The sequence below is a fragment of the Tiliqua scincoides genome, chromosome 5, assembly GCF_035046505.1.
Source record: "Tiliqua scincoides isolate rTilSci1 chromosome 5, rTilSci1.hap2, whole genome shotgun sequence".
NCBI classification, from domain to species: Eukaryota; Metazoa; Chordata; class Lepidosauria; order Squamata; family Scincidae; genus Tiliqua; species Tiliqua scincoides.
Window position 1 is genome coordinate 52,862,281 of NC_089825.1, and position 144,179 is coordinate 53,006,459.

The 144,179-nt window shown below is 43.6% G+C and overlaps 7 protein-coding genes across 9 annotated transcripts in view; 4 read left to right on the forward strand and 3 right to left on the reverse strand.

The window, feature by feature from the left end:
• The window catches only part of CASP14 (caspase 14), a 17,609-nt gene extending 14,283 nt beyond the window's left edge, over positions 1 to 3,326 (forward strand). The window contains exon 7 of the mRNA XM_066628801.1: positions 2,351 to 3,326. Coding sequence (XP_066484898.1) covers positions 2,351 to 2,455 — 105 coding nt within the window. The 3' untranslated portion in view covers positions 2,456 to 3,326. The remainder of the gene's footprint in view (positions 1 to 2,350) is intronic.
• A 5,784-nt stretch (positions 3,327 to 9,110) lies between these two features.
• On the forward strand, positions 9,111 to 28,048 carry CX3CR1 (C-X3-C motif chemokine receptor 1). 2 transcript variants are annotated; one of them, XM_066628730.1, is made up of 3 exons: positions 9,111 to 9,323; positions 21,201 to 21,344; positions 25,209 to 28,048. In XM_066628730.1, exons 2-3 carry the CDS (start codon positions 21,332 to 21,334, stop codon positions 26,279 to 26,281), a joined length of 1,086 nt encoding a protein of 361 aa, XP_066484827.1. In that variant the 5' UTR covers positions 9,111 to 9,323; positions 21,201 to 21,331; the 3' UTR covers positions 26,282 to 28,048. The 2 variants fall into 2 exon arrangements, with proteins under 2 accessions (XP_066484827.1, XP_066484828.1); XM_066628731.1 differs by lacking the exon at positions 21,201 to 21,344.
• Positions 28,049 to 42,443: 14,395 nt separating this feature from the next.
• Positions 42,444 to 43,490, forward strand: CCR4 (C-C motif chemokine receptor 4). The gene has a single exon (XM_066628574.1). It carries the CDS (start codon positions 42,444 to 42,446, stop codon positions 43,488 to 43,490), a length of 1,047 nt encoding a protein of 348 aa, XP_066484671.1.
• Positions 43,491 to 50,692: 7,202 nt separating this feature from the next.
• GLB1 (galactosidase beta 1) lies at positions 50,693 to 95,234 on the reverse strand. 2 transcript variants are annotated; one of them, XM_066628453.1, is made up of 16 exons: positions 95,098 to 95,234; positions 78,895 to 79,064; positions 75,454 to 75,604; positions 73,729 to 73,789; positions 73,167 to 73,261; positions 71,947 to 72,127; positions 70,016 to 70,074; positions 67,876 to 67,997; positions 67,076 to 67,116; positions 66,239 to 66,351; positions 64,957 to 65,031; positions 64,286 to 64,375; positions 62,112 to 62,219; positions 57,403 to 57,534; positions 54,544 to 54,768; positions 50,693 to 52,125 (listed from the first exon to the last, which is right to left on the reverse strand). In XM_066628453.1, exons 1-16 carry the CDS (start codon positions 95,146 to 95,148, stop codon positions 51,865 to 51,867), a joined length of 1,935 nt encoding a protein of 644 aa, XP_066484550.1. In that variant the 5' UTR covers positions 95,149 to 95,234; the 3' UTR covers positions 50,693 to 51,864. The 2 variants fall into 2 exon arrangements, with proteins under 2 accessions (XP_066484550.1, XP_066484549.1); XM_066628452.1 differs by lacking the exon at positions 95,098 to 95,234 and adding an exon at positions 94,718 to 94,789.
• Positions 89,519 to 90,954, reverse strand: TMPPE (transmembrane protein with metallophosphoesterase domain). The gene has a single exon (XM_066628381.1). It carries the CDS (start codon positions 90,878 to 90,880, stop codon positions 89,558 to 89,560), a length of 1,323 nt encoding a protein of 440 aa, XP_066484478.1. The 5' UTR covers positions 90,881 to 90,954; the 3' UTR covers positions 89,519 to 89,557.
• Positions 95,235 to 97,339: 2,105 nt separating the features above from the next.
• Positions 97,340 to 119,362, forward strand: CRTAP (cartilage associated protein). Its single transcript, XM_066628093.1, has 7 exons — positions 97,340 to 97,867; positions 102,612 to 102,761; positions 103,905 to 104,076; positions 105,175 to 105,303; positions 109,714 to 109,859; positions 110,714 to 110,797; positions 115,457 to 119,362. Exons 1-7 carry the CDS (start codon positions 97,400 to 97,402, stop codon positions 115,511 to 115,513), a joined length of 1,206 nt encoding a protein of 401 aa, XP_066484190.1. The 5' UTR covers positions 97,340 to 97,399; the 3' UTR covers positions 115,514 to 119,362.
• Positions 119,363 to 127,685: 8,323 nt separating this feature from the next.
• Positions 127,686 to 144,179, reverse strand: part of SUSD5 (sushi domain containing 5) — a 21,197-nt gene continuing 4,703 nt past the window's right edge. Inside the window, exons 2-5 of the mRNA XM_066631447.1 lie at positions 143,739 to 143,916; positions 137,079 to 137,197; positions 133,941 to 134,129; positions 127,686 to 128,743 (exon numbers count right to left, since the gene is read on the reverse strand). Coding sequence (XP_066487544.1) covers positions 127,686 to 128,743; positions 133,941 to 134,129; positions 137,079 to 137,197; positions 143,739 to 143,916 — 1,544 coding nt within the window. The remainder of the gene's footprint in view (positions 128,744 to 133,940; positions 134,130 to 137,078; positions 137,198 to 143,738; positions 143,917 to 144,179) is intronic.

Consider the following 144,179-nt stretch of genomic DNA (forward strand, 5'->3'; position numbering starts at 1 on the left):
ATTTCTAATTGAATGGGGTGGGTGAGTGGGTGGAGAAATAACACCAGACAGCTCCTACATAACCAATACAGCAAAAACCAAATCTACAACTGAAGCATAGCTACAATACGTTAATGCTGTTTTACAGCCAGGACAGTCCACCTGTAAAGCATACTGAAGTGATTGCCTCAAACTTTGGGTGCAGTGACCACCAATCCCACAAGAGTGACTGCTCAGCCACTTGCTCAGAGCCCAGCAAACTTGCACCACTATCACAAGAATGGTCACAGTGCCAGCAGGAGAGGCGCAAAGAGTGGCTCCTTCTCCCTTCCTCTCCTTTTCAGCAAGTTTGTAGGGTTTAAAGGGACATGTGGCAAGACAGGGAGCTGCCATAAGCCTCTCTCATTCTCCATGCATCCCCTCTGAAGCCTGCAGGAGTCCAACTGAGGAGACCCCCCCTCTGATTCTAACAGTTTTGCAAGGATCATGGGGGTAGCAAGTTAGCTGCTAGCAGCCTCCCTTGCTCACCCCACATTTCCTGGAAATGAAGTGAGGCAGTATTTGGCTCTTCGCCTCAGATGCCCAAAGACCTTGGGCTATCCCGGTTTACAGTTTCCAAAAAAATAAACTTGCCCCCCAAAGTTACACCTCCTGATGGCTATTTTCAAATTAGAATTGCTGAAGAGAGAAACACGACCTTTTCATGTATATACTACAAAAGTGTGTGTGCTTTGGCCTTGATGAAAAATATCGTGTTACAACATGATCCTACCATGTTGAACTGTGTTGGTGGATCAGGCCCAACAAAGGGGATAGGATATGGTGCACACCGGTACTGCCAATTCCACCCCCCTCCAAGGCCCAATCTGCCTATTCCCTGCTCATCCTTTCCCACCCTATAACACCCCCTGCCCACTCTCCCCCCTCCCGAATCTACCTCCTGTGCTGAACCTACCTGCTGTGGTGGGTGCAGCTCCATTGGCTGGCACTGGCGGGAAGGCTCTGGCCTTCCTGCAGCGCTGCCTGTAGGCACACCATCGCAAAATGCTTGTGGAACATGTGCTCTGCCATGTACCTGGGGAATAGCTTGGGCCATGAGGGTCTGGTGTTAAGGCAATACGGCAGTGGGGCTTCACTGCCTCTTGCCTATTTTTGTAGGGTAGAACGAGGCATGCATCTCATCACTGGGTGAAGGATTAGCTCTTTATAAAAAGTAAGAAAGGGAACCATGAAACAGGATGAACCAATGGCAGGGCTAGGATTTTTTTTTTTAGTATGTTGCTCCTACAATAGATATTATCCCAATCACGCATGCCCCCCAAATAAAACTCTTTATAGAAAGTTCCCTTCCATTGTGAACTTTCCTCCCCTCTGCATATAGTGCATGGGGGAACTGCTGTTGTGTTGAAAACCCTAGCAGGAGCAAAGTGCTAAAGCTCCCCTATCCCGGCCACACTTTTGTCACATTTCATGGCCCACCTGCCCCTCTTGCATTCATAGCTTCCCAGATTCACTTCTGAACATCTCAATTTAAAGCACTACCAGGGCACTTGGAAAGACCCTTGCCTCTGACTTTGGAAAACCACTATGAGGCCCCAAAACAGTATTGGATGAGCAGGTCCAGCAGTCTGACTCTGTGAGGGCCCAATCCAAACCAGCCCTTGGGCCAGTGCATGTCCCTTACCCTGGCCCAATGCTGTTGCACCACGACCTAAGTGCGCCGGCCTCCCCATGCCGATGTGGGTCCCGGGAGGCAGATAGGTTGCTTCGGCCAAGCTTGGCCAACACAGGGGTCGGGAGTGTGTGGGGAGGGCGGGGAAGAGGTGTTTTGGGGTAGGGGTAGGGTAGGCGGGGGGAGGGTGGGCAGTGGGTGCTCCTGGGGGCAGGCAGGCGGGGGTCGGGAGGTGGGGCCAGGATCTGGCTAACTCCATTCCTAGCCTCCTGAGGTGGCGCAGATCCAAGTAGCCCCATTGGGGCTGTTGTGGCTTTACCCGGGGTAAGGGGAAACAAATCCCCTTGCCCCTGGCTAAGACGTTTTCAGCCCCAATCCTGCCGGCCTGCCTGCTTCAGGGCAGGTTTGGATTGGATTGAAAACTATGCATATCCTCTCAACCCCCATTAAAGCACATAGGGGCTGCAAAAGAACACCCAGCCCTCAGTCATGTAAACTGGAGATTGCACTGGTGGATTAAGCTCCCAAAATGTAAATATGTTTATTTTTACTTTTAACATGTTCTATCCTAAAGGTTTGGGGTGGGTCACAGTATTTGAAAATAGTCTTCATTTTGTCAGAAATCAAATTCTACAAAAGCCTGACGAATAAATTACAATTTGGACTCATAATCAAAATGTTTTTGTTTGTTTTTTTCAGGTGAATAGCCTGATGGCGGAGAAAGAGATTTCTCTGCAAGATGAAAAAGTGAAGGCAACCATTGTAATGGAATCCACTCTTACCAAAGCCATATATCTTGCATGAAATTGACTTGAGAAATGAATCACATTCATGGGAGCCATCTTCTTTCACATGACTTAAGGAATATGTTGTTGTCTGAGATAAATATTTTACAGACCAATCCTATCCTGGGTTTACGGGGGCAGATCTTGCAAACTGGGCAAAGTCCAGGGCTGATAGGGCGAAAGCCTCACTGCTATCATTAGAGGCAGTCTAAAATGGTATATATGTTTTTGTGCCTGTGGCTGATAGCAGGCATAGCCACAGGAATAAAACAAGCATAAAGCACATCTCACACACACACACACACACACACACACACACACACACACACACACACACACACAGAGAGCACAACTACATAGTCAACTACTTAAAGGAGCCTTTTAAGAATTGCATGCTGCTTGTATGAACAATTACAGTGAACCAATGCTGCCAAACACAAGCAGGTTAAGACATTGCCAAACTAAAACATTGAGAAGATAGTAACTTGAACCAGCAGAATTGAACATAGCATTGAATTGCTATGGAAACAAACTGGTTTTAAAGTCCAGGGGGAAAAACACACACAAACCCCAACATGGCTTACTCATGAGTAAACACAAACATATAGCTCAGTTTCACTTTCTATAGGGTTCAAAACATTTATCAGCTTGGAGGGAGGGACTTCCTTCTCAAATGTTTTTGGGGCCTGAGTTCATCTGATTGGGACTGTTCCGATGGCACTGCATTCCTCTCGGCTTGCCCTTTCCACTGGACCAAGGGACGACCAAAACATTTTTTTGATTCAATTTTTTAAAATTCAATTGATTTTTTATATTCTTGTAATCAAAAATTGTGTTTATTCTCATTTGATATTATAACTTGAGTATTCAATACACATTTGTCAACTGTTGCACTGTCACTCATTCTCCAAGGGTACAGTTTTGCCCCATAGGGCAGGGGACGGAATTGATCCTTTCCATTGGGTATAGCCTGAGTGGGAAGAATTGAGGCCATGGGAGATGTTGAGACTGGTATTGAGGCAGATGAAGCTGGACTACTTACATGACCCAGTTCGTGGAGACCTATTGATGCTGTATCAATTTTGCTTGGTGGTCAAGCTTGCCCTAAGGGATGGGGGTCTGTACTCTACTGCCTATAGGATGAATGCATTCAGGATTGGAGCAGCAGTGTGAATGGGCCTGGAGTGCAAAGTGCATTGGGCAATGTTATGTGTGTTTTGGTAGATCGGAAGTGGTTGGTTGCATTTATTCTCATTTCCCCCAGCAGCTGGGCAGAGCCAGTAAAAGTGCTGATATTGCCCATCCAATTATTTTCTGGGCCCAAAAGAGAGCATGTAACAACAGTATCAGCACCAAGCCAGGTTTGGGGGGCAGTAGTTAGCCCCTCCCCCTTGCCTCTGAAGCCATTCCGCGTGGTGAAAGCAATGTGGTAGAGGTGCCTCCATGTTGCTTCTGCTGCCCAGAATGGCTCCAAAGGTGAGGGGAAGGGCCTGGTGACATGGCGCATTGAGGCATCTGCAAAACTTACTGCCCCTCCCACGAACACCTCTGGTTGGGAATTATCCCAGAAAGGTAGATACTTCTGAACCTAAGACAAAGGCTGTTCAGTTTGGAGATGCTGATTGGGACCCCATGAAGCAATGGGTGCAGAGTGAACCTGAAAAGCCAATTGGTTTGGGGTTTGCAATGCAGCTCAGGAATTCCTTGACTCTTGTTAGAAGGTCAGCATTGGTATCCTGCAGTGGTGTCCCTAGGATTCACGTCACTCCGTGTAGTGGGTGGGGCAATGCTCCAGGTGGGCGTGGTGATGTATCATTGCCCCGCCCCCACCAGTTTTTTGGCTGTACCTTTTGTTAGAACAGATATTTCAATGTGGCTTGTTTCACTGCATTCGGCAAGAAATTACGCATTGATTGATATATAACATGATGGTCTTATTCCTCCAAATTCTGATTTTAGTGATTTTGAAAACTTGTAGAGTCTGTCTCTCTCTCTCTCTCTCTCTCTCTCACACACACACACACACACACACCCGTGTCAACTTACTAACACCTTATTGCAGCAGTTCTCAAACTTTTAGGGAAGGAGCTCTACTCAGCTTATGCCACACACTGGCAAGAAATACCTGTCGGGGTCCCCACCCTACCTCACGAGAAGGCTCCAGGGCTGGGGAGCCAGGCAACAGGAGAGAGGAGAAGCCAGAAGGGCGAGGTGAAGGCAGCACAGGGAAAGAAGGGAGGCCTTTAAGCCCAGGGAAGGGTGGCTGCCAGGGAACCGTCCTTTTTACCTCCCCTGAGGTGAGGCCAGTGATGCTGGGGCTGGCTAGAAGCTAGGAGGTGGGTGGCTGTGCAGCCAACAGCCCCAGCCCAGGACCCAGACAGCAAAAGCCCAGCCAGAGAAGAGGACCAGGGTGCTGTAACCTCCTCTCCCTGAGCCAGTCTGAGGCCCTCTCAGGGCTCCCTTAAAGGGCCAGTCAGGCTGAGCAGAGGCCCTGTCCCAAGAGCCTCACAATTCCTTTTTGGGTGAAGCAGATCAAGGGAAGGAAGACACCTGCCCTCTTCCAAGGGAGCTATAGAAGAAACACACAAGTCTTTCCAGGGCAAGGGCTGAATTCACTGTGGGGGAATCCATCAGATAGACCAGACTCTTTTGCCAGGGAAGTGAATGAAAAAAAGTCACAAAGGAAACACCATCCACACTTGGGCAAGCCAGAGTGCTAGTACAGCCATCACAGGGCCCAGTCCTATCCAGCATTCCAGCACTGATGCAGCTGCAATGCGGCCCTGAGATAAGAGTACAAATATTCCCTTACTTGGAGGTGGCTTCCAAGACTGCCTCCCCACCACAGGATGCAGTATGCACCCCATTGGCATGGCTGCATTGGTGCTGGAAATTTGGAAAGGATTGGGCCCTAAACTAGAGTCATACAAACACATTTCAAACTCACCTTTAAATAACACCACTCTCATCTTCTGCATGACTGACCAGAAACAACAAGAGCAAGGATAAAAGAGGAGGAAGTTTGACTGGAACCCAAACTGGTCAATTTATAAGGATGCCCTCTAGCCGCAGCCACAGCAGGGGACACATAAGGAGGAGCAGGGCAGTCCAATGCTTCCTGGTGCCTGGGCAATGTGCCAAATGCATCCTTCTTTTTACCAGGTGTTGTACCACCTGTTTATCCCAATACAGGTTGCATTTAGAATTGTGCATAAGCCCAGAAGACATCAGGTTGAAATGTTCATGTGAGAGAATTGGGAAGCTTCAGTTTTGCAACAGTGACCTGCATAAGTGATTGGGTTGAATGACCTTCTCACTGGCTTGAACATGCTCAGGCCCTGTCACCTAGGCCCGACCCTGGCAACACAGGTCTACTTGAGATCAGAGGTCTCCTTGGGAGTAGGGAAGCAGAGCGAGTACTTCCCAGGTCCAGTTCCCAGACAGGAGCTCTCCCTGGGGGTAGGTCCCAGGCTGGTCACATGGCCAGAAGGGGTGGGTTCAGCTGGGCCAGCTGCTGGGCTCCTAAGACACACAGCGGCCATAGGGAGAGGTTGCTCCTCCCTAGGCTCCTTTGTGGGGCTGGGGAAAGGTTTGCCAGCACCACACTCTTGCTGAGGCCTGTCCCTGACTTGGGTGAGGCTCTCAGAGCCCCTTTGGAGGATGGAGGGTTCTAGCCATTTGGGATGACCCGCCCCAGGCAGGGTGTAAGGATCTCTTCCACCCCAGCCACTGGAGGCTCCTTGGTCCCTGGACTGGGGGGACCAGGAGCCAGCCCTTGAAAAACACTGGGAGTGACAGCAGCCCCCCAGCCAGACAGCAGGCAATAGCCATTGGCACTACCTCACTCCAGCACCAGCCACGGGCTTTGTCCAGACCACCCCTAGTATCCCCGCAGACAACCCCACCATCAGTAGAAACAGAAAGATAATGAACCCCAGCACCTGTGCGGTGGACCAGGCATGAGTCTTGGTGAATAGATATGGCACTGGCTCCAGTGATGTAGCAGAGGCCAGATGAGTGTAAAGAACTTAATGTGAATAAACTGTTGGTGCAGACCCCTTCCTAAGCCTCCTTCTAGAATGGGGTAAGTCCAGGCACCCCCAACTCTCCCCAGCAGTAACGCCTCTCCCTGAGCCCTCCAAGCAGGGGTCCGCCATGGGTGTAAAAGGCCCAGATGGACTAATAAGTCAAGTAGGTCCACAGCTGTGTTCTTCTGTCTACAATGACTCGGTTTTTCTATGCTGACTCTATGCTGAATGAGCTAGATTTTTCCAATAAGTTGTAAGCAGCTTATAGTTGTTAGAAGAAGTCTGTTCTTTGATGCTATTTTCACATATCCAGTCATCATTATCTTAACAAACTGGGTCAGAACAATGAGTTGTATCCTGAATTATTCTTCTACTCACATAAGAGGGCTTGTGCATGCAGAAGTTCTGGAGCACATAAATCCTAATGGAATCCTGATTTGGCTTTACTCTTGCTTAGCACATTGCACAAGAGGTCATACATAAAATTAGCAGTAACTTGTTGTGCAATGTCTTCCACATTTGCTTGCACAACCACTTGAGGAAAACTGCAGAACACCACCTTATTTCCCCATGTGCTCCTTAGGATAAAAGCCTCTCCGAAATGGGGGAATGCAAATATTTTGCACTTATTGGTTGATGATATTGCATTCCCAAGTGTAAGAGTATGACAGCCTAATTCTAAACCCTAGCGGTGCACAAAAGAGCAACAGCGCAAAAATGGCCACTGCTGTATCCTATGGGGCCAGGGCAGCTGCCAAAATCTCCTTGGGCTAAGGGAATGTTTGTTCCCTTATCCTGGGTAAAGTCCCTGTGGCCCCAATGGGACTCCTCAGAGCTGTGCCAGGTATGTTGCTGACACAGAACCAAGGAGGCCCATGTAGGGCTTTGTGGCTTGGGAGGGAGCATAGCATTGCGCAGCAACCTCTGATCCCATCTCCGCCCCCCTTCCTGGGCCTGATCCTTCCTGCAACCTACCCTCCCCATGCCCAGTTCTGGGAACGGAAACCTTGCAGCTGCCAAGACTCAACCTGTATCTGTTATTCAGTTCCAAACAACCACACTACTAAAAATGAAAATACTGAAGACAACTACCTATCTGGTGAACAGTTTTAATTACTGAAATCCAAGATATGCCTAGTGTAAGAGAAGGGAGGTCAATCCTGAGCTGCCTGACATGCAGGACTACCGTGGTGCCAAAAAATGACTGCCACAGTATCCTGCACGCAACCAGCTCTGAAGCTGCTGCAGAATCAGAGTCCCATGTCAGACCGCATGGTCCAACATGGGGCTCAGGATCCAGTGGCGCCGAGCTCCACAGGTCCTGCCCTCTTCCCACCCCACACCTCCTCCCTGCCCTCCATCTGCTTTCCCTTCAACCCAGCCCTGTGTCGGAGCTGGCCCAGCATGGGCTGGGCCACTATAAGGGTTCACAAACATGCCTTATGGCACATCTGCGACAGTGCGCACTAGCAGTGAGCTGGTACACATGGGTCTGGATCAGGCCCACAATGTGGTTCCTTCAGTGTCCCAGCAAAGAACTTAATTCTTCCCAACATCCCTAAATTGGACATAGTTTCACTTCCAAAGAGGAACAGCTAGGTGGATGACAGTAAGTACAAGAACCTTGGTAATTCTGGTAATATATGAAGTTCATCAGAATAGACATGCCTGTTCATGGTAAACATCCCTGACTTTCCTTTATAGAAACTTCTGCAATGCCTCAGCATCTCAATGGGGTTGCTGAGTCATCCAGACACAATAGTCTTAGTTCCTTTGTTTATAGTCTGAGCACCTTCCTCTGTCCCAGCCACAGATGCACAAAGGACCTGGCTCTAGGCCAGCTCGTTGGGCCATGACACCCACTAGTTTATAAGAGTGGGCAATTCAAGTGGCCCAGGTGACCTCAAGTATCCAATCCCAGAAGTAAAGGCTAGTTAATGCCCACAGTCTATATCAAGCAGTGTCAAGCACCCTCCTTGGGGCATTTACTCAGGTTGGACACTGGGAACATGTGATGCTTCACAGAGGCTCACTGTCCCAAGACCAAGTAGTTGCAACAGCACCTAGAGAATCATTTTTTTGTTGTATTCACTGCTTGCCTTTTACTACCCTTGGCCACCTTTGCCACTCACTCCCTTATTTCTGTTAGAATATGTGTCTTGTGTTTTTCTCCTTACATCTTCCCCCCTGTTCCTTATGATACTTTATAGTCTTTTAATAACATTCAACTACTAGTATCTTGTATCAGTTCATTTGGTGGGGAGTGGATTGTCATACCTCCCAGGCTGCCCATGTTCTGCTACTTCTTCATTTTAAGGGATTGGGGGCTCCTTGTTCCCTGGGAAGGAACAAGTTTGCCAAAGGCAGCATCCTTCTGTCTTGGCTCTCTCACTTTGGTGAAAATTACTCTTCCCATCTGGACAGGAAACAAGCTGCTAACTGCTGGGTGTTGTGTCCCTCTTGTTCTTCCTCTTCCCTTGCACAGAGTGAGACCATTGGTCTATGTGGCCCAGTCATGTTGTCACTGACTAGCAGTGACTCTCCAGAGTGCCAAACAGGCATGTTTCTCTGCCCTGCTTGGAGGTAGCAGGAACTGAACCTGGGACATTCCTCATGCAAAATAGTTGCTCTACCACGGAACTATGGTCCCTCCCCACAGCAGTGGTCAATTTGCACAGTGTTGTCTATGAGAGATCTCAGAGGAAACAGCAGATCACTCTCCTTGCTGAGCTGTCATCAGAATGGTTTCAGTGTCTATATGGTAAATGCCCTGGTTGCTGTCTGAAGCAGAAGAGGAAATAACCATCCAGACTTGATCTGAATATACAGTACTCTTACAGCCAGGCAGGAGTACTTAAGGTAAGGCTCAGAATTATTTTTAAAGGGAAACACTGCAAAACCAAGGCTACAATCCTATACATGCTTACCTATGAGAAGGAGTTTTGAGTTCCAATGAACTTCTGGGAAGACATGCCTAGGATTGCAGTATAAGAGAACAAACCCGTTTCTTTAGAAATGCCTGCCAAAGTATCTGCTTTGTGTAATCTTGCTCCTAACCAAGAGAGGTAAACAGCAATTACTAGAATATTAACAAATTAAATTATATTGAATTGTATCAATTTTAGTCAATTAATCAATCCACTGAAGTGCGAAAAATGTCACTTTTCAGACATTGCTGGCTATCTGCTATTTTTGCTGGCCAGCTGACTATTTTTAAAGGTCCTTATGTTAAAAAAAAAAATTATATATATTTTAAATCTGCTTCCCAGATCCTTACGGAAATCTTTTCATTGAAAGCTTTTTTCAAAACTAATTTATCTAACCAATTTGTCATCACATTTCAAGTAAAATATGGAAAAGAATGACAAGTACAGTGGAGGGGGTTAGCTCATTGGTGAAACAATTGGAATAGTTTGCATCAGAAATTGCTGTAGTACCAAAATAAAAATACTTAAAGGCAGAGTTGTAACATCAATTTAAGATTATAGAGTGAAATAGACAAATACTTACTGCTGGGAAAGGAATAGAATGTAGATACTTCTCAAGTTATAATATTAATAATTGTGGTTTCATATTTTAACTTTTATAAACTAAATTTTCATTTTAACAATTTGTATTAAATCCAAAAATACCAGTATGTTCTTCATATAACCCTCCAAAAAAAAAAAAACCCTTTTCAGAGCTTATGAAAATTTGATGATGAAGAAAGGGGAAACATAAATTAAGGAACATACGAAATATTTTATTGGTTTTGGAAGACCAAACCGCATTGCTTAGCTTCCTTACAAAACCATCCCAAGAGATCCTGTGCAAGCACAGATGTGCTTAGGATGGGGTTTCACCAGTGTTACCCCAAACACCACAAAAAGAAACAGTGGCTCACAAGCTTTGGATAGAGTGTTAGCAGTGTTCTGGATCTCATTGAGCAAGCTTCAGCTCATCATCTTGGGACTAACCCCACTGGACTCTCCTAAAACTATCCACTGTCATTTTGTAAATTACTGTATTTCAATAACCTTATCTCAATATATAGAAATTTAGAACAACATCACTATAAAAAGTCAGCATTAATCACAGCTTCAACAACCTTCAGCAATTCCAAGGATCTACTCTATAAATCTTCTTTATAGTCTGTAGTGTCATATACTACTTATAGAACATCACAAGCTAGACTTTCTTTCTGTTTAAGCCATTTCTACCCAACGTTGCATATACACAACAGGGATCAAATGTGTACACTTGTGGACTGGGCAGAAATGGGTTAAGCACAGTGGAAATGATCTGCCAAATTTGGTAATGTCCACCATATTCTTGGTGTTAAAGGATACCCTATGCAGTCTAAATGAAAATTGTCACAAAGAGCAGTGTTGTTTACTCAGCAGTCCCACTGTGTTCGATGGAGCATGCTCCTGTGTAAGCAGGCATTGGATTGGAGCCTAAATTGTTATGGCTCATAGACAATAAGAGACCATAAATTTGAATTTTGCTTGTTTGCTTTTCTTCAGTCAGGAACTTTTCTTTTTCTGAAAGTTCCCTTCACCCACGTTGTTGTCACTGTAGCCAACCTGTTACAAAACATGCAACTTCTTTGGAAGAAGGTAGGTCTGTAACACAGCCTTCTCTCAACTTCCTCAAATGTAACCACAGTTCCATCTTCACCAGATCTAGAAGCCTGTATATACTATACCACATTCATTTGTAAATATTTTCTAGAGCAGGATTCTGGGCAGGATATATTATCATTGAGAACTGCCAATACTAAATAATTTTATGCACTTATTCAACATTTTTATAAACTAATAAGCACTTATTCAACATTTTCATAAACTAATACAGTATTGTGTTAATTTGTCCTGCAATAGGTCACTTCTCTTCTTTCAGTTAAGCCAGTTTGAATAGTATCTGAGTCCCCTGTTTATGTTTCTGCCATCTTCTCTCTCTGAAGGTGCTTCCTTCCCAGGGCGGATATCAATTGCAGGGGCCTCTGATCTGGATTGGGACTGTGGCAGAGGAAAAGTTTTAAGCAGGAGTCAGCAGCCTTTTTGGACAAAGGAGCCAGAAGTTCGGCGAAGATGCCATCACGTTATCACTGAACTTCTAGGTTGCTAAGCTCCTAGCTAAGCTCCTAGCTTAGCAGCTGCATGGAGCTTGGTTTGGGAGGCGAAGCTTCCCACCCAATTTGCATGTCTTTGGTAGAGCCTCCTAAGCAGGCAGCTCTGCCATGCCCTGTCTGGCATACAGTAAATTGGGTGGGAGGCTTTGGGTAAAGCCAACCTCTGAGTTCAAGCCTCCTTTCACTCCATCATGGTCCCAGTCCTAATTCCACTTGGCTGCTAGTAAAATAAAAATCAGATTTGCCTGTTTGATGTCATGTCTAGTTAGGCTCCCAGTTTTTGAGGGGCAGTAAAAGAAGCAATGGAAACTTCTTCCATAGTTGGATGTGTTTTTCCCCCCACTATATCTACGTAGTACCTACAAAAGACATAGTGCTAGTCTTCCACTGTCCCAGCTATTTGCATTTCAGCAGGTGCAAGTATACGGTAGGATTGCAAATTGACCTTTAAAAAAAAACTTCTCATGCATTTTTAACAGCAAATTGATGTGCAAAAATTAGCAGCATGGAGATGATTACATCAACACCCACTGAGGTCTGTATATCAAGCTGCTATTAAAGACACAACTGCAGTGGCGGTTTGAAAAGTTGACATCCCTATTGTAGGGTTGTCTTGTACCACACTGTCTTGGTTTGAAGAGGCAATCTTCTCCCATTGTACCAGCTTAGTTGAAGAGACACAGCATGATAGAAACATGAGTAGCAGATGCATCCACATTCATAATGAAAACTGGCATTCTTGGTTGCAAAAGCTTTCAAAACCAGCAGCTTTCTGAAAATTTAAAGATTCAAGGGCCCTGTCCCTGATAAAACTGGAACTGTCCCTGAAGAACTGGAAATATGGTTTCACTACAATTCTTTTTACAAAGATCACAGTGCCCCTCAAGTTCTTGCTGGTAAACAGAGACAGCCTCCTACAGCTATTTGATGTTTTCTACGTCAGTTGGTTTATTTAAGCACAGTAGCACTACACATGAGCATAAATAAAAGAAAACCTGTACGTCACATTTGTACCATATTCAAGGGTTCATAGCTCTATCCTTGGATGCAGCCAGGGCCTAGGAGAGGGGGGTAAAGGGGGTAATTTGTACCCGGCCCCAGGGTCAAAAGGGGGACCCAGAAGCCAAAGTAGGGGACCCAGAAATGTCCTGGGATCTAACATTTTCATATCTACTCAGACTTGTTGTCCATACGGAATGCTGGGGACATTACCATGACTGGGGATGCTGGAACACTACTGATGTCACTTGGGTGGGTAGACCTGGGCTCCAAAGACTTTTCCAGTTGTCTCTACCCTCCCCTTACCCTGCTTCCCCCTCCCTGCCCCTATTCTGCTCGCCCATCACCACTCTCCCCTGCTCTGTTTCACACACACCCCCTTTGCAAAGGGGCGCAAAAGAAACTTTGTACCCCCTTATAAAATTAATCTCAGAGGCCCTGGATGCAGCAATGAAAAGCCAGCCACCTAGAGCTGCAACACAGGTTTTCAGATGCTGAGCTTTCTCACTGGGCTTTTCTGTTCCCTATGCTCCAATTTGGACCAAGTCCAAGCTGCAAATTTATAGAAAGATCATCCCTTTAAGTTCTATAGGATCTCATTCTTAGACTAACTATAGGGCTGTCCATAAGTAAATAGTCAAGGAACATGCTAGACATCGCAATCCTATATTCCGTGTACGCTAGTGCAATGACAGCTCCACCAACACAGAAATCTGCCAGATGCACCATGGATGCTGGCACAACAACAGGCAAGTACCACCCTGACATAGCTTAGACACCAGCACCACTCTGAGCCAAATCCTGAGCTCTGCATGCCAACTTACTGCCAGCCCAGCTGGGCTAATGCCAGTGGTAAGCAGGTGTTCTGCGGCTCAGCAGTCACTCTCACAGTGGAACAGCGGAGAGGTAGGTGGGGACATGGGGGGAGGCAGGAAAGAGGCATTCCAGGGCGGGGGAGGGTGGGGAGAGGCGGGAAGAGAGTGGAGAGGGAGGGACCTGTGGAGCTCAGCTCCACCAGATCCTGAGCTCCGTGTCAAACTGTGCAACCTGACATGGAATTTTTTTATCCTGCGGCAGCTCTAGATCTGCCGTAGAATTCAGTAGCCCTATTGTGGGGCTACTTCCTTTACTTGGGGGGTGGAGAACGAAAGTGGTGGGGGAGGAGAAAGGCAGTGGTGGCGGCTGCCTGGGGCATGCTGGATGCTGCGGTACCCATTTTTGACACTGCAACACCCCCATGCTTTGTACAGCTCAGGATTGGGCTGCCCATCAGTGGAGAGGCCAAAATTTGGAGGAGAATGAGGCATAAGGTGGAAGGAATGTGGATGGGATGAATAAGTATTGATGTATGCCATATCCTAAACATTCCTCAGATGATAGGCACACCTGACACTGGAAAATGCTATACTAATAACATAGCTGGCATAGGAAGGAGCAACCTGATAGGAAAGAATGAGGAAACCACTGGGAAGTCTTCTGATCCCCCTACCCTGCCCACTTTCCTATGATAGGACCTAGGGATATAGACTACATTTGGCAATCAATCCCAACACACCAACCTCAGTATATAAGTACCTGCCAGGAAGACAACTACTGAGATGAGAAAATGCACACACAGGGCTATACTTCCCTGGTGTCTCAAATGGGATCCCACAGGCATCCAAATAGGATTGGGCTGTGAATAATTGTTCCACTCTTATCTTCCTCCAATTAAGAAAAGTGGTGAAGGTCAAAACAAATCTTTACAGCCTTATCTTGGCTATGACTTCATGTTGTTCACATCACCACAATTTAGCCTAGGTGTTCATTTTGTTTGGGTCCCTAATTCCTAGGGTTTGTTACATACCATGGAAACCCCCTGAAATAAGCTTTTCACATTTGGGGCCATATTAATCATGAATTGATATTTCCTTAATGCTACATCATATCTACTTTCTCCCTTCACAGAGGTTTTCTTGTGCTTTCTTGAAACTTTTCCATCCCCCTGGCATGGTGATGTGGCCTTATTGCTCAGGTGTTGCTTTTTCAAGCAGGGGGGACTTACTCAGTCTTTTAATTGGAGGTCCGGGAATTTCAATACTATCAGAGGGTAGTGATAAAATACTGTTTGAAATGTACTGTTCTGCGGAGATAAGAAGAGGAAAATCTTTAAGTGCTCTTTTAAAATATCTAACTGCTATAGTTCTAGAACTAACCTTTTCTAGAAACTAATTCCTTCCAAACACTTGCCCAATAGAACTATAGTATAGGCAGCAAAGACATTAGGGCAATATGGGCTCAATCCTATCCAATTTTCCAATTCTGGTGCAACTGTGCCAAAGGGGCATGCACTGGATCTTGTGGTGGGGCAGCAGTCGCAGAGGCCTCCTTAAGGCATGGGAACATTTGTTCTCTCACCTTGGGACTGCATTGCAGCTCCACCGGTGCTAGAAAATTGGATAGGAATGGGCCTTAAGTCAAAAGGGGAAATTCAACATACATTAAAAAAATCCTTTTTGTTGTTGTCTGAAGTCTAGACCATAGGAAATGTATTCTAAAAGAAGAAAATCAAGCATGAACCAGATATTGATTATATTTCAGAGAAAATGTTATCATTAATGTGACATCAAACTTGCTTCATCCTGACTATTTGTCCATAAAATATTAAATAAGCAGTTGAGGTACACTAGATTACTTTCTAAAACCAATAAAACATTAGGCTAGCCATCAGTTCAGGAAAAGGAAGCTAAGATCAGAATTGATTCCAAACTTTATCTCAACCACCATCTGTAATTCCATGATCCAAGACTAGAGGTGCTTAAAACAGGCCCTTTTCATATTTGAAAATAACCCTTTTGATATTTGATTGATTGATTGTTATAGGTTGCCTTTCAGCCCCATCAAATGGACTACCCAAAGTGGTTTACAAAATATAAATAGGCTGCAATCCTATGCATACTTTTTCTGGGAGCAAGCCCCATTGGACACAATGGGATTTACTTCTGAGTAGACATGAATAGTATTGTGCTAACAAACACACTGAAACCAAAACAACAAAAAGACCAACAGCCCAATCCTAACTTGTGCTGGAACAGGCAGGCTGAATGTCCTGTACTGTATACAACACAGGTTAGGAGGTGGGTGGAGGGTAACTCAGGGAAGAGGCTGTTTTCTCCCCCTTGCCCCCTTACACCACACCTATGGGGCTACTTGGATCCGTACCAGCGAAATTTCTGGCACAAGTCCAAGCAGCTCTTGAAAGCCTCCCCAGGCCCAAGATGAGGGTTAGGATTTGGCAAGCGTTGCTGCTGCCAATCCCACCTCCTCTCTGACCCTTATGCCACCCTCTCCCACCCCCCTGCACCAGCCTGCCTAGGTTGGCACAAACCTACACTGTCCAGGGCTGGATCTGGCCTAACCTGCTCTCAAGTAGCTGCAAACGTCCTTTATGACATGTTAGTGAATATATGCCAATAAAGGTCTGCCTGTCTGACATGTTAGTGACACACCTGAGCTGGTGCAGGGGGCCTGCATCGGCCTATCTCACAGTCTGGATTGTGCTCCAAAGCACTCAATAGAGATGATACTCAAAAAATACCAAAGATCAGCCTTAAATAGAAATGTGGAAAAAGCTAACTGAAACAAAAAGGTCTTAGCAGCCAACCTAAAAGCAGGCATAGGGCTAGCCAGGCCAGGCTTCTCAGACAAGGGAATTTCAAAGTCAGAAGCTGGCCACCAAAAAGACTCTGCCCCACCATCCCACAAGCCACACATCCCCTGTAGATGAGATGCAGTGCAGAGCCTTTTATGCTTTAGAGGTCTTCTTTCAACTCACTCACCAAATGGTCACTCTTGGCACTCACCCACTATATGCATGTTTGCTTCATTCATCTTCATGGGACTTACTTCCAAGAAAATATGTTGCATATAGCCAAGAAAAGACTAACCAATCATCTGTGAGTGCACAGTCATAAAAATAAACAACCCCCAAAATATTTACAAAAAGTAAATATTTTAATAGAATCATTGGTGTGCCCCCACAATATAACCCTCTAGCACCCTACCTTGACCAATATACCCAATATACCAGCTACAACTGATCACTGATCTTACAAATGGGATGATCAGGAAACCACTCCCACATAAAACAGAAACAAGCCTTTACAAGGGGCAGCTCACCTGATTTTGAAACATGGAACCGCCATCTGCCAAATTCCTAAAGATCCTGTTCATCATTTAATAATTTTAAATTTACAGATGTCAGAAGCAAGATAGAAAGCTGATGTAATAATGTGACCTTAATTTCTGCTTGCAAACCATTTCCGCCATCCTGACCTTGTCTCCGGTCAGGATGTGTGATTCTCTTCATTTGTACTGAGACAGGGAATGTTGAAGGAGCTGGTGTAGCCTGAAGACAGATAACAGCTTTTTGAGAGTTGAAGCTCCTCTGGAAGACAGGCTTTCATATTATGGTTCATGGTTTGAACACTTTTCCCACTGTTGCCTTTGGTGAACAGGTTTTGTAGCGTTCCGTGTGTGTACACTATGGGAAGTGAAGCTTCCTTCAAACCACTTTCAGGTCTCTCAAAAACTCTCCCTGTCAGAATTAAAGCAATAACAAAATCTTTCCCTGAGTCCATGTATATTGAAAATCTGAGTGTGTGGCTCTTTTGAGTCTGTGCTGTTTTCCTGCTCATTCAACTTTCCCAATCCTTAATGTCCCTTTCCAATTTATACTGAGATAGAGGAGAGCAGAAAAAAAGACTCACACGGGCTACACCCTATGGTGGGATTGTACATCAACCAAAGAGGGTGAAGTGTCATTTGTTGCATGGGGAAAGATGATGGCAGAAACCATCAAGAATGAAGATGAGCTGACTGCCCATGCTCCTTCAAAGGTTCCCACAGTGCCAATACATGCAAGTCTCTTGCAGCATTAACTACTGTCACCTATACTTGCCACTTGTTGCCACATATATGACTGAAGTGGAAACCACATCCTGTTCACGGTATGCGGAAATTCCATTAATATTGGCCAAGCAGATAGAACATTTCCTCCCTAGGCGAAGGGCGTAGCTGAGGTGAGAACATAATATCTGTAGCAGTAGATGTCTCATAGTGACCTGTTGCGCAGTTGCCCCTGTGGGAAACATCAAGTTTCAGTATTCATAGGGGTAGGGCGTTGTTTTCAGTGAATCTCTGAGAATGGATCAGGGTTTCTCAAACTTCTAAGAACATAAGAGCCCTGTTGGATCAGGCCAAAGGCCCATCTAGTCCAGCTTTCTGTATCTCACAGTGGCCCACCAGATGCCTCAGAGGCACACAAGACAACAAGAGACATGCATCCTGGTACCCTCCCTCAAATCTGGAAAAGCTGGTTTGCATCTTCTCACAGCTGAGGCTGTAGTTACTTTAAGTGCATGCCAAAGACAGGCAGCCATCATGCTTTCAATACACCGGTCTGCAGCATTTATGACAATAACCACGTTCCTTATGGCATTGTGTGCTTCACCTACCAGTAAGGAGATGGACAAGGTCATGATATCAGGGTCAAATTATACATTACAAAACATGCTGTTCCTCTCGCTGTTTGTGACAATGTTCTGACACTGGCTTTGTTTTACACCATTGTAAAGGGCCTTGTGCTGTCAGAACACTAGTTCCTTAGCCACTGTGCTACACCATCTTCCCTAGACTTTATTCAGGGTAGGAGAGTCTCACTGAGCACCTGATGTGGTCTATTGTTGACCAGTCGGAGGTCACACGCTGCTTGCCTCCACACAGATAGCTTGAATAAATGTAAATAAACCAAACTTTACAAAGACATTTTAAGTCTCTGGAGGCCTCACCTTCAAATGAAACCCCAAAATTAGTTAGCACTACCTCTGGAACATCTTGACACCCTGGAGGTGGGCCGTTCATTACACTGTTATCAATAATTAACTGGCTTGTCAGTAGGCTTCTTAGTACTGAAAATATTCAAGTAATGATCTTGGAAAGAAGGTGAAAAAAGTACAAAGGTCCCCTCCCCCTCACTTCCCCTCCTTCACTAAAATAATGCCTCCACCCCTCAGCTGCCTTGGCTCTGTGAGGGAAAACTCCCCCCCTCCCCATAGCTGTTCTTTATAAATATTAAATAGGCGGATGATCCAATCATGGGTCTCTGTTGTCTCATCTAGCTTGGGACTCATCTAGCTTGGGACAAAAACTTCAAGGTAATCACAAACATCTTGTAAACCTGATATGGATTATAGGGAGAAATTTTAATTTCCTCAACCCTTAGGGCATATGCAGAGAATGCACTTTTACACGAATGTACGTGGCTGAAGTTTGGAGATTATCTGTAATTAGCAGAAAATATTAGAGGAAGTAGACTGGAAATAGCATGACAGAGACATGGGTGGAAGGAGAAAACCACAAAAGGATGGTGTGCTATAATGAGATGCAGAGACTGCTTTATCTCCTGTACACATGAAAGCAACAGAACTCATTTTAACCTAGTTAACTTCTTAACTTAGAAGTTAAGTACATGTAATCCTAACATTCTTATTTATAAGTAAGCTTTAGGATGCAATCCTAAGCATACCTACTATAGAGAGTACATTTAATTGAACACAGAGGAACTTACTTTGGAATAAAACAGTGTAGGCTTGTGCCTATAGTCTTGATGACTGTAGGCAACCTTTGGGTTTTAGAGGTGGCCTATCTCTTCATGCAAGATGCAAAGGAATGGCAAGAGGGTACCGTTTTCTTGTACTGTGTGCTCCCAAAGACATCTGATGGGCCATAGTGAGACACAGGAAATGACTTTGGCCTGATCCAGCAAGGCTCTTCTTATATGCACTTTCCTTGCACTAGTGCTAAGTTTTCAGACTACTAATCCCCCCATTTATATACACCCCTTCATCCCAAGAGCCCAGGATGGTATACATCACTCCTTCTATTCTTTTTTCCACTCCCAACAACCCTGTGAAATAGGCTTGAAGACAGTGACTAGCCCAAGATCACCCAATAAGCTGCATGGCTGACAGGAGGTTTGAACTCATGTCTTCCTGGCTAAGAACAGTACTCTAACCACTCTAACCAACTACTAAGTCAGTTGAAAGAACCGTATGGTGACAAATCTATTGGCCGAGTATATTTGACTGTGGTGGTTGTGGATTGCTCTTTTGTAACCACTGTAGTTAAAACAACTCTTCAGAGTTAGACTGTGTGGAATACATTTTTTTTTGGGGGGGGGGGTGGTGTTCTTTTGAATCAAAAGGGCTTAGTTCAACCTACAATTACTTCATGTTGCTCCCTGCACAAGAAGTGGGAAATTCTGGAAACTTGTGGTGTCTGTGGTAATACAAACTGGCAGTCATTATAGGGCGTGGGTGCAGACAGCAGCACCAGAGTCTCAAGAACATCAGTCCAGTCAATCCTTCCAATCAGATCCCAAGCCCAAACTACCCCTTCAGCTGCTGTTCGTGCCAGCATTCTGTCCGATGCAGTTTAGGGAAACCAGGCTCACAAACATCCTGCAAATGGGTGTGATGTGCATTTCAGAGGATGATGTCAGTGGAGCTGGCGTGGAAGCATTGGTGGCAATGGTAATAGCAACTTACCTTCTTCTGAAATATCACATCAGATCAGAAACCTTTATTGGCATCACAGACAACAAATAAAAACAAGCAGAAAAGAAACAGCAATAAAATAGCCTAAAAAAAAAAATCACACATCTTCCAATTCACATAGAGCTGCCCAAGACACACACAGTTCCCCCTACACAGCTTCTCAATGATCATAGCTTATATATTATATAAATCACGGAGATGTTTGCGCCTACCAAAAATCAAAGATTTGTATTGGCAACCTTCAGTCTCGAAAGACTATGGTATTGCGCTCTGAAAGGTGGTTCTGGCACAGCATCTAGTGTGGCTGAAAAGGCCAATCCGGGAGTGACAATCCCTTCCACACCGGGAGCAAGTGCAGCCTGTCCCTGGTCTGTCTCCCTGGCTATGGGCCTTCCTTCTTTGCCTCTTTGCCTCAGACTGTTGGCAAAGTGTCTCTTCAAACTGGGAAAGGCCATGCTGCACAGTCTGCCTCCAAGCGGGCCGCTCAGAGGCCAGGGTTTCCCACTTGTTGAGGTCCATTACTAAGGCCTTCAGATCCCTCTTGCAGATGTCCTTGTATCGCAGCTGTGGTCTACCTGTAGAGCACTTTCCTTGCATGAGTTCTCCATAGAGGAGATCCTTTGGGATCCGGCCATCATCCATTCTCACGACATGACCGAGCCAACGCAGGTGTCTCTGTTTCAGCAGTGCATACATGCTAGGGATTCCAGCATGTTCCAGGACTGTGTTGTTTGGAACTTTGTCCTGCCAGGTGATGCCGAGAATGCACCGGAGGCAGTGCATGTGGAAAGCATTCAGTTTCCTCTCCTGTTGTGAGCGGAGAGTCCATGACTCGCTGCAGTACAGAAGTGTACTCAGGACGCAAGCTCTGTAGACCTGGATCTTGGTATGTTCTGTCAGCTTCTTGTTGGACCAGACTCTCTTTGTGAGTCTGGAAAACGTGGTAGCTGCTTTATACTTGGCAGTATACTTGGCAGTCATACAAATGCGTTCTTAGGAGAACTGACTGGTCCCTCTTTCTCTCACCAGGTAGATATAAGCCTCTGGCTTTTGGCCTGGCTGGAGGAAAGGGGGCAGATTGGAGACACCTGGCACTGCACAGAGGGAGAACTGACTGAAATATCCATCCGCTCCAATATCCAGTGATAGCAGCTCTGGACATGAAAGCAGGAGGTAAACTCTCCTCACTCTCCTTGCATACAAGAAGATGGGGGAGTTACCAGGCAGGTAGTGGGTGGGTGGATGTGCACTTCTCTGGGGTGCACCATGCTTGGAGGGGAGTATACTTGGAGGGGTATGTGCACCCACTGGCAGGGACAGGAGGATGGGCCACAGAATGGAGATTGCAAAATTGGGAGTAGGTTCAAGCAGCAAATTGTCATGGGCTACTACCCCATTACAGTATGTAAAAGGGATAGTACATAATTTTTGCTTCCAGCTATATCTGTCTGTTGAAGCAAAGTCAACAAAGAATCTTGTAAAGATTAACCGATTTATTTCAACAATCATCAGATACCTGAAGTGAAATCCTCCATGCAGTGACATTACTACTGGGGTGCAGGCTGCACCAGGTGACATGCATGGGGGGATGACACCACTGCTGGCCAAAAATTTTTAAATCTTGGTATTATCAAATAATACAATTATGTTGTATATCGAGGTGCCCAAACCCCAGCCTGGGGGCCATTTGTGGCCCTCGGGGCCCCCAATCTGGTCCACGTGGAGCCTCCAGTCTTCAATGAGCTTCTGGCCCTCTGGAGACTTGCTGGAGCCCGCTGTGGCCCAAAGCAACTATTATCAGCACGAAGGATGACTGTTCGACCTCTCACGCGAGCTATGGGCCGAGGGCTCCCTCCACTGCTTGCTGTTTCAGGACTGTGAAGCAGCAGCGGCAGCAAAGAAAAGGCCGGCCTTGCTTTGTACAAGGTCTTTTATAGGTCTTGAGCTATCATGAGACCTTCATTCATCCATATACCATATATACTCGCCTATAGGTCGAAAAAAATTATGCCTAAAACTGGAGCCTGAGATCCTGGGTCGACTTATACCCAGGTCAATGCGGTCAGTGGAGCAGAGTCATCTGGGAGCTTCTGGGAAGCTTATGGAGGCTCAGCAGCTGTCTGGTGAAGTGGTGGGGCGTGGAAATGGGCTGAGAAGCAGGAAGCAGGTGGAGAAAAAGGAGAGGTTTTACCAGTAATTACGGTATCCATTTAGCAGCCTCTTCTCCAGACAGAAAAAGAAGTATGGGCTGCTGCTATGGAATGCAGCACAGACTCCCACAAAGCCTCCCCACAATTCCCAGAAGCCCCTTTGTCTCCCTTCCAGTTTGGAGGGGAAATGCCTCCTTCTTTTGCTGCTGCTCATTCCCGGCAAGTCATTTGCAAAGAATTTCACACACACACACACACACCCAAGTTTAGGGGTCTGGTTTTTAAAACCCTAGGATGTGATCCTCATTTCCATCTGAAACAAGGTCCCAGGTTGCAATGCACCAGTACTTAAGAGTAACACCCATGGAAAGCAGTGGGTCTGCTTCTGAGGAAAGAGGGTTGCAACTGTGTGCAGATCAGTCCTTGTTGCTCATCTCGTGCTGTGAACTGAATTGCACACTCCCAATTGCATGTTTTATGTTGCATGTTATATGCAGAGCCTCTGGCTTCACACACCAGGCACCTGAAAGAAGGATTTGGCTGATGGTTCTTCTGGTAGGCTGTTTACAGGCACTTACTCTGACAGTGTTTACACAAATGTTGTGAAGACCAGAATTTTAAAAGTTAATGATCAAAAATGCATCTTATGATCTTTTATTGTATATTTAATAAATTAGAAACTACAGTTTTTAGGTAACAATTACTGGAAGGTTATTTTTCAGGATCTGGCCTCGGGTAAAATCAGACAAAATTGTAGTCAGACCCCCTAAGTTTAGCCCCTGACTTATCCGAGGGTCATAGAAAATTCCATGATTTGGGGCTCAAAGCCTGCCCTCGACTTATCTGTGAGATTGACTCATAGGCAGGGGTGCTGCGGTAGGTTCCACCTCTAATATATTCATTTATGTAAATTTATACAGATTTTAAATGTAAATTAATTCTTTTTTCCCAGCCCCCAACATAGTGTCTGAGAGATGATGTGGCTCTCCTGCCAAAAAGTCTGGACACACCTATTATATATTAATCAATGTGTAATTTCATGCAAAATGGAATGAAACAAGCCATGTTGAAATATCTCAATTCTATCAAATGTTATAGCCAAAAAACAAGCAGGGGCAGGGCGATGATACATCATTACACCCACCACCTGGAGCATTGCCCTTCCCACTCCATGGGAGGAGGTCCATCATGGGGGATGATGCGCTTGCCTCTGCCCACTGCCTCAGTGGGTAAGTTTATGTGCATGCATGTGTGTACACAGAGAAAGAGAAAAAAGTTGTAAAAGGTGGAGCTTATGGAATGGAAAATGTAAACTCAGTGACCAGTATTTTTTGAGGCATAATGACAATTCACAGCAGTAGTAGTTACAGCAGTCACCCTGTCTATGCTGAATGCTAGGTAACCTTTGTCCCTTCTCAATACCTCAGATAAAACACTGATGAAGGAGGGTATCACCTGCCATGGAATGGGAGCAATGTTATTTCTTTACATTCCATGACCAGTTGGCTCCTTCCTTCACAGGATCTAATAGGTAAGCATATTCCTTCTCAATATTCTTAACCTAACCAAACTGATTGCTGTTACTATTACTTTTGTAGCGATTATCATTGCACTTTACGTAACAACGGTCACTGACTTTTCCTCTTCTACCTCATAACCTTTTGACCCATTCCTTCATGACTTTTTTCTGTTCCTCAACACCAGCAGTTCCCAACCCATGGTCCACGGACCACAGGTGGTCCACGGGAGCATGGGAGATGGTTCCTGAACTGGCTGGTTCTGGCAGGCAAGCAGAGCGCTGTCCAGTCCTTGCTTCGCTGGCTTTCCATTGGTGCTCCCGCCCTCTCTTGGCTTCAGTTGGCCCCAAACTGGGCCAATCCAGGAAACATCAGCAAAAGCACAATGACGTCATCACGCCATCACTATGTCCTCCTGCAGCTCCACAGTCTGTAGTCCGCAACAATCCCAAATGCAGGTGCAGTCTCCCAAAGGTTGGGAACTGCTGCTCTACAAACACACACACACACACTTCCCTTTACTGGATCAGAAACTGAATGGGTGAAAACTTTGGTAGTTTGCATTAGCAGCCACTGCAGCCACAACTTCCTGTGTTTTTTTTTCTTTTTAAAATGGTGCTGCAGAGGGCACTTGGTATTGGAACCACAATACAGGGGAAGGGGATGTTTAATCCATCCCCTCCACATGAATCTACCATTAGTCACAGAGGAGAGTACTTATATGCATGGTTTATGCCTATACATTTTCTCCTCCACAGCTAAAGCGGCTCTGTGGACAACTGAAGTTGGAGAATTGGCACAGGGAAAGGCTTAAACAACTCTTCTCCCTCACACCTGACCTGTGATATCTTACTCTGTCAAACAAACAAAAAATACTGTAAAGGTTTTTGAAGAACTCCAGAGAACTCCAAAACTTTTACTTTTAACATTAACTTTGGAAAACTTTTAATACAATTGTTGCAGAGAATGAGCAAGAAATAGTTAACATTTCTTAGAGTGTGGACAGGAATAGAGTCGTGCCCTATACTTCTCAACCAATAGTGCTGAAAGCAGGCAGAAATGTCTGAAGAAGCTAGTGATTGGCTGGCAATGTCTCCTTTCTTAACTAATGGCGATAACTGAGTTGATGAGGCAATGCTTTGGGATTTCATCTAGGAACTTCATGGGAAGATCAGCAGTGCAGATGGAAGCAGAACAATCCAGGATGGGACCACAAAATAAGCCAGGATTTGGGACTATCTGTAGTGCCAATCCTAACTTGATAAACAAAAAATGGTTAAGACAAACCACGGCTCTGCCTCACATCTGAACTGGCCCAGAGTATTCCATCTGTGACTAACCATGCTTTTCTTTTTTCTTTTTCAAACTAGTATTTGCCATGACTCAGGAAGCAATTGAAATGACCACAGAATTTGTTTATGAAGAAACAGCATATCCATGTGATAAAGTGGACATCCAGGAATTTGGGAGACACATTCTGCCTATACTTTATGCCATTGTGTTCCTCGTTGGGCTGGTTGGAAATTTCCTGGTGGTTACGGTGATTCTGAAAGGTGGGAACCAAAAGAACATCACAGACATATTTTTCTTGAATTTGGCCATCTCTGATCTTCTCTTTGTGATTTCTCTTCCTTTTTGGGCTTCATATCTCAAAAATGGATGGACACTTGGAAACCATTTTTGCCAAGTAGTTTCCTCATTCTATTCAGTGGGCTTCTTTGGGGGCATGCTTTTTATCACTGTCATAAGCATTGATAGGTACTTGGCTATTGTCCATGCAACATTTTTTATGAGAGCCAGAACCGTCCGCCATGGATTTTTCATTAGTCTTTTAGTATGGTTGGTGGCCATTTTGTTTGCAGCACCCCAGTTTGTGTTCGTGGGAATGTCAGAGTCAAAATGCACTCCTCAGTATCCAGAAGCTCTAAAGAAAATCTGGCCAGTTTTCAGTTTTATGGAAATAAACATCATAGGATTTATTCTCCCACAGTGCATCATGAGCTTCTGCTACTTTGGGATCATCAGAACCTTGCTTTCTTGCAAAAATCACAGGAAAAAAAGAGCCATAAAGCTGATTTTATTGGTGGTGATAGTGTTTTTCTTATTCTGGACCCCATACAACTTATCAATTTTTCTGCAGATCTTACGGCAGTTTGGCTTCTTTGAGAACTGTAGCAGCTTAAGGATCTTAGACTATACCACGCATGTGACTGAAGCACTAGCTTTCAGTCACTGCTGCCTTAATCCAATCATCTATGCTTTTGCAGGTGAAAAATTCAGGAAATATCTTTCCAAGCTAGTTCTCAAATGCCTCTCATTTATTTGTTTCTGTGGGCCGTGCAGCCAATATCATGGCAGAACTCCCACTGTCATTCCAGACACTGCCCTGACTAGCAATCCAACTCAGAATACCAGTGATCAAGATGGCTCTCTCCTTCTCTGATTGTTTACGAATGGATTGCACTTGAATATAACCAATATACTGAGTGGTCAATTGTACTGTGGCTTAACTGTGAGCAGGTCTATTGTGTTCATGGACAAAGCAGCAACGTCTGTGAACAGCAAGTGTGTGTCTGTATATTCTTCTTAGTTAGAACTGTGTTTGGCACACCATGAAGTTAATATGCTAAAATATGCTAATCACAGTTTTATACATTCCCGCATTACTTATTTGCGTGGGGCTCCACATGTATGATTCACAGCAAATAGCTACTAGAAGTCCTATTTTATTTTTATTTTTTTTAAAAGCTTTGTTCTTAATTTGTTTCTCTCACAATTTCTTTTTCTATCTTATTGAGGAGAGGGAAAGGATGCCTGGTCACTGCACTGAAATCTTGGAGGGCTTGCAATAAGCACAAAGGGAATGGAGAGAGAGAAGCAAGCATTCCTACAGTACAGTGCTATAATAACTCCCTGTCCATCAGTTTCTGACACTGCTGTAAATCCCTCAAACAGCTGAGGAATAGGGCCCTCTTCTTCCTCTCCCACTGCCTTCCTACTGAGCCCTTTTGCCAGTTATGTTATTGCAAAGGAAAGAATGCTGTGATCTTCAGGGCTGTTGTGGTGTAACACTCTCTTATACGTCATTTACAGCACAATCCTACGCATATCTAGTCAGAAATAAGTTGCATTGTGTTTAGTGGGGCTTATTCTGAGGAAGAGCGCATAGGATTGCAACTTTAATAGGCAGGTAGGTACATATGCTGACACATCTCAAATAATATTAAGCTATTAGACACTGCAGTTGATTTTGGACAAAATGTGAAGAATATAATGTTGCCAAAGGGGAAGAGAGAAAGGAGCTGGAACAGAGGTTAACCAACCCCACCGCTTCTCCCCTCCCCCCACAATCGTTATATGTTTAAATGGAATGAAAGAGGAAGGATTCTTTTGCCAAAGGCAGAAGTTACATCCATGAAGCAAGAACCAAAATGAAGCACATAAAATGAGAAGCAGAATTAACAGATGCCGGCACACGCCAAAGGCATATGCAGAGGGGTTCAGCAAGACCTCAACGAAGCTGACAGACAAGACAATTCGACCACTTCTGCATTTGGTCTCGCAGACCTGCTTAACGTACTTGTTTGGTTTGCAAAACATTGCTCCATGGAGCCCTTCTGAGAAAACTGGTAAAGCACAATGCACAAGAAGCCTCGCTTGGGTATTGCCTGACTGCGCATTTTGCATCTTTCCTCTCTCCTTGTCTCATTGACCAGTGGATGTTAGAACTGGAAAGAGAGAATAATACTGTACATCTGCATATTAGTTTCACTGCAAGTAGCTCAGTGCTCCAGGACCACTCTCTGCCACATGAATTTACCCATCTGTGGAGATCTTTTGTGGAGACTCTGCTTTTCATACCAGGATTGACTGAGGCTCTGTTGACATGCACAAGGAACAGAGCTTTCCCTATTATATTCACCCCTAGGCTTCCTACAGCAGAGCATGTGTGGTGCCCTGTCCCCTTCTCACGTTCAAGAAAATATTCAAGACACATTTGTTTCACCAGGCATTTGAGGGCTGGGGTGTGTGTGTGTGTGTGTGTGTCAGTCAACTTGACTTTTGGCTATATCTTATTGCTGGAGTGTGAATCTCTATTAGCTTTACACTGCTTTTTCAGCATCATTTTATGTTGTGACATTTTATGTTATTGAAAACATTTCATGTTTTAACATCTTTTTATAGTTAATCATCTTGAACTGTTTTAAGAAGCGTGGATTAGAAATAGAGAAATAAAGAATACATAAATTTGGAGGGGAGAACTGGTGCTCAAATGTCAAAAAGAGAATTGGGTCCTGGGCACATGTGTCAGCTTTCATTGTGGATGCTCAAGCTTAAAGAGAAACAGCATATTACAAACACAGACAAGTGAAATTAAAGGCCTTTTTTAGCTTGGCCAAATACCTTCATTTGAAAAAGGCAGCCCAGTTTGAATTTGATTGGAACAGTGACATATATGACACCACTAAAGGGCTTGTCGGAGCCGAGATCAGCCAACCCCCCCTCAGTCCCAGTCATCCAAAGGCAATCCTACTGCAGCCAGCCCCTCCTGAATCCACAGCTGGCCCATCTCCTGCTGTGCAGCCTCAGCCCAGTCCTTCCTTCCTTCCTTCTGAGGCCCTCGCTTCGATGGTGGTAGTGGCGGCAGCTCCAAAGGAGCTCAGCTGAGTCACTTCAGAGTTGCTGCTTTTTTTAAAAATTTCCTAAACAAAAGTTTGAACAGTCCATAGGAAATATACAAAGGGCCCCATCCTATGCCTGTCTACTCAGAAGTAAGTCCCATTATAGTAAATGTGGCTTACTTCCAGGTAAGTGTGGGTAGGATTGCAGCCAAAGTGAGATATTATGGCATTCTGTTCAAAGTCAAAGAGAGGTATACAAATCAAGATGCATATTTTGATGCTGCCATCACACCCTACCACCAGTTCACAGTTGTTTATAAACCCAATAGCAATTTTTAAGTTTTCAAACCAAGGTATCCACCCATGCTAAGCTTGCAGAGTGAGTTCTGGTAAGTCAATGAGCAAAATCATTGTCAGCTAATTTGTTTGTTTCCCTTGTTTCCTGGAATTAATCAGTGTTTCCAGAAGTGAGAGTTAAATATGACTAGTTCAGCAGAACATTTGTGGTGAAATGTTCTACTTCCCCAAGTGATAGAAAGTCCTAGGAATAGCTGCTACCCTGGAGTAAATCCCCAGGTCTGGAGGTGATCCATAGCAGCTGCTGGGGCTTCCCCTGGGACAAGGGGACAGCTGGCTGAAGGTTGAATGCTGCACTGGGCAGCCTAATTCCGCCATCCTTCATTTTTTGTACACAACCGTCACCAACCCTGCTGAACACTCCTCCTCCTACCACTGGGGCATTTTTAAAACTGATCAGGGGCTATCATGAGAAAGAAACCACAGGGACAGTTTTGAACCAACAGAAAAGGAGCAGTCCTTGAACAAGCAGCCCTTTTAGGAACACCATCAGGAACAGGATCACAGTGACGATTAACATCTCCTTCAGTTCCTCAGTCACAATTCTCAGCAGCAGCACAGAGGAGATGTTTAGTAACACTCCACATTGTCAGAAATCTGACTGTTCTGCAGGATCAGGAGAGGTAAAATAAGTCACTACATGCCCTTACCATCTTGAAAGTCATATTGTGTATAATATTTATCCCTTAAGCAAAGTTTATTCCCATTCCCCACAAAGATCACCTCATTCATGCTTGCACAAGCGCACATAATACTGGCTAGGCAACACAAGGTGGAACTTAGGAGACAATGGAATCAGGTTGTTCACACTGGTCCTATTTGTATCTCATCTTATGTCTCTGCATACATCATTGGCCAAGTTATTTATCTGCTCCATGCATACTTCAATCAAAACACTATCCCTCATTGTTCACAATCTGCTCAATATATTGGCAACATATATGCAAAGCAAGACATGGCATAAAAACCATGCCAGAGAACAAAAGTCCAAAGGCACAAGAGTTAACTTTGAAACAAGGTTCAAAATGGATATAAAATTCATTCAAAATGAATACTTATATCATCTTCTTCTTCCTCACTTTCCAAGGAATGCGATTGAAAGGAGACTGAGCCAGTGGTTGAATAACATGGCTGGGTAGCAGGGCCTAGGAGAGGGGGGTAAAGAGGGTAAATTGTACCCTGGCCCAGGGTCAATAAGGGGACCCAGGAGCCAAAAGGAAGGGGCTCAGAAATTTCCTGGGATCTTACATTTTCCTATCTACTCAAACTTGTTGTCCACCTGGGATGCTGGGGATACTACCACGAGTGTGTGGCTGCGGCTACTGTCAAGCCATATATGCTGGGCTGAGGAATGCATACATGACACTCCTGAACACAGTGTCAAATCTGGGAGCAAACTGGCCTGCTGCAGGAGCCCTTTGGCTTGTGGATCTGCTTACCATGAAGGAGTGTATAGGAGCTCATGGACACAGCTGCAGGACTACAGCTGCCGCAGAAGCAAGTTTTGGTCCACACAGGACACTTTCCATTCTAGTGTGAGCCTAAATATGATGATGCTAATTTTCTGCAATGATTTTCTATATTTAAAAGATTTTAGAGAGACTTTGAAATGTGTCTGGTTTTCCGTATTACTGTATCTAGCTGCCAATGCCACATGGGTGGGTACACCTGGGCTCCAAAGACTATTCCAGCTGTTGCCACACTCCCCTCCCTCTGTTTTGCCCCCTCCTTGCCCCCATTCTGCTCGCCCACTCCCCTGCTCTGTTTCACCCCTCCCCCTTTGGGAAGGGGCCCAAAAGAAACTGTGTACCCCCTGATAAACTTCCTCTCAGAGACTCTGCTGGGCAGGCTGCAGGCTGGGGGACATGGCAATGAGGCAGCACCTACAACTTTGCCCCCCCCATCTACCACCCAAATGGAGCACTTTGGTCAGCCTCAAAGTTGGGTTGCTCCTGTGAGTACCAATAGTAGTCCTTCACAGTAGGGCAACTGGTACTTGCTGAGTAGAGTATTCCACATCTGTGTGAAGTGCACTGCTGCCACAGAGACTGTGCAGCACTGGTCTGATCCCATTGAGAGTAGACATAGCTGGGCCAGCAGTGCACTGGCAGTAAAACATCTCAGCCAGCCAGCCTGGATTCTGCCCTTCGAAAGAGGGCAGGTTGAGCATGGAAGGCACACAAGAGAGTAGAGACCAGGAGGTGGCAGCTGCCACCACTCCCCCACTGCAGGAATGAATATGTAATGAGCTGCCTTGCCCCTACACAGTGGGTGTTCCTGGAGGAAGTGGAACATGTGAGCAATGGCATAGCTGTAATGGACAGTGACAAGTACAGTGAAGGCACTTGTCAGGCATCCACAAAAATTTATGATGAAATAAATTAGTTTGTAACATGCCATAAGTGTTCTGCCAAATAGCTCAACTCCCTTCTAATGCCCACTTTTTGGCTAATTAACAACCCCTTTCCCAAGAACAACAGCTGTAGTGTGCAAAGGAATAAACACAGAAATCTATAGCAATTAACAAGAATTTATTGCTACAAACACATACACTCCCTGCAAGTCCTCTTGTCCAGAGGCTTTCCCTCCCCAAAACTCCACTTAACTTAGTGGGTAGAGGTCTGAAGCCTCCAGTCGAAGTCCAATCCAGTCTCCAAAGCACAGTCCAGTCTTCCCAGTCCAGTATTCCCAGTCCAATCTTCTGCAGTAGAGTGCCTCCTCTCCAGCAGTGTCCTCTCCAGCAGAGTGTCTCCTCCAGCAGGGTCCTGGCAGTCCTCTCTTCTGTGTCTCCAGCAGAGTTCTGGCAGTCCCCTTCTCCCAGTGTGGGTCCATCCAAGTTTCCCTCTGGGTCAGCGTCCCGCTTCTGGCTCTGGGTCAGGGTCCTCCCTCTGGTCAGCATCCTGCTCCTCGCTCTGGGTCAGGGTCCAGCTTCTGGCTGGGTCAGCGTCCCACTCTTGGTCCTGGATCAGGGTCCAGCTTCCGGCTGGGTCAGCGTCCCACTCTTGGTCTTGGGTCAGGGTCCAGCTTCCGGCTGGGTCAGGTCCCGCTCTTGGTCCTGGGTCAGGGTCCAGCTTCCGGCTGGGTCAGCGTCCCGCTCTTGGTCCTGGGTCAAGGTAGCCCTGTCTCCTCCCAAAGCTGCCTTTTATCCTTGGATGTCTCATGATTCAAATGCAGCTCAGCTGTGAGCTACCTCATTAGCTCCAAATTAGGCTCAGGTGAGCCATCCCTTCAGTCCATTCAAAGTCCCATCAAGGTCAAATGAAGCTCAGGTGTCCATCCAGGTCTCCATTGGCCTTGATTGATTACAGCTGTGGAGCCAGCCCTGCCCTTCCCAGAGCTGTCAAACAGCTGTCAAAACAGGGAATCACTGTCAACACCACATCATCCACCTGATGATCTTCTGATCTTCCATTACAATAAGACTCTGTGTTCATCAAATCAAGGCATTCCTATTCATGAGTTCTGGATTTGTTATTAGATATTCCGCATATATAAGTTGTTGTCTGTCTCTGACTCTTCCAGTTGGGGGAAAGACACTCACCTCTTGAAGCTGCAGGAACAGACAATTCCTCTTTCAACTTGCTTCAGTGTTTTGGAGTGAAAGTGAGGAAGGGAACCCAGCTCTGTTCAGACTTCAGGCATGATGCAAGCAAGCCACCTAGTGACTGTAGGACAAAGGCCATGCTTGAATGGGGTTTAATTAAACAATGATCAAGCAACAGTAATAGGAAGGATGTCTTCCTGCTCTCTCAGTTCCTTTACAATACCTTATGGTTCTGCAAACCTAAGGACTGTTGCTTGCTTTGCATAGCTTTGAGGCAGATTGCAGTCCTATACCCACTTACATCAGAGTAAGTCCCATTCAACTCAGTGGCACTTAACTGCTGAGTAGATGTGCACAGGATTGTGCTTTAAGTCTCATGCAAAGGTTTGCCAGTTGAAGGCACAGAAGATTTTCTGGAGTCTGGACACTCATATTCAAACCCAATGAAAGCCTGTGAAATTGTGTTCCTCAAATTCTCTTGAAGCCAATAGAATTAAAGGAGATTGTCTGCAAAATGGAAGCCCCCGACATGATAATTTGCATCTTATACTTCTTATAAGTATATATATATATAAGTATAAATATACTGCATTATTTAGTCAGGCTAAATCTGTCTCTCATTTGTCCACCACATTTCTCTAGCATGTCTTTGAAGAGCTGCAAACTGCTGCGGTTGTAATGATTGGCAGGGTTGGGAACTCGACTCGGATGACTTGAACTCGAGTCATGAAAATGCGTGTTTTTCGCTGATTTGTGAACTCGTGAGTCATGTGCGTGGAAGACTCAGAAAAACACTCAAGTCAGGGGCCCCCTGATTCAGCACTCATCCCCACGCATGCTGACTCAAGTTCGCTTGTGTCTGGGTGTGCTTGCTTACTGTTTTTGCGACGTGAAAAACCTCATGGGCTATCATTAAGACCAGGCAAGCTGCAGGGAGGTTCCATTTGGGAGGCAAGGAAGGGTTAATGTTTGCTTTTGCAGAGGGCTGGAGGGGGGAGTGGGTTCTCTTTTCTTTAGATCAGGGGTGTCCAAAGTTTTTGGCAGAAGGGCCACATCATCTCTCTGACACTGTGTTGGGGGCCGGGGGGGAAAAAGAATTAATTTACATTTCAAATTTGAATAAATTTACATAAATGAATATGTTAAAGATGAACTTATACGAATGAATGAAGGTCTTGCAATAGCTCAAGGCCTATAAAAGACCTTGTGCAAAGCAAGGCTGGCCTTTCCTTTGCTGCCTCTGCTGCATCACAGACGTGAAACAGCAAGCAGTGGAGGGAGCTCTCATCCCACAGCTCACGCAAGAGGTCAAACAGTTGCCTTCACACTGAGAGCAGTTGCGTTGGGCCAGTTTGAGCTCCAACAAATCTCTGGAGGGCCAGAGGCTCATTGGAGACTGGGGGCTTCCTGAGGGCTGCATTGAGAGGCCTCAAGGGCCGCATGTGGCCCCAGGGCCAGGGGTTGGGCACCCCTGCTTTAGATGATCATTAGAGGAAGGATGGGCAGCCTGGTATTTTCTTTGGCTGAGGAAGGGCAGAAGGAGGAGCCAAGGTGTTCTTGCCTTACAGTTGGCTGCAGAACCCCAGGGAGGGGGAAGAGGCAAGGAAGCAGGGGGAGAGGCAGTTCATAGCAATCATGCTTTTCACCGCATGGCTGCTGTGAGATGGTCCCTTGTTACTTGGGTGGAGGAAGCCTCATTGAATGAAGCTGCAGTGGGACTACTTCTGAGTAGAGCTGCCAAGGATCAGGTCATCCTGGTAAGCCTTGCAACTGCTGCTTGTGACCCTCCTCCCTCTTGCCACTTCTGTCCCCCCCTCCACCATCTCTCACAGTCCCTCCCACCCCTCCTGCCCTGTTTACAGAAGGGCGGGGACAGCTGGGACATGTTTAAAGTGAACTCCGACATACACACACCAGCAGCAGCCCTGTTTCCCTTCACAGAGCTGCGGCGGGCTTTTTAAAGGGGGGGGCAACTCAACTCAAGTCTTATCAAGTTGCAAAAGGGCAACTAGTGACTCGGAAACTGCCCCTATTATGGCTTGTTTTTTAGTTGAGTTGGGGGGGGGAGAGACTCTAGACTTCTAGAAAACCCACGCTGGGTTTTCCCATCACTGATGTTTGGGGAAGCCTGGTGACCTTCCTTGGATCTTTCCTCCTGTGAGGTAGGCCACTTTGGCCTGGGTCTACCTTTTTTATTTCTAACACAGAATAAGTTATGCCAGACTTCTAACTATGTGCATAGATTAAGCTGTTACACCAACATTTTCAAGCTAAATGACAGTGTATTTTCTAAAACCCAGCCTCTCGGATCCAGTTATCACGGTCTGTTTTCCTCAGGGAAATGAAACACTAAACTACTAATCTAATAGGCTGAATGAACATTAAAATTAATCAATTTATATATAAATTGAGAGCAAGAGAGAGAGAGGTCAGTATAAAATCATGCAATTGTGTGTGTGTGTGTGTGTGTGTGTGTTTAAACTCAAAACACAATCACATATTCCCACTGATAATTATTTTCACCCACTCCATTTAGGTGCATGACTAGTTATAGAAAAAATATCAGGAGCTGACATAATGTACACTGGAGTTTCAGAGGATTTTTAACTACTTCTCTGAAAATACAGTATTAGTGTTTACAAATGAAAGTGTTTACTGTAAAGGGCAAAGTAGGCCCTCTGGTGGTTGAAGCCCAGAACTTCTAGCTGAGAAGAAAAAAAAAATATTTTCCTTGCTTAAGCTAGAAGGGTTCCGAAAGGGTTTTCCAAATTACTACAGTTTCGCTAAGTGACAGTGACTCCTGTTGTTGGAAGAATTAAATAATTTAACTCACTTGTCAGAACTGGAGAGCCAGGAATGGAACATCCAGTGTGTCATCCCAAGTGGCTTGTCTAAAGTAGAAAACAGCTCATAAGAACATAAGAACATAAGAACAGCCCCACTGGATCAGGCCATAGGCCCATCTAGTCCAGCTTCCTGTATCTCACAGCGGCCCGCCAAATGCCCCAGGGAGCACACCAGATAACAAGAGACCTCATCCTCATCCTGGTGCCCTCCCCTGCATCTGGCATTCTGACATAACCCATTTCTAAAATCAGGAGGTTGCGCATACACATCATGGCTTGTACCCCATTTATTTATTTAAATGCTCAAATTTATTTCTTTGATTTCTTCTGCAAATTATATCTCACCCTTCAGTCAAAACATTTTCAGGGGAGTTTATAAGTCAACACAATAAAATATAGTACAAACAACAATAAAAGAAAGAACAGTGGATGAAAACAGCATTAAAACAATTTAGGAAAGTCTTAAAGCCCGGTCTTATCCTGGATCGGCTGCATCCTCTGCACTGATCAGGAACCAGGCTGGTTGGGGGAGGTAAGAAAAATTTTACTTACTTTCCTGGCCACCACCCCATGGTTCCATATGGGACTCCTGGAGAAAGTAACAGAAAGACAGGCTGGGGCTCCTCTGTTCTCCTCCACTCCAACCTTGCCACACCACATGACTATTTCAGATGGCTTCATGCAAACAGGTGAACAGAAAGTAGTAATCATGAAGCAGTTTGAAGTATAGGGCAAGGAACCAAGCAGTGGAAGGCAGGAGATGGAAGCAGGAGAAATGGGCAGGAAAGCATGTTCTAATTTCTACAAACCTCTTCTCTCAACATCAAGTGTAAAGAAATACTGTATCTGTTAAATAGTGGGTCCATGTGAATAAAGGAAGGCATGAGGAAAATAGCTCAATACATTTATTTCATCTCCAGAACAGAACTTGGCAATAAAAACACAAGGCAAACACCCCTGGCTTTATACCCGTTAGCTCTGCCCAGATTCCCCATGATTGATGCTGTTGAAACACTAAACTAGAGGGCCAATCGGACAGAAGGATTTCAATCCACCACCCTATTGGCCAGCTATAAGACTAGGCCAATTGGTTATGCAGGATTTTGATCCTGCATACATAACAGTCTCCCCTCGTGATACATTTCACAAAAGCTTTAAAGGAGTTCTTATATCACTGCCTTCATTTCATGTAAAGTTTCTAAAACTTGCCCCTCACTTCCAAAATGAGGGGAAATCTTGTTTTACGTAACTTCAAATGAAAGATTTTTCCCTTTGCAACCTGTTAGGGTTGCAGGAAAAAAAACAGATAATCCTATATTGAAAAGCCAGTTTCTAACTGTGTTGGTAGCCCAGTTGTTTGGTGGTTCTTGAGGAGGACGGGGATGAAAGTGGAGTACTGTTCTGGGGAAGGTATACACACCTTCTTCTAACACCAGTTCAGTTGGGCTTCAAGCTGAACATCTGATACCAGGGTGGGCAATGGAGAAAGGGACAGAACCTGAAAGAAGACTCAACTGAGTGCCAGTCCACAGAACTTCAGACCATTCCCTGAACTTCCCCACCCCTTCACCCCATCCCCTGATGCCCATTCAAACACAGTGGGTTGGATCCTAAGAAGCACAAGTGGAAGGAAACTCACACAAGCGAGATGAGGAAAGGCAGCGTCCATGAGAGGTAGATAAAGGGGCTAATTTGTACCCAGGCCGAGTATCAAAAGGGGACCCAAAGGAGGGGGCCCAGACATTTCCTGGGATCTTACATTTTCTTATCTCACTTGAACTTGCTGCCCACGTGGGATGCTGGGGGCACTACTGTGGGCATGGTTGTGGCTGCTGCCAGAAGCCGTATGCACCGTCAAGAAATGCATGCATGACACTCCTTAACACAGCGTCAAATCTGGGAGGAAACTGACCTGCTACAGTAGCTCTTTGGCTTGGGGATCTGCTTACCACGAAGAAGTGTATAGGAGCTTAGGGGCGCAGCTGCAGAAGTAAGTTGTGATACACAAAGGACACTTTCAATTCTAGTGTGCGCCTAAATATGATGATGCTAATTTTCTGCAGTGTTTTTCTATATTTAAAAGATTTAAGAGAGACAGGAGTGAGTGTGGTTTTCCGCTGACCGGGGATCCAAATTAGGAAGTCCAGCAGACCTGGACTCCAGACATGGACTCTGTTTCAGCTGTCACCACCCTCCCCCCACCCTGTTTGGCCCCCTTCCTTTGGGAAGGGGCACAAAATAAACTTTACACCCCCTGATAAAAGGCCCTGAGAAGAGGGGAGCAGGGAATAACTCCTTAGAAAAAGAAAGGACACAGCAAACACCGGGGGCACGAGGGGGAAAGGGAACATAGGGCATTAGATAGACTTCCCAGGAAATAGAGGTTTTTAGGGGTGTTGGGAAGGGCAGAAAATGGGGAGAATATGAGGAAAGAAGGTTTCTGGTGTTTCAGGCTGCACAAAAGGCTAAAGTTAGAAGCAGTTCTCTGTAGAGGATCACTGACCTACAGGCAAGGGGTGAGCCCAGAATCAGGCTGTGATGCACTTCACCCACGTGTAGTGGGGAAGTTAGTCTCTCAGAACAAAACAGAACACCCAAGCTCCCATTTATTTTTAACAAAATATTTTAAATATCCTGACATATCTGACTTTCCCTATGTCCCCTCTCTCCTGAAGTCACTGTTACCTATGTCTACCTTGTATTGTTTTCATACTGTAACCCCTTTGAGACAAAGCAATGCTTCAGCAGCATAACGGTGCTAGAGTGAAAACAACCTTGCAGCTCAGGGGCTGGTGACATTTATAACTGTAACTCATTTCAGAACGTGCTATCATCTGGCATTCATAAAAGGAAGTAATTACTCATGGCATGTAACATCAAAGGAGTAACATATATCCTCAGTACCTCTATGCAGTCTGTCTCACACATGCCACCACTTTCTTAGAAGCAAAAGACCTGGCGCCTTTCGGCAAGGCACTTCTCCACATCGCTTTGAAGAGGTAAAAAGGTATATTTGAAGGAAACCTAATGAGTTGTATCCAAAGAAAGTTCTGTCAAAGCACCATTTAACCAATGAGAGTTGGGACTCATTAAATCCCATTCATTTCAATGGAAGGTTGTCATGACTGATTTTCTTCAGATACAATTAAACAAGCTCTATGTAAGTTGTGGGCCTCGGAGTGCCTGTGTGTAGATTGTGTGCCTGTGTGTACTGAAATGCATAATTTAATGAATGAATGACATTTGTGCTATTTTACTATTGTTTTTAACTGGAAAATTATGGATGTTACTGGACCTAAGCAGAGCTGGTGTTAGTTGTTTTTCAGAGCAAAGCAGCATCCTCACATACCTTTGCAATAATAAAGATGCTTAAGGGATTTCTACATTTGAGGAGTAATTCTATTGAATTCTACGACACTATGATATTTTTTTTCTGCCACTTCACCATGTGCAACCCAGTCTTATTCATGTTTAACTGAAAATGTTCTTCAAAATTTAATGGGACTCCTTTCCCATAAAGTTTGCCTCGGGTTTCTTTTTCATAAAAGGACAAAAGGTGAAAACAACTTACGTTGTAGGTATGCTGATCAGCGTGTATTTCTTTTTTGTGTATTTTATAACAAGTTTGTTATATGTATTCTAATGTTTTTGTAAGCCACATTGGGTGTCCTTCGGAGAGAAAGGCAGGATAGAAATAGAATGAATGAATGAATGAATGAACGAATGAATACAACTATAATTTCTTCCTAGATAAGCAGCTGGTGGTACCTTTTGTTGAACTAGAGACTAACATCTTTAAGGACCAAGCTAGACTGAGGACACAATCCTAACCAGGTCTATTCAGAAGTAAATCCTATTTTGTTCAGTGGGGCTTACTCTTTCCTAACCACACTTTCCTGAGAGTAAGCCCCATTGAACAAAATAGGACTTACTTCTGAGTAGACCTAGTTAGGATTGTGCCCTTAGACTATCTTTAATTTTCTTTGCATAAACACTTGTGCATTTTCCTGAATTGCACATAGGAATTTCAGGGAGAGGGTTATTTCACTGAGAAAATGGTGCGGGGGGGGGCACTTAATCCCCCTCCCTCAGTGCAGCAATCGTGACGCAAATCTTCCCATACCATCCTTTCCATGGCTGCTTTTTGAAGTTTAAGAGATGGGATATCAAGTCACAGATTTTGGTCATCTAGACACATTGGCCCTTAGTAAAAGGGAACGAACTCGTTTTCATGGCAAAGGCATTGGCTTCTGGCAGAGTTCCTGTGGTTTTGCCATTTGCTGCTTGTATGACAAAAAATTCAACAGGTAAAGCTAGATGTGGTGATGGAAAGCAACCATGGTCATCAGAGGCCTGCTGGCCAAGCAGTCCCAGATTCTACTGCTACCCATAGTAGCAGTAGCACCCAGTGCCCCATCACAGTGAAAGGGTATTGTGCAAGGCCCAGTGAAGAGCTTTGCTCCAAGGCCCCTGCAACCTGGTGCTAGCAGAGGTGAAGCTTTCCCTGTGACACATCTGCATGCTGCTGCCACAATTGAATTTTTGCCTGTCCTTTATCTTTTAAAGGCACAGTATCCTTCTGCAATTATGGAAGAGTGTTCCCATGAATAGCATTGCCTCCTTCCCCTTGACCTCCCTCACAGGGCTTCTGGGCTGTTAGCAGGATGGAATTTAACTTGGACAGCATGGAGATGCACTGATGATGGGAAAAGCTCTATCTGTTGGACATTGTTGCAGACTGTACTATTTGAAAACTACAAGGCTCTGCAAGAGGGTGACTCTATCCATGGGAATATTCTTTGATATTTATGGGACCACGTAACATTGGCTGAAGTAGCATCTGTATCACTGTTGTCAAATATGCCTGCAATACTGCGGAATGGCAAGAGGCAAAAGGAAAGTAGAAGGGAAAGTTTTAGGGTTTGGGGAAGGAGCAAAAGGAGGGAAGGAAGTGCTTAATCCACCAGGCAAAACACTGGAAACAACTCTGAGGGAGACAAGGAAGGAATCCAACATGAGTTATGCGAGAGCAAGGCTCCAAGGGTCAGGGATCACAAGGGATCACAAGGCTCCAAGGATCAGGGTTCACATGGAGGAGAACTAGAGATCCCACAGGGTTCTCTAGTGCCAACCTTTGGACTGGTCCGACTAGCTCTATTTATAGTTCATTGGCAGAAAATAATTGGTTATACGTTTTTCTCCCTGCTTCTGTGCCTTGCAGATTGATAATGCTACTACTGGCACAAAAGCATGGAAGGAAGGTTTTTGTCCTAGTCATTTGGCAACCCAAACATGAGACTGGGATGGTTAAGAAAATTGGGCATTTGAAGGAGGTACCTGAGTGCAGGAGAGAGATATAGGGGAGGATTTAAATATTTTAGGCCCAAATCCTAACCAACTTTCCAGCACCGGCATAGCGGTGCCAATGGGACATGTGCTGCATCCTGCAGTTGGGTGTCACTCATGGAGGCCTCCTCAAAGTAAGGGAATGTTTGTTCCCTTACCTCAGAGCTGCATTGCCCTTACTTCAGTACTGGGTAACACTGGGTTGCCCTAAGTGGGTTAGGATTGCGCCCTTAGTCTATGGTGTGAGCACCTATTTCGTTTTTAAAACATATTTTCTATATCATCTTTCCATCTGCAAAATGTCAAACATGGCTCACAATTTTTTTTTTAATCTGTTGGTGTGTAAGTATGGAAGCTATTAAGCTACACAGAACTCTTCATTAAGAAGGCTGAAAAGTTTACCAGTCTGTTGATTATATATATATACACACACACATACATACAGCAAGGTGAAGAAGAACAATGGAAATTTTTATTTAGTTAATGAAGCGATAAGTGGTTAAAGCTAATAGTGGCTGTTTCTATTTACTCACCATTAAAATGTGGTGTGGGTTGTCATGGGGAAGAGTTTCACTCCCCAGTCAAAACCTCAAAATCAATATCTTATGGTGGTTTCCTGAGACGCATGGCAAGCTATCAGTTTTGGGGATTATTTTGCAGCAATCTGCATAGATTGGCCACTTCCTAGGCTCTGGCTCTCTGAAAAGCTCAGTACTAGAATTATTTTCTCAGGGACCACCAAGAAAAGAAATCAGATCATGTATTGAACACCATCTTCAGACCTATAAAACAGTGCTTTTCTCCTTCACATTAAGGCAAGTAGTATTTGGTCTTGTAGATCCTTCTGCAGTATGTGGGGTGCCATCATTTCCACTGAGATTGTGGCGCACTGCCCTGCATGGCTTGACCCCCACTGGAAGTGGAGATAGCTGGGGTAGCAGTGCACTGGCTGTAGATGTGGTTCTGTGGTAGCCCAGACACTGTCCTTTGAAAAAGGTAGGTTGGCCAAGGAGGACATGGGGTAGAGGAGGCAGCAGCAACTGGAGAAGCGTCTCCTACACTGCAGAAATTATTGTGTGGTGAGCCTGTCCACTCCTGCACATACCAGGTGTCTCTAGAGGAAGTGGAACTTGCCAAAGCAACTTGGAAGGGGGTTGCAAAGCTCTGAAGAACTAAAAATAAAATACTGATACTCCTCTGCCATGTGGACCGTTCCAAGAACAGCGGCATGTGGTAATGACATTTAAAATGTAAAAAAATATTTTGTGACATATATTGTATTTAAATAGCAATACCGAAACAGCTTTCAATTTGATAAATGTTATAATAGGGATATTTCTGACAAATATGCAGTTAATTTGTTTTAATATGCAAAGGTTCACAGTTGTGCAGTGGCATTTCTGAAGGGGGGCACAGCACTGAGTTTTGCAGGGCGCCTCAACGCGCTGTGTAAGTTGTCCCTCCTCTCCCCTTTGGAGCCACTACTGGCGCCACTACTGGCAGACGCCTTGCCTTTGCTCTTGCCGCCTGGAGAGGCTCTGACAACAAGGGGGAGGGGCAACTTACACGGCATGTTGAGGTGCAAAACATAGCGCTGGGCCCACCCTGAATTGCCATTGCTGCTATGCAACACCAGCTCTCTACAAGCTGTCCATTTCTCAACTCTGAGGTCTCATTTTCTTGTGCTTTCTAAAAACTTTAAAAAAAAGATATTCTTGATTAGCAGTGCTGTCCTATGCATGTCACCTCAGAAGTAAGTTCCACTGTGAGAAATGGGGCTTACTGCCATGAACATGTGTAGAGAATGCAGGCCTAAGTTACCTTGGGTAGAGAAAGATTGACTTCCTGTTTTGACACACTTTATCCTTATGTTTAGGTTTCAAAAAGAATATGAGCCCTACAGCTGAAGTCTACACCACCGAGGAATACCCTCTATATTCCTCCTATGGCACTCTATATGATGATGACCCAGAACCATGCAACAAAGAAGAAGTGGTGAAGTTTGGGTCATGGTATATTCCCACATTTTACTCCCTGGTGTTCTTGCTTGGCTTGGCAGGAAACACCCTCGTTGTCCTCGTCCTGTTCAAATACAAAAGACTGAAGAGCATGACTGACATCTATCTGCTCAACCTTGCCTTCTCTGACTTGCTTTTCGTATTTGCTCTTCCTTTCTGGTCTTATTATGCGGCTAATGAGTGGGTCTTTGGCAATGGCCTTTGTAAGTTCATCTCTTGGGCCTATGAAGTTGGATTTTACAGTGGGATAAATTTTATCATGCTTATGAGCATTGATAGATATCTTGCAGTTGTTCATGTTGTCTTTGCTTTAAAAGCCAGAACTGTCAATTATGGCACTCTTGCTAGTCTTGTTGTATGGCTGGTGGCTATCTTGGCATCTGTCCCACGGCTGATATTTAGTACTGCTTTGGATGAGTATAATCATACCACATGCAAATCGGATTACCCTAAGAATGGCATGAGATGGAACCTGTTCACTGCTCTGGAAATCAACATTTTTGGCCTTTTGATTCCATTTCTGGTCATGCTTTTTTGCTACACAAGGATAGTTATGACCTTGCTGCACTGCAGAAATGAAAAGAAGAAAAAGGCCGTGAAGATGATATTTGCTGTTATGGTTATATTTGTCCTGTTTTGGACACCGTATAACATTGTACTTTTCCTAGAATGCTTGGTTGATGAAGGTATTATTACAGGATGTCTCACCAGCAAATTCCTAGACTATGCATCTCAAGTGACTCAAACCCTGGCCTTATTTCACTGCTGCCTCAACCCAATTATCTACTTCTTTATGGGACAAAAGTTCAAGAAATACATTAAGTTGCTCCTTAAAAACTGTGGTCTTCCTGACACGTTCCATGCCGAGTCTTCTAGCTCATTCTATACTCAATCTACAAGTGATGAAAAGCCTCTCTGAAGATCCCAAAATGGTCTCCCGGGGAATCAGGACAAAACACAGCATTGTCTCACACATCAGAACAAGGATCCATTTGCTTTGCTGAACCCAGCAGATGTATGTTGACAAATAAGCACTGCCTTCATGTGAAAACTTTGAAGGGAAAAGGAGAAAGGGAAAGTAAGAACCAACTTGGAAATGACATGAAAGGATATTTTACATTGTGTCCCATCCACGATTGCAACCATGCCAAGTTCTAAGCATATGAATTTACTCCCCAAATAATCTTCTATGGTTATCTTAAGTATCAGATAAGAGAAGAGAAACCCAGTCACTGTCTCTCAAGTTTCCTTCCAAGTCATAAGCAAGTTTTCTTGTGAAGTCTTTTCTTATCTTGGGATTTTTCTTCTCCTGTCAGAGACCAGAGTTTTTCATCAGTTCAGTAAAACCACAGTCCCACCCATTCTTATCCTGTGGCCTAGGACAATCTTGATAGTTACAAAGAAAGTGTTCATTTGTTGTTGTTGCATTGCCTCACTTTGTGTCCTGAACAGTTCCGCGTCTTTAGTTTTTTCAGCTTCCCTGTCAGCCTCTGTAAATTATCAGCTTCATTTATATCTCTCAGCTTCACAGAATGTGGGCTGGTAAGATAATTTATGCATGCAAATCCCATGAAATGAAAATATCAATGTGAGTGTAACTGCATGCAGGAATCCAAACCTGGATTTTATATACTGTATACAGGGGCTGTGACTTTTCCACACAAGACAGGACTACCACATTTCCAAGTGGGACTTCAACAAGGGCAAGTGATTTCCTCATAGCCAACAGACGAGTCTGTATCCCTCTCACCAAACCTGCTATGTGTACTGTCTTTGTGTCAGTGATGATGAATTGCTCGCCTCAGAAATGTACATTTTTTTCAGAGTGCCTTCTTAATAAGGAACATTGTTAAATAAACACAAATTTACTGCAAAAAAGGAGAGATTTATGGATGTTTATCCAAGCTATGTGAAAGTCAAGTGCAGTCTTTCGCAAGGGCTACGTTCTGAGGTTGGCATGTAAAGCCAAAATAGCATATAGTAGAAACTTCCTTACATCCCACAAATACATACTGCATAAAATCATAAGATAAGCCCAGCTGGATCATGCCTAAAACCCAGCCAGTCCAGATCATGCCACTAGTCCAGCCTCCTGTATCTCAGTGGCCCACCAGATGCCTCAAGGAGCACATGGCAGGAGTCCTGCATCCTGGTCCCCCCCCCCAGCATCTGGCATTCTGAGGTAGCCTAAAATCAGGAGCTTGCACATACCCATCACAGCTTGTAACTTGTGATGGACGTTTCCTGCAGAAATCCAGGCCAGATGCCAACACCACACCCTGTGGCAAGGAGTTCTACACACTAATTATACACTGGGTAAAGAAATGTTTTATTTTGTCCTAACTCTCCCAACACTCAATTTTAGTGGATGTCCCCTGGTTCTGGTGTTGTGTGAGAGAGAAAAGAACACTCCCCTACCCACTTTATCCATCCCTTGCATAATTTTGTATTTCTAAATCATGTCGCCCCCCTCAGGCACCTTTTTCTAGACCAGTGGTTCCCAACCTCTAGGACAGGGGTGTCCAAAGTTTTTGGCAGGAGGGCCACATCATATCTCTGACACCGTGTTGGGGGCCGAATTAATTTACATTTCAAATTTGAATAAATTTACATAAATGAATATATTAAAGATGAACTTTATAGGAATGAATGAAGGTCTTGCAGTAGATCAAGGCCTATAAAAGGCCTTGCACAAAGCAAGGCTGGCCTTTCCTTTCCTGCTGCTACTGCATCACAGATGTGAAACAACAAGCAGTGGAGGAAGCCCTCATCCCACAGCTCACTCGAGAGGTCAGTTGCCCTCACGCTGAGAGCAGTTGCATCGGACCAGTGTGGGCTTCAACAAATCTCTGGAGGGCCAGAGGCTCATTGGAGGCTAGAGGCTCCCTGAGGGCCACACAGAGAGGCCTTGAGGGCCACAAGTGGCCCCCGGGCCGGGGTTTGGGCACCCCGCTCTAGGAGACTGAAGACCACTGAGGCAAAAGTTGGAATTGTCGGGGACCACATGCAACTCTAAAAATACATTCAAATTTGTAAAACAGGTGGTCCTCATTATCCACAGGGGGTTCTGTTCTCGGAACTCTTCAGATAATGAAAACTGCGGGTATTCCAAACCCGCGGTTTTTGGTTCCCCCTCCCCTGAACCCAACCAGAGTTGAGCTCTGTTTGGTCCCAAGGCTCTTCTGAAGCCTTCAGAAGCCATGTGCATCTGCCCATGGGCTCTGTGGGCTTCAGAATGAAGCCCAAATTCATTTAAAGGTGATTTCCGGTTTTCACCAAAAACCAGAAGTCACCTTTAACCGATTCTGGGCTTCATTCTGAAGCCTGCAGAGGCCATGGGCAGATGCATATGGCCCCTGTGCACTTCAGAAGAGCCTCCAGAGGCAAGAGGAGCACAGCTCCCTTCACCTCCTGGGTTTCCAGGTTCACCCACGCCAGATTCACCCACATGGGTTTGGGGATTAGAAAAGATTTGCAATTAGAAAAGATTTATTATTTATAGAGAAGATTTGTGGTTTGCTGCTTTTGCTGCCAGCTGCAGATGGTCTAATCTCCACCCTCTCTGGTGGTCCATGGGGAACTGCTCACTCAGCGAGACACCGAAACTGATGAAAAGCAATTCTTTTTTCCTGAGACCTCGTGGACACTTTTGAGGGCCTCCTGGACCACCTGCGGTCTCTAGACCACTGGTTGGGAACCAGTGTTCTCAACTGAAGAGCCCATACTGTCTGTTTAAGAACTAAAAGCACTATACAAGGGACAGTAGCTTCATTCTCCTGTTTCAGGCTTGCTCCAGGGCATAAACAGAGTAAGTGGAATGGTGGATGGAGTTGCCTGCACTGAACATGTTTTTCTGTCTTTTTTTTTGGAGGGGGGGCATATACTTGAATTCATGCATGTCTATCTTGCACAACATGCAGAGAAACTGAATAACCAAAACTTAATTCCTGATGCCTTGAATGAAATGACTGGTGTAGATTTTGTTTTATAATGAAGGGTATTAGGTATAGTATAGACTGGGACCATCTGATACTGAAGTTAAGTACCCTGGAACCAGGCTGGGAGTCCCATGTAGGGGCAAGATATAAGTTTCACAAAGAAAAATGAAGAATGTTAATTGCACAAAATAAACAAAGGGCACCAAATGGTGTAAAACAAAGCTTATGCCAGATTTTGGTGTTGAAAAAAATAGCAGCAACTTTTTTTTTTCAGCCGTTTGCTTTTAATCTAATGTCACTCACCAATATAAAAAGAAACAAAGCACAATCCAGCCAGTTATGTATTTTCAGGTCTCGTTATTCTCAATGGAAGAATGGGAGAGTGATGCTGAACACATCACAGTTAAGTGATGCTTAACTCCCCATTGAACTCAATGTGCACTTTTTTAAAAAAATTGATCACTAGACAGATTTTGTTGTCCGACTAGCAACCTGGAAAAGTATTCATGCAGGTACACACATATGGGAGAGAATCAATAAGGTCAGAAGGGTGTACATCCAGGGCCCATGGAGGCAGAGGCTGCTGAGCCAGGGAACAACAACTTGATTTGCCTGCAATCTCCCTGTTTGGAGGTTCTTTCTTCTCTTCTCTTTTCTTAGGGCAGGGGTGCCCAAACCCCAGCTCAGGAGCCATTTGCAGCCCTCGGAAACTCCCGATCCAGCTCTCAGGAAGCCTCCAATCTCCAATGAGCCTCTGAACCTTCAGAAACTTGCTGAAGCCTGTGCTAGCCCAATGCAACTGCTCTCAGTGTGAGGGCGACTGTTTGACCTCTTGCATGAGCTGCGGGCCAAGGCTCCATCCACTGCTTGCTATTTCACATCTGTGAAGCAGCAGTGCTAGCGAAGGAAAGGTTGACCTTGCTTTGTGCAAGGCCTTTTATAGGTCTTGAACTATTGCAAGACCTTCATTCATTCATATAAGTTCTGTCTCTAATATATTCATCTATGTAAATTTATTCAAATTTGAAATGCAAATTAGTTCTTTTTTTTCCCCTGGCCCCCTGACACAGTGTCAGAGAGACGATGTCAAAAAGTTTGGACACCCCTGTCTTGGGGGATGGAAAGGGAGGGCACACAATTTTCTAGCCTTGGAAAGGGAGGTGCTTTTTCTGCCTGCTCTCTCTGACTCAGTGGGAATGCTCCATTCTGAGGACCACTTTCACCTCCAACCCAATCCTGCCTGTTCATCAAAGGCTGAGGTGCATGCCCATGCACATAGAATAAAAAACTCTGCTGCTGACACTGCTCTGAAAGGGCATCCATGACTAATGATGAAACACACGTCTCGTACCAGTCTTACTATTAGCATCAGTTCTTTGGATTCTTAGAGATCATGCACATATTTGGTGTTGGTAGAAGTTCGGTTTTGACTCAAAAGGAGAAGAAACAAGTCAGGCACTCAGTGTAGAAGCTGATGGACAGCTTGGGGGGGGGGAAGAGTACTACTATTCTTCCTACCAAAGGCATCAGCATGCAGGAAGTCACTGTTGGTGGTGGATCTGTTTTGACTCAAGGAGAAGCAGTCCTTATTAATATCCATTCTCATTATTAGAAAATAAGAGCTACTGCTAACTGGGCAAAATTTGATGGCTTTTCTCTTACATTAGCAGTGGGAGAGCAATCCCAGGCACCCCAGTGTAGTGTCTTTTTCCAGTGACTGTTGCTAGGGTCTTCCTTCTGTGTTAAGATTGTGAGACACTTTAGGATAGGTTAATTGCTATATAACTGCTTTGTGATTTTTTTTTTTTAAAGCAGTACACTTTTATTAACTGAAGTATTTGTAATGTTATTTGATAAGACCAACTGAAGCAGTCACCTCAGATAGCATATGCAGTGGTACCCTCACCAGTGGTGTAGCTAGGTCATTTGATTCCCCGGGGCCCATAAATTTTTGTCACCCTCTCATATGACAAAATTAGTCAGTGGGTAAGGGTACCTGCCAGGATGGGAGTGAACTCTGGTGCCAGTTGGAAGCCCAGGTCTACCCACCTAGCAAACCTTGGACACAGAGGCCAAAGATCAACCAGGAGCCCAGGTGTACCCACCTGCTCATGCCCAGCCAAACACAAACACTGGATCCAACCCTGGTGACACCCTGGGAGGGTGACACCTTGCTAAAACCTTAATAGGTTACAGCATGGAACCAATAACACCTCATTGGCTCTTTGAACGATCAGTTTCATTGATCTGTTTTGAGTTAAGAAAATTGAACTTTTTGTTATATAAGAGTTGCATTTTGTTTTCTGGCCATAACATCTGATAGAATGGAGATACTTCACTCTGGTTTGTTTCACTGCATTCTGCTGTAAATTACGCATCAAATGGTATATAACATGATGGTATTAGTCCTCACAACCACAACTTTGGTCACTTGTGGTGTTACCCCCCAAGGGTGGCACCTGAAGTGGACTGTTGCCCGCCAGCTATGCCACTGCTACCCACTTCCATTCACACACTTGCCTCCGCTGCTGCTGCTGCTGCTCCTCCCAGTCCCTGGATTGGATAACAGGGGGTGAATAGATCTACAAGTTTGCATATGAATAATACAATGACCATCTTCCTAAAGGTATTGATCTGCCTACAGCAAAGCGATTTATATTTATGGAGTTTCATAGAACAGGTAGATGATGCAACAGTGCGACTCTACAAGATATCTTTTTGCTGATCAGGTGGGTGCCTCTGAATGGCATACAGAATTTGTACTCTTGAAGTGTATGTAATACTAAACAAGGAAACAATTGAAAGTAAAGACAGAGGTTCATCATGACCTAACCATCTGCTTTGCAAGATCACATGAAGTCAAAGAAGCTTTCTGGGTATTCATATATGAGGGTGGGGATGCATGCCTGAGTTGGCAACAGTAGTTCACAGCTACAAAAATCAGCAGGTGCTACAATGTTCCTGTGATTAAAGTTATAGTAAAAAAGCCATGGGAGTAGGATCTTGTGGAGCTCACAGGGGCTCAAGGATGTTCCCAGCCCTTTCTCTGAATGTTCAGCTTTTGCACTGTCACCAGGGCCGGGCCCAGGAGATACAGGTCTACTTGAGATCAAGGGGCTCCTCAAGGGTAAAGGGCTCCTTGGGAGTAAGGGACTCCTCAGGCGGAGGGAGTACTCCTTGAGGGGACTCCTCAAGCTGTGGGAGTACTACCAGGATACAGCCTCCAGGCAGGGGACCTCCTCTGGAGTAGGCACCAACATCACATGGCTGGAAGGGGTGGACCCAGACAGGCAGGCTGCCGGGTTCATAAGGAGCCCAGCAGCTAGAGGGAGAGGTTCTTCGTGGGGCTTAGGCTCCACCGGGGTGGCCTAGGAATGCACAGGTGAACCCATTGCCTTACCAGTACTGGACCCTAGTCTTGGAAGGGCAGGAATCGCCCCTCTGTTTAGAAGGTCGACCCAGACCCTCACTAACAATCAGAGGAGGATCCCCAAGGAAGGAGCTGCTTGGAGGGCTTAAGCTGTGTGGAACCACCTGGGAGCTCGGGGAGGCCTCACTACGCCTATGCAGTGGGAACAGCCAGAGGAACCAGAGTAGCAGACAGGAAAGCCGGGCTGGGACACCATTGCTACTGTTCAGCAGCCAGCTGAGGGGCTGAACGCCATGCAGCCTCAGGGTCTCCCTGTAGGCTTACTTACGGTCTTACTAAAGCCCCTACATCTTACCTGGCCCTGCTTATGCCGGAGGTAAGGCCTCTGGGGCTAGCCTTAATTCTGTGGACTTACCTATAGTTAATTGACTTTTGTATTCCCTGCCTGTGGGGTTTGTACCTTGCCTGTGAGCAAGACACAGGTCTCTGTGAGGGAACAGAGACCTAATGAATGTGAAGCTCCTGACCCTAATAAACAGGCTTGATCAAGATGGACATTGGTCTCTGTGGTTACTTCCGAAGTGGGGTAAGTGGAAAGTGTCACGAGTTGACCCTGGACCACCTGTAGACCCCCTGGGGGGGGAGATGGGATCCCGCAATGGCGCAACATGTATGTTTGTAATTTTGAAAGTGGAGGCCAAACTTGACACTGCCATTGGGGTGATAATAAATTCTGGACAACTGCTCAAGTATCACCCAGCACACATACAAAATATGATGGAATGCCAACTTTTTGATTTTTATATGAGAAATTTTTATTTCAAATGTTGAAAAACAGGTTAAGCTTACAAGAAAATTCTGGAAAGATGGCTGGTTTAAGAGTCTTTAAAACATTTATTTCACATTTGTGTAGTAAAGGTTACCAATACTCAAACATCTTCCACGAAGTCTTGAATCTGGACTTTCTAGGCTAGACTGCAAAGGCCACAGCAAGAAGGCAACACTTCAACATCAACAAGGTGAAAGAAGCCCTGATGATGATACACATTCAATCATTTAATAAAACAAGTGCTATCTTATTGATATGTTTCCAGCAATTCTCAAGGAGCATATGGTTCCCTGGGGAGGCCTGGCACATTTGAAGGGTGCCACCAACTTGGTATTCAATAATAAATGATTTTGTTTATCTGTTTGTAATGTATCCTTGTTTGATGGGGGGCCCTGCAACCTGAGAAGAGTTCCTAGGGGGCTAGAGCCAAAAAAAGGTTGAGAAAGGCTGGAGACATCTGGACAGATTTTTTCCCTGCAGTTCTTCAGGAAACTTTCACTGGGAGAAAAAAAAAGAATGAATACAGGTATAATTAATTATCCATGGATTTTTTTACCTGCGGGTTTTATCTCAACACAATGAGAAGGGCCCTTTAAATTAAAGGAAAAAAGTAGTTTAACAATAGCCTTGTTAATGCAAGAGAGGGCAGCTGGCTAACAATCCATTAATCATTCTCTCTCCAGGCACTTAGTACACTTTCACTCCAAGGCAAGCAACCCCTCTCTTCCCCCTGAGCACATGAAAAAATGTTAATCATTTTGCATTCCTTCCCAGTGCTGAGCTCTGGGTGAAGGGAGGGATCACTGGCTTAGAGTGAAGCCTTTCTAAGTGCCTGGAGAGAGACTGTCTGCCTAATGATTCTGGCTTACATCACAAAGGTCAGCAAGGCTGTTTTTAAATCACTGAGCAAAAATACATTGTTTTTAAAATGGATTTGCTTTAATGTGACTTTTGCCATCTGTGAGTTCTGGGAACAGAACCTTTGTGAATAATGAGACTCAACCTGTACTATTTAATACTTTCTGCCAGCCTGCCACATAGTTTAATCATTCTTCTGGATTTTGTAAACACTGATTTTATTCCCACAGTTGAGTGTGTAGAATATGGAGGATCTGTTGAACAAGAGAAGGCAATGTATAGATACACTTTGGAAGATTCATATGTGATCCAGAAATACATCTCGAGTGAACAGCTTCTCAGAAGTGCTTTCACGGTGAACAGTTGCATTAATATTGGGTCTGTCTACAAACTCTATCAAACATTTTCCAGAGCTGCAAGGAGCCTTTTCAAACTCTAGTACAGTTATATTGTTTGGAGAAGATGAAACAAGAATGTTGCTGGGAACAAAGAGCGTTATTTGAGGGCCAAGGGCTGGCCAGTAGCGTCCTAGATTGAAGCCATTGATCCAGACTTGTCCCTGCAAAGAAACAGAGAATTAGAAATACAGTATCCTTTTGGCCAACCAGACTTAGAACGTCACTTGAAATCAAACCTGACAAATATTAATTTCTTAACTGCAAGCGCCGAGCAGTAGAACAGTAGGTTGGACCAGGGTGGGAGCGAGGCGTTCTGTGTGGGACCATATCCAAAGCCCCAGATCCAAAAAGTGAAGACCAGATCCAAAAAGTGAAGCCAAAAAGTGTTGAGCCTCCCAGCCCAATGCAGGCTACTTTACTCTGCGCCAGCTAAATAGCCAGCACGAAGTCAAGTAGCCTCATGGCGAGAAGCCTCTTCTCTTACCCAGGGTAAGGGAACAAATGTTCCCTTCCCCTGAGGAGACGTCAAGAGCCGCTGACAACTGCCCAGCATCCACTGGATGCAGGTGAAGCCATTTCAGTGGCACTGCAGCCCTGGGTACCAGGCAGCTCAAAATTGGGCTGTTTGTTCATTCCGTTGCCTGGAAACAGGACTCAAGTCTGCACTAGATCTTAAACTAGAATCCTGAAGGATACTAGCAAGGGATTAGGTCTGTCAACAACCAGCTCAGACAAGGGAATGAATGTTCCCTTCCCCTGAGGTGATGTCAGGAGCTGCTGATGACTGCCCAGTATCCACTGGATGCAACAGCAACCATTTCAGCACTGCTGTAGCCCTGGGCATCAATAGGCCAGATCAGGTCAGCAACCAAGTCAGGTTTGCTCACTTCCTTTGACTCTCTCTCTCTCACTCTCTCTCTCTTTCACACACACACACACACACACACACACACACACACACACACACACCCCACCCCACTCTTGGCTACACAGGAACTAGTTTCTTAAGTCAACTAATAAAAACACAAATACTTTCTCCTATTCTACATTTTAAACAGAAGGGAAGGTAAAATTGGAGAATACAATATTTGGATTCTGTTTCTCCCTCCAGCACCAATTCTCTGTTAAATCATAGATTCTGTGAAGCAGACCCAAATTTGACCTGAAGCTGTTTGAATAATTGGCACAGACTCGAGCAGTCTGATAAACTCAAGTTCTATTAAATCAGTGGGATCTGAACAAACAAGGGTGAACCGCAGACCAGATCATTGCAATGCATTCTGTGCAGGGCTGCCTTCAAGGACAACTCGAAAATGACACCAACCCACAATATCACAGCCAGGATGTTGACAGGGACTGGTTACAGGCCCCACCTTATACACCCAGACTCTTCAATACCATTTGGTAAAGAGGGAAGGAAGTCAGGAGATGTGCTTGAAATGGTTTAAAGCTCAGCAATCAAATTATGCAGCAAGCCTCTTTTCCAAAATGCTCTGACAAACATTTCATTTGCACATTTTAAGATCTATAGCTCAGCTTTTAAGTGTTAACTCTGGACAAAGATATTATCTTGCTCACTTTCCAAAAGATGCTAATGTGCTTCGACCTCAAATATGTCTTTATCTAAATAATCTCTTGTTGTGGCTTTTTCTGGCAGAACTTAAGCAGAATAACATAAATGCAGAACCTGTATTTTTTTCTCTACTACTTCCGCAAGAGGTTTTAGAAAAACTTTTGTGGTACCAGTTTAACTCCAGGTTACTGTTACTTTCTTGATCCAAGATTTAAAATACACTACAGAGCAATGTATGTATGTGTTGAATTCTACCATTCACACCACACTCAAAGCATAATAAAAGTACATCACAATAAAAACCACTCTTATAATACTCATAATACATAATACTCAGATTAAAAAGAGTATAATTTTAAAATGACTGTGTTGCAAAACATAGCCAATCAGGCTGCAGAGAAAGCAGCAGCAGGAGAAGCTTGGTGGTGAAATAGTTGGGATTGTGTGTAGTGGACCCAATTCTCCCTGCTACATTGGCCCAAGGGGACAGAGTAAATGAGTTGAGAAAGCAGCTACACCCAACACTTGTTTGTCCGATCAGGCAACTGAGTGTGGAGATGGCTGCAAGAACAAGGCTCATGCTGTCAGAGTGAAATGGCAAACAAGGAACTGAAGGCAATGTTGTTTCTTTCCACCATCAGTCAAGAGGCAGCCACTTTCCTGCCCTCTAGGTAGAAGTACTAGGCCAGATTTCCCATCATTACCAAGAGGGAGCAGGTACATCAGCAGATGTGACAGCCACTTTGAATTTCCATTGCTTTGGGGGTGTGGAGGAAAAATATACCAGGTTGATATTGTCACTGGCATCATGGATGAAGGAGCCCCACTCACCAGAGAGGGGCCTCCTATCAGTGACACTGGCTACTGTGCCTCAGTTGCAGGTTGATGCCTGTGGGCCCTCCTGAGATTCTGGAGCTGCTCCACAGAGCCAACCTTCAACATTGGCCCCAGTGTCTGAGAGGGTCAGAAATCATATTTGTCAAACTTGTCATGAAAAGAAACTTGCCTTTGTCCACCCAGAGAACTCAATATATGTGTCCTGAGGTAAATCAGGGATTCCACTAGGAATGGAAAAATTGCCAGTATAAAAAGTAGGCTCTTCATAGCTTGATATATTGCCATCAGACATTTTGTTACTGAGGCCTTGGTCCACTGCTCTGTCAATGTCCAGTGGATATATCTCCCAGTCAGTCAGTATGTCTTCACCAAGAGTCACATTTGAAACCAGACCCTGTGAATAGATTTCATACAAGCACAATCAGAGAGGCAAAAGGAGAAGCCAATTCTCTTAGAAGATGTTCATTGTTGGCTGTACTAAATATAAGGTTTAGATTGCAATATTCAGGAAGTCAATTCATTCAGTGGCAATCTGCCTTACTTTGCACCAGACGCATTAAGGGTTTTATTATAATTCATGATTTGTTTATTTTACTAAGCAACACAGAATATGACATTTCCCTTACAAAAAGAGAAAAAATAAATAAATCAGAAGTTAGACTCTGATCTGTAATTTTCTTCAGAAACACTGGAACATCATAGGAACACTTTGAAGAAAACTATAGTTAACCTCAATCAAGTAGAGAGTTTTTAGAGAGAAAATAGTTGTCATTCCTTTCTAATGGGTCACTGCACCTTTAAGTCTGATATTTCTTAGAGTTCAATATGCTGCAGGTACTTAGTATTGTGGTCACTAAAACTGCAGGAGAGGGGCTGTAGTTCAGTGGTAAAGCACCTGCCTTCCATGCAGAAGGTCCCAGTTTCTTCAAAAACAAAAAACACAGACGGTCCCAGTTTCAATACCTAGCATCTCCGTGGCCCTCCTCTTGCTCGACCAAAATAGCATGCTATTCAAATTCAAAAATAAAAATAGGTTTTAAAATGCTTAAAAATGACATCAATTTTCCAAAGTCAAGTAAAATGGGTTGGTTTCTTCTCTCCCTCCACCCCCACCGTAACAAGAAAAAAAATTGTTCTTCTTACAAAAAGTGCAAGTGAAAGATACCAGATTTTTAGCAACTTTTCCAAAGACTGTGTAAAAGCTTAAAAGCACATTTGATCAGAAGTTTACGTTAGAAAGCTTATATTGCTTATTTGACCAGGTGTGTCATGATTACAATCTGAACCTGCATTGGCGGATCATCTAAAAACTATAGTCCAGATTCAGAAAGTTACAGTTTACTACATAATCATATCCAACAAGTCTTTCTGAAACTCTTTCAAGGAGATCTTTGTTAGATAAAGTTAATCTAGGATTCTGATCTCACCTTTATGACAGGTTATGCTTCATGTGCACAAGTTTCCACATCCTGTGCAAGGAGCTGCAAACATTTGAGAACTAAACTTCTTCAAGTCAAACTATGCTGAATTCAAAAGGCTTTTGTAAATTTGTTCAACATACTAATGTTACAGAGAGCCTTTGTAAATCAAGCAGCAAAGGTTTTCAGCTTCTCTTCACATGAGACTAGCCATCTAACTTTCTCTGAATGATCCCTCTGGTTTGCAGGATCATAAGGAGAAACCACAGTTAACCAGGTTGGACATAAAAACATTAAATTATCAATAAAAAGCTATATAGTGTAGAACAAAAACAGTAAAGGCAAGCAATAGAAAAAAAATTAGGGGCCAGTGTGTATGAGCGCGCATGGGTGCATACTCTTCCCTTAAGCCTGGTTTTCTCCTTTCTGGGCAGCCCTGTGGAGGCAGCTGGGGAGGGTGGGACCACCTCTGCTGGGAGCACCAGGAGCTAAGTAATGGCAACTCACCAAGCTGTGTCTTACTCTCTGTTAACATCCACTTTTACATTTACAGTGGCTGAAAAAACTGCTAATGCAACCACAGGATTGGTTAATGGATACAGCAGACTATATTCATGTACAGAGATGAATATCCACACAGAGATTTCTCCATATGAGATCATGTGGAAGAAATAAGCACACGCGAGTTGGATCCAAGATGAATCATCTGGACTGCTTGCTCTTGTTTTGGAATAGGGAATCATGTTCTCATTCTTTTTGCTATGTAAACCATTTTGAAAACTTTTCGGTCAAAGAGCAGTATATAGTGTTTCAAACAAATATTTAATATTATATTTAACATTATATATTTATATTATAAATATATTATACATTATACATGTATATTTAACATTATATTCTGCTTCTGTACAAGACTGGTTCCCAAAACAGTTTTTAATCTGCTATAATGCCAGGCAGATTAGTAGAAACTGCAGAGCCAACATGGAACCAATGTAGGCTATAAGCTTCAAAAGAAGCCCCCCCCCCAAAGCAGGAAGCTATTCTACTACTATCCAGTAGCATCAGCAGGAACAGGAGAAACATAACTTCTCATTTGACAATCATGGAAATACCAGTCTATACCGCACCTTCTGGCCTACCTCAAGATACAACAAATGGAGAGGAGTGTCAGGGAGGCTTTTGCACAACTCCAGCAAGTCCACAAGGTGGTCTGCACCTTCCAAGCAACTGTTTACATTTCCAAAGGGTGACACTTTGAGATAACCTCTCCCCTTAGTACAATCCAGCACAATGTCAGCTGCACATTAGATTCAGTTCACCATGCAACCAAATTGAGCATAGAGTTAGACATCTAGTCTCAACCCACTTTTATCACAGGCACGTGCAATCTGTGGCATCAGAGTCTGCACTGCCAACCAAAAGCTGTGCTGGCACAAAAACATTTCTGTGCTGCACCATTTCCAGTCAATCTTTCTCCAAACTCTTCTCCCTTACTCTCATGTTGAACAAGCAAGATCATACATTGCAGACATACATCCACCAGTGCTAAAATCTTGTTTTGACTCATGGCTCAGCAGTTGTGGAATATACAGGGCACGTAAAAAATGTACCTTGAAGTCATTGTTGTATCTTCCATAATTTACTCGACCCATATTTTCTACCAGCATATCCAAATAAGCTCCAGCATTCCCAGTTATATTTAGTGATATTATATTCCATCTGTCAAGGACTCCCTGAGGAATCTATATAGACAAAATCAAAACGTTAAAAAAAGAAAATCCAAATCTAAAGCATGGCACCCTAAACAAACTGCTTGAACATGACTCTATTGTGTGTCTATTTTTAGATTTTTCTGAATTTTCATGAGAAAGTTTAGTAATACCATATACTCATAGGTTGATCACCAAGATGGGTCATTCAAAGGTATCAGTCACATTAATTTTTTTCTGAATACAAAATAACCAGTTATGGGGAAGTTTCAAGTCTCCCCCACAGTCAGGAAGTTAAAGTTTTCAGTATACTTTTGAGAACAAAAAAAGTAATGAAAAACATCTCACTGTATTCTTGGTATTCTGTTCTTTTTTTAAACGGTTAAAAAGAAAAAAGCGGAGGTTTGGAAAAAAGTGAGTAACAGATGAAATTGCCTCAAAGAGTCAGCATGGATAATACTTTATTGTCCAACAAGCACCCGTGTCTTGGTCCCTTCCCTCAGTGAGCCTAATTGTGTGCATGGACAGTTCGTCCAAATCATCCCTCTACAAACCTTTAGCAGCATCGTAGAGGGGTGGTGTAGAGGGGTGAACAAAGCACCACCACCTCAAATAAATCAGGGGGTTCCCCTTGTTAAGTTGTGGTTACGGACTGGAAAACTTTGACTTAGGGTGAAACAACTCATAAAAGGGAATTTCCCCCATAAGGAATAATTTAATAGGGGTTCATGGGGACTGTATGTACACGGAGGCCCTTCACTACAATTAAAGAGGGGAATTTTAATCCATAAAAATGGAATAAGGTAAGATAGGGGTTGTAGAGCTCTACCTTGGAATTTGGATTTACCCAGTCCTGTTTTGCTGGCAGACATTATCTCATATGCCTTTGCTGCGCAAGATTATGACTTGAGCAGTGGAGAGCAGGTCTAGAGAATGCCTATAAGCTCGAGAAAACAACCTCATTGAAAAGATAGGCTTCAGTGCATCCCAATAGTTTGGGGAAAAACAGATCTATTTTGGAGGGCATTTGGCCATAAACAGAAGTGGTGCTGTGAACATAGTTTAAACTCCATGTTTGTGCCATAACATGCTATTTGTAGTGACTTCAGGCTTTAATTGTCAAAACTTGCCTTTGGAGAGGAACAGTAAAAATGCTTTTGCTATTCTGACGTATTTTGTAGTTGCCACACAGCAAGGATTCCCAAGGTTGCATAAAGGGATGGGCAACCACAACATTCACTTTGTTTTTACTAGAATCCCAAGGCCATCTACATCAAAGGGTCTACATCAAAATAGGTTTAAGGGAGCAGACACAGAACTACAAAACAGGGTCCCTCCAAACACATGGTCAATGCAGCAATTTGCCTTCAGTACCAGCACAGAGGTCATGATCCTTTCACATAAAAATACACTGCTGTTTCTTCCCAGCACTCTAAAACGAGTGCACACACACACACTCCCTCAGTTCCCAAATCTGAATTTGTGTTAGCCCATAATTGTGACATATTTTGGACTTGGCAACTTCTGCACAAATCTCTACCATGCCATACATAAAGCAGGCCATACACTAATGCAGAACTATTAGAAAATTGAAAATGTATTTGAATATATTCTGACAGAGAGAACACCACTCAAACCTGGTTCAGATGACCCAACAAACAAAACCACAGATTGTTGGTGGGGAAGTCTATGCCGTTGAAGACTATGCATGCTTTTCACCCCTTCCCTTCTCAATATTGGCGCAAAACTCTAGCATTGAGTTACGTGAAACAGCTCCATATGTTGTCAGACCTTGGAGCCATTTAACAGTGATTTACAAACCATAGCTAAACCAGAATGTGAACCCAAGATTGACAGCCCAATCCTGAGCTGCTCAGTGCATGGGGCTGCTGCAGCATCCTAAGTGCTATTTGGGCAGCGCCGACGGCTCCTCGGGGGAAGGGGACTTTTGACCCGATCCCGCGGGTAAGGCACGTAGCCCTGCAATGGGGCTACTTGATTCTATGGCAACCCTTGGGTCACTGTAGAACCAAGAGACCCTGTGTCAGGCCAGTGGCCCAACATGGAGGCTCAGGGTCCGGTCCCACCTCCCTCCCAACACCTTGGCATGAATCTTCCCTGCCCTCCGCCCACTTCAGAATACCTCCTCCCTGCCTCCTCACATGTCCACCTACCTCTCCACCACCCAGTAGTCCACATGACCACTGATCAGCAGAGCACTGGTGATCCACCAGCGCTGGCCTATGCTGAGCTAAGCTAGCACCGGCACTCCGCTGGCGCTAGGGCCTCACAAACATGCCTTACAGCACGTTTGCAACAATGCATGCCAGCGGTAAGTCGGTACGCCCTGTTTAGGATTGGGCCGTAAATGCTAGTTTAACGTCCTGATTTGACTTGTTGGCAACCTTCAGTCTCGAAAGACTATGGTACTGCGCTCTGAAAGGTGGTTCTGGAACAGCGTCTAGTGTGGCTGAAAAGGCCAATTCAGGAGTGACAATCCCTTCCACACCGGGAGCAAGTGCAGTCTGTCCCTGGTCTGTCTCCCTGGCTATGGGCCTTCCTTCTTTGCCTCTTTGCCTCAGACTGTTGGCAAAGTGTCTCTTCAAACTGGGAAAGGCCATGCTGCACAGTCTGCCTCCAAGCGGGCCGCTCAGAGGCCAGGGTTTCCCACTTGTTGAGGTCCACTCCTAAGGCCTTCAGATCCCTCTTGCAGATGTCCTTGTATCGCAGCTGTGGTCTACCTGTAGGGCGCTTTCCTTGCACGAGTTCTCCATAGAGGAGATCCTTTGGGATCCGCCCATCATCTATTCTCACGACGTGACCGAGCCAACGCAGGCGTCTCTGTTTCAGCAGTGCATACATGCTAGGGATTCCAGCACGTTCCAGGACTGTGTTGTTTGGAACTTTGTCCTGCCAGGTGATGCCGAGAATGCGTCGCAGGCAGCGCATGTGGAAAGCGCTCAGTTTCCTCTCCTGTTGTGAGCGAAGAGTCCATGACTCGCTGCAGTACAGAAGTGTACTCAGGACGCAAGCTCTGTAGACCTGGATCTTGGTATGTTCCGTCAGCTTCTTGTTGGACCAGACTCTCTTTGTGAGTCTGGAAAATGTGGTAGCTGCTTTACCTAAGCATTTGTTTAGCTCGGTATCGAGAGAAAGAGTGTCGGAGATCGTTGAGCCAAGGTACACAAAGTCATGGACAACCTCCAGTTCATGCGCAGAGATTGTAATGCAGGGAGGTGAGTCCACATCCTGAACCATGACCTGTGTTTTCTTCAGGCTGATCGTTAGTCCAAAATCTTGGCAGCCCTTGCTAAAACGATCCATGAGCTGCTGGAGATCTTTGGCAGAGTGGGTAGTGACAGCTGCATCGTCGGCAAAGAGGAAGTCACGCAGACATTTCAGCTGGACTTTGGACTTTGCTCTCATTCTGGAGAGGTTGAAGAGCTTTCCATCTGATCTGGTCCGGAGATAGATGCCTTCTGTTGCAGTTCCAAAGGCATGCTTCAGCAGGACAGCGAAGAAAATCCCAAACAAGGTTGGTGAAAGAACACAGCCCTGCTTCACGCTGCTTCGGATGTCAAAGGGGTCTGATGTGGAGCCATCGAAGACAACAGTGCCCTTGATGTCCTTGTGGAAGAATGATGCTGAGGAGCCTGGGTGGACATCCAATCTTGGGGAGAATCTTGAAGTGGCCATCCCTGCTGACCAGGTCAAAGGCCTTCGTGAGATCTATGAAGACTATAAAGAGTGGCTGTCGTCGTTCCCTGCATTTTTCCTGCAGTTGTCTAAGGGAGAATACCATATTAGTGGTGGACCTGTTGGCTCGGAATCCGCACTGTGATTCTGGATAAACACTCTCTGCAAGTACCTGGAGCTTCTTTAGTGCAACTCGGGCAAACAACTATTTGACTATATTTTGACTATTTTGACTATATTGACTATTGAATATTTTGACTATTTTGACTATATTTTGACTATAGTTTATAAATCACCATTAAACTGCAATTCTAGGGTTGGACAAAATATGGAGCTGTTTTACCTAAGGATGCCAGTGATGCACAGTCAGGGGAAGTAAGGGGAAAAGGGTGCATATAAACTGAAAAGGGGTCAAGTCACATTCCCAAGCCAACCAACTTGGTTGTTTTGAGTTGCCTGAACACGGCTACAACATCCAACTATTACTGAATGCATGGAAGAGACACTACAGATCAAATCACCAGAGATGAAATCCTCAGATAATCTGACCTCACTTGAAATACTGTTCTTGTCAATGGATGCTGTTCTTGTCAAAAAAAAAAAAAAACAGCTGGAAGACATCGAGTGATAAGATACAGGTTGTATCCAAAGAAACTAAATCCTAAGTACCACTGAAATCAGAAGATGAGCCCAGTTAGTCATAACTAACTTGTTTCATTTATTTCAGTGGTGCTTAGTCAGAATTCACTTTATTTGGATATAATCTTCAGTGATTTACATGCATGTGTGAATTAGTCCAGTGCCAGTTGTAGATGCATCAGATGTTTAACAAAATTTAAAAATATACATAAGAGCAGACAAAATGCCTAAAGTTGCAACTGCAGTCACAAGGAAGTTGTAAGTTCTGCCCTTACCCCATCCACAGAGACATAGCCACGATCATGAATTCCATGTGATGAGAGTAGGGTTTTTTCACTACAGTTTCTTGGTAGCTTAGTTCTATATAGTACATACCCAAAGTACTAGAACAGGAAGTGAGAGAAAACAATTAGAATTGATGCTGATATATGACTTATTCTGACTTAACAGTACCAAACATATATAAGCAGTGGCTCTCAAACTTACCAGAGCCATGACCTGCACTGGAGAGTGCTGCCTTCGCAACCCACCGTGGGCCTCCGAAATGCCTTTGGATACCATCAGAAGTGACCCAGAAATTACTTCCAGAGGCTTTCCAAGGCCTGTGGAGGCTTCTGGAGACCGTTCCAGGTCCGGCACAACACAGGAGCGGCCTCTGGAAGTGGGCTGCAACTCAGAAATGGCCTCAGTTGCATCCGTTTGGCTTCAAATTGGAGCCAAACAGAAGCAAAGGCAGGTAGGCCCAACTTGTGACACACCTGGCCTTGAGCCTACAGTTTGAGAAGTGCTGCTACATAGCAAAATAGTAAACACGCTGGTTTTAAAAACTCAGACTAAAGTCAAGAGGGTTACATGGGTCTTTAAAGGTTCAGTTTATTTTAATTCAGAGCACTGGCCATGCTACTCCTTGACTCAGTATTCACAGGTTTCATGCTTTAACTAACTACAAAGGTCTTAATTACAGTGAGGGTTATCAAGACAACTAGATAGGAGACCTTATAGATCCAAGGATGCAAGTATTGAGCACATGAAACAATTCTGTTGTCTTACCCCTCTCAAAAAGTTCTCAAACATTTTCTTCTTATACGAGTATATCTCCTAAAGTTTCTTCCTGTACTGCACAATTTCTTGCTCCTTTCTCTGAAATTTCTCTACCTTTCCAGCATCTCCTTCTATTGGTGAGGAAGATGCAAGAAAGATAGCAAAATTTCTTTAAAAAGAGATTTCACAAAGACTGTTTCATGAGAAAAAGCTACAAGTAGACTTTTCCTTGTGAAACATCTTTTTCCTTATATCTATCCCTCCTTCTCTCCTCAAAAGTCCTTTCAGATACTATTACCCACCCATTGGGATCAGGGCAAGCCTACTCACCAAAGGACCCTTTCTCTCAAACTCCATGTCTAACCATCTAGCTCCTCAAACCATATACTTGCCCACAGGGCATTCACACTGAATCATCAAGCTCCTACAAAAACAAACAGGATTCTACCTTCCTGCTAGTACTGCTCCATATTGCCTTCCCAAAGTACCTTTCCTACTGGTTTTCATAACCCAGGAGTTCCTAAAGCGTGCACACTCACAGGGACACTGCAGGATGTCCCTGGTGACCCCTCCTACCTGGACTCCCAGGCACCACCATGTCAATTTACCTGAAGAACACAGATGGCCTCTAGATATCATATCACCTCAATCCAGACTGGCCTACAGGAATGTTCTAATAATGAAAGCTGCAAACCTGCATCAGAAGCCAAATTCTCTGCTCTTTGGGAAAGCATAACTCTCTAGGAGTTTGAAAAGCACAGTAAGTCCTTGTGGCTGCGGGGAGAAGAAAGCGGGGGCAGGGAGAAGGTAGTAACGCGATCCCCAGGATCGCGCCGCTCAGGGGGGCTGCAGGGACTGGGATGCACTCACCAGTCCCTGCAGCATTGTCCTGGGGGTGCGGGGAGCCCTGTGCAAGCACCTGCAGGACTCCCCAGCTGGTTTGAAGTGAAAGCAGAGGGATCGCAAAACTGGAAGTGGAGCGCGATCACTCTACTTTCACTTTGAACCAGGGCTCCCCATACCCCTAGTACAATGCTGCAGGAACTGGTGAGGGCATCCCAGTCCCTGAAGCCCCCCTGAGTGGCGTGATCCTGGGGATTGTGTCGCTGCCTCCTGCCTGTCTCCCCCCCTCCCCCCGCCCCTTAAGGAGGCAGAGGCCAGGGCCTTCAGGTTGGGGCTCCGTGATAACACAGTCTGAAAACCTCTGGCACAGAATATACCAACATCTTCCTAAATTGCTTACCAAGCTTGACTCCAGAAACTACAGTAGTGGATGAAGCAGCAAGTCAAATTCACAGCATATGCAGGATGATTTGTTTCATATACAGAATTCTCTTTGGATGGCTTATGACAGTGAATAAAATGCATAACGTACAGACTCAAAACTGCTCCAAGACCAATTTTTTACCTGCTTTACTTGAACAAATGTTAATGGATAGGTGCTTTTAACTGGTCCAGATGGTGAGAGGTCATCCAGAAAGTCCTTCACAGTCCCCACCTATAATGCAGAAGAGAAAGGCTACCATTTGCAACTAAAATTAGAGGCATGAAGCAGAGCAACAATCTTAAATCATGCTCATACTTTTACGGGTGAAAAATTCATGTCTCGAAGTTCAAATTCACAAATTATAACAACAGTTCACAGAGTAAATAGCTCAGTTACAAATTGCCAAAAAACCAACATTTCCCCTTTGGTATCCAAGCCAAACAATTCACTTTATGCACATGAAAATTAATCTATAACACTGGTTCCCAAATTGGTGGGTTGAGACCCACCACGGGAACTGGAAGAAGGTCATTTCCCCTTAAGGGGAATGGCCCAGAAATGAGTACCCCGATGGTACCGCAGTAATCTCAGTGCTGCCAGGAACAAGGGGCTTTTAAACTTAACTGGAGGGCAACGTTGGCCTTCTGCAGGGTCCACAGAGCTCAAAACCCCCACTGTGGGCCTCTGTGCTGCTGTAAACAGTGCTTATCTCTGATCAGAAGCCACAAAAACTGAAAGTCGCTGCCCCCCTCCCTTCCATCACAAAGACTTACCTAGTTCCCAACTATATAGTACAATATATATTTGTTTACCTTCTCCAGAGCAACTTCTCCATAGGCAAACTTGGGTGTTGTTGGAGGTATAGGTCCCACAGGTAATTTCTTGTACTATGATGATAACACAAAAAGAAAGGACCCATTTTGAAACCTCAGGTGACCAACACTTTCACTTTCATTTTACAATCCAGGATTGTAACTGATGTTGATCAGTGTTAACTGATGTTATGTAAAGACTGTCTGGCAACACTTGACTAGTGCTCCAAGGTCATCTTCTGCTTATACCATTAGTGTTTTAAATGTCTAGCAAGATTAAATGACTTAATTTGAGGCATTTATATCCAACCTTTTCTTTTGTGATGTCAAACCATTTTGTGAACTTTTTCCCTTATAAGGCAGTAAAGTATTCATAATGCTAATAATCCATATGCCTCAATGAGCACCTCCTTCCCTATATGCCATCACAACCATCACACCAGGACCAAGTGGTTTCTCAATATCACCCTTTTGTTCAATAACCTACCCTCAAACATTTTGATCTAACTTAGCTTTGTGTCACTGGATTTCAACAAGTAAGAAGTAGCCAAAGTATGGTCAATTCACTATAATGAACTTGTGAAAGCTTCTTCCCCACTCTGGTCTATGGTGCCCATGAGGTGAAAGGGGAAGGGTTTCAGAATTTTGGCCAGTGGAATACAGGCCTTAAGTTGCCCTACCCTAGGCTGAGTTATGACAGTCTACTAACCCTACTCAACTGAATCAGGCTGCCACAACCTCAAAATATATCAACGAACAACTTTCAATTCCTGTAGTAAGCCAGAAGCCAAGGCAGCACAGAACAAAATATACCCGCAATGTTTTACTACAGGGATCTCCAAACTTTTCAGCACGAAGGCCGCATCGTGTATCACAGTGTCAAAGGCCAGAAAATAAATAAATAATAAATATGTGGAGGACCGAGGTGCTGAGAGTTTGATTGAATACAATAAGTGGGTGGGGGTGGAAGGAGGAAGGGAGTAGAGGGCAAAACCAACTTGCACAGGAAGAGGGGGAATTTATTTTGGAAAAGCTTGGGATATACTGCTCCCAACCATTAGAGGTGCTGAATGGAATGGAATTATTCCATTGCATTACATTCAGCACCTCTAGTGGCTGAATGCAGTTTATACCAATGCTAGGGGACCTGGAAGTGCTTCTTTCCAGCGGTTTTTAACCCCAAGAGGCTAGGAAACTGCACAGGCCAGATAAAATTCTCCAGAGGGCCACATTTGGCCCTCCTGGTCAGAGTGTGGAGAACCCTGTTTTAGTAGGAACTCACCATGCCAATGACTTCCCTGATGGCAAAATACTTTTCTGTGAGATCTCCTGCTTCACTGAGTGGGGCATCATAATCATAACTAGTAGGCTGCGGCAAATAGGGCATATTGGCTCCTATAAAAGAAAAAAAATACCAAGCAGAACAAGATATTTGTTCTTTTCATGTCACATCAGTTTTCCACTGTGTTGAGAAAACGTTCAAAGGTGGAAGGACCTTTGATTGCACTCCAAGGTCACATGTAGATAAAAATATGAGGAATATTTGCAGATTTGGCGCTCTGGACAATGCTGGTTCTTTCACTAAGGAAAGATCAAATAAATGCTCACAGGAAGATTGCCTCACCTCAGTATTCAGAGGTTGACTTTGAACCTGAAATACTTCTCCTCTCCAACTACTACCTTCATATAAGCACTGGATACCAGGTATTAATAGAAATATATTCTTCTTCTTCTGAATATTCCTTTGTTTTGATTCTCTAAAGCAGTCTGTGGCTACCCACAGTATGGTAAAGACTTCCTTCTATCACTTCTACATTTAATGCCATTCTGTTTCAATTAATGTTTCCTTGCTCCTCTTTGCATTGTTTTTAGAAGAGAATAGATTCCAATGTCTTCTGAATTACCAGTCTCATATCCTATTTTTCCCTCCTTTACAATGTGGTGCTACACATGTGTACTCAGAAGTAGGTCCCATTGTGTTCAATGGGGTTTACTCCCAGGTACATGTTTATAGGACTGCAGCCTTAAAAGCAGAAACAACTTCAGTATTGACAGCATCAGAACCAGCCTGATTAAATAATGAGCATTTTGTAAAATGCATACACCATACACTTCTTACCATTCCAATAGCCAAAGTTGGTCCCTCCTATGAACATGTACCTGGAAAGAGAGCCAAATAACCATTCAAGAATGCCACACCAGATACTCCCAAGTTTGTTTGTTTTTTAATTACCAGTACATCTTGTTCTCTCACTTCTCATTAGGGAGGCACTTGACAACATAATTTAAAATAAAGCCAAAAATAAAAAATACAGCTGTTTTATTCTTGTATTAAAGTAGCAGCAGACAAAAACACCAAAATTTAGAGAGGAAAGTTAAGTGACACAAAAGGTCTTCAGCTGGTGCCAAAACTGAAACAGTATCAGTGCTGATTTCACCTCCTCTAGGAGGGAGTTCCTTAATTTTGAGCATCAACTAAATAGGCCTTGTTAGTAAAGCTGTAGGGGGGGAACTCATTCACAACAGAGATGAACTACACAAAGAGCTTTATATATACAGCACAATAAGAGCAAGACAAGTCATAGCCACTTGCGCAAGGAGACGTAAAATAACAAGAAAGGGGAAAAGCCAAAGAGAAGTCTAACCAAGGTAGGAGACAGCGACCCAAAAAGCCATTAAACTAGGAACTGAATAGGTAACATCACCCCCTACTGGAGGGGGATGAACCCATAGACCCACCCCACTGTTAATGTGCAGATCTAGCTCACATGCAGTCACTCTTTCAACAGGCCTTTTAGGTGTTGCTGCCAGAGGAACATGCAGAAGGGCTCTCTCTGAAGATCTTAGGGGATGAGCAATTTCATGAGGGGGGGATTTTAGATGCAAGCATCTAATTTAAATAGATGTTGATGAACTTACATGTTAACACTAGCACCATGTGCCAGGATTTCACTAAGGGTTTTAGCTATAATTGAGGATGAAACAACCGAATGACGGTGACCCCAGTGATCCAACCAGCCAGTATAAAACTCAGAATTGACCTGTAAGGAGAATGAAGACACAAATGGAATATGGTCTGATCATAATGGAAATACAAGCTAGATATTAACAGCTGCAACAAACAGCAAACAAAAAGGTCTATTTTACCCTGAACTTAATTATACAACCCTTGCATTGCCAAAAGTTCATCTGGCCTACACATTTTCCTTTCAAAGTGACCAATAAGCTGTTTCTGAGAAGCTTATAACAGAGGAGTATCATCTCTGGTAACACAGGCCTACAAAATTGAGGGTCAGAAAAGTTTTTCCCAAACTTTATGGTGTTTTGATATGAATTTGGGGTGCTGATTCCAAAAATGGCATCTGTTTTGCCCTATCACGTCTAGTTTTGGAGATATAGTATAGCCTCATTAGTGAATGGTTCAAGCAGCTTCCTCATGAGGAAGCTATGGTATAAGCTTCCTCATGAGGAAGCTGCTTGAACCATTCACTAAAGAGGCTGTGCCGTCTCCAAAACTAAACGTGATAGGGCAAAACAGATGCCATTTTTGGAATCAGCACCCCAAATATACCAAGGAATTGGTGTAACGTTTAAGGAAGCAAAATGTGTGTTGGCCTGTGTAATAGAAATGTTTCGCTATAATGGCTAACAGTAAAATATAGTCTTCATGAATCTGCCTAATCCTTTTAAAAAGCAATCTGGGCTAGGGAGCATAATATCCTCTTGGGACAATGTGCTACCTGAAGAATTAACTCTGCTTTTGCAGAGGAAATCTCACTAACTTCTTAGGATTCCTTGAGAATTTCAACAGGCCAACAGGTGAGAGGATTTATTAATAAAACTAAATTATCACCTTTCTGCCCAAGCGCATTCAAGGCATCATACAATAAAAATAGTGCAATTCAGTGGATTGCCAAAAACATCTACAGTTGCAATTTTAAGAATTTTAAACATTCATGATGACGAATGCAGTCACCACATAGTAGCTCCACTTACAACTTCCATGAAGTTGTAATCATGGCATCATGATTACATGACCATAGCATCATGGAAGTTTTGGGTTTTAGTTCCACATCTGTCCCGCCACTCATTGTACAGTTTTATCCTGGTCATGACTCTCAAGTTCAATTCCCTACCTGTTAAATGATAAACAAAGTTCTATTGATTTGGGGGTGGGGGTGGGGAGAAGGGAGGGATTATAAGTAACTGAAAATTAAATGACTCAAGAGGGACCTGAAACAAATACATATTTCCCTAAGGCTAACATCTACTTCTAGGGATCAAGCAAGCCAAATTTTCTCTGTCTACTTCTCCACATTCTACTATTGGTCTCTCATTCTGCCCACCCTCTCATCTCAGTATGCTGAAATGCTTATCACCGGAACTCCCAATGGCCTCAGAACTGCTCTATTTTCCCACTCTCTAGAATTGGTTATGAATGTTTCTATGGCACATTGTTGATTGTGTTGTTGATTGTGCAAGGGAGTGGCCAACACTGAGCAGGTCTCCCTTCAGGCAGGAAACTGGACTATGATGTGAACTGAAAGAGATCTGTTTTCTGCCCACTATCTGCACAGGTATCCCTCCCTGTCCTCTCTAATTTTAGGTCTACTTGAACCAGTTACTCAATTGCTTAGCATTTGGACAAAGGAACTCATGACTACTAGCATTTGAAGACAATCAGAAGGATATTCAACTAGCACAAATATAAATAAATGCTGAAGTCAACTATTAAAAAATTACTCTTTACCCAACACAAATTTTCCCACCCATATATGCTCAATTCCCACAATTTATCATCCTTGTTGCAAGGTATTAAACTCTTTTGATGTTTCCAGAACAGCAAAGATAATAACTTATTAAAAGTATTTACATACACAGCTTTTGAACAAAAAAATTCACAAAGTCATTCACAGAGAAAATCAAATAACTAAATGGCTCCCTATCCCAAAAGGACTCACAATCCAAAAACTTTATTACTATCACATTACTACACTGTTATTTACTCAGATCAGCAGTAATGCATGCACATTAGAAGGGGGGGAAAAAGGACTCATACCAAAGGACCTTTCGGCTCACTGTGTCTCTGAACTAAAAATGCCGCTGTGACGTTATTACCTGAAAATCAATGAAATGAGTTAAACCTACTTTGTATGCTGCCATGTCTTCTATTACTATTATTTCCCCCTGTTCCTAAGCAGGTTTTCTGGCATATACATTAACATTTTATAGCCTATTCAACAGAGTTGGTCTCCCATGATAGGAATTTTACAAATGACTGGGATTTTACATTTTATACACTTAAAAGACACTGAAAAACATGAACAAGAAGCAGTCCAGTATGACAGATCATCTTCTAAGAAATGATGAACTAGTTCAAGGTATATAATTGAAGGGAAACTAAAAGGAAAAGAGGCAGGCTCAGAAAAAACAACATAATATCAATTTTTAAAAAGGAAATGATTTGCATAAAACAGAGGAAACATTTTTGAACCAAAATCTAGAGAGATGACACATGCTTTTATGGAGCATTCATTCATATGACGTGTTAATAAGTTTGACCTGCGTGGGATCTGAGCTTCCTCAATCTTTTTTAAAGCAAAGAAATCCAGCCCAATCCACTTTGTGAACAAAAAGGCTGGAGCCACTCAGAACACCGGTGGAGGCTTTAAACCAGTATGGCATTTGCTGACCTCCGCAAACATCACTGACAGGCACATTTACAGCATTCTTCAGCATGCTGAACCTTAAAGAATTTTAATGAATACAAATAGCGTGATGTGTGTGTGTGTGTATTTTAAGCTGTGCTTAAAACAAACATTGTTCTTAAAACACTGTGCTTAGAACATTATGTTCTGTCAATATCATGAATTTAAAAATACAGTCTCGGGAAAAGCTGAATGCTGTAATAATCTTCCAGTCTTCCTTGGAAGATTCATAGATACTTTTCTTTTTCCCCATAAAGAATTTCCATTTTTGCCATCATTTAATATATTATTCGCCAATTCTCTCTTCCATTTTGGCTTCCAAGATTAGCTTCAAGTTGCCTGTTCTTTAACTCACTGTACCAGAGACACTTTTTCAGTGGTGACACTATTTCTATGAAATTTATTTCCTAAAGAGATCAGACTCTCCTAATTTATTTCCTAAGGAGATCAGACTCTCCCTCACTGTCTTTAGAGAATAGTTAAGAATGCTCCTCTTTCAGATGGCTTTTTATAGTGCTGTAAACTTACTTTTAACCTCTAGTATTTTTATTTGCAGTTTATTTTGTTCCTTTCTTTTATTGTTCTTGCAATAGTTTTCATTTAACTTATTCTTATTTGTTTTGTTCTAAGGATTATATAGGTCACTTTGTTAATGAATGAAAAGCAGGATATAAATATATTAAAACAAATACTTAAGAATAACTTGGAACATATTTTTGATGGGAAACCATACTTATTTATCAATATCTACAGAAGGGAGAAAAAGGAGGAACTTTTGAAAGTTCAACTTTCACTGTATAATTAGATTCTGCACATCTCATTTTGGAAATGAGGACATGGCTAAAACATTTCAAAGGATATTCTCCCTTATTAACATACTGAAGCATTTTTTGTTCATAGGAAGTTTTGTTGTTGATCATTTGTTTTTACTTTATGCTTTATTAATCACACAATTTCAGTACTGGCACCACGTTGAAAAGTCTTGTACGGCTCCTCCACGGTGCCCCTTGATGGTGCAATTAGTGCTACTACTGCCATCAGTGCAGAGGTCAGCCTTGTCAGGTGAGCCAGGGACCAAGTTTAGGGAGCTTTTCCCCCCTTGAAGAACTGGCAAAGCTTCACGTTTTCTGCCACCTCCTCATTTCAGGGGATTAACAATTACACCAACTCAAATAACTCCACTTATACGATACTGAAAAATATTAACTGCCCATTTCCGAATACTGAGGAGCTTTCTCCCAAAGAAGTTTGCACAGAACTGCAGCCTAAGGGTGTCATCAACCTGGTCCAAAATCCACTGTTGAATAAAGGCCTTGAAGAGCACCACAACGCAGAAGAGATTTGCTTGCACCATCTGTGGTAAACAACACCACTTCATTTCCAAGATGCTGACGAAAAAGTTTCTGCAGATAACGAAGGTAATCAAAATCGCAGGCGAAGTAACTCCCATATTCATTTTCAACCTGACAAATCGAAAGAACACATTCAAAATTAAAGGAAAAGATGATAAATGATCAGTATGAGACTTTAATAGACAGAAGATTAAAAGTGCACAGACAGTGAAAGAACATTGTGTAATGGAATAAACTTTTCACTCTGAAAACTGTCCCGTATTAGCTCTAAAGAAAACCTCCCAAAACCATAACCTCTCCCCCCTCCCCAAAAATACTCAAGAGCAAATGGTCTTTCCATAGTGTAAAATCTCTCCTGTGTGGTTTCGTAGAAATTCTGAGGCCACATTTTTCCAAAACCATACAACCGCAGAAAAATTTGTAGCATAGTTTTTCCAAAACTTGCTAACCACATTTGGGTTGCAATCCTATGGGAGCAAGCTCCATTGAACTCAATGGGGCTTACTTCCGAGTAGAAATGCATAGGATTGCACTATAAATTCCCTTTTACCATGAGGGGAAAAAAGACAGTTGTAGAGTTAAATATGTAGCAAAGTGATTAAGGGCGCAATCCTTAACGCACCTTATGCCGGCCCAAGTCCCCAGTTATGCTAGATTCCAAACTCTGTCCCCGCGGAGAACAGAGCAGCCTCAAGCCGCTCCGCTCTCCTCGGACTTGCGCCACGTCCAGAGGTGGCGCAGGTCCGAGGAGACCCATTAGGGCAAGCAGCCCTTACCCAGGGGTAAGGGGAAGAGCTTCCTCTTGCCCCTGGCTGAGCCACTGCAACCAACAAACCTGCGTTTGATGCAGCACAAGCTCCCTGGCTTGCCTGCTCCAGCGCAGGTTTGGATTGCACCCTAAGAAAGTATACAGACATAGTATTTTTTAATGTTAATTTTTTTCATGTCTCTTTACCAAACATCTGTCTTCCAAGCATCATTCAAAAGGAAGCAGAGATCACCACAGAGAGTCATACCATCAACAATCTTTCAAAGGGAGGGAACTTTAGGCATGACAATCCTAGCGTAGAATATTAGAGGCATTCAGACTGTTCTAAAAAAAATCTTGCTTGAAACCAACAGTACTCATTTGATGGACATATAATGTTACCTGGACCATAATGATTGGTCCTCCATTCTGATAAAGGAGAGGTTTCATCTTTGGCAGTAAGATACCCATCCACCTTCCTATAGCTGCTAAATAATCTGGAAAAAAAATAGGAAATACGAAGAACATGCACATACTGTACATGAAGTTGTTAGAAAAAAATGCTCATTGAGGATATTTGATATAAAAAAGGGTTCAATGCATGATTGAAAACAAATAATCAGGAATGCTAATGGAGAAAAAAGGCTTTCATCTTTTCTCATAGGGAAGTCTTGCCAATCATCTCCTTTTCCAAATATGCAGTCTCCCACAATTCTATCTTGGATCCTTGGCCACTATTCCAGAGGGTCAGACAGGACTTCATGCCTTACTTCATTTAGGGAGGTTTCTCCTAATCACGATCATGATAGCTAAGGGACATTGATCAGAATGGAAGGCTGAACCACTGTGAAACATCTGTTGTCAGTCTTCTCCAAGGTCTTGCAAATTCACTTTCTTAAAGTAATTCTCCAGCACAGATACAGACCATTACCCATTTGTTATAGAGTCCTTTCGACCCCCTTACCAGCATCAGAAGATCTAAGGACAATAGTTTCTTTATTTAATAACCAGGCAGGCAGACCTCCCTAAGACAAGGGGGGAAAAAAGAAACATATAGTTGGGTCAAGAAACATATAGATAAATTCATAGTCTGTAAAACCAGTTTTATCAGTCCGGTTTTATTAGATGCTGAACGGCATACAGGACAGGGGACAAGAATCTTTGCACTGGTATGAAGCCACAACAGTAGTACACTGTCCTGGCACTGCCCCCAGACTCATGCCCAGCAGAACTGTGATGCACAAAATTGCAAACTTTTGGCAGCAAGGACTGGGGCATGCACCTGTGCATTGCACAGGATTCCCAAAGGCCACAGCACTTTCAAATGCCCTGTGCAGTCACCACTCTACACTTCAGAGATTTTGGTTACAAATGGATCTCAAGCATTTATCTTGACAAGTGGGCAGAACTGCCTCTGTTACTCCTATAAGAGGTTCAAGAGGATACTCTCTAGGAAGTCTCATCATTATGAGCACCATCATACTATTTGGTCACTGTCCAAAGTCACCTCGGCCCAACATAAAAACAGAATAGTTCTGGCATCTGAACTTCTACAAGCAGCTCTTAGGGAACACTTGGTTTCTAGCAAAAAAACACCATATAATACAGTGGGAAAAAACATCCTTTCGTCACACTTTGTCACACTTCATCTTTGCAGGCAATGGAGCAAGAGAGAGGTGGCACAGGACCCAAACCTATCCAACTTTCCAGCACCAAGGTAGCCACAATGCAGCCCTGAGGTAAGGGAACAAATGTTCTCTTACCTTGAGGAGGCCTCTGTGATGGCCTCCCAACCTCAGGATACAGTGCATGCCCTGTTACCATGGCTGCATCAGCACTGGAAATTGGATAGGATTGGGCCCACAGTGTGGTAGCCAAGGGACAAACTACATGATATGCATTTTAACAAATGGAAGTGATCCTTTGACAATCCTGAACAGCTTTGGGGATTGCATGTTGATGTAGGAGCATAGTGCGCCATGAGACAGGACATAATACTTTTTCTCTTCACTGTTTGCAGCTGGGGGAAATTTATGCTGTAGTAATTGCCCCTAAGCGGTGATTTGCAAAATGCTGTGAATCAGGATTGCCTCAGTTTGAATCTTCACTCTGAGGAATCCACAAACTAGCCTTAAGCAAGCTATTCAGTCTCAGTCTTTTCCAACTGCAATATGGGGATAATATTTCATTCACAGGATAATTGTGAAGACTGCATCACAATAATACATTTGACATACTTTCCATAGTGAAAAAATGCTACATAATATAAACTGTTATTAGGTGGTTGCCTCAGGACTCTCATTGAATTCTTTGGAACAAATATTAAAAGCTGCAATCCGGGATACAGTTGTGAGGTGGGGACATCCCACCAGAGACTCTGGTGACTGTACAGGCAAGAGTGGGTTTAACCTCTGTTTCAGGAGTATCCCAAGTGCATGCATCCCTTTACTTCCTCCCATCCCAGTAAAATACCAATCATTCAGTTCTTTGGGAAAAAATAACGTGCTATACTAAAAGACCACAAGAGGAGGCAAAATCCACACCAATATTCAATGGTCCTGCTCCACTAACAACAATTTGGGACAATGATGGACAACTTACATATAAAACATACCTAAAAATTAATCAGAAAAGGGACAATCACTGACTTGAAAGAGCAGATCACATTTGAAACAAAGAAGATATTTACCATGTCCCATTCTGCACATATGTAAGGCCCTGCTCTCAATATGAGCAACAGGCCAACCTCCTGAGCAAGTTGCACAAAGGACACAAGATCTCTGTCACCAGTAAAGTTGTAAACTCCCGGTTCAGATTCATGGAAATTCCACGGCACGTACCTGCAAGAACACATATGTCACAACTAGCATCTTATTCTAGATTTAAATGAAAAATCATTCTTTTTCTGTATGTGGGATTATGCTTACAAACAGAAGGGAGGGAAACATACAAGCAAGTCATACACGAAGCTTGTGTGAGAAAAATGAAATCTTTTTCAGGCAATATCCTTCACCTGCAGCAGCTCAATTTATTCTGTTCATTTTGCATGTCACTTGGATATGAGATTTGGCATTTCTGCACAGAACTAGATGTGGCATTCCCTCTTTCCCACACCTGTGACTCTTTGGATCCAAGTTCTGAAAAATGTGAATTTCTTTCAAAATATTTACAATCACAATAGTGATTTTTAAGACCAGTCTTCTAGCTGGCATAAAACCCGAGGCCCTTAAACAAAATGGAAAGCAGGGATGGGCTACGCAATAAATTAGTATACTAGAAGCCCAATCCTATGCTTATCTACTCAGAAGTCAGTCGCATTATAGTCAATGGGGATTACTCCCAGAAAAGTGCATAGGATTGCAGCCTAAAATTGTTTCAACAATTCTAAAAGCAATTCTAAACCTGACTTGGTTTCACCTGAGAAAGAGCCTCTTAACTCAAAACACAAAGGCCTTAATAAAGTTATTCATATGTACCTTTGAGGTTTCCTGTTCTTGTTGTTTCCTACTCAACATTTTTTAAAAATGTAACCAAGTTTGAGGGGAAAAAGATAAAACTAAACTCTTAAAAACAACCCTAATGGTGTTATACAAGGAAATGTGCAAGAGGGGTTTTACACAGTACTTAGAGCTGTATATGTCTACGAAGAAGGAACTCTTAGGAATGAGAATTATTCATAGGTAACAGTTATACAACTGAAATCCCCATTTCTTAACTGCTGTGTTTTGATGTTAAACAAAAATGATGGCTTTGCAAATCAGATTTGCAGTTGATCATGGTTTATGACAGATAACAGAATTTGATAGAGGCATGGACTATTCAATATAATATGAAATGGTTGGTTTAAAAATAAACTCTTCCACAGAACTCAAAGGATGCATACACAAAACTGGACATTTGTGTATACTATTGTGACAATAAAGATAAAACCATATTAACGGCATGAACCTAAGCATGCTTACTGAGAAGTCCCACAGAGTTCAATGAGGCTTACTCTCAGGTAAGGAGGGATAGGATTGCAGCCTATGGGCCCAATCCTATCCAATTTTCCAGTGCTGGTGCAGCTGTGCCAATGGGGCATGCGCTGTATCTTGCGGTGGGGCAGCAATCACAGAGGTCTCCTTAAGGTACGGGAACATTTGTTCCCTTACACTGGGGCTGCATTGCAGCTGCACCGGTGCTGGAAAATTGGATAGGATTGGGCCCTATGTCTGGCAAGAAACTTTACTGCGGTAGTGGCCAAACCACACTTCCTAAGTGTTACGCACAAAGTAGCCTGTCCCAGCCGTGACAGCCCACAGGGCTCCAAGCTGTGAGCACATGGTGCTTCTTCTGGTACAAAGCCCAAAAAGGGAGCAACAAGGCCCGGGTGAGGCAAAAACAGCTGAGCAGTCTCAGTAGATCATGCGGCCTGGTGAAACCACCTGAGGAAGTCTGGAGCAGGCCAAAATAAGGTGGAGTAGCACATTCAAGATTCTGTACATAAAAAGCAGAATGTGGCATGCTGCGGGTGGCTACCCCTACTCTACTGTATTAAAACTCTACATGCCATGAGTAATTGTTTATATTCAAAAGCAGGACATCATTAAAGACTTCAGGTCCAAACCACTGAGAAGCTCTCCAGCACTAGTCATGCTCTTTCTGCAGTTTGTGCAGAACTTCTTTCTCAGAGCTGAGTGCAGGTTCTTATTTTAACTAATGTGATAGAGCTAAGATAAGGGAGAATACAAAGTCTTAAAGCTGATGAGCAAGACTAATTGCTACCTGGACAATGGGGTCCTTTAGCTATAAGGCATTTGGGCAGGAGAACTTCTCAATGGATAGCCTGCAGAGTATATGGTTTAATGCCACTGACTTCCTCTAACAAGGAAGGATCTTGTATGCCTTGGGCTCGCTCTAGTGGCTCTCTCTCAGAATCACACTCTAGGAAGACTGTGGAGATGGAGGGGAGACTGAGCTTCAAGCAACAAAAAAAACTGGCAGTGCCTCTATACAATGCACTGAGATTTGTCATTTGACCGGTGTGCAAAGGCTGTAAATGTGAGGGGTCATGAAAGACAAATCAAGAGTACATTCTTAGCAACAAAGTCATTTTGGACACAGAATTCAGCACCCGAGGGATTTTCTTCTTTGTGAACCAGAAATCTAGCCCTCGAAGCTTCAAAATCAGGTGTTTGTACATTGCTGAGGGGCCGCTGCCCGAAGAAAATCTAAAAAGGCCAAAACAGAGGCTAGGCAAGATTTCAAGCAGTCTCAATGCAGGGCTTCAGTACTTTGTACAGATAGCTCTTTCTACTCTTCTCATGATTAGCAAAAGCTAAACCCCTGCTAACTTGTTAAGAGGCACTTTTTCAAGTGAGTGCTTCTTTTTTATTTAGCAGGGGGAAAGTAACTGGCCCACCTCACCCCAGCAGTGTCTTTTCTAGTGGCTGTCTGCTGGTGTTGCATCTTTTTAGATCGTGAGCTCTTTTGGGACAGGGAGCCATTAGTTATTTGATTTCTTCAGTAAACCGCTTTGTGAACTTTTTGTTGCAAAGTGGTATATAAATACTGTTAATAATAATAATATGCACATTGACCAGGGGTGTGCAAAAGTCCTTTGTTGGCACAGTTGATCTAAATTTGCAGAATTTAATTTTTCTTGACTCCTTTGCCAAATCTGCAGTATTACAGAGAAACATTAGTTTGTTGGCTGGTTGTAAAGAACATATGCAGTCCTGCTTGGCGGGGGGAGGCAGATGAAGCAAGGAGCCAACACTCCATTTTCAGAAATTGGCAGCTTCTCTTCCTAACACTTGCCATAGCACAAGGAAGGGAAAAGAAATAAAACCCAAGTTGAGTGCACTTATAAGTCTGATTCTTATAGTAGGAACTCTTTGTTTTGGAAGACTTGGGAATGAAAAAGAGAAAACATTTGTATGATATGGCTCAAGAGCATACTGTTTTAGACTACCCTTTCCAAGAAATTACGGTATACATAATACTCATTTGAACTGTCATCCAGCCAACTGAACTCCCATATTGCTGTGCAGGCCTGTTCTTTACCAACAGTTGCAAACCGCAGGTTGAATCTTCAGAGGATGCCTCGCTATTTGCAAATCTAATTTGAAGAGTTTCAGTTGCTACCTACGTTTGAACAGCATCAAGGCCTGCCATTTTCATCTTCAAGAGGCGGTCTTTCCAATAGTATCGGGGCACACGGGAATAATGGATGCTGCCTGAGATGTAGCGGAATGGTTCGCCATCTTTGAGGAAGCAGTTGCGGGCATAATCAACCCCAAAGCTTCTCTGAGAGGCACTCTGCAAAGAGAAATTGGTTAGATAAGAAATACATTTAGCTGAGCAATAAGACACAGCCATGGTCCTTGCTTGCAAAGTGAAGGTGGTTTGCCTGCCACCGATGACTGTCTGCAACTCAGTGGTACATCACACACTTGGCATGCTGAAGACCCCACGTACAATCCTTGGCATCTCCAGATGGAATAGGAGAGCTGCTGCCAGTCAGTGTGCTGTAGACAATGCTGAGCTTAAGTGAACCAATGGTCTGACTCAGAACAAGGCAGCTTTCTATAAATGTATTTACTTGAATTCTACACTTCCACTAAGGACTTCAGGACAGCATACATGGGATAATTTCCATGTATATAATGCACTAGAGAACTTGGCATAGAATTTGACCTAATGTCTTTTCTATCCTCATGGCTACAACAGAGTTTGATCCTTAGCCTCAACCCCCCAACCATGACATGCTCGCTGTCTGTACAAGTCAGCACCAAAGCCTTGTGTGTATGTGATCATGTGTCAGTGTGGACCTCATTCAGTTCTTTCCAAAAATCATACAGTAACAGGTATTGCCCATTTCAATTTGGTGGCATTTTATACAATTGCCAACTGGTCAGAAAAACATGTTCTTGGGATGTTCTTGGGCCATTAAGAAAAACAGGATGTAAAGAATTAAGTTATTCATAGCTTAGAGACAACTGTGTTGTTACCTGCTAGTGTTGGTGTCACAGGGTTGGGCAAGTAGCCTTTTCCTTTAAACGAGATTTTAAGTTGGTTGTTAAGCAGAAGAAGACTGAGGCTTTTCAGTTGTATAATTTGGAGTATAAAACCCGGGTGTGGGTTCACAGATGAAAAGGAAGTTATGGTCAGTGTTCCTTACACTTGATTATGTTAGAAGGCAACCTTATGGAATATTATGCCACTGACTGTCCTGTAATGTGGGTAATTCAGTAACCTTACTATCCTGTTAAATAAGCTAGCCAACTTGTTTTTGTATGCTACTGTAAATGAATAATACTAATGTTTATGGAGCAACAAGGTCTCCCTTAAGAACTAATCTTTCCTTATACATAAAGTTCTTCTATTGAGAAGATTAAGCGCAATCCATTTTATTGACCCAAGGGAATGTATTTCAAAAGAATCTGGGCACTTGTGGTGTTATAAGGGAACCACATTATCCTCAAGGGTTAGGTGCATCAGGCTGGTAAAAAAGGGTGCAGGTTGCAACCTCCCAGGGTTTGGAATTTCCCTAATGTGCCCCTGACTCCTTGTGTAATAGTGGTAACAGTTGATAGACTGAGCTGCTCTTAAACAGTCTCTAGCCTCTACTGACTCTGCAGAGCGCAGAACAGCAAAAAGCCCTGCTCTAGATAGAGATCTAACCTTGAACCATGAATGCCTACCAGCTCTAGAATATATTAACCCAGGCTCTTTAGAATGCTACAAGTTAGGAGGAGGAGTGTTAGCCTGTTAAATGTAGCAGCTCCTATTAATTCCAAGGAACACCAGTAAGTGGACAAAAATCACAGCAGCTATTCCACATAATTATTTCAAATTAGCTAAAAGGGTTAGCTATCTTTAATGCCTGGAAAGCCTTAACAGGGAATCCACTTTCATTTTCCCTATAGTATGTTATCCTACTTGCAAGGAAAGGAGAGTTGCAGAACAAGTGCCCAGTGGCGTCACTAGGTTTGGCATCACCCAGTGTGGTAACTCATGGTGTCACCCCTATGGACATCCTCCCATAACAGCTGTGGCCAGAAAAGTCTCCAGAGCCTAGGTCTACCAGGCTTCCCAAGGCACAGCCCAGGTTTAACTACCCAGCAGACCTGGCCTTGGGGATAATGAAAGATGGAGGCCAAGCTGACCAGGAGAACACGTCTACTTGGGACCTGAGCTCTGGAGACTTTTCCAGCTGCAGCTGCAACCTGGGCTCCTGAGCAGCAGGGGTGAGCTTTAGGTGTCAGTCAATCCCTGCCCCCATGATGTCACCTGGTGCAATTCACACATACCTAGTGACGCCTCCCCAAAATAATAAAAAAGCTACCATAAAAAGTGTAGCTAGCTAAATCTTCAGGACTAAGAGTCCCTCTCCTACTAAAATCCCAGTTCTACAGAGTTTCTGGTTGTATGTTTTTCAGGAATACAAATACCAGTACTTGGTTTTTCCTCCTGGCTTACCTCAGCCTCTGCTGCATACTGGTTCTCTACCAGAACAAAGGGATTTACCCTAATTAGAGCTCATTGGAGGCAGCTCCCCTTCTACTTTTCCATTTCCCTTTACAATTTCTCAATATACTGAACAGTAACTCTCTTCCCGCTAGACCATGCGTCTCCAAACCCTGGCCTGGGAGCCAGATGCGGCCTGCAGCCAGCTTCAATCCGGTCCGCTGTCAGCCTCTTGTCCCCTGAAAGCATCTGGTCCACTTGGCCGAACATGACTGGAACTGTGCTCTAGTTGCATCTGGAGGGTGTTCTAAGGGCCAGAGAGTTTGAATGAATGAGCCTATTCATTCATTTATTCACTCATCTAAGTTCCATCTCTTATTTATATAAATTTTATATTTAAATTTTTTTTCCAGCCCTCAACACCATGTCAGATATTTGATGTGGCCCTCTTGCCAAATTGTTTGGAGACCCCTGTGCTAGATAACTCAGCAGCCTGGGTTCACCTGGTTCTGATATGGATGGGTGGGTGAAACCCCACAGCATCACAGCAATGAGTGCTGATTAGTAGAGTGAATCCCAGTGCCTTGGGTAAGGCAGGGAACTCCAGTGGGCCTCTGCAGCCAAAGAGAGTGGTGCCATGGAGAAGTGAGGGATTTAAGGCTGGGGTCAGAGTGGGAGGTGACCCAGGAGGGAGCAGAGAGAGGAACTGGACAGATGAGCAGAGTGTGATTGGATGGGACAAGGAGGCAGGAGAGGAGGAAGGACAGAAGGTGGAAGGACAGAAGGTGGAAGAGAGGAGACAGAATTGAGAGAGGAAGAAGGGAAAGAGAGGACACGCCATTTGGTCACTAGTGTCAAGCTCAGTTTGTTGCTCCCCTAAAGCTTGATGCCCGGTGCAACTGCTACGCCCTGCACTCCCTTAGCTACTCCACTGGTGTCAGGTTAGTGACCCCATGCTCCTCAAATCCACAACAAGGGTCCACATAAGACTCAGCTGTACAGTATGTACAGTAGTGCCCCCCCAATCTGTGGGTCCTGTATCCACAAATTCACTTATCCACAGTTCACAAGTTCTCTCTCCCCATGCAAATGACTGTGATTGTAGCCCTCCTGTTGCTGTCTCCTGTGCCTGGTTGTGTCTCTGCTGCTGACAAATGCTAACAGGAAGCACTAACCAGAAGCAGGTTGGATGGCTGAAAATGTGACACTTAGCTCTCTCTGAGCTATCTGCAAATGGTAGCAGGAAGCAGGTTGGAGGGCTGAGAGCCAAAATAATCTGGGGGTGGGGCAAGTGAAGAAACTGGAAGGTGGGGATGGAAGGAAGAGGGGAAGATCTCTTTCCCTTTCTCTTCCATTGAGCCAAGAATGAGCCAGCTGATTGGCTCCAGTTCCCACCAATCTCCCTCTCAATGAGAGAAAATGTAGAGATCAAATAGCAGGAAACCCCCTTTCCCGACAAATTCAATTTTCATTTTTTCCTTGTTCACTTGATTCTGTTACCTCCTTCCTCTTTTATTGTACTTCATTAAAAGTTTATTAAAATAAATGTTATTAATGTATTATTAATAAAGAGTTTATTAATTTACCTTCACCTTCATTCTGCCTGGTTCTAGAAATTACAGTGGGTAGTCCTGTCTCTTCACTCTGCACATGCTACTGTAAGTGATTTTGATAGACTCTTAAGGTTCAGTATTCTAGGAGGCAGGTTGTGCTGTGGGAGCCCCTCTGGCTAGCATGAACTCCTGGGCCGGTGGCAGTGGATTCAACCTACCAACGCTTTCCCCTGTGTGTAAGCTGTGTGCCCAAACACGGGAGACAGGGAAGCAGGCAGGGAGTGAACGTGCTAACTGTTAGAAACTACTGATCTGGATCAGCAGTCAGTCAGTCATCGCCTCTCTTCCCCCAGACAATAGGGAATTGGAGTTAGGTCAAACTGAGTCATCTTACTGCTCAACACAAGAGTTCTCACTCAATTCAAGGAGTCAATCAAATCACATGCTGGATTTGTCTGCATGAGCCAGTAGTTTTCAAACTGGTGGGTCATGACCCACAGGGGAACTGGAAGAGGGCCATTCCCCTTAAGGGGAATGAATCAGAAATGAGTGCCCCGATCACCACAGATGATCATGCCACCACCAGGAGTTTTTAATCCATTTCTGCCCAACCCACAGGTATGCACATTTGATCCCTGTTGCATATACACAATGTTGGGCAGAAATGGCTTAAACTTACTTGGAAGGCAGCACTGGCCTTCTGCAGGGTCCAGCGTGCTTGCAGCCCCCTCTGCAGGACTATGCACTGTTGTAAACAGCACTTATTTCTGATCAGAAGCCACTTCTGGTTTACAACATCACAGAGGCCTGCAGAGGGGACTATAAGCCCATCAGACCCTGCAGAAAGCCAGTGCTGCCCTTCAAGTAAGTTTAAAAGTCACTTGCTCCCAGTAGCGCTGTGATCACTGCATAACTGTCGCTGTGCCCCTCCCCACCCCATGCTCACAGTCTTGTCTGGTTCCCAACTCCCTGCAGGAGTTTAGGAACCACCAGCATGTCCCAGGTTCATTAAGATTACAGATAACAATGTCTTCATAAACTATTAAGGTTGCAGAGACCAAGTTCCAGGCAACTGTTGTGAGAGAAGAGATCTTGCTTGCAGATAGGGCAAAGCACAGATATAGTGCTTAAAAAGCAAGCACAGCCATCCCAGCCCAAAGCAAAACAAAAGGCTCCCCCAGATTCAGGTCAGATAATTCCATTGAACAAGGTTAGTTTAACATCATCTCCAAGAGATTCCATGCTCATTGGAATTACAAGTTCAACCTCATTATACATGGATTTTTTATACACGGATTTGACTCAACACGAATGGTCAATGCATATGACAAGGAATGTGCTGATACCTGGAGAAGGGGAAAAAATGTAACCCTTTAAAATCAGTTTTAAAAAATGGTTTTTCTTACTGTTGTAGAGAGACAGTCATGCTAATAATAATTCCATTCTTCAGCTGAGCCAGGCAAAGACAGGGGGTCCTTTGCATTTCTAATTGCCTCTCTACAACAGTAAGAAAAGCTGTTTTTAAACCACAGTTGTAAAGGGATGCACTTTTTGTTGTTTTTTTAAACTGCTTTTATTTAACACATTTTATGATATCAGCAGGGAGTCCCAGAATCAAACCACTGTGGATGTCTGAGGCAAGACCTTATTCTATTAGGAACAATGGAGGGGCAAGAAACGTGAAAGTGGGCCTTTAAATCTATTTTTCCACTGTTTTTCTATCCACGGTTTTTTTTTAATTCACTAGGCATTTCCGAACAGAACCCCAGTGGACAAAGAGGCATGACCTGTACTTGTTCTTTGCCTTTTGGCAAAAACATTAATCCAAATTCTATCCTTGATCGGCTGGCAAACTACAGTTGGCCAGGAGAGGTAAGCACCAAAAATGTACTTCCCACTCAGATCTACGCCATCTCCTTTGCTGACATGGATCTGTTAAGTTAAAGGGGGAATGTCAGGCCTAGGACAGGGGCCCCAGATCTGGCAGACATTGCTGCCACCAAGATCCATCCTAATCTGCCCCAATTGCTGCTCCCAGCATGTGGCATCCTTGCCTTTGCACCTGCAGCAATGCTCCACAGGCTATTGGAGAGGTGGCTATGATAGTGTACCACACAGTATGCTAACAGACCTTGGGATCCACCAGTGTACCACAAAGGTAGGATTGGTTCCCAACGCTTGCCTCCAAAGTGAGTTAAATACCGGTACCTTGCTTGGATTTCAAATACAGTAAAATGCAGGGACTTTTCCCCACTACTACTAGATACTTGAGCTTGTACTGAAACTAAACAGGATCAGCAAAAGCTTCCAGAGGAAGAAGAGAGATAATTACAAGAGACAGTGAACCATAATTTATTTGTTTTAATTTAACCATAATTTATTTTAACAAACAATGCTAGATATCAGTGACACATTTTACTACACAGTACATCTGGTTCTTTCTGCATGTACAAAACATTCTCACATGCCACTTGCCACATTGTGGTTTTCAGCATTTTTAATTGTCTTATCTTGTGATCATGGCTAACTTTGGCACAGTCCAGGAATAAAAATGCATCCTGAATGGTAAGATGCTCAGAGTCACTGCAAATTGGTACTGCAACCTCAGCCATAACTCTGCCCAACACAGCATCAAACAAGAAAGAGTGAATTTGCATCACAAGGAGTACAGCTGCAGACACAGCCCAGCACTTAACAATACATTATAGAGTACAACTGCATTGCAGGACACCCTTATGGCTACAGCCAGGCTCATTTACTGTAACTTAGAGAGCAGATTTACCAGGCTCTGTGAAGCCAGATTATTAAACCCCAATCAATCTCCCAACAAATGGTTGATGCTGCTCTGAAGTGGAGCAACAGCAATTTCACAACCTCCTGCATACACTTACTTGTGAGGGAGAAGGCATACAGTAAAAATACAAGACTGACTAAGCATATTTCCACCTTGCTTATGAGTTGGAGTGATTTCTGGAAGCAGTCCTGCAGCTAACAATTCAAGGACTGGCTCTCAGAAAACATGACCTGTAATTGTCAAATATCATGTGGGCTCCCTACTAGTATGTGAGGGATATCTGGAAGAAGAGGGGAGTTACTCTTCTAGGAAGGGATAAGATCCCAAAGAGAGGCTGCCTTCTCCTTGACAGGGAAGACATGGGTTGAACTGTGTCCTGATAAACGACTCTCACTGAATCTGTGGTGAGCAATTATACCCTCATTGACCCATCATTTCCCTGTGATGTGCTGGGAAGGGAGCTCAGAAAGAAGTGCTGTCTTGTCCTTAGGAGTATTGTTGCACCAGGAAACCCGTTACCAGAGTTTTGCAACATGTTACACTCATCACATGAGCAGGAGCACATAAGACAGATAATTCTTAAAGCTCCCCCCACCTCATGACAGGCAGAAAAAGCTACATGGAATCACAGGGCAACTGCTATCTTCACGGTTATCTGTCATTTTTTCTCCTCTAGTGGCTAATTTTTCCTAGGGGTTTGAAGCTGGAGAAATAGGGTCAACTGCAAGAAAGAGATAAGAGCATGCAGTAACAATAGAATTTTGATCTTTTTTCCAGTTCTCTGGAGAGACCTTCAGAATGTTCAACAGACTATTTTCCACATGAAGAGTGCAACACCATGCAACCAGGACTTTCCTGTTGGGCATCCTATACCATCCACTGATGCACCAAACTACAGTATATCCACACAACAGTATGAAAGGATCAGCAAACCCTTGGGCATGCATGAATATGCTTTATCACGTTTTAGGGCTGCTTGGTTTTAAAAAGTGGCTCTGCCCTTTGTTTTTTGCTAGAATAGAAGCCCCAGAGGGATCAAAATTAAAGAGTTTCAGAAATGCTGTGTTTGTTGATCTAAGAAAGCATAGTTTACCTTGATTAGAGGGGTCACCTACACTGCACCAGTTCACATACAAGCAGAGTACATAATCCAGTGTACCTACAGATTATTATGAAACAGATGATAAATCCAGATATTTGTACATTAAAAAAAATTATTGGACAGGTTGCAGGGGAAGGCAAAAAAATGTAAAATAACATTCAAGTCTAATCTGACAAACACCTCCTGCTGCTGCATACAGAAAGTGCAGTTCTCACTTGAGGATGCAACAATGAAGGTACTCATCCATCAAACTTGTCCCAGCCTTGAAAATAAATCTTCAACACTTTGGGGGGGGGGGGCGTAATTTGTTCAAAGGCTTTTACAAGATTGTACATTCACACATACCTACACTAAAGAATTGTGACCCAGAACAAATGAAATTAGCTTTCTAAAAGATAATGCTCAACCTAAGAAAGTCAGTAAGGTGCAACCCAGTGGTGTGAACTGTGGGAAGTTCCCAGTTCAAATCTTATCTCAGCCACCAGCTTGCAGGAAGAGACTATTATCTTAGTCCCAGTACAGTTCCATCCCCACATGCAATACAGAGGTAATATTTGCCTACAAGAAGAATCTGCTCTAAGAACTACTAAGAATATATGTGAAAAGCCTTGAACATTGAGATGCATTTTAGAAATGTACATATCTTTTTTCTTTTTTTACAGGCTTGATGTTATCCTATAGTTTAAATAAGCTTCAAAGGATTCCAGAGACAGCCAATTACCTTGGGAGCCAGTTGTTCAAATGAACTTGTTCTACATAATAACTTAGTGAATAGTGGCTCTAAACATGAGCAACCAGTTGCCCTTAGCCTCAGGACAAAATGAGGAAACAACAACTGAACACATCCTCTGCTTCCCCAGAGCAACTTGCAGAGCAAGTGAAGTAGAACCCTTGTTCTACAAGTAGATGGGAGGTTAAAGAGTAGTTGTATGTACAGCTGCTTAAGTTGCAGGACAAGTGTATTTATGAACTAGCCTGAAGCTAGGTATAAGTTGCAGGACAAGTGTATTTATGAACTAGCCTGAAGCTAGGTAACACATAGAATAAAACAATCAGAGCAGGATGACGTGCTGTTCAGACAAAAGAATAGAAGCTGTAACTGGAAATACCAGAACATGCCCACAATATTGCTGAGTTCAACCTAAACATTTTATCTCAATGCCACAGATGTACTGGCCTAAAAAGAATGATTTTCACACACCATTAGGACTCTATTACCAAAAGCTAACAGTATCAATTCTTCATATTACAGCTACACAACAACATTAATGGAGAGGATTAGAAAACTCAAGTGCATACTTTCCAAAACGTATTTCTTGAACCTTCTGAATGTTGAAAGAATCTCTTTATATCATGTCAATATAATGTCAGTATGGAAACGAGGTGATTCAATGCAAATACCTCATGCAAAGTCAGTAAACCTGCCTTGGTTACATTTGTTACCACATCAGTTTTCTTTTAAACCAAAAGAAGAAACAATCAAATATGGTTGTGATAAAAATCAAAACTGATGAAAGAATTTCTGTTTTGAATTCTAATACAAGTTTGTCATTCAGATGAATTATTAGTGAAATGTTCCTAGATGGTTGGTTTAAAATTGAAACAAATCAAGAAGGCCTAAAACCAAATACAGTGCAATTAAAGACATTTTCATTCTATTGAAATCGATGGGGACCGAGTAACATGACTAACGACCCACTGAAAGCAATGAAACTTACAGCCAATCCTATCCAGGGCGTACGCTGTTGAGTCTCATGGTCCATCAGCACAAGTCCTGGAATGATGGCACACAAGTCACTCTATCCTGCCAGTTGTGACTGCCAGGGCAAATGGCCAGAGACCACACACGGGCAGTAGTGGCCTGCTGAACTTCCTCTGCCCTGCACTGCCACTGGTAATCAGTGGGGGACAAGGAACAGATCTCAGCAGCAGCCATGCACACCAAGGTTCTATTCTCCTTTCCTGGCCCAGGTTCACTCCCAGGAGTCTCCTCAAACATACACCAGTTAAGAGCTAGTATAGTTCCAAGAAGACCCAATGGAGGCCAGGCAGCCTAAGGGGAGGTAAAAGTAAAAGAATTTTACTAACACAGGCTATCTGGTGTGTGCATTCCCAACTGTAAAATACAGAATGCACTCCATCAGTGGTGTTGTGGGGGCTAGTGGGGGATAAGATTAGGCCACTAAACAACTAAAGTTAGTCAGAGTATGGCTGAATGCTATTTTGCACTCTTCATTCTTTGGCCTAGATTTCAAGTACAATTGTAAAGAACACTATGCTTTAGTACATATAAAGAAACTTATACACATACACTCATTTTCCTTGACACAGGCCTTTCTGAAAAAGCCTGCATGAATACAGAAAATTTAAGTTTTTACAAAAGCATGCTCCAGCTGCTATAAAGATCATGTTGGCTGCTATCAAAAACCTTTTATCATGTGAGAAAGTCTGATCTGGCATGGGAATTCTTAAATTGGGGGAAAAGACATAGGGGAATGTACACAGGCATAATTGCATCATACTGTTGAAAGAAAGGAACGTCAAATTAGGGGGGGAAAACTTGATGAGAGAAGGGAACTTTGGATTAGCTATTAATAGACTGCAGCAGTTATTCTCTACACTGGCAACATCAACGTTTAGTGTTTCAAATGAGGCATTCAAAATAAAAATTGTGCTGATTTGCACTTAGACACCTAGACATGTGCCGGACAGGAACTTAGGTAATCATACAACAATGTGTTTTCCTGTTAAGAAAAAAAAAAAGATACCATGACTGGCAAACTGAACTGCCTGTCCAACAATATTCCAAGGAAATCTGTAGAATTGCACAGTGAATCAACTTCATGTTCAAGGTGATCAGTTGTACAAATCTGAGGAATAAAATCCAAAGCTATTATAGCAATGAAGGAGAACGGAGAATTATTTCTGTTATTTCTGCTCTACTGCCCAGTCTCATTGGTATTCCATAGTACATGGTCCCGGGACTGACGTACACAAAAGTGCTCCATCCAACTTTATACAAACCAACAAAAAATGGATTTATTAAATAGGCACCAATATTCAGAGGAAATATTTGTCCTCCATGAGTGTGCCCAGACAAAACCAAGTTTATATCTGGCCGAGTTCGGAGAGCCAATTTTGCAGCAAGTGGCTGATGGGCAAGAAGGACGATTGCATGATCAGTACTACAGTCCCTTAGTGCCTTTTCTAAATCCATACCATGCCCAGAATAACGCAACACATTTGCTTCAATATCATCAACACCTGCTAGACAAAACCAGTCCTTGCCGCTGGGAGATAGGATCTTTGCATTCTCATTGTGGAGAGGGTGAATGTTGAGCGACTTCAGCAATTCAAACCAGTTGTTGACATCAGAGGTGTAGTACTCATGGTTCCCTGTAACAAAATATGTTCCCAGAGGGGAGTCAAGCATGCCAAGAGGTTCCACAGCAGATCCAAGGTCTTTTACATCAGAATCCGTTAGGTCACCCACAATCACGGTGATATCTGGTTGTAAATTCCTAACCATTTTTACAATCATTTTCAGTTTGGTCTTCCCAACAGTGGGCCCCAGATGAATATCAGAAAGCAACACCACCTTCAGGTTGTCCATTGACAAGGGCAGTTTATGAACAGGAATCACTACTGTGTTCACTGCAGGAGGCTGGGAAGCATTTAAGAGCCCAAGAATAGTCAATGCAACAGTCAGCATGACTGCTAGAGCAGGTTTCATTGACAGTTTGCTATTTTTATCAATATTGTTCATCTTTAATTCTCTTTGAACCAATAACTTATAACCCTGCTCCAGAGAACCTAGAGCAAAGAGGAAGAAAATAAGAATGATGTAGCCTCCAAGACAGGTATAAGCTGCTAAGGAAAAGAAATAAGGTTCTTCTGTCACAAGAAATAACAGAGTTAAAAAACTGGAATGCGCCAAAACCAAAAAAACCAACACCACTACTTTCCAGAAGGTGTAACAGCATGGGATAATAGCTGGTGATCTGTAGAATACCGTCACTGTGCTTCTCCATATGTGAAGGGATCCTATGAGCATGAGGGCATTAGCAAATAATACCATTTGCAGCCTGAGCAGCCACCTCAACCTCTTCACCTCAATCCTTTCAGTCAGATATGTCCGTGACGCCATCATGGAGAAGAAGACAATTGCAGCTACTGCTGCAAACTTTGCTTCAAGTGGCAACTGCTTGAAGAACATTTCTGCTCTTGGAATGGTCCCAGCTTCTTCCTTGCTGTACTACAAGAGTTCCCAGTGGACAAAGGCGTAGCTCTGGAGGAATTTCTTGGTTAATTGGCCTGAAACCAGGAACTACCATCAGCTTTGGATGTAAAAGTACATTCCCCCCCTTCCCCGGTGCAGAAATCAGACAATAGCAATAAATTACACAGGACTTATGATACTACATGTTAAGACCAAAACCATCAGTGTTATCATCCACATTTTTGGAGCCTGTGGACTTTGAAATAAAAGTAAATGCAAAAGCACCCCCAATGACTCAACAAGTATACCAGTCCAATTATAACCCCTAAACATTTATTTTGTCACCAAACCTTCCTACTTACCCTAGTATAAATATCAAACCAAGTTCCAAAAGAATGATAAATGATTCACAGGGGAATAAAAAATCATAAAAACCAACAGATTAACTGAAGCTGTTCAGCTACAGTGCACTAGTTCTTGTTTTATATGCACTAGTTCCACTACCAGTTCCCCCCCCCCCCCAACAGTTCACTTTCAAAAGCAGGTGTTCCATTTTGGTTTTGCCACTACAAACTAACGCAAAGTGGATAGGTGAAGTCTTTTAAAGTGTCCGACTGAAATTTTCTTATGACTTTGATAAGTAGCTATTTGCACTTTCTCTCAGGCCCACTTTCACCTTCTAATCTACAACTTTGGCAACTTGATAGGATTATTATGATTCCTGAACTACGTATGTGAGGTATAGAGGAAGAATGAATATAAAATATGCATGCAAGAGGCACATCTCTCCTGCACAGCACAGCAATGGGGAGAATTTAGTTCAGAGTTCTAGTGATAGATGACCAAATCCCAGAAAAAGAAGCCCACTGCTGCCAACTAGAACTATTTATGCAATTCACTACCTAGCCTTCAGTGTCCCTGCGTAGAAACTTTGCTGCACTGAATATTCTAGTCCAGCACTTCCCAAACTTTTTAGCACTGGGACCCACTTTTAAAAACGACAATCTAGCATGACCCACCAGACAAAAAAAATCTAGAAAAAATATTATGTATTACTCTAATAATAATAATTAATAAATTATTAATTAATAATCAAGATCTTGTGCTCCCAAGGCTGCTAGAGACTGGATGTATGCTGTGTGTTTGTGTGTGTGCAAACACGTACAGACATTTGCTAGCCCCCCACCCCAGAAATGGAATTCAAGAACTGTTTCCTCTAATCTTTACAGTTATTCCAGGGTACCCAGAAGGTGGAATTGGAGAATAAGATGTGCTGTTAGGGACTTCCAGGCCACACAAAAGGTTGAAACTAGATTCACATGTGATCTACAGAACACCAACTACTAGAGAAAAATCAGAAAATGGACATTTTCATTTGGAGGCAATTCATTCATTTTCATGAGGTAATCCTCATACCACCACAGGTTAGCATTCTAGTTAACAATTTTCTTCTGCAAACTGGGCAAGGGTGCTTGCAAAGTGTTTTTTTAATGTTTCAAAAACTTTTCATGATCCACCAAAAATAAACTTGTGATCCACTGGTGGGTCCCAAGTTTGGAAAACATTGTTCTAGTCTTATGCTCTTCAGTGGCTGCCAGGCAGCAGTGGCATCACTTTGTCTTATACGAGATGGCTGCTGCTGCACAGAACAAAGCAAGCCAGATCCAGTTTTTCTCCTTTGTTCAAGAGTTGCGGCATGCCAAAAATCAAGCTGACAATCCCTTTAATGCAGCTTTGCAAAACTGTACCAAAAACTTACCTGTCTAAGGACATATATCTCGTAATATCTAAGGACATATATCTACGTAATATCTCGTAATATGAATTGTTTTCAAAATCAGTCAGTTTCATGGCTGAGCAGGGATTCTTAAGTCCAACTCCCAAAACCACTACACCATTGCTGGCAGAATTAGCAATACTTAATTAGATGTTCAGTAAATAGTAAAAGATGCTTGTTCAACATCCTGTAACAAGTCAATACAATGAGTAAACGTAAATGCCAAGTAAATGAGAATTTGCACTGAGTAGCTTTCCTTCTATTTTCCCTCTGCAAGCCTACAAATGTCTACTCAGAAGTCCTACTATGCTCCATGGGGCTTACTCTCAGGCAAGTGTGTATAGCAGTGATTTTTCAATCTTTTTCACCTCTCAGCACACTGGCAAGGCACTAAAATGGTCAAGGCACACCATCAGTTTTTGGACAATCGACAAGGCACACTGTGCTGCCAATGTGGGGCTCATATCCCACAATGGCCCCACTAACAAATGACCCTCTCCCAAACTTTTGTGGCACACTTGGGTACCGTTCACGGCACACCAATGTACCGTGGTACAGTGATTGAAAATGGCTGATGTATAGATTGCAAGTACTGTACATTGTACTAGCAAGTTCACATGAATGCCAAAGACTGAAAAACACAGCAAATAAAACAGGAAAGGGGCTACAGATTTTAGCAAACAAAAACACTGCATATAAAAATCTAGATGATTTACTGCAAATATTAAGCTTTTTTAATAACCAATATGCTATTTGGTAAGAATGTGTATTTACAAAATTTCCCAATATGCCTCTCCTAAAGACAACTTGATCCTAACCAGTTATGTAGTACAGTACTGATAATGTGCAAAGGCTCTAAAGTCTCTCTCTCTCCTGTATATACACACACATATTTATCTTTACAAATGATTATTCCAATGAACATTTTACAAATGAAAAATTAAAAGCAACTGTAAGTATCAGTTTCTTCATAAACTGCAGGGCTAATAAGGAAGTAGACAGACACATGCCCTTGCAAAGGACTTTGGAACTATGGCGGTTCCTTGTTAGTTCATTTAGCAAAGAGCCACATCATCCCTATACTGTCTGCTGATTCAGCATTTCTGTTACAAAAATATGATATTTGCTGGGGGAAATACAGTCACCTACAAGTCCCCAAGCCTAGATGAAGACTGCAACAAAAGCACCTCAGAATGACCCTGCTATTGTAAGTGCCAAAATCAACTAGCATCAAAAATTTCTCACTGGAACCAAAACAAGAGGTTCTTCTAGTGCAGTGTTTCTCAACATTTGTCCCCCCACAGTACCACTTTGCATGGTCCATCTACTGGAAGTACCACTGGAAATAACTGGCAATGATGTCATCCCCAGTTATTTCTGGAATGGGGCACCAGAGGTGATACAACAAGCACTGAGAAGAGGCTCAGGGCAGATGAGAGGGCTTTTACAAGCATGCAAAAAACGCATGCTGGAGCTCTGCCCACTGAGCCAGCCTCCTACCACTGCTTGTCACATTGCATTGCTAGTCTCACTGCCAGGTGGCAGGGGTCTGGAGGTCCTGCAAGTACCCCTGGGCACCATCTCAAGTACCATCAATAAGTACCACTGATTGAGAAGCATTGTTCTAGTGTATCATCCACTTCTCTTTTCCCAAACCCATAACTACCCTGCTTCAGCAGCTAGAGGAAAAGGAGTAGAAGGGCTTTTACAAAGCACTTGGAAAACCTAAACTCAAGCACCAAGGGCATCATAAGGAGCTATGCTAGTGACTCTCAAACTTTTAGCACTGGAACCCACTTTTTAGAATGAGAATCTGTCAGGATCCACCAGAAGAGCTGTCTTGACATCATCAAGCAGGACAATTTTTAACTATCCTAGGGTGCAATCCTACCCACACTTACCCAGGAGTAAGTCCCACTGACTCATTGTTAAAAGCATATATATAGCAGCCTATTAAAAGTACAAATCTGTAACATTTCCCCAAACGCAGTCACATACCAGGGCAGCATTGAGTCTAACATATTAAAGGTAAAATATTGGAATGAATGGGGACCCACCTGAAATTGGCTCATGACCCACCTAGTGGGTCTCGACCCACAGTCTGAGAAAAACTGAGCTATTCTATTCAGAGCATACATACAGAGAAACAGCAAGGGTTGTACTTTGCTGTGCTACCCCCTATTTTCCCCCTACAAGTCTCACCGCCCGCCCAGCAGCAAATGCATCCGCTAAGGCTCGGTTCCCTTCCGCCTGCTTCCTCGTGCACGCGCTTTCCCGCAGGCAGCCGTGTGCCAGGAGTTCAATGGACCGTGCCGCGCTCCGCGGGTGACCTCAGTGCGGAAATACAGGCAGCTGCACAGGCTGCTCCTCGCCCAGGAGTCGCCCAAGCTCCCCACTGGCCGGCGGGTGGAACGATGCGGGCAGCGCGTGTACTTACGGGGATTCCAAGCCCCCCGTGCAACAGCTGCAGCAGAAGCAGAGCAAGCATGTCCCAGAGCGGAGGGCGGCAGGAAAACAAGGGAGAGCGAGGCAGGCGCCGGCCGAGCCCCAGTCCAGTCCCACCCTCAGCCCTCCAGCCTCATGACAAGTCAGCTGACTGCACTTCCGCCTCGGACGCTTCTCTTCCAAGCACAAGCCTTTGCATATCTACTCAGAAGAAAGTTCCATTGTGTTCAGTGTGGCTAGGATTGCAGCCCAAGGGCCCAGTAAATACGGGCCCAATCCAATCCAACTTTCCAGCACTGGTGCAGCCGCAATCAGGGTGACTTGTACTAGTACTTTACTAGATGTCATAACCACAAAAGAAGACAAGGCACCTCAAAATGTAGGGCATCCAAGAAAAATGTAGGATAGGTCAAAATAAGAGCTATAAACACTCGTATATTGATTTGATGTGGTTAATTTAAACAAAATATTACTTATAATTAAATTTAAAACTATTGCATATAATTTTATTACGTGTATAATTTATTAATTACAAGAAGACTATGCGCTGCCTGCAGGAGTCCACTTACAGGGAAAAGGAGGACATTTAAGTTCTTTTCCAGGACATGAGGCTAACAGTGAGGACATGTCCTGGAAAAAGAGGACTTCTGGTCACCCTGGCTGCAATGCAGCCCTGAGGTAAGAGAATAAATGTTCCCTGACCTTGAGGAGGTTTTTGTGACTGCCTGCCACCACAGGATGCAGTGCACATCTCAATGGCACAGCTGTACCAGTACTGGAAAATTGGATATGATTGGGCTCCAAGTTCCAGAAGGCTAGCTGTGCTAGGGCCCAGTTCTATCCAACTTTTTAGCATCTATGCAGCCACAATGCAACCCCAAGGTAAGGGAAAAATGTTCCTATACCTTGAGGAAGCCTTCTTGCCTACCACCACCACAAGATGCAGCACATGCCCTGTGGATCAGCACTGGAAAGCTGCATAGGATTGGGCTCTGAGTATGTTCCAGCAGAAAGAGTTAAGGAATTTTGTGGCTCCTTAAGTTTTGTGGGCAAGAGTCCCACTTCACAGGGCACACAACTAGGTCCCCTAAGTGGGTGGGTAGGCATATATGTACACTATACAGAGAGAATAAGGAAACACATAAGTACAAGTGAGGTATTTAAAGGCTCACACCACTTTGTTTTTTTCGGTAGTGCAGAGGGTGCAATGCTTTTGGGGGTATAGAATAGAGAATGTGTATGAAAAGACCAGAGCTTTCCTCCAGTCCAGCTTCTATTATTAGAAGAGTTAATTCTATTAACTTGTTGGTTCCCTTTCCCACCAAATTAACACTGTAGATCCCTTGTATTAGTACTTCATAGGTAGGTCCAGCAGCAGGTAAGACTGTGCGCCCCTCAGAGAGAAAGAGGCTGCTGCTGCAGCTACTATAGCTAGAGGTGTTTGAAAACAGAGTTTATTTTATGTAGAGGTAAGCCCATTGGGTTCACTAAGACTTAGGCTGCAGTCCTAACCACACTTTCCTGAGAGTAAGCCCCACTGAACAAAATAGGACTTACTTCTGAGTAGACTTGGTTAGGATTGTGGCTTTAGGCTGTAATCCTATCTTACTGGAAAAACAAGAACATAAGAAGAGCTCTGCTGTGCTGGATCAGGCCAAAGGCCCAAATAGTCCAGTTTCTCACAGTGGCCCACCAGATACCTCAGGGAGCACACAAGACACAGACCTGCATCCAGCATTCTGGGGTACCCACTTCTAAAATCAGGAGGTTGCACATACACATCACAGCTTGTAACCTGTGATGGATTTTTTCTTCAGAAATGTGTCCAATTCCCTTTTAAAGGCATCAAGGACAGACACCATCACCACATCTTGTGGCAAGGAGTTCCACAGACTAATTAAACGCTGTGTAAAGAAATGCTTTGAAACTTTCAATTTCAGTGGATGGTTCTGGTGTTGGGTGAGAGGGAAAAGAATATCCCCCTATGCACTTTAGAGGTGTTTAAATAAACTATAGCCAACTATAGTTGCCCTGTGGAGTGCCCTGTGGAGCCTAAAAGCCCAGTCCTAGGTATGGCTACTCAGAAGTAAGTCCCACTGTAGTGGATGGGGCTTCCTCCCAGGGAAGCGTGGACTTTCTTCGCTCCCAGCACCAGCTCTCAGAGCTGGCAGGGGGGCGTCCGGCAGGAGAGGAGGAGGGCCCGGTGGCGCGTCAGTGCGCACGTCCCCGCCTCGGAGTGGGCTGCGAGGCCTGGAAGCGTCTCCCTGTGTGCTACGTGGTGCCGGCGGGGCAGGATGCGGAGCGTGCAGCTGCGCTGGGCCGCGCTGTGCCTGCTGGCGGCCGGCCTGGCGCGGGCTCAGTACGAGCGCTACAGCTTCAGGAGCTTCCCGCGCGACGAGCTGATGCCGCTGGAGTCCGCCTACCGCCACGGCCTGGACCAGTACGGCAGCGAGAACTGGCCCGAGAGCGTGGGCTACCTGGAAGTCAGCCTGCGGCTGCACCGCCTCCTGCGGGACAGCGAGGCCTTCTGCCACCTCAACTGCAGCTCCGCCCGCATGGAGCCCGAGCAGGGGCTGCCGCCCGACCGCTTCGACGGCTTCCCGGAGCTGCGCCTCTTCGGCGACCTGCTGCGCAGGGCGCAGTGCCTCAAGCGCTGCAAGCAGGGGCTGCCCGCCTTCCGCCAGTCCCAGCCCAGCCGCGAGCTGCTCGAGGAGTTCCAGCGCCGCGACCCCTACAAGTTCCTGCAGTTCGCCTACTTCAAGGTAGCGCGCGCAGCCCCCGCCCGCCGCGCACAAGCTGTGGCTGCAGGCCTCCCACGCTTTCCTGGGAGTAAGCCCCATTCACTACAATGGCACCTACTTCTGAGTAGACATGCCTAGGATTGGGCTCTCAGGCTGCCATCCTAGCCACACTTTCCTGGGAGTAAGCCCCACTGACTATAGTGGGGCTTACTGCTGAGTAGCATGCCTAGGATTGGCCTGTCAGGCTGCCATCCTAGCCACACTTTCCTGGGAGTAAGCCCCATTGACTAGAATGGGACTTACTTCTGATAGACATGCTGTACTATACTTCTGATAGATTGGGCTGTAGGGCTGCCATCCTATCCACACTTTCCTGGGAGTAAGCCCCATTGACTCTAATGAGACTTACTTCTGAGAAGACATGCCGAGGATTGGGCTCTCAGTTCTTGGTTTGCTCCTAGTCTGCTTAGGGTTTGACTTGCCACCTTTGAAAAACTGACACACTCTGCCTTTAAGCTTTTTTGCCCAATGTTGCATATGCACAACGGGCATTAAAATGTGTACACCTGTGAGCTGGGCACAGCTGCCAGATGGGCAGAAGTCTACAGATGAATTTTCCCATCAGTGCACCTCCATGGCAAACAAAAACTTCTTGCTGTTTAATTACAAGCTTCCAAAATTCTAGACCAGCCATTTTCAAACAGTGTGCCACAAATGGTTTGCAGATGTGCTGTGGGAATTTGGGGAGGGTTATATTTATTAATAAGGCCATTAGGGGATGTGAGCCCCTCACCACTAGCACAGCGTGCCTTAATTGTCCAAAAACTGATGGTGTGCCTTGACTATTTTAGCACCTTGTCAGCATTACTTGAGATGAAAAAGACTGAAAACTTCTGTTCTAGGCCATGTGTTTTGCCAGATTCATAGTCTGAGCTCTGCATAGAGAATTATGCCCACTTTGAGCTATTAGCTCCCCTTCGTTCCCCAGGAATGACCCTAGTTCTGCTCTGCAGCACTGCTGGACCCCAGGTAGCCTGTTCCACCTGCAGAGGTTCTCCTTCCTCCCCTCTCCTGCCAGCAGCTCCTCCCGCCACTACAGCAGCAAGTTGTAGGTTTTGGTCGTGGCAGCCAAACACCAATCTCAGTGTCTCCAGCAGTCTGTTCCAGCAGCCTCCAAAATCCATTCACCAATCAATCCAGCCACAGTTCCAGTAGTCCATTAATCCAGTCTGTCCTCAAACTTTTCTTCTTCTGCTACCCACACCCAATTTGCCCTTCATGAGGTGCTTTTATGCCCGAGGGCCCTATTGCCTTCAAGTGGCTGCAGCTGTGCAGCATGCTCTCTGCTGACTACCCAGGCCTTATTCTTAAAGGGGCCACTGCTGACACCAAATCCTACCTCCTCACCAGTACACCAGTGGTTCTCAAACTTTGAGGGAGCGTCACTCCCTCAGTAAGTCTTTGTGTGGGAGGGGCTAGGGCAACAATGAGATCCCAAGGATCGAGCTGCTAAGGGGGTTGAGGGAGAAGGTAGGGCTGCAGCAGGCTGCAGGAGGTGTGGGGAGCCCTGCACAGCACTCCCCGAGACTTGGGATGCAAAGCCCCTCCTGCAAAACAAGTGCTTTGTGCCTGTTATCAGTGAAAGTTCCAAGCTCCCCACCCCTCCTGCAGTCTGCTGCAGCCCTGCCTTCTGAAAATGTCACAAGCACCCCCCTCACCCCCCCCAAACGGACACAATCCTGGGGATAGCTTCCCTACCTCTTCCTTTCCCTGCCCCTTAAAGGGACAGGGGAACCTTTACACAAACTGCTGGGTTGCGACCCACCAGTTTGAATGTTCCATGCAGGTTTGATCTCCCTAGGGCAGTAGTTCCCAACCTATAGCCCATGAGACCCCAAGAAGTGGTCCACGAGATTGGGGGGGGAATGATTGTCTTATATTGCTTTCAGTGACTTCTTGAGGGAGTGCTCCCTCACAGACCACCAGAAAGGGCAGAGAAGGGACCTCCCCCAGCTGCAGCCACAGCTGGTACTTACCAAGTGAGCGCTCCCCAATGGACAATCAAAGAGGGTGGAGAACAGGCAGCTAGCACTGAAGTGTCAGTTGCAGCTGTGGGCTGTCCATTCTCTGCCCTCTCTGGTAGTCTGTGGAGAAGCATTTGCTCAGCAAAATACTTCCCCACAGACCACCAGAGAGGGCAGAGAATGGACCAGCTGTAGCCAGCACTTCCAGTGTGGATTGCTACTTCCATGGACTACCAAATTTAATTGCATTTTTTTGTGTGTAGGGTGTTGCATGTGGGCCACAGTGATTCCAATTTTTGACTCTGTGGTCCACAGGCTGCTAAAGGTTGGAGAGATCAAACTTGCATGGAATGTGGTCTAGAACCTTGGAAGCTTATAATTACAAACAGTTGAACTCCATGAAAGCCTGAGTGCAAACATTCCACCTGTTTGTTTGCCCTGTTATGATTTAGATATTGTTTTTTTGTTTGGGTGAGTGGGTTATTTAAAAATCCCGCTTTTCCATTCAGAGTGCCCCAGGCAAGCTAATAATTAGAATGAAAACAAACAAAGTCAACAATAAAGTATCAGAACGTACTGTAAATCCAAGCTGTGCCTTCTGGCTTATGGTTGCTCTCCTTGGCCTTATCAATGCAGGCCAGGGTCTAGATCAGGGATGTCAAACTTGTTTCATACAGACGGCTGAAGTGACATCATTAAGCAGATTATGGCTAGAAATAAGCACTTTGTTCTCACACAGAAACTCATTAGCTGCAAATAACAGAAAAGAAAATGTGCAAATTTTGTTTATATTTTCAAGATGTGAGAGAACCCAATTATAAAGGGGGCAGGATAAATTGCTTTTGAGGGCCACATTCAGCCCATGGGCCTTGTGTTTGACACCCCTGGTCTAGATGCTTCTGCTCCTCTATTCCCCAGAATGCAGTGGGCTGCTTCTGATGGAGGGTTAGGTCCGGTCTAGTTTATCCCCCATCCCTGGAAATGGTCATTCAGGTGGGCAGGATATAAAATAGTGGCTATGCTAGTCCATATCCCTGATCATCATTTATACCATATCTTGGCCTATCATCCATCTCTGCACATGAACACCATTATTCCCTTTGCGCACATCATAGTGTAGCCTTGTGCACAATATCATTGCAATGCCTACTGTAAGAACATAACTTTATGCCAATAAAGGTGGAATGAATGAATGAATGTAAGAACATAACAGTTCTTAAGTTCTTGTGCATAATATTATTGCTATGCCTACTATATACCATTTGCACAGGTCTTTTTCCAGAACATTATCCACATTTTCTAATCCTTTAGCTAGTCTCTATCTCTCAGTTTACCTCACCTCACCACAACAGATATTGTTAGTGTAGAATAAAACTATCACCATGTATGACCTGAAGAAGAGGGCTGTAGAACAAATGTGAGAAACAAATCAGTTTATGTAAACCTCATATTGCTTGCGTTTCTTTCCTTTATCTGTTTTTTTAGCCAGCTGGTTAAGTATCAACTGTTCATTCAGATGACAATGAAAGATACTTGCCAGAAATATTTCCCATGCCATGCTGCACATCATATGGCCTCCAGTGATATACCTTATTGCCCATTCCCCATGTGAACTGAACAAGCTTGCCTGCTACCAGCCTCACAGCCAGTTTAGTATTTCAAACCTCAGACAAACCTGGTAGATAACCACTCAAAACCTGATACAACAGTTCAAGTGATGCTCTCCTGTCAGTCACCCACCTCAAATGTCCATAACCTATAATCTGTCATTGGCCTTAGTGATACTGTGAAATTGGGCACCTTCCATCAGGGTTGAAGTCTTTTTCTATTCATAACTAATATCCCTGTATATCAGGTGCTACTGGAAACCCACATGCCAGTCCAGCTGTTTGCTGATTTTGAAAACTCCACTAGTTCCTACAGGGTAAAGCTTAATTAATTGTTTTCTCATATTCTCATACTTTAGTGCAGTGATTTTCAACTAGTGTGCCTTGGCACACTGATGTGCTGCAAATGGTCTGCAGGTGTGCCAATGGTCTGCAGGGAGTTTGGGGAAAGGTCATTTATTAGTAGGGCCAATGGGGGTGAGCCCCCCACCAGCAGCATGATTAGTGCCTTGTCAATTGTCAAAAAAACTGATGGTATGCCTTGACACTTTTAGCACTTTATCAGTGTGCCATGAGATGAAAAAGGTTGAAAATCGATGCTTTAGTGCTTCATTATGCTCCACAGTACTCACTTCTTTTCCTACAATTCACCACCTGGCCTTATCATTATCATTATTATTATCATCATTATTATTATTATTTATTTTTCTCTTTTCTCTATACACCATTGTTCAATTTTCTGGAAGTTCAGGTGGTCAATTGCTGCTTTTTACTTTATTGGTGGTTCTCTTCTGGATAGTACAGCATATTGTTGCTTCCAACATATTACCATACTATTTTTCTACTGCATACCTTCTGTTGCCTCCTGTCTGATTGCCTCCTTTATTCCTCCTTTTCACCTTCAGTCAAATCAATTATTTCAGTAATTGGAAATGGTTTCTTTGGCTAAAACTAAAGAAAAATATGATTATATATATTGTCATTTATTTAACTGCACTTGGAATTTTGTTCTACCAAGAATAGTGAACATTCCTGATATGTGCACTGGGAGAAAAGTTTATAAAATATACGTAGCCTTTTCAAAAGTTTTCTAAACTGTTTTCTAAACTGTGTGTTTAAATTCTTTTTAATTAGGCAAATAATTTTCCAAAAGCCATTGCAGCAGCACACACATTTCTTCTGAAACATCCCGAGGACGAGATGATGCAAAGGAATATGGCATATTACAAAAGCTTGCCTGGTGCAGAAGACTACATTAAAGATTTAGAAACAAAATCATATGAGGTATCTTTTCTATTCTTCTCATCTTTCTGAACATCTCTAGTGAATTATAATTTGTAAAAAAAAATCAATAAGCTAAAGCCCCTTTTACTCCCATAATTTTATTAAGCCTATGTCTTCCCATCCCACTTACTATGCTTCAACCAGCTACTCCTAACAAGGTTTTCTTAGAAGTCCTGTTGAATTCGGCATAAAATATTGTATGAATGGAAAGTGTTTGCCCAATCCTGACATCATGACTACAGTCCCAACAACTATATGCTGATCACTCCTCCATTCTTCCCACACTGTATCCTTTTTTCTGCCCATGTTTGTGGCATTGTATCATTCCCAGTCTGCTGTGCCAGTGTTATGCTTGCAGGAAACTTACAGGCTTCAAATAACTTTTTGGGTAACATTTATATCTTGATTGTGCCAAAGCAGTGCAATGCTTTAAATTCTGCATAGTATTTTATTAAACTACAATACTGTATCCCTGCCTGAAGTGGATTCCTGTTCCCTAGTATTCATTATTTGTTTAATGTATCTGAACTTTTCTTTTCTCACGAAACAATAATGTTGATGATGATTCAGATAATATTGTAAGAGGGGAAGGCTGATACCTTATTATGCAAAAATATGTACTAAGCAGTTCTGGACCTACCATCAGGTCCAGTGGGGCAAAAGCCCTGGGCGCAAGTCACTAGGACTCTGCAAAGGCCTCTCTGAGGCTCCCAGTGGGGATGAAACCTCAGAGAGGCTTCCCCAACATTGTCCTAGGTTGCGCAAGGCTCCGTGAGCCTCAGGTGAGTGGGAGGGGTGGATTTTTGCACAATGGCGCTGGCAATAGCCCACGGGGGTGCCATCGTGGACTTTTGCCCCGGGCGTGGGCTGGGGAGGTCTGCTGCTAGTACTAAGAGCTGTTTTTTTCCCTTGTGCCCAATAGCGGCTTCCCATTGTTTATCATGTGGTAAAGTAGACATATTTGTTACACAGGTTTAATGTGTAACATTAAATTTCCTAGTGACTTTTGTGACCCAGTGAAGCGAGTTTTGTGCTGAAAATTCCTCCTGTGTGGCACAGCCTTTAATCAGGCCATTCAAGATTACTACAATACTAACTTAGCAATTATGCCACTTTCCTGACAATGTATTCTGGTTTCCTCAGACTCTCTTTGTCAGGGCGGTGCGAGCCTACAATGGAGAAAACTGGAGAACTTCCATCACGGATATGGAGCTGGCACTTCCTGATTTCTTCAAAGCATATGATGATTGCTTAGCCACCTGTGAAGGCTCCCAGGAGATCACAGATTTTAAAGAGTTCTACCTATCCATAGCAGGTGGGTGGGCAACTGTGTCCTAACATTAGGAGAGAAAATCTTGAATGCTCCTAAAATATTCCTGCTTGGTGTCTGTTATTTATGAATTTCCTTTCTGAAAACACTAGCTATTAGGGGAGCAAGTTTAAACAGTGGGGGAGAAAGAGCACTTAGCTTACTGAGTAATGTCCTGTACACATGCTGGTTATCTAGGGAGTCACACAATTGGGTAACTAGTGTCTTCAAAGAACAAATTAGGGAAATATGGAGAGAACATGTGTACTGGATTTTGAATTATATTAAACTTGGAGAACAAAGTTAACATTTAGTCTAGGAATGGAAAGGGGGCAACCTTACTCATCTTTCAGCCTTATTATATATCTTAATATACTCAAGATGCATTATATCTTGTGTTCTTTGATGGATGTTCCCTTTACCCATCTAATTCCTCTTGTTCCCTTTGGAAAATGTGACAATAAATGTGTTAGTCGCTAAGGTGCCACAGGACTGTTTTTGTTCATTATGATTAGTAAGAGATAGAAGTATTGGGCTATATCCTCAGTTTAGTTAATCATGATGTAAATCCCATCAATTTCAGTGAAACTTATGCCATGTCTAGAAGTGTTTGAAAATGGTATTTATTTTACCCATAAGTAAGCCCACTGTGTTCAGTAAGACTTTGGCTGTAATCCTATTTTACTCACTGGAAACAAACACCTCTAGTCATGATTATCTTAGGCTGCAAGCCCGAACCTACTTTTCTCGGAGTTAGTGCCTCTGAATTTAATGGGGCTTACTCCCATACAGAAGTGCTTGGCTTGCATTATTAGTCATGGCTAGCTGAATGTAGGATACAACCCATTACAATCCATCATCCCATCAAGAAATATTTTTACTGCCCATAGGTGGCACTACAACCAAATGTAATTTTTCCAAGAAAGGCATGCAGCTGTTGTGTTAAAGCATTTTTTCTGTTAGAACTTCTTTTCACAGGTTTTCACCAATTTCATGCTGTATTGACTTTAGAGCCACAAGACCCAAACACTTCTGGAAGTGCCAGATGATAAACTGCAATTAAGGGAACAACTGTGTAATGCTCAGAACATGCTCTTTTTTTAGATCACTACACTGAAGTTCTTGAGTGCAAACTGAAGTGTGAAATCGATCTGACACCTATTGTTGGAGGCTACATTGTGGAGAAATTTGTGGCAACTATGTACCATTACTTGCAGTTTGCTTATTATAAGTGTAAGTAAGGGGCTTTGTTTCAAAACCAATGTTTAAATACAGGTTGAGACTAATTTTGCATGGGTTCTGTTCCAAGCACTCACTGGATAAAAAAACAAAAACGCACTACAGCAAATCAATTTAAAAAACAAAGTTTCTTTGCTCCAGTGATTGAAAAACAACCTTGCTGACCTTTTGACTCTAAGATAAGAGTCATTAAGAAGACAATCCATCAGCACTTCACTCAGCCCCTCCCTTCACCAATGCAAAATGATCACCTTTCTTTCAAGTGCAGGGGGAAGGGAGGAGTCCAAAGGAAAGAGAAGGATTGATGGATTGTTAGCCTGCTGCCCTCTCTCTCTCATTAAGGAGGCTGTTGTTAAAGGACTGTTCAGTTTTTAAAACTCATTTTAAAGGGATGCACTTTTCCCCTTCTCCAGGGATCTGCACACTCTTTCTCATTTGCAGGAGCCATTCCTGTTGAGTCAAATCAGTGTATAAAAAATCCATGTATAAATAGGCTGAATCTGTAGTTGTTTTCAAAGTGCCTATTTGACATGTATTTAACCTGTTTAAATGTTTCCCTGCCCTAGGCAAAAAAATCCAAGCTTCGTCCCTTAAACTAGCTTAGGCTAGTACAAGATCCTAAGAATTCTGGATCTAGCAGCACCACCCCTTCACTTAACCTGCTTTAAAATCCACTTCTAATTGGAGCCTTTCTCTACCATCAGTTTACTGTGCAATGAATGAACATGTTTAATTTATTGCACACTAAACCTACCTTCATCTCTGCAAACCATGAGAATCCTTGAGAAGATGCCTCTAGACTTTGACATTCACTCTATCTCTAGTATTTATGGAATTGGGAAATGGGTTTTTCAGTTATGGCTACCCATCTTAGACCATCCCATTTCATGGTTTCAGAATATTGCTTGATTAGCTGCTTTCTCACTTTCAGAGGGGAATTGTATAATAGGTTGGCTGACAGGAAAGTAGTCCTGCTATATTCCAAAGGTCAAGACTTGGTATTCAGTGGAGAAAACAATATTAACCTTTTTGGTGAGAGGGAAAGTGTGTGCTTGAGGAAGACAGAAACAGGAAGACTTCTGATCTCTGAGACATAGAGACTGGAATGGGGAAACTGGAAAGAGAACACAAGAACATCAGAGCCTTGCTGGATCAGGCCAAAGTCCCATCTAGTCCAACTTCCTCTATCTCACAGGAGCCCATCAGATGCCTCAAGGAGCACACAAGACAACACACTGTTGCCACTCCCTTGTACCTTGCCTTCTTAGGTAGCCTACGTATTTCTAAAACCAGGAGCTTGCACAAACCCATCACAGCTTGTAACCTATGATGCTTTTATTCTAGAAATCTGTCCAATTCCCTTTTAAAGGCATCTAGGCCAGATGCCATCACCACATCCTGTCGCAAGGAGTTCCACAGACTAATTATATGCTGAGTAAAGAAATATTTTCTTTTCTCTATTCTAACTCTCCCGACACTCCATTTTAGTGGATGTCTCCTGGTTCTGGTGTTGTGTGAGAGGGAAAAGAGCAACCCTCTATTCAGTATGCCTATCCCTTCATATTGTACATCTCAGTCATATGCTCCCTCACGCACAGTTTTCTAGACTAAGGAACCCAAAATGCTGTAGCCCTTCCTCTTAAGTGCCCTAAACCAATAATCATTTTGGTTGCTTTCTTCTGCACCTTTTCAAGTTCCACTATGTCCTTTTTGAGAAGTAGTGACCTGAACTGGACGCAATACTCCAGGTGTGGCCTTATCATCGATTTGTACAATTGCATAATAATATTAGCCGTTCTGTTCTCAATATCTTTTCTAATGGTTCAAAGCATAGAATTAGCTTTCTTCACCATTCACCATTGACATTGGGTCAATACTTTCATTGGGCTGACTGCCAGCACCCCAAGATCTCTCTCCGAATCTGTCACAGACAGTTCAGAACTCATTAGCCCGGGGTTTATCAGACTGTGGGTCGCAATCAACTTGGTTAGTTGCAGCCTGATTGTTGGTGGGTCACAGAGCTTTAGCCTATAAGCTGATAGCTGAGAAGGCAAATGCATGGAGCCCAATGAAAAGTGAAATTGAGCCATATCATGTGCTTACTCATGAGCAGGTGAACATGCCTTAGGCTGCAATCCTAACCACACTTTCCTGAGAGTAAGCCCCATTGAACTTACTTCTGAGTAGACCTGGTTAGGATTGTGCCCTTAGTTCATTGGAAAGGGCAAGCTGAGAGAAATCCAATTACACCAAAATGGTCCTGATCCAATGAACGCAGCCCCCCCAAAAACACCCAAGAAGGAAGTCCCTCCTTCCAAGCTGATGAATGTATCATGCCCTATGGAAAGCAAAACTAAGCTACACAGTCGCATTTGCTCATGAGTAAGCAAACATGCCTTTGCTCGTGGTCAGGTCAGGCAAAGAGAATGCAAGGCCACCAGAGTGGTCCTGATCAGATGAAAGTGGAGCTCAGCAACTGCTCCAGAATGCAGTCCCCCCATAAAAAGAATAAAACAGGCTTGAGCTGGTAAGGTGATTTTTTAAGACTTGTAAAGCTAGGTGGGTCCTGACAGTGATACAGTTTAGATACAAGAACTTAAATTGAACAGGGCACTGGATAGGGCTGAAAATCTTACTGATTGTTTTGTGTGTAGAGGAAGGTTACAGAGAAAATTCACTTGGTGAAACAGGATTGGCTTCCCCTTTAAATAAGGGGAAATAAGGGAAACAAAGAATTAAATATTTGTTTTACTTTAATTATTTATAATTATTTATTTTTATTTGCTTGATGATTTCACTTCGGACCATGACATCACTTTCAGTGGGTCCCGGACAGGTTGTCATTCTAAAAAGTGGATCCCGTTGGTAAACGTTTGAGAACCACTACATTAGCCCATATATGAAGTTTTAATTTTTTGCCCCAATGTGCATTACCTTTCACTTACATTGAAAGCATCTGCTATTTTGCTTCCCATTCTCCCAGTTTGGAGACACCTTTCTGGAGCTCTTCACAATCCCTTCTGCTCTACACCACTCGGAAAAGTTTGGTATCGTTGGCAAACTTGGCCACCTTGCTGCTTAACCTTGTCTCCAGGTCATTTATGAACAGGTTGAGAAGCACCAGTCCCAAGACAGATCCTTGGGACACATAGCTTTTCACCTCTTCCCTCTTCAAGGGTTTGTTTCCCTCTTCTCCAGAAAGATGTCCTTCAGTCCCAAGATTTTCTACCCCAGCAGCCTAGAAGCTGCCCGTCTGAAGGTGGAACAACACCTGCATGTCCCCAAAAGTCTCACAGTCGTCCCTCTCTACCTACCTCTGCTTCTCCAGGTCCACTACCAAGGCTTTTAGGGAGCAGACCTGTTCCCTGAGTCCCTGTAGCTCCTTGCACCAAGGGCACACTCATGACTTATGCCCGAGAGTCATATAGTCATACATGTGACAGTGCAGAATACTGGGAAACCCCCCACCCTGCTGCCAGCTGTTAGACTGCATAGTTATGCTTGTCTTGGTAGTTTGCTGGTCCTCTTTACAAGGGAAGTGAAGGGCAGTATTTGGGGCCTGGGCTACCTCACCCTGCTGCTAAATTTGCACAGATGTTTAACTCACTTGCCTTGGAACTTTGTCCCAGGAGGGTCCTTGCAGAGCATCCACTTGCAAGGAAGCCCTAGCAAGGAAGCTGTAGAGCTAGCTGTAGGGCTCTGTGAGTCCCAACAATCTCAGCAGGGAGGCAATCTGTTGTTGCTTGCAAGAGTGTTACCATTCAAATGCTCAAATTTGTATATTTGTAAATGAAGCAAGTATTACAACACTGTAAGTCTCCAGTGCTCCTATAAAGGATGCCTAAACCCAGGTTGCACTGCAACTCCTTGAACTTTGCACTGCTCAGAGAAGAAGGGTTCAAGCATATAATGTACAGAACCTTTGATGTTACCTTTATATGCAAGATGAGAAAAAGCAGAGCCCTGCCTTTCTGTTCTGGTGCTTGATTGAAATCCCGTTTTGCAATGCCCTAAGGAAAAAGATATCAAGATAAGGATCTAGAACTACACATGGAAGTATGTGCATTTCACATACTCTACCTTCACACCTACACTGGTGTTGAAAACTGCTGCTAAGCGTTTGCTTTATTCATGTTCTGCACTTTCTGAAAGCATGTTGGTATATTGCTTCTTGTTTGTTTTTTAATTATTTGGTTTTGTTTTAAATGCTGTTATTGTTTTATAGTAGCGTATAAAATATTTTAGAGAACTGCAAGCCCAATATCCCTCTGTTGGTAGGGGAAACAAATATTTCAAATAAAGTGCGTTTGTATATGTGTGTGCGTGTTGTGGGCTTGACCTCTGAGTCTGAATAAGAAAAGTAGCAATTGTTTAATGAATGTGTTTTGTTTTACATTAATTCAGTGAATGATTTGAAAAATGCAGTACCGTGCGTCGCTAGCTACATGCTCTTTGACCAGAAGGATGAAGTGATGAAACAGAATCTAGTCTATTATCAATATCATAAAGACAAATGGGGACTCACTGATGAGGATTTCCAACCTAGACCTGTAAGTACAATGGCTGACCTAGAACAGGCTGTAGATAGCCACAAGGGTGTTTCCAGATCTCACAATCTTCTAGGCCAGGGGTGCCCAAACCCTGGCACTGGGGCCACTTGGGGTCCTCGAAGACTTCCAATCCGACCCACTGGGAGCCCTCAGTCTGTAATGAGCTCTGGCCATCTGGAGATTTGCTGGAAATCGTGTTGGCCCGACGCAACTGGTCTCAGAGTGACAGCCAACTGTTCGACTTCTTGTGTGAGCTGTGGGACAAGGGTTCCGTCCACTGCTTGCTGTTTTATGTCTGTGATGGAGCAGTGGCAGCAAAGGAAAGGCTGGCCTTGCTTTGTGCAAGGCCTTTTATAGGCCTTGAGCTATTGCAAGACCTTCATTCACTTATATAAGTTCCATCTCTAATGTATTCATTTACGTAAAGTTATTCAAATTTGAATGTAAATTAACTCTTTTTTCCCCAGCGTCAGAGAGATGATGTGGCCCTCCTGGCAAAAAGTGTGGACACCCCTATTCTAGGCATTTAGCTGTTATAGATCTAAGCACAGGATTAGTGCTTGAATTGTTAGAAATTTGGTAGAGAGCCCTTAATGAAATCCACAAACCTTATCCTGTCTCCTCCCAATTTAACCATATCATAGTCGTCGTCCCCCAATCCTTCCCAGAACAGCCTTTTAAAAGCAGTAGCTGTGGGAATAGAGCAAAAAGGAGTGGGGTAGGCCTCTCAGTTTGAGCACTGTGTAGGAGATATACCAGAGCAAGAACATTTCTGTCATGCCTGTGTTAGTAATGAAGTTTTGAACAGCATGCCACTATTAATGTGACATGGAGCTTTTCTGTTGCCCTTCTAGGAAGCAGTTCGGTATTACAACATAACAACACTTCAGAAGGAGATGTATGAATTTGCTAAAGAGCATGTGATGGATGATGATGAAGTAAGTATAGCAGACAAGTACTGTTAGGTGAATCCAAGACATATGTATGTATTGGCAGCCTTCAGTCTCGAAAGACTATGGTATTGCGCTCTGAAAGGTGGTTCTGGCACAGCGTCTAGTGTGGCTGAAAAGGCCAATCCGGGAGTGACAATCCCTTCCACACCGGGAGCAAGTGCAGTCTGTCCCTGGTCTGTCTCCCTGGCTATGGGCCTTCCTTCTTTGCCTCTTAGCCTCAGACTGTTGGCAAAGTGTCTCTTCAAACTGGGAAAGGCCATGCTGCACAGCCTGCCTCCAAGCGGGCCGCTCAGAGGCCAGGGTTTCCCACTTGTTGAGGTCCATCCCTAAGGCCTTCAGATCGCTCTTGCAGATGTCCTTGTATCGCAGCTGTGGTCTACCTGTAGGGCGCTTTCCTTGCACGAGTTCTCCATAGAGGAGATCCTTTGGGATCCGGCCATCATCCATTCTCACGACATGACCAAGCCAACGCAGGCATCTCTGTTTCAGCAGTGAATACATGCTAGGGATTCCAGCACGTTCCAGGACTGTGTTGTTTGGAACTTTGTCCTGCCAGGTGATGCCGAGGATGCGTCGGAGGCAGCGCATGTGGAAAGCGCTCAGTTTCCTCTCCTGTTGTGAGCGAAGAGTCCATGACTCGCTGCAGTACAGAAGTGTACTCAGGACGCAAGCTCTGTAGACCTGGATCTTGGTATGTTCCGTCAGCTTCTTGTTGGACCAGACTCTCTTTGTGAGTCTGGAAAACGTGGTAGCTGCTTTACCGATGCGCTTGTTTAGCTCGGTATCGAGAGAAAGAGTGTCGGAGATCGTTGAGCCAAGGTACACAAAGTCATGGACAACCTCCAGTTCATGCTCAGAGATTGTAATGCAGGGAGGTGAGTCCACATCCTGAACCATGACCTGTGTTTTCTTCAGGCTGATTGTCAGTCCAAAATCTTGGCAGGCCTTGCTAAAACGATCCATGAGCTGCTGGAGATCTTTGGCAGAGTGGGTAGTGACAGCTGCATCGTCGGCAAAGAGGAAGTCACGCAGACATTTCAGCTGGATTTTGGATTTTGCTCTCAGTCTGGAGAGGTTGAAGAGCTTTCCGTCTGATCTGGTCCGGAGATAGATGCCTTCTGTTGCAGTTCCAAAGGCCTGCTTCAGCAGGACAGCGAAGAAAATCCCAAACAAGGTTGGTGCAAGAACACAGCCCTGCTTCACTCCGCTTCGGATGTCAAAAGGGTCTGATGTGGAGCCATCGAAGACAACAGTGCCCTTCATGTCCTTGTGGAAAGATCTGATGATGCTGAGGAGCCTGGGTGGACATCCAATCTTGGGGAGAATCTTGAAGAGGCTGTCTCTGCTGACCAGGTCGAAAGCCTTTGTGAGATCTATGAAGGCTATAAAGAGTGGCTGTCGTTGTTCCCTGCATTTCTCCTGCAGTTGTCTAAGGGAGAATACCATATCAGTGGTGGACCTGTTGGCTCGGAATCCACACTGCGATTCTGGATAGACGCTCTCTGCAAGTACCTGGAGCCTCTTAAGTACAACTCGGGCAAACAGCTTTCCTACAACGCTAAGGAGAGAGATGCCGCGGTAGTTGTTGCAGTCACCCCTGTCACCTTTGTTCTTGTACAGCGTGATGATGTTTGCATCCTTCATGTCTTGAGGTACTCCACCTTCTCTCCAGCAGAGACAGAGGATTTCATGTAGCTCAGTGACGATGATCTCTTTGCAGCATTTTAGGACTTCAGCAGGGATGCTGTCTTTTCCAGGTGCCTTGTCAAAGGCAAGGGGGGCCACGTGAAGTTCTTCTAGGGTTGGTTCACTGTCAAGCTCTTCCAGCACAGGCAGGCACTCAATGTTGTTCAGTGCTTCTTCGGTGACTACATTTTCTCTGGAATATAGCTCAGAGTAGTGCTGCACCCAGCGTTCCATCTGCTGTGCCCGATCCTGGATGACCTCGCCTGTGGCAGACTTCAGAGGGGCAATTTTCCTCTGTGTTGGACCTAGGGCCTGCTTGATACCATCATACATCCCCTTGATGTTGCCCGTGTCAGCTGCTATCTGTATCTCGGAACAGAGCTGGAGCCAGTAGTCGTTAGCACATCTCCTGGCAGTCTGTTGGACTTTGCTGCGAGCAGTTCGGAGGACCTGCAGGTTGCGCTCACTGGGACAGGCCTTGTATGCTGCTTGAGCTCTCCTCTTTTCCTCAATGACTGGTGTCAACTCCTCAGAGTGGGCTTCAAACCAGTCTGCCATCTTGTTGGTCTTCTTGCCGAATATGGACAAGGCGGTGTTGTAAACGGTATTCTTGAAATACCGGGTATTGTTGTAAACTGTATTCTTGAAATACCGGGTAGATGGGACTCGTCAGCCTAGGAAGGCAGCTCATCTAAGAGAAGGATCCAAGACATGGCTTTTTAAAAAATGGAAAGGACATTTGTGGTGCGTCAGTGCAGGGTTGTTACCTGCTTTCCTGCCCGTTTCTGTGCCTTTACAATAATAGCAGCCGTATATATAGAAATGAACATTACCATATTCTGCATGTTTGCTCAGAAGTAATTACCACTGTGTTCAATGAGGCTTCCTCTCAGGTAAGTGTGTATAGGATTGCAGCCCTACAGCCCAATCCTAATTAATAGTTATGACAGTGAAACCTGTGTTAGTCTATAGTGAATAGTCATATGGCAGAACTGTGTGCATACTGGCACCAGCCATTCTGGAACCATCACTGCAGTGGTGGCAGCCTTCTGCCACTAGCAGCTATCCATGGGACCACAGGTAAGCTAGTGGAGGGAGGGCAGCCAATGGGAGGAATGAGGCAGGGAGGGAAAGGAATAGGGGAATGTCTTATAGCCCTTTCTGCTCACTCATAACCTTGAACTTTTCAAAAGGAGAGCATCATTTAGAATTTTTTAAAAAATAAACAGATTATAGGCCCCCTCCTGTTAAAGGAAAGGGGATCTGAGGTACTCCGCATCTTACTGGACAGTCTAAATAATGTACATACACAAAATCAGATATTTAATCTGCAGGCCAGCAAGAGAACTGATAAGTATTTGCTGTGAAGAGGCTCTTTCCATCGAACTGACACCTGCAAAATATTTGCTGACCAACTGCAAATTGCTTGTCCTGTTTGAGTTCTGTCTTCCTGAGAAAGAGTGAGGATGCCACAGCATGAAGGTGCTAATGAGAAAGGGATGGCTATCTTTTATTGGAGTGTGATTTGCTGTACTACTATGTCAGTGCATCCTAAGCAGCATTTTGACAAAGATGCTCAACTGTCCAGATTATATGCACTAGAAGATGTGTGAACCAGGAAAAGCTGCTGACAAAGTAGATTTCTCAGCCGCAATAACTGTTTTGTCACTGCATATATGTATGAAAGCAGTTATTAGGGTAGAACCAGACATGCTCAACATGGCCCTGCCATTGAATATTGCAACCCCAAACTGAATTCTTCCCCCTCTTCTCATGATGTTTAGGAGCTTACCCATGTTATGACATAATTCAATGTGTTTCTCCACCTTCTGTCTGTTTTAACTTTTGCAGTCAATGAAATGACCACATGAGTAAGCATGCCTAAGTGTTCACTAAGAGAGACTTACAAAGGAATCCTGCTTTCAATAGCATGTGTATGCTTTCAATAGCATGTGTATGCTGAGCGTTATTCTGCAACAAGAAGTATAATATTGTGCCAAGCCATAAATCTCTTCCATTAGTGCTTGGATTTCCAGGCTTGCAATGATCAGGATTCATTTTTAGAGCAATATATATTCTTCTGAATGATAGCACAATGAAAAGCACCACGACTGATATGGAGGTGCAGTATTAAAGTGGTATAGGATTATGCAAATGTGATTATTTTCACCTTTGCACATGTTTTCATGGCTGAATGAGAATGCAAAACATATATTTTTAGTAGTTTGAAATGGTTTTAATATTTTCAAGGGAATCGTTCTTTCTGCAGTTATTTGTGTGCTGAAGTCTGCAATGTTTTGAAGGTCATATCTGTTATGGCAGACTGCTTACTTATCAGAAAGGTAAATAATTTTCAGCAGTGAGTTTATTTATTGACCTGACAGCTTAAAGACTTCAAGGGAGCTAAAAGCAAACAGTTGTCCTTCAAAAACTTCTGCAACCACATCACAGTTTTGCAAAAACTCCAATAAGGCTGGGGTGGGCGGGGGGGGGTGTGTGTGGAAGAAGAACAGCAGTTTGTCCAGCAGCTCTCATCCTGTAAGATCCCACATTCAAATAAACCCAGAATCTCCTGGTTCAGATGAGTTCTTATATAGATAAGGTAGAAGGGTGTGGATAACTAACTAGGATAAAACTCTCAGCTTGTACTGTTTCTGTGCCTTTATCAACCCCTTGATCTGTAGAAATCAGCAGATGAAGCTATTTGTGGCATGATGTTACCATCCTGACAAAACCTGTCCAAAAAAAGCTGGCAGCCGTAGGAGAATGTGCACAAACCCAAGACCTGCTCTGAATTTCGCTATGTTTAATATGTCCAGTTTTGCTATCCTATGATGCAAATGAGATATTAATTGGGAAAAATCTTCATCCTATCATTTCTTCTTTAAAAGGTGTAACATTTGTCCATTAAGGTTCACTGTGGGAAATTAACTCATTCTCTGTTGTAATCTGTTGTAGGGTGAAGTAATAGAATACCTTGATGAACTCCTGGAAATAGATGATGGAAAACACTGACTCTTAACAACTAAAGAACATGAATTTCAAGATGTCAAAAACCACCATTGTGCCTTCACATGCCCAATCATCCTTTTATAGCTCAGGCATTACAAATACCTCACACCTTTATTAAGTGTACTTGGACTTACCTGAATCAACTTGTGAGTTCTCCACCATGCCACACTCCTGTATTTCTTTTTTCTTTGAAAATGGCTTTTTAAAAATTGTAACTTTTAAGAGTTTTGAGTACTTGTCAAGCTTCCTTCTGTTCATTCTGCTCAGCAAATGCACCACAGCTAAGGTGAAGCACAAACATGGTCTAAATGTAATTTAATAAGACTAAATTAGGAGAGAGACAGGCACTTCCTGCACATTTTCAATGTTATGTTTTATGCATAACTTTTTGTATTCTGACAAGTTGACGTGTAAGCTTCAAGCACTTACTCTGGAGTAATTAATTTGGCTTTGATGAGATATTGGAGAAAACAGGCCAAAGGATTATCCCCCAAGCTCTTGTAGCACAATGGCAAAGAAACTAAACTGTGAATTAGAACTTTTCCTGGTTCAAATCTTGCCCTGCCCTTAATTTACTAGATGATTTTACGGCAAACCATTCTCCAGCTGCAATGGGGAGATGAGTATTATTTTACATATGGTTACCAGATACAAACAGCGACAGAGTACCTATACTTAACCATTGTATAGAAGAGGGAATTTTGGCAGGTGCAGTTCAACATGGAAAGGTTTAAAAACTGTCACCGTTTGTATCTGGTAGCCCTAAGCTTACAGAATGATAAGGATTACAACATGATGATACACACAAAGCACGTTAAATACTGGAAAGTGTTTTGTAAATGCAGTATTAATAGAAGGTGCCATTGAATCAAGCTGTTCCATATCTTAAGTACATTTAGCATTAATACCCTTGAGTGAGACCTCAGTTGTATGTCCATGTACAAACCAGTGGGAAGATAGTAGAACTGGTGGAATTTGAGGGCTTGAGGGAGTTTTGTTTTTTTCCGCATCCACTGGTGAAAATAACTGCAATGAAACTAAGTTCCAGAAAATGTAGTCATGTTGGAGCCAATTTGGATGATCACCAGAAGATTGTTTTTGAAGAAGCTCATTAGTGGTTCCCTGGGCCACTTCTGATACAAGGCCAAGGAGCAGACTTGTGAATCTTTCCCATGGTATGTACTATAAATTGTGCTTTGATATTAAAAATAATGTTGATAATATTTGGCTTGGCTTGACAAAGAATTGTGTTGCATTAGTTAAATTTCCTAGCAGAATATCCATTTTGGGAAGCTAGCAATAATGCAGTACATAGCTAATTCCTTGTTAGCTATGTGTGCACACTTGTGGGAGATGAACATGAGTGAAACACTCTATCATTCCCAGATACAGTGGTGCCTCGCGTAACGAAATTAATCCGTTCTGCAAGTTCTTTCGTTATGCGAATTTTTCGTTATGCGAATCGCGTTTTCCCATAGGAATGCATTCAAATTTAATTAATGCGTTCCTATGGGCAAGAAAAGTCAGAACAAAGTCAAATTTGGTTTACAAAGTGTTTATTAAGTGCTCTTTAAAGGCATACATACTGTACAGAGGATTTCAAAAATTTCAGGCACAAAACTTCAACTTTTTAATTTTAAAAATTCGTTATGCGAAGCACGGTCATAAAAAAAATTCGTTATGCGAAGCACGGCCATAGAAAATTCGTCTTGCGAGTCACCGGACAAAATTGCAAAAACGCTTTCGTTATGCGGGTTTTTCGGTGCGCGGGGCATTCGTTATGCGAGGCACCACTGTATATTGAAACACTGCATCTGGCTCCTTAAGTAAGAACTGTCTGGATGTGCTGGTTTATTGCATCATGAGCAATCTCCTTTAGGATCTAGTCTTGTAAGCAATTCTTCACTTTTATGGCCAGTTCATCTCATTTAAATACTTTCAATTATTTGAATGATAATTCTTGCCAAATACAAAATGGAAATCACTTAGGGGACCAGATTATGTGTGTGGATCAGCCAGGTCAGGCGTTGGAAGAGGACCCAGGCCCATTAGGTGGCCCACCTAGCAAGGCTGACACCTGGACTCTCAGTATTTTGTGACATTGGGATTTGCTGCAGGGGTTTAGCACCAGAGTGATCAACAATTTGGTGCTGACTCAGGCACTCCACAGGAAGTAATTAGTTTGGGATAAGTTATCCAGGCAGGCATACTTACAGGGACACTAAGATTTGACTGACTCTACAGCAGCGACTTTCAACTCTACTGCTACATTGGTGTGCTGTGTGGTCTGCAGGTGTGCTGTGGGAGTTTGGGGGAAGGATAATTTTTTATGGCCATTGGGGATGTGAGCCCCCCACCAGCAGTGCAATGTGCCTTGTCAAAAAACTAATGGTGTGCCTTGACAATTTTTACACCTCAGTGTGCTGTGAGATGAAAAAGGTTGAAAACCGCTGCTGTACAGTGTGGAACAAATTGATGCTTGTAATTGCTATGGTACAAACACTTATTTATTTTAATTTTGTGTGCAGATTTACTTTGTTTCTCTTAAATGCTTGGGCAGTTTGTTAACAAGATTAGCTTCTGTTACACGCTTGGGTTACCTGCTTTTTAAAAAACTGGTCCCTATGCCTTTGTCATTTGATCGGCAGACATGAGCAAGGGTTTGCCATACTGTGAAAAAGCTTGGCCTACTAACTGTAGATCAGACAGATAAAGACACAGGTGCAGGCTAAGCCATTTTTTCTGGTCAGTTGGTAATACTACTAGCTCTTTATAACGGAATGTTCTATCTAGGGATAAGGGGAAACCTTAGTTTGCCCACTCCTGTTTTTCTTTGTGTTGCAGTCCCTCTTCAGCAACCATTTTACACTACCATTGGAGTTCAAAATGCCTACACAGCTGTTTCTTTTGCTCTGATACCTGAAATAAATGTATTAGAGAAGAAACAGAAAACAAATCTTACAGAAAAAAAAGTACATTCAGGATGCATTTGAGTTAACTAACATACCACTTATTGAATAGTCTGAAATTGTCACTTTATTTAATTGTGATTTAAGGAATGCTGTTGAGGAGGAATGCTAACTGTGTTCTTGACAGTGTTTTCCTTATCTAAAGTGCAGGCTGCCTGATAAACCAGGCTGAAGTGCCTCTTGCTTCGATGTATGGCTTTGTTAATTTCATCCCTTGCTACAGAGAAATTCTGTTTCTAATTATTGTCCTAAAACTTATTGCATCAGTAAATCAATACATTTTTGTTAGGATTTTGTAAATATTAACAACCAGTGGTTTTTCTGAAAATGATCCTGTGCCTTTGATAGTGCAGAATTCAACAGGTATATAAATGCAGTGGTGGGAAAAGGTTTCACCACTGAATTTCTGCTCATCAGAGAAATTGCTTATAAGAGCTCTGCAAGAACACAGTGGGCAGCCCTGGGGCTGCAACAGTGCAACATACCAAGACTGGTCCTTTCAAAAAGATCTAACACTATCTTGTAGAGGGACATGGTACCCTTTTGGTCTTTAAGGGAAGAGCCACTGGGATCCACAAAGATTTACAGATTACTTCTCATTTGCGTTTATGTGTTCTGAAAATGGGCATCAAAAGAGATGGTACCATGCCTGTCTATTTTTATTAATGTTGTTCCTGGTTCTCTCTCTGTCTCTCTTATTCTGTTGTTTCATTTCATCCTGAACCTTGAGACTGTCAATTATATGAAGTAGGAATGGCTTCCCATTCGTTTTATTATTTTGGTCATTGTTCATTGAAAAGTTGGTGCTGTATTTTGTGCCTGATTCTGCTGTGGACCCTTGCAAGTACCACTGCCTGAAACAAATAAAGTGCCTTATGAGTGATTGGACAGTTATTTTCTACGCAATATCACATCTAGTCATCAGGACTCTTACGTCTTCTCATTTTGTATTTTGTTACTGCAATCTAGCTGGAAAAGACCTTTCAAAGCACAAGCTGCTAGTATAAGCTGATGTAGCAGCGCAAGATGCTGCTTTGGGGAGCACCCAAGGCTTTTGGGGGCCTTGGTGCTTGGTGGGAGACACACAAGACTGTATCTTGTTGCCTGAAGGAGAGTGTTAAAGCAGAAGCACTCTGAGGGTTTGAAAGTTAGAACTTGAGCAGCAAAGAGTTAAAGCAATGAAAACAACAGACATGTATAAAAGCGAGATGCAGAAAGAAGGCTGCTGGGATTCAGCCTTCTCTGGCTTTTATTCCCTCTCAAACAAAACACAACAGGCTGGGGTTTTCCATTTTCTTATCTTGTTTACAATACTAAGCCATGAGTCAGAAGTCTGCGTAATAAGGAAACTTACAAGAGGATGCTGAGATTCACACTGGCTATAACTAGCCGGCTCTCTAGCTTAACCGCAATCCACATTCCTAGATATGATTCTCTATAACATCTTCCTGTTGACAGGCTACAGAGCTTCAGACTCAGCATGTCACCAAGGCCGCGCCGAGTTTGCTCTGCGCAAGTGCAAAGTGTGCTTTGCTTTATTGCCAACATACTAAGGCTAAGGCTAGCGCCTCCGCATAAACACTACAGCTTATCCAAGGGTTCCCATGCCACAGAAGACACACCAGACTGCATGCACATCTATCTTTTAGAAGGGACATTGCTCAGTAGTGAGCATATGCTTTACCTTTAGAAGCTTCTAGATTTGGTCCTCAACATCTTTGATTTTAAAAGACTCTCGCAAAAGCTGGGAAAGATCCCTGAGTGGGTCCACTGTGTCTCTGTCTCAGCTGCCAGATCAGGGAGGGGAACCACATACATAGCATCTGTTTGCATTTGTAATTCTCCACTCCAGTAAGATGCAAACACCGGTGTCCCTAAATGGATTAGAGGGCCACAACTGGATTAGTTTGTGGATGAGGCTGCAATCCTAACCACACTTTCTTGAGAGTAAGGTCCATTGAACAAAATAGGACCTACTTCTGAGTAGACCTGGTTAGGCTTGTGCCCTGAAGGAGATAATTAAATGCCACTTGAAACAGATGCAGTAGCTTCCTGATCATGGAATAAGTAACAACATGGCAGGCTGCTCTACAAGTGGTTGTAGCTCAATTGAAGAGCATCTGTTTGCTTGCAGAGGGTCCCAGGGCCAGTCCCTAGCATAGCCAGAGAAAAATTTCTGCCAGAAGCCCCACAAAGGTGCTGCCAGTCAGTGTCAACAATCCTGAACTAGAGGAATCAATGGACTGACTTAGTATAAGGCACTTTCCTATGTACCAGATAGTTGAAAACTATCTTTCTGTCCAAATCCTGAATACTTACACTGGATTGTCGGTTTAAGATGAGGAAGCTGCTGCTTTAGAAGATTGGCTCAGGGCCCAACTGCCCCATCAGGGATGGGGCATGTTGCTATTGGGACTTTACCTGCCATTTTGTGTAAATGATGGCTGAGGGGGATGACAATTCAGGACTGTCTGACCAGCAGGTAGGAATGCTGTAATATCAAACAGTGGATGTGTCATCTGTTATGGCATTTCACATAAGTTCTAATGTATGATGTATAAACCAGTGTGACTTCGAGTTGTATTTTTTTTCCCACTCAATGCATAAAGTGTAGGGAGAAGGAGCTGGTGCCAAAGAAAACAGTCTGATTTAATAATGTTTGAACATAGAGCTGTGATGCAGTTTGTAGCAGGGCAGTGAGAAAAACCCACAACTAATCCTTCATAGCAGCTGTCTGAACTCTTGGTTGCCTGCCATCCTTTCAACAGCAGCTTCATTTTTCTGGTAGCTGGAGGGCTGAATGACCCAGTGTGGGGAATTGAAGCTGCATGTTAAAAAAGCAACTAAAGTAAAGAAATCACCTAAGGAGTCCTATAAATCGCAGTTCACATCCCATCAGATTGGCATTCTGTATCTTGGCTTTCTTCAGTGCCTAGAGTTAAAAGTATTCAAATAAACAGATGACTTTTAAATAAGGAGGTGGTTATTTATTTTCTCTTCCTTTTAAAATCCTTTTTTACTTCACCTCGCTTTTTGGAGTCAGTGATGTTTACAGAAACCAAATGTGCAGTTTTTCCAAAGTTTCTCTGTGAATATATATAACTCCTTTTGTTCAGTGTAGGCTGTAAGCAATTACCCTTTGGTTTTAACCATTCCGCCCTCATTCCATAACTATGCTACACTTCTCAGTCTGATGTAGAGTTTAGGTAAGCTGATGTAAATGCCTTCAAGTGATTAGTGTTGCATTTTTACCAGTTAGCTTCTAGTTCTTTGGAGCAGTGACATGCTTTAAATTATACATGTTTGAAAGCACTATTAAACTTGCCCTTTAATATTCCACTACTTTTCAACCAGTGGTACAGCAGACAGTACTTGGCCTCACTTGCCATGGTGACCATGTGGCTAGACCCGGCTAGAGAGGGCAAAACATACAGGGTTGCTGGATGTGATCTGTTTTCCCCCAAACAGCAGGCTTCAAAACTCTTTTTCATATGGTTTGCATTCTTTTAAATGACTTGAATGATGGTCTACCCCGATAACTGGTTCATACATACATGTGACATGAGCAGCATGTGTGAACAGGCCATCACAGATCTATTTGTGTGAATGGGCTGTCACCATAGATAGAACATACGTAATTATAATCTTCTGTGCCATGCATCTCAGTGGCATCTGATCACATGTTCAACTACCATGTACAATGATTTTCATACTTTCTGCCTTAAGAGAATGCTTTCTGCACTGATTTGTCCATGAAGGAATATATTGCAGAGAATTCTGAAGTGTTATAATACCAAACTGCATATTGTAACATGTATAGTATGTTTTAATTGTGAACAGCAGCCATTGGGAAGATTGATTGGGACTACAGTTTCAGGGTAGGAGGGTGAACTCTTTTTCTTTGTGCCACAACCCTCTGGAAATGTTCTCTTGAAACTCACCATTGCCCCATCTGAACTAATTATGCTCTAACACACCCAACATTCCTCCTGCAATTACAACTTCTTTCAAAGCAGTTCATCCACCCTTACTGAACTTCTCACTGAAGAACCCTGCCCTGTTACGTTTCTAAGAAACTCCAGAGGTTCTTAGAAAATGACTTCAGAATTACTGTCCAAACTTCTTTTGTTCGCTCCTGATGAATAATTACACATTTATATGCATATGTATATGCATTTATTCTCTCACCTGCTCCTCAACTTGACGCAGTTAAATATGAGACAAGATGCTGATGGGTTAAACGCAATTATTCTGCTAAAATTATTTTGGTTGCTCCCAACCTGACTGATAGTTTGTTAATATATTTCTGGTGAGTAATTACCCAAATATACAACAGGATCCCAGGTGCAGAATATAAATTTCAGGTGTACAAATATTTTTAAGAATTATTGGCTGATAATCCAGTCACAATGCTCCTTGATCTTTTTTCTGAACACAGATTCCAAGGAAAGATGGTATTTCCTCTGCATTTTGACTTAGTTTTGCTGGAGAAAAAAATGCACACGCACACACACTTTCCCTTCTTTGTAATTTTATTTACATTCCTTCCTCCAAAGCTGCCCATTAATATACATCTTTGACAGTTCCTTTGTAAGTGATAAACAGCACAATTCTGTGTATGTCTACCAGAAGAAACTCCCATTGTGTTCAATGGGGCTTACTCCCAGGAAAGCGTGGACAGGATTGGAGTCAGAGATACCAAGTTTCACACAAAGATGCTGTTCATTTTGTGCAGTATAACTCTCAGTATATTTACATTGTCATTGCCTGAACATAATGTTAAAGTCTTTTAGTAAGCATTATTTCAGGAAAAAAAACAACTTGAACATCTATTCTGATTTGGTATCTTAAAGCAAATGAAAGAAAATTTTAAAATCTCAACTAGTAATGTACATTTTAACATTTATTTTGCAATGCAATTTTATACTAGTTCCAGATATTAGTCATATTTGAGAGTCTCACCACAGGCACATGGCATGTAAAGCTTCTTAAGTAAACTGAACTCATTCATTTCCCTTCCAAACTGGCAGTTAAAAAATCTCCCTACATTCTGGCAATTAAGTTTATATTAGAATTGTAGCTGCTAATTGCATTGTTATTCTTAAAATTGCTGTACTGGTCTTAGAATTGAAGTGTAATCCTCCGTTATTTCTTATCTTACAACAATCTCAAAGCATAAAGGCATGCATGCTTGTTAGCAAACATATTGGCCATGATCTATTCTAATGCATAGTTAAGAGCTCTGAAGCTCACCCAATTCCAGTGGTTTAAGTTACTTGAAATCTGTGCTGGACTGTGGCCGCTATCGATATGAAGTATGTACAGCTGTGATTTAGTTAAGACGATAACCAAATAATATCACTTACACATCAGTCACCAACACATATTTACCTAGAACTAAGGTTGCAATCCTAAACACACTTACCTGGGAGTGATTCCCATTGAACTCAATGGGACTGACTCTTGAGAAAATATGCATGTGATTGCAAGGGCCTAATCCTATCCAAATTTCTGATGCTGATGCAGCCGCAATGCAGCTCTGCGGTAAGTGAACAAGTGTCCCCTTACCTTGAAGAGTCCTCATGATTGCCCTCCCCAACCACAGGTTGCAGTGCGCACCCCACTGGCATAGCTGCATCAGTGCTGGAAAGTTGAACAGGATTGGGCCCCAATTCATATTTTGTTCAATGGAAGAGTTATCAGATATAAACGGGAACAGAGCACCTATACTTTAAGCCAGTGTTTTTCAAACTGTGGGTTGGGTCCCACTACATGGGCTAGGAGCGAATTTCAGATGGGTCCCCATTCATTTCAATATTTTATTTTATATTAGACTTGATGGTAAATCTTTTATAAGACTTGATTAGTCACATGGTATGTGACTGCATTTGGGGAAATGTTACAGACCTGTACATTTAACAAGCTACTATGTATATTCTTTTAACAATAGTAAATCGGACTCACTACTGGGCAGGTGTGGGTAGGATGCAGCCTAGGATTGTTAAAAATGTTCCTGCTTGATGATGTCACTTCCGGTGACGACATCACTTCCAGTGGGTCCTGACAGATTCTGATTCTGAAAAGTGGGTCCTGGTGCTAAATGTTTGAGAACCACTGCTTTAAGCCATTGTATAGAAGCAGGAATTTTGGCAGGTGCAGCTTTTTAAAGTCTTCCATGTTGAGTTGCACCTGCCAGAATTCCCGCTTCTACGTATACAATGGCTAAAGGTATAGGCACTCTGTCCCCATTTATATCTGGTAACTCTATTCAATGGGGCTTACTCTATCAGGTGTGTCTTTGCTATCAACTATGGGCACAATCCTAACCAGGTCTACTCAGAAGCAAGTCCTATTTTGTTCAATGGGGCTTACTCTCAGGAAAGTGTGGTTAGGATTGCAGCCTATGTTGCATAACCATCCCTTCCTGTTGCAACAGCCAAGAGCAGGGAGCGTCTTTGCTCTTTCAGGGAATGTTCAGGGACTCTTAACCATTGCTACTGCTGCCACACATTCATCTGAATCCCTTTTATTTTTCAGGACTGCACCATAGAGTATAATGGAGTGCGGGGTGAGAAGGGGCGGGGTGGGCAGATTACTACTGGGAGGGGGGCACTATATCATATCCCCCTTCTCAAGTCATATATGCAGATATGGGTCCACTCAGACATGCACTAGCAATAGCAAGCATAGGTCCAAGTAGACCAATTGCCATGGCTGGGGCTTTCCCTGGGGCCAAGGGGACAAATGTCACCTAAGGAAACCTCCAGCCTGCAAAATTCTCCTGCTGGATGCAGTGCAAGCCACACTGGCACTGCTATATTGGCGTGGGGCAATTTCATTAGTATTGGGATGCCCCATACTGAAAGAACCCCTCAATTTAATATTAGAAATGTACCTTAAAAGGTGAATCTTCTGTCCAATGGCTATACTCAAACATAGATTTGGAGGAGCATTTACCATGCCTTAAATCACTTTTATTCTTGGAGATGAATTTTGAGGTGTGCTATTGGTAAACATATTTTTATATTATCATAAACTTGCATCAAAGTGGCGTATATGGTTCTTCCCTCTTCCATTTTAACTTCCTAAGAAGTAGGTGTCAGGGGTCGATCCCTTGTCCGACCCCTGCCTTACCTGGCTGCAGGCCAGGGGCAGAACTGCCTGGCATAGAGCCGCTGCCACCATCACCACCTCTCCAGCTGACCAGGTAAGACGTAGGGCAGCTGGGTGGGAGAGACCATCCCTCCAGGACTCACCTGACCTGAGCAGTGAGCAGGGCCGGGTCACCATTAACCACCAAAGAGGAGGGAAGCAGGCCAGGGTCAGGGCCCCTTAAAGCCTAGAGAGGGAGGAAGGGGAGGAGCCGAGGGTGTGGCCGGGGAGGATAAAAGCAGGGAGGCCTGTGATGACAGGGAGTTCTGGAGAGGGAAGACCAAGGGCCTCAGGTCCTGCCTCCAGGGAGGAGAACAAGGGTGTCGTGAACCCCCTCCCCCCTGGCTTGGTCTGAGGCTTCCCCTGCAAGGAACCCCAGGGAGGTGGACACCCCACCCAGGGGTCCCATGAGACCATCCAGCCGACCCTCGGCACCCTGCCAGGTGACACCCTGAGATCCCCCCTTTTTGGGGCACCCCTTACAGTAGGTTAGGCTGAGAGAGTAACTGGTCCAAGGTCACCCAGTGGGCTTTATGCCTGAGCGAGGACTTGGACCTTCCCATTTCTAGTCCAACACTTTGCCTCATGCTAACTCTCACATAGAAAAACAGCGGCTTATAGCACAGTCCCCATGTGTGCTCAGAAGTAGTTCAGTGGGGCATATGTCCAGATAAATGTGTATAGGATTGCAATCTTATCCACTGTAACAGACTTCCAAACCCATAGTTTGCCCTGGTGCGGGCTCTTCATGAACAAGAATGTTGGGCACATGAGATCTTTTTCTACTCTAAACCAGCCCTAAGTTCACCTAAGAATAAAAGCCTTCACTGCAACCAATTTATAAAATAAGGTGGCAGATAAGCTGTATAATTACTTTAGACATCCAATTCCACTAGAAAGAACACATGTCACTAGCAAAAGAATAAATAATCGTGGTAGCTGTGCAGTAAACTGCTGAGGATGGTCTCAGTCTTCCAGAGAATGCCCCATAGAGCCCCAAAGGGTTGTGTGACAATGCTTATTTTAACGATGAATGTGGTAGTACAGTATGTCATTAATTCAGTCTCATCAAATTATGTCTCCTCTATATTTCCACTCTCACAAACATTAAAGATACTTCTTTTTGGATATTAAAATGACTTTTTAAAAAATATAAATATCCAATTATGAAATTTTTTAGCAAGTATTTGCTGATAACACCTCCCTTTATGCACCATTATCCATTTAAAGGTAGAGCCACTTCAATACAATCCCCCAAACAGGGGCAGTAGGAGAGAAACCCTTGGTGCTGGACCTTAATACTTCCATTTGCAAGTCCTTTTTCCCACACCAAACGTGACAAGAAATAACTGTCAATGTTAAATTTATCCTTTTTAAGGCAAGGATAAACTAACAGTTTAAACAAATTCTTTCCATCTCACATATTGGTTGTCTTCTATAAGCCAGGATGGTGTAGTGGTTTGGGAAGTAGATTTACACCTGGAAGATGCAGATTCAAATCCCCACTCAGCCATGAAGCTTCCAGGGTTGTCTTCCTTGCTTTACTGACCTTCTTCCACACAGTCTATTGGACTGTAACCAGTTCATCCCAGCAGCGGAAAAATTTGCATGGATAGATGAATACAAGAGGCAGATACCATTCGATCTTCCATTGTGAGTTCATTCTGGCCTCCTGAAGACCAACCCAAACAATAATTCAAGATTGTCATTTTGATTAGCCTAGCACCAGGATGACACTGCATAAAATAAGAGAGCTCCACCTGATCTGAGACAACCATTTCACAAAACCGCACTGTTCCATGATAGTTATAATCTGCGATGATATGCTTCAGCCCTGAAATCCCCAAGAAAATTGGTGGATAAAAATAGAGACATCTAAATTAATACTGATATTAATATAGTACATCATGATTTTGAAGAGTTGCAGTTCCTGCTAATCTACACACAGGTTTTCTCTTGTCTTAATTAGCGGACATCAGTATCTTTTTGTGATTCAATGTCCCCTCCTCTCCAGTTTATTAGTACATTTCTTCCCAGTAATATAGACTGCTAGGCTAGACTTTCTGCATTTCAATCTGTTGAAGCTGGTGACTACTATGGTCTTTCCCATTCAGCTTATAAACAGAGGTCTTCTGTTGTCGTTTCTTAAAGCACCACACTGCCAAGACAGTGGCAAGCAGTAGCAAGCATACAACAGTGATCCCAATGGCTATTATGGGGCCTTTATCGGAGCTGGAACAATCTGCCCCTATGCATGGTTCAAAAGTGGTCAAAAGTTTCCCTCCTAATCCATAGCTAAGAGTTTCTCTCTCAACCAGTTCATCAGCTGACATCTCAGTAAAGCCATCTTGAGAAGACACAGTAGGAATTGCTTGCACTAGAGAAGTTGTTGTTTCGTCTTTCTCTGGCTTTGGAATGTGGTCAATGAAATGGAAAGCTGTCGAAGTCTCCATTGTGGCCAAGTGCAAGCTAGTGATTGTGGTGGCTGATGCCAACTCCTGAGTGACAAATTCCTTAGTTGTTGTTGAGGTATACTTCATGAAACCATCAGAGCCTTCAGAGCTCACACTTACATTCTCCGGAGCACTTGTTGGAGTTAATGTTATCAGTATTCCTTTGATCCCATCATTATGTGCCGGTGATGAGACTGCCTCCATCTGTATGAGATCTTTTTCCAAGTTCCTGCTGCCTGTTTTCCTAACACTAACATAGTTGGGTTGGTCAGTGCGAATGTCCTCTTCCATTCCCATAGATCCATCGATTTTATCTTCTTCCTCCTCCTCACCTTCTTCCACTGCTTCTTGAGTAACAGGGTAACCATCTAGCCAGGACTGATCTGTATTCGAATCTATAATTTTTGTTGCTTTTGTATCATTGATCACGAGGATAGATCCAATGGGGAAGTCCTCACCTTCATTAATGGTTCTGGTGTCCTGGTCATTGTAGATTGTTTTCAGACCAATGTGGTTGTCGTCATCAAAATGTGAATTGTTGCCATCATCTACAGCTTTCTCTGACTCATGTTCTGTCTCTTTTGTATTGTGTTCTTCAGTAGGCATAGATCGGTCATCAGGGAAATTATCTTCATAATCAATATGTCCGTTGGTTTCATCTGAAAAGGAAAAATAATAATCTGAGTGAGGAAAAAAATTATGGTACTGAGCTATCACAGTCTCTGTGGTACGAAGGTTAAACAGAAAACTAGAAGTCTAGAGAATAAATAGTGACCTCTTTTAACATTCTTTTTCAGCAGCCATTCATGCACTCCAGCACCCTGTCCATATATGGGCATGGTTTGAAATAAACAACAAAAGCTAAAACACAAAATCATGTTTGACACCATTCCCCAGCCCCTCTGCCTGAAAAATATAACAGTAACATTTCAAAACAATAAAAAAATTCAAAAGTATAAAGCAATATTCCAAATACAGTAACAGTTCATCTCAATAACATCATAGAACCATCAATAACATAAGATTCTAACACACATTATTAAATAATTAATAATTATTAATTATGTGAATTAATTAGAACATAATTCTAACACATGTTATATTTTAAAAAAAAGTTGTAAAGTGAGCCAAATAACAGAGGCACTGAATTGCAAGAATGCAGTATATTGTCTTCAAAACACACTTTATTCTTTCTCTGAAATTGTTTAGTGGTAAAAATGGTGAGTAGTTCCATTTCACTGAATGGCTGAAATCCCACCTGGATCTTTTTTCTTTTCTTTCCTCCTCTCCACTCACTACTCATGCTGAATGACAGGACTCCACCAGAATCAAGATCCCCCACTGCAACTCAGTAGCAACCCTTCCATCCTAGTTTAAGGTAGGCAGATCTTCCATGCCTACTCTAGGAAGACAGTAAGTTAGGGACACTTCTGGCCAAGATGATGCAACAACCTCTTTCTTCCCAATTCAGAGATTTTTATGATGCCTCTACAAAGGAGTTGGGACTAGTGTAGCTGAATCTTTTGAAGTGACTAAAAGAATGAGCTGTGAACCAAGAAGCTGCTGGTTCCAATTCCACTTCTGCCAATTCACTAGACAAGGTAAGTTACCCCCTCTAGCTCAGTGTTTCTCAAACTGTGGGTCAGGACCCACTAGGTGGGTCAGGAGCCAATTTCAGGTGAGTCCCCATTCATTTCAATATTTTATTTTTAATATATTTGACTTGATGCTACCTTGGTATGTAACTGCATTTGGGGAAATGTTACAGACTTGTACTTTTAACAGGCTGCTCTGTGTATGCTTTTAACAATGATAAATGAGACTTACTCCTGGGTAAGCATGGGTAGGATTGCAGCCTAGGATTGTTAAAAATTTTCCTGCTTGATGATGTCACTTCCTCATGACATCACTTCCAGTGGGTCCTGACAGATTCTCATTCTAAAAAGTGGGTCCCAGTGTTACGTGAAAATCCCCTTTTTCCTTTTAAGTTGTGATTTTATATCTGGTTATAGGCCAAATTCTCACAGGCCCAATTTCCAAAAACCCTGGTAAAAGTCACAAGTTTACACAACCTCCAGCTTTCCATGCACACAGCAACAAAGATTTTAGCAACAAAGTTTAAAGAGTAAATTGTTGCTTAAGTGTCTCCTATGGTTGTATTGTTTAAATCAATCACTGCGTATTGTAAGTTTCCCAAGTCAGGGAAGCCAGCCATTAGACCCACTGAATTTTGCTGCTATGCTGATAAGGGACATCCTGACCCCGAACACTCTGGTGAGTGGCAGTTCTCCCTCAGCACAGCGCCCAGCCCATTTCAGTCACAGCAAAAACCCTTTTAAGAGAAGGCTGCCATATGCTCTCTCTCTCTCTCTCTCTCTCTCTCTCTCTCTCTCTCTCTCTGGCTGCCCCTCGAAGGCAGAGGTCCTCCTCCCAAGACCCCCCCCCCCCATCCACAAGACAGGTAACTATTTCTGCGTCTGGAACCTTTTCCCTTCTCCCCCCCTTTTATCTCCCCTTCTCTCCCCATCTTTAGTCAGCAACTGGGTTGGCAGATCAGGGACCCCTAAAATTCTTCCCTACAACCTATCCTTTTCTGATTTCCTCGGATGCACCAAATACACTTCACACGCAACCACCATGAAGGTTAGGTACACTGGATCCAAGTACTAGGATTCAAGTAGACATATATTTACCATTTTTCCATGTGCATTATGTATACCTGTGTGTTTTTGTAATAAAAATATAATCTTTGATTGAAAGTTATCTTTCTCCCAGTCTCCTCCTTAAGGTAAAAGGGAATTTCTCTGCATTACGCTATTTTGTTATCCAGCCTGCGATCCTGAAGTTTCCAATAAGGGCAGTTTACTAATTCCCCTAAACAAAACAGCCCTTATTTGGTAACACCAGTGCTAAATATGTGAGAACCACTGCTCTAGCTCATCTGCAATACACAAATAAGAGTACCAAGCCACTCTATAGGCTGCACAGTTCTGAAATCAATGAAGTGTTCACAGAACTTGGCCACTGCAACACAAATTCAGCAGAAAGTGCTAGTGACAGAGGGCCCAATCCTATCCAATTTTCCAATGCCGGTGCAGCCGTGTCAATGGGGTGTACACTGCATCCTGTGGTGGGGAGGCAGTCACAGAGGCCTCCTTAAGGTATGGGAACATTTATTCCCTTACCTTGGGGCTGCACGGCTGCTGCACTGGTGGTGGAAAGTTGGATAGAATTGAATCCTCAAAGAGTTCCAGCACAGACATCAGCAGTCAAGCTGGTTGGCACCCAGTAGTTACTTCATCCTCAAAACTCCCAGTGCAGTAGCTGAGCTTGTAAGTTATTGTTTCTCTGTCTCCACAATAGTCTCCAAGGCCATCCTCCCTCACATTCATCCCGCAGTACCACTGCTTCAATCATCACTACTGAACTCTTCTTCACCAGACTCTTGAAAAACAAATATTGAAACTCCACAATGTTTTTGACAAAGTTATACATATTTAAGGAATTTTGCATAATTATCTTCACATATTTGCTGAATCTTCACACTTGGGGGGATAAGAATTCACACAGTGCAGAATTCCTAATGAGCGTTGCAGTTGTGGTTTGACACTGTAATAATCCAAAATGAGATTATTGTACTGCCCTTGTACTAACCTAAGCACACTGTAAGAAACAATTTGAGTGTCTATGTTCTGAAACAAAGTGAATTATTTCCACTAACATACATTATAATCTCTTTATGAATTTGGTGAGGCTAGTTCTGCTTTACTTGCCTTGGTTGTGTCATGGCAATTCTAATCCCCCCCCCAAAAAAAAGAAGACAGAACGTTCTGCCAGAAATAACTTCTTAGAGGCCTGATACTTCTCAGAAAAAACACTGAAATGTTGACAAGGAAATTCTAAAATACTCTCCCAGTCCTGTACTTTAGCTATTGAGAAGCACTGTGCACAGTAATAGAAAAGAGAAGGAAATGCACACTTTCTGAAAATTATTGTGTCTGGAAAGTCTATTCGCTGTACCATTTTGGTGAAGTTATTTTTACTTTTCTTAGAATTTAATGCTGGTATCAGGATGTGGCTGTATAAGGTCAGTTCTTCTTAGCTGGCATATGTTGATTTGGCTCTATAGAGGCCAAAAACTACACTGATTTGAGAATCTGGCCTACTATTTTTGAAGCCACAAGCTTGCAGAGCTAAAGACAGGAAACTGAACTAAAAATTGCTTTCATAATTACATAAATCTCATTGAAAAGGTTATTAGGCCACCCTCTAAGTTAGGAGTGGCTAACTCAGCCCTACTTAATAAGTATTGCCTGCTTTGGGAAGGGTACACTTTGAGTAGTCAAAGCACAGCTCTGGGTGACCCCCCTCCACATACTTGTTCATCTGAAAATCACTTTTGGAGTGCCTTTTTTAAAGAGCCAGATGTGAGATTATGTCAATAAGAGCCCAAACCTACCGCCCCCATCCCCTCAGCCAATGCATCTGTGCCAAAAAGGCAGGTATCCAGCAGGGGGTGGATAGGGAGCCTTTGCAGGGAAAGGGGTAATTATTTCTCCTTACCCCTCCATAAGACTCCTACTCTGCAGTGTGTCTTTCGCTGGCGCAAGTCCAAGGAGAAGAAAGGGGTGGGGAGGTTAGGATCCAGCACATACCACTGCTGCCAGATCCATCTTCTCCTGCTGCCTCTCTGCTCCTGTCCCTGGCCAGTTTCACCCTCTCCTCACCCACCCCTGCCCCCACCGCTACCTTGCCTGTTCCAGCAGACACAGTGGAGTCCGGCAGTGGAGTTGGGGCACTGCTGCATCTTGCAGTAGCACAGGCAAAATCGTTGTTAATAGAATGCTCTGCAACACCGGAACTTGCTTTCACTGTCATAATTGGCTGGCTCTATAGGCTAAATAGTGAAATCTATTGTGAAATCTGTTAGATTTCACTTTGGGATGTAACCTGAACATATACATATACAAAGCTGTTGCCTCTGGCAGTGAAATGACAGAAGCACCCATCTCCACCATTCTTCCTCCTTCAGTTCAAAACGTGTGGAGGAGAGGTGACTAGTGGGCTAGAGAAGACACATTCTAGCCCACCATACTGCATTTCTCCACACTTCCGCTTCACTCACCCCTTCCTTTTTGAATCCAGGAAAGAAGAACAGTGGCTGGCACACTGCTAGGTAAAAGAGGGACAGTATTGCGCCCACCACCTCAGATGCCAGGAACCTAGCTCAGGATGTAACTCAAATAGCTGCCTTTGGGCCCAGTCCTATCCAACTCTCCAGCACTGATCCAGCTGCAATAGCAGCCCTGAGGTAAGGGAACAAACATTCCCTCACCTTGAGGAGGCCTCCGTGTCTGCCCCTACACCACAGGATGAAGTGCATGCCCCATTGCCATAGCTGCATTAGTGCTGGAAAGTTGGATAGGATTTAGGCCCTTCATCTCTTTTTTTTTTTAAACTCCAGGTGGTAAAGGCAGGTAGTGATTCCTTGTATCCACAGTCAGGTGTGCATATACAGTCCTGCAAACCTGCTTGCTAGGTAAAGGTAGTTTTCCAACTTTTGTAATACACCAGTTGTACAGTGAAAAGGACCTTTGGTAACAGAGTAAAGGTTATTGATTCATAATTTTCTAGGGGATATCAAGGGCAAGCTTTCTGTTAGCCTCAGTAGACTACTACAATTAGTAAAGAGGCTTTGCTCCGGCAGAAGGCTCAAGAAATAACAACATGAGGAAGACACAGCCACATCCCAGACAGTCCAATTTTATGAGCTCTGGCTGGCAGTGGAACATGTATTCTGCCACCAGCCACTGTTGAAAAAGTGTATAGGATTGCACCAATAATCAGTAGACTGACCTTTGACGCAGGCCTGAACTTGACCAAACCATTCCCCACAAGTGTGACAGAGCAGAGTAAAAGCCGTATCTTTGTTGCTCATGACATATCCTTGAGCACAGACATAGTGCAGTTCATCACCCATTTCAAATCCAGTATGACCATGGAGAATTGTGTGAGGGAAGGATGGAGGATCCCCACATGGCTTGCCTGAGAAGAAAAATAAGCAGGAATGTCATAAGAATATGGTTAGGCAGTGGCTGTTTCTAAGATGGTGTGAAACTTGGGTCTTAGGAGATAATCCTTTGGAAGCATGTCTTTCTGCAAGTTCTCCAGTTTTGGCTTGGATCATAGTTTGGAATCCATACACAGCAACAGAAATAACAGAGGGATGATTAGCATGTTGTTGTTTTATTCCTTTTTGAGTTATAAAAACAATATACTTCTGTGGATCCAGCACACAGTCCAGACCATTAGAGCTTTCAGTATGGAATTGTCCAAATATAATTTATTCTGAAAGAGGTGGAATTTTCTCCATATTTAGAGTACTAAATAATGTATCTGGCTTTTGTAAGTATAAAGAGATAAAACCCAAGCCATCCTGCTGGCTTCTATTAGGAAATGCATGTGGGTGGTCTTTAGGTAATTTTCAAAGCTCTGGTACTCTTAGGTGCACCCTTTGGAATACTGGGGGCTCAGGCTCCTGAGCCAGTTCACACTCCACATTTGTGAAGCTAACACATGAAATACACTCATCTCTGCTTACAAAGGAACAGTAATATCAAATGAAGCAGGAACTCATGGATCTACAAATCCAGTAGTCAGGGCTGCACTGTGATCCACACTGGCTTGATCTGTGCACACATCTCCTAATAGATCAAACCTGCAGTCAGATTTGAGAGAGCCAAGCATCCATGTGGAGAATAGTTGGGAGGACACACCTTCTCCCAGGAGGTGACCATTACTATAAAGGTGACAGCACTGTCCTTCTTCTCTACTGGCTCCCACAGCCGACTGCTAAATATCTCTCTTATAGTATCTATGAATGTCAGGCGAGAGAATATTCGGAAGGAATTTGGAAGTTTGTGACAGGTACCATTACGCATTGGAGGCTGACACATCTACACTTAATTCATTTTTCGTTGGAGAGAAATGAAAAATTTGTGCCAGAAGTTTTCTCAGGCAAAATCTGAATTCTACTCACAACAAAATCTTTAGAGAGTGCTGGGCTGTCCACATTTTCTTGGTAACAAATTATAATTAATTGATAGAATAGAGACTTGCTTGTCTGTCCACCCTGGTAATGACTGACTCAGAGAAGAAACTAGGAATGCTCAAACACTTCAAAGAGATTCCTTACTAAATTTTCATTCTAAGAAAATACATAGAAAAATACTCACTGCCTCATGGCTCTTCGGCGAAGACTCAAAACATTTCTGTTTCATCTGGTGTTTGGGTGATGGGTTGATGTCTGCCCTCTATGCCTCTGTAATAGTGTTTCGGTTCTGCTGCTTCTTTCTAATCCAAATACTCCCCCTCCCCAGTTTTATCATTTTCATTAATTATTCTATTTATTGCTTTTACATACTGCACATTTTATTATGGAACTTTGTAAGCTGTCGGGCAACGCAATCCTATCGTGCACTGGAATAGGCAAGCCAGGAGGCCTGCACTGTATCCAGCACAAGATTGGGGTCAGAAGTGGCTCAGCTGGAGGCAAAATGGATCTCCTCGGATTTGTGCCACCTCAGGAGGTGGCATAAGTCAAAGGAGAATGGAGCGGCTTCAAGCCGCTCTGCACTGCTTGGGGAACGGGGTTGGAACCCAGCATAACAGCTGGGTCCCAATCCCGCCTCCAGCTCCCTGCCTGCCTGTCCCAGGACCACCTCCGCCCACCCTCCCTCACCCCAGAACACATCCTCCTCACCTCCTCCCCACCCTCCCCAGACCCCTGTTTCAGCTGAGCTCAGCCAAAGCAACGCTCTCTCCCCAGGTCGGCTTAGAGGCTGCATTCAGCCTCCGTGGGCTGGTGTGTGTCTCTGCACTGGCCCAGCTGACTCCCAAGAAGCCACAAACGTGCTTTACGGCATGTTTGTGACCCTCCTGGGCTGGTACAAGGGACTTGCGTGAGGGACTTGCATTCGTCCCCTTCACCCAGGTAAGAAAAGTAGCCCTGCAATGGGGCTACTTGATTCTGCAGCAGCTCTTGGACTAGTGCAGAATCAAGGGCCTCCATGTCAGGCTTCAAGGAACTAAGCTCAGCTGGTTCCAGCCCCTCCAGCCCAGCTCTTTCTCCCACATCCCCCGTCCCAGAACACCTCCTCCCCACCTCCTCCCCATGCCCCCACTTACCTCTCTGCCACCTGGCAGTCTGGGCAACTGTGGAGCAATGGCTTCCCACCAGTGCTAGCCTAGTGCCGGCTGGTGCTGGGATACCTCCAGCGCTAGGCCAGCGCTAAGGGCTCACAAATGTGCCTTATGGCACCTTTGTGACAGTGCACACTAGCAGTAAGCCGGTGTCTTGAGCTCAGGATTGGGCTCTGAGACAGCTGCTCCAGGTAGCAGACTGGCGGGGGAGGAGGTTCCTGCATCTGTGTGTCTGCCCATCTCTATCACTTCTCCTCCTCCTCTTTCTCATCCTCCCTGGATTCAAAAAGGAACAGGGGAAGGGAGAAGAAGTTTGGAGGGGTGGAGAGTGGTCAGCTAGTTCTCCATGCTTTTCTCCTCCACGCTTCCAATCTCCTTCCATATTCCTGGGAGCAAGAGGAGGAAAAGGAGCAACTGGTTCACTGCTGATTGCTGGCATGCCACCTTGGTTACTAGGAGGTCTTGTCATCATCTGGTTAATGATCTCACTTCCTGCTTAATATCATCACTTCTGGCTCTCCGCAGGTGTCATGAATGCTGTTTGGCCTGCTATATGAAACAAGTTTGACAACCCTGTTCTAGAATATTTCCTCTCCCTTTTTAGAATTACAGTTAACATTTCATCCAGAAAGCGCTTGCACTCTGCACAGAAGAACCATAGAGGTTCCATCCCCTTCCACCCATTTGCTAAATGGATCTCTTCACTACTTTTAATTGAACTTTTGAAGAAAAGCAAACATCTTTTGATCTGACTTGCCACAGTGATTATTTCAGTACAATGTCAATGCTGACCTTCAACCTTCACACAAAGAGCATCATATCTGCCACTTGGAAAAGGATCCACTTCGATCTGAACTTCAATAACCTTCACGCTTTGTGGCTTACTGCCTGTCCTATTGCATATAGTTGTCCTAAAACCGAAGAAAAAGACAAAGATGATCAGAAGCTGTGCAAGAAATACTCCCCAAGTCCATTCTCCTGTGAGGTGTTCTCAGTCATGTATCATATCAGGAATATTTCATACAAAAGAATGCTTGCTTTGTTTATTTTGCTTTCCTGTTCTGTGTGCCCAGCACTGCTGTAAAGACTTTGATTTCAAATATACAGTACCATCATCAAGTACACCCTAAGGATGCTCACTCTAATGAATAACCTACAGATATTTAATAAACACTGCAGATAATTTCTGATTCTGCCTACAGTTTTTAGTAAAGGCAGCACAAACACAAAGAAAGGAAACAGAATTAGAGATGTCATATGAACATAAGAAGAGCTGTGCTGGATCTGACCAAAATGATAAAATAATCTGTTTTGATTAATCATTTATTTTTTAATTGCTTAATTAGCTAATCACTATAAAGGTGGGGCCTTGGTATCCGCAGGGGATCTGTCTTGGACCCCCCCATGGATACCGAAAATTGCATACAATCAAATCTGCAAATTTCGGTCCCCTCTGAAGGGCTTTTTTAAGCCTGCAGAGGCAGCGCGTGTCCACCTGCTGGCTCTGCAAGCTTCAGAATGGCCGTTTCTGCTGAAAAAATACTACGTCTGATTTCTGTTGGAAAACCAGAAGTAGTGTTTTTTTCAGCCTAAACTGCCATTCTGACACTCACAGAGGCTGTTCTGAAACCCGCAAAAGCCTGCAGAGCCCTTCAGGGGCTTCCCTGGGTCTCATGATGGCATAAAAAGTCACTTCCATGAGAAACAGGAAGTAGCGTTTTTTTGACTGAAATGGCCATTCTGAATCTCACAGAGGTAGTGGGCATACGCTTGCTGTCTCTGCAAGCTTCAGAAAGTCCTCCAGAGGGGACCAGAGCACAGCTCTGGAGGGCTCAGGTGGGGCCAAGACTAGCTCAGCGCAGGTCTGGGGGACCTGCGTTGAGCCAGATCCGCAGATACACAATCCATGGATACAGAGGCCCCACCTCTACTTGCCTCCATAGGATCAAAGTCTCAATACAGGTACCTTCTTGATATATTGAAGGAAGCATAAGATACTTTACATTGTAACAAGTAAAAACTACCATTTGTTACACGATATTGTTAATACCTGTTTTTTTTTAATTTCCAATTACTGAAACACACCAGATTCAACATAACCGTAAGGCAGCGGTTTTCAAACTCTCTGTGAGTTTGAAAACCGCTGTAAGTCCTTGCAGGGGCGGGGGGGAGCAAGGGGGGTGGGAGGAAGGCAGCAGTGCAATCTGTTTGCAGGGCTCCCCTGTCTGCAGGGCTCCCCGAAGCTGCAAAAGTGAAAGTGGAGCGATCGCACTTCACTTCTGGTTTAGCGTAAGTGGAGCGCAATTGCTCCACTTTCACTTTGAAAGCATCAGGGAGCCCTGCAGGCTCTCATGCAGGGCTCCCCACACCCCCGGGAGGCTCTGGTAAGTGCATCCAAGTGCATCCTGGGGATCACGCCGCTGCCTCCTCCTTGCCTCCTGGCTGCCCCCACCCCTTAAGGGGGCAGAATCCAGGGCCTACAGGCTGGGGCATCGTGATGCCCCAGTTTGAAAAGCCCTGCCATCAGGAATAAACAAGTGTTTATAAACACAGTTCCATTGTTTAAAATGCCTCCATCATAAATTTAAAATAGAATTCCAGTAATTGATCAGATGACTAATGTACAGCATTAAAGAATCTTTAGGCACAATATAAAAATCAGTTGTTATAGTTCAGGCACCTTGAGTTGGCTCATAGATTACAAAGAAGTGGAAAAAGTAGAAGCAAAGGTAATATATCTGTTGATCCACAATTCCCAAATGATTTATCTTCTGTAAGTCCTACCAGTACAGAGGAGGAAGAAGCGTAAATCATCAGGCATCTTCTTTCTTCCCTTTTTTATAATTAGCTGCTGCGTTAGTTTGCTTTGACATTGACCAATATCCCATACCTACTAAACTGCAAAGAATATAGGGCAGCTGAATTAGATTTGATCACTGGCCCATGTCATCTAATGTGGTTTCCCAGTAGCCAAGACACTGAAATGTAAAAGTCCATTGGGAAATAATAGAAGGGTATTGAACTTTTCTGTCCTGTGATCCTGTAATTGGTCTTGCCCTCAAGCCTTATGAGAAGTCATATGCCCTTTCGGTTTATTGCTTATACATTTTCCTCAGAGCAATTCCAGATGTTGAACATGAAAATTAAGGTTATGTGTGATACCAGCTCACTTTTGATCTTTCAGACCCCTCCTTTGATTTATTGAGGTTTAAGAATCACCCCTAAGAATATCCCTTCCTAATTTGGTTTTAGTTTTTTATAAACCTTCCATTTCCTCTGTTTGTTTAGCACCTGTAATGAGGCTTTTCTTTTACAAGGTCATTTCATTTCTGATGTGTCCTTGCTACACATTTTTAGGATTTATTTCGCTATGGGAGTCAGTTGTGCTCAAAAGAAAGCTGTTGAAAAACATTCAGCCCTTGGGTAAGATAAGATATATTGAAAATTGTCACACACTGTAAACTGTACAGGAGGTTAAGTGGTGTTAGGTTTACTGGATTTCCTGCTGTAATTCCTATTTGCAAAGTCTGCAAAGGTGTGAATGGATCTCTTCATAGCAAAATTACTCTTGTGGGCTTTTTCAAATGTTGCGATAGCAGTTTTCAACTGTAATAATGTTTTTGGTCAGAACACCAACTGCATTGTAGGCTATGTTTCAGTCAGGGCCCAGAGAGCTTTAAACAAAGTTTGATGAGCATCAAAGAGCATAATCACCCACATCTAATCTATGGTGTTGAAGGCTTGACAGAGATAGTTCCAAGTAAATGCTTTAGCAAGATCAATCATATTTTTAGAAATGGCTGCACACGGCGATCACATACTTACATAGGTATTTATATACTGCCTTTCTCTGTTTTTTAGACAGCATTCAAGGTGGTTTACATGATATTTTGATAAACATAGGTATCATGTTAAAGCCTGTTTTGCCCCCACTTTGACAGCAGCTGTTTTCTAAGGGCCAGACTAGATCAGAAGCACCTCTTATTTGTTAACAACCACCACCACCACCCTGCAGGGCAGGGGACAGCTGCAGTTGAGACCAAATACACAGGGAGGTTTGCTCTTTCTCCATACACCATTTTGAAGCCAAGAAATGCTCCCCTGAAGTGGCGGTTTCAAACTGAAGTAGGGATATAAGGAAATTACTGCTTCAGAGAATGACTTTCTTGCAAAATGGTACATGGATAAAGATCAAATTTCCCTGCATATTCTAGTTCCAACTGGTGTTGCTGCTCCTCACTCCAAGGCAGGACTTTTTAAACAAGTAAGTGTTTGTTAGGAAGGATGCTTCTATGGCACATATTTGCATGCAGATCTGGTGTGGCTCTTAGGATTGTGGTTGCAATGTCTTCATGTCATCCCTATCATAGGCCTTTCTTTCTTTCCCAGACGTGAAGTTATAGGAATTCCAAAGCCAGGAAGACAATGCAGAAGATAATGAATGAAAATAGGAAAAGTCCTGTCTCCACAGTACTCCTAGGTATTTAGGACTCCCTCACAGTCACCTTTATCTTCCTGTCCATCACAAAGTTCTTGAAGAAATATTAAACATTTTTCTGGTCTTGTTGGTTAAAGAGAGAGAGAGAAGACTTGGCAAGGGTTGGGCTCTTTTCATTTAAAAAGTGAAAGCTAAGATTTTCAGGAAGCAAAGCCATATTCTGTGGATTTTCTGTACTCCCACAAAAATGCAACACACACAACAACCCTCCCAGGCCCTGCCCTACTTCTCTCAATCTCAGCAGGAAGCCCCCCCCCCCCGCATTTTAAGACAAATTTTGCTCACTATCCCACTTTGAATTTTGACCCCCAGATTTTACCTTGGATCTGGTCAATTTCACCTTTATTAATGGCTCCTGAACAATGTGATCACTGGCTCCGAGTTAATAAGAACATAACACTCAAGTACAGCTTAAAGTGCAGGAGTGAAACATTCTTTTTTCTGTGCATGTGTCCCTTCATTAGGGGTGTTATTCTGTGTCACACTGAATGAGCTGCTCCATCCTTCCTTATTCCTCCATTGGTCAGTGCCTTGTCCTAGTTATTGAGTCTGGTATATATGTACTTCAAGCACCACGGGATTTTGCCAGATGGGTGACACTTTAGACATGTGCCAAAAAATAAATGCATCTTCAAGAACTCTGTAGGAATGTGTAAATGGAAAGATATCACTCGGTATGTCCAGTTGCAGCATGGTGGCCAAAAGCGTTCTGCTTTTCTGTGGAAGGGAGACATATCAATCAAGTGATATTTCTCAGGGTCCTGTTGGAATGATCCCCCCCTTGGGATTGCTGCCTCTCCTTTTGAAGTATGATCACACTTTGAACACCTATTTCTTTCATTTTTCACATCCAACAGCTGAATTCATAAAGCATCCAGCTGACTGAAATGAATGGGAACGCTTTGACAGATCACTAGAACTGGAGAAAGATGGTTCAGTGTTCATGCAATTATACTTCATATTTACAGAGTATACTTCCTACATGTTCAGAGTATTGAGCATCACACATGGGACTGTAGTCAAGCTAGTGCAAGCAGCGAGAAGCCAATGGAAGGGGACTTCCCTGCCCTTCCTCTCCACTGCAGTCCTGTGTTCTTGAAAAGCTGCTCAGTGCTGGCTCAAGCATGAGGCCAACTGAGGCAGTTGCCTCAAGATGACAAATGGGTGGTGGTGCCCACCTCTTCTCCTCACCTCCATCATCCTTTCTCTTCGTCCCATTCCCTGGATTTGAAGAGAAAGTTGGGAATGGAGCAGAAAAGTAAGTATGTAGGAGAAGATATATTCCAGCCCATGACTCATTCTCTCTTAAGCACTTCCTCATTCACTCTGTCCTTCTCCCTTCTTCCTTTTTTATCTAGGAGGAGGAGGAGGAGCAACCGCAGGTGGACTGCCAGATAAGGGAAGGAAGCATTTATTTGATTACCTCAGGCACCTGGAGGCCTTGAATTGGTGCTGAAGCTGCTCCTGGATGGGCGGAAGACCCTTAGGAACTGGATGGCATGTGACACAGTACACTGGGTCTCTCTAATGGTGCACTAGACAATATTACTACTACAGGTACTGAGGGTTCAGGGGTCACCCTGGCTCCATGAGCTCTTATCAGAGTGTGGACCCTTGGCCAATGCCCCAGCCTGACCAATTATTGATGCCATCTCTGGCAAGGTGTTTGATGAGAGGGCGGAATCCGCTGAAATTGGGCAGAGGCACCTTGTGTGAGCTTAAAACTAATTGGTACAAGTCAGATATACATTTACATTATGATGGAAGTCAAATCTAAGTGACTGATTTTGCAATAGTTAACAACTTCAGTTCAAGCCATTTTTCAAATTTGGGGGCCCCATTAGACAATGTTGTCTAATGTTGAGCCCCCATACCTGTCTGAAAGTCATGGAAGTATGGCTGGTGGGCAGAAGCTGGCATCACTGACATCAACTGCTGAGTCCATATCTCAACATGGGGCCCACTGCCAACCCCTGGAACCTCCTGGTCCTGCTACTATTGTTGCTTTTTCGACTTCCCCCTCTCAGCAAGCGGCAACAGGAACAAGGAGAAGGCAGTAAAGGCTCCGCAGATAATCCTCCACTCTGTTTCGACCCTGACACATCCCTTGCCTCTACTTGGACTTACACCAGCTAAAGAGCTGCCATTGGTCCAAGTAGATTCATAGAGACCCATGTGGGAGCAGAGTCAGATAAGTAAAATAGTTTACTTACCTCTCCCCCCCCCATATGGCCTCTGGTCACCGACAGGATGCAGCAGAGCCTGTACTAGCATCTCTGCACCCTGCAGGCAGGATTAAGCCCTCAGGCTACAATCTTGTGCAAATGTACCTGGGAGTAAGTCCTGATGAACATATAGTAGTAGGCCTTACTTCTGAGTACCAAATATACTTTTTAGATTTAACTGAGATTTTTTAAAAATCCCATTTTTCAATTTCTATCCATTTGGTTTAAATTATTGCAATCAACTTCTAAAGTTTTGGAGGAAATGAGCTAGGTATTTAAAGAGCATACATTTCAAAGCAGGAATAAGTGAAAGGACAAGAAAACATTGTTCTGATGAAGACACTTCAAAGCTGTTTTTGTTGTACGACCTCAGCAGGGCATGGCTATCAGAGTGCCTTGACAAGCTCCTGCACTTTAACATTTACCACCATCTCACTGCTGTGTACCAACAGAGGTTATTCTGGCATGCACCTCATATGATCAGAGACATTGAGTACTACCTGCTAACAAGCCATGCCTTGCATCCAGTGTGAACCAAGTTGGTGGTATTACCTCTTGGCAGGTGGGCCTCTTAACTGATCTAGGCTCTAGCAAGTGCCAACCATGCTTCAGTTGCAATATACTCTCTTTATAACCAGATTCTCAGTCACATGTCCCAATAATGCTGTTTTGAAAAGAGTCTAGTATGTTAAAAGTATGTTAACTAGAGTGTGTTGCACTCCTCCTTACCCAATAGTGCCATCAACCAGCCATGCTCTGGTACACACACTAAAGGAGCAGTCCTTAATGGCTCTCCACAGTTCTTCTGCACTCGCTAAACGGGCTCCCACTGCAGCACAGGATTGCTGAGCCATTGCTAAATCCAGACTCTGGGAGCCATTCCTGTGTCCGATGGCAAACAACTTTCCTACAAGGCAAGAGACACACAACAAACATGCAGAAAATGCAGAGTAAGTCATCTGGAATTGTTCCAAGTATATTTCTGATAGACTTCCTGCAATTCCCTTGATTTTTTCTTATGAGTGGACACATACTGAAATTGGTACAAATAGACCCAGGAGGAGGAGCTGGGTATGCAGTGTTAGCATTCCTATTCTCAGGGTCTTCAACATTATACATGGAGTCAGACCAGGCGTGTACCTGCATACCACACTGATGAGAGGCAAGATC

What these genes read in the sequence shown, in the direction of transcription:
- CCR4 (XM_066628574.1), top strand. Translation starts at nt 42,444, where the DNA reads ATGAGCCCTACAGCTGAAGTCTACACCACCGAGGAATACCCTCTATAT.
- TMPPE (XM_066628381.1), bottom strand. Translation starts at nt 90,880, where the DNA reads ATGTTCTTCAAGCAGTTGCCACTTGAAGCAAAGTTTGCAGCAGTAGCT.
- GLB1 (XM_066628453.1), bottom strand. Translation starts at nt 95,148, where the DNA reads ATGCTTGCTCTGCTTCTGCTGCAGCTGTTGCACGGGGGGCTTGGAATC. An exon ending in GTGAGCCGAAAGGTCCTTTG is followed by an intron (nt 67,998 to 70,015) that starts GTATGAGTCCTT and finishes TTCTCCTTACAG; the next exon opens with GTCAATTCTGAGTTTTATAC. An exon ending in AGTTCTCTGGGTGGACAAAG is followed by an intron (nt 52,126 to 54,543) that starts GCAAGTTTCTTT and finishes GTTTCTTTGCAG; the next exon opens with GGACAAGTCTGGATCAATGG.
- CRTAP (XM_066628093.1), top strand. Translation starts at nt 97,400, where the DNA reads ATGCGGAGCGTGCAGCTGCGCTGGGCCGCGCTGTGCCTGCTGGCGGCC. An exon ending in TAGAAACAAAATCATATGAG is followed by an intron (nt 102,762 to 103,904) that starts GTATCTTTTCTA and finishes TGGTTTCCTCAG; the next exon opens with ACTCTCTTTGTCAGGGCGGT. An exon ending in AGGATTTCCAACCTAGACCT is followed by an intron (nt 109,860 to 110,713) that starts GTAAGTACAATG and finishes TTGCCCTTCTAG; the next exon opens with GAAGCAGTTCGGTATTACAA.